This window comes from Coffea arabica, chromosome 9c (genome assembly GCF_036785885.1).
Source record: "Coffea arabica cultivar ET-39 chromosome 9c, Coffea Arabica ET-39 HiFi, whole genome shotgun sequence".
Taxonomy (NCBI): Eukaryota; Viridiplantae; Streptophyta; class Magnoliopsida; order Gentianales; family Rubiaceae; genus Coffea; species Coffea arabica.
Genome location: NC_092326.1, coordinates 42196198 through 42336002, shown reverse-complemented (window position 1 = coordinate 42336002; position 139805 = coordinate 42196198). Strand labels below are relative to the sequence as shown.

Sequence of the window (139805 nt, the reverse complement as noted above, 5' to 3'; positions counted from 1 at the left end):
TTCTCACTAAAAGAAACTTAGAAACTTGGGGCTTGTTTCAAATAACTTAAACGCCAATTTGTGCCAAAGTTGGTTTTTTTCCCCATATCAGTTCTTGGAAGATCACTCCCATTGTAGCTAAATTTATGTGTTGATTGGAATTGGGATATCAAGAGAAATGAAGACAGCAGTATTTCTGGGCTGCTTTTGATTGGATGTGGAATGTGCTCTTTTCCAAATAATTCCCTGGGAAATGAAGCATGAAAGTGTTTCCTTGCATTGCCATTTTTTTTTTTTGGGTAAATTTACAGTTATCCCCGGTGACCTTTGACTTTGAGGTCATCTGTCATACAAGGAAATTTCCCATGTGATAGTATGTATAATGTTGCAAAACCTTTGGAGCCATCTGTGACGCCACAAGAAAGGTGATAATTAAGATGTGTCTCACGTATGTAGTTAATACATGTGCTCTGTCTGTCTCGTCTGCATGCATTACTTCACTATTGCCTCTCGTAGTTGACATGATAGCTTGTAAACACGTGTTTGGCAGGATAGGATTTGCCACTATGTATGGTAGCTTTTACCTTGAGAAAGTAGGAAATGAAAAAAATTTGTATTTGATTGAATTATATACCATAGAGCTTTGTGGAAGAAATCTGTATGAGCTGGTTAATTTCTGTTAAGAGGGAGAAACTCAGAGCATTTCTAGTTGATTAATCACGAGAAAACTGCTAGCTGGAAGCTGTAGTAGTTGACAGCCTAAATATTCACCAGTTGTTTGACAGAAATACAGTCACTATAGTGCACTTCTATGAACTCATTGTAATGCCTTGTCCTTTCGCCTCTGTTTTATGTGCATATGCCATGATTTAATGGTCTTTTGGCGAATGGTATATCTCTTGCATTGTGTTGTGCATGCGCCAAATTTTATGACCAGACCTCTGCTTAAATGTTTTTGTTTTTTGGCCAAATAGACAAACTTAAGAGCATAAAAAATTCGTTGTTTGAATATATTGTTTTGCTAATTCAATTTATGTTCAAAGAATGCTTTTGTTGGGCTGGTTTTCAGGGCAGCTTTATTTGGAATGCAAAACTATAATTTTAGTTGTTCAATTACTATTTCTGAGCATATAATAGATAGGTATATTGGTGATAGGAACATGCTATCTAGGTGATCCTCAGTTTCACCCAGAATGTGTCAAACTGAAGAAGCAAGCAATAGCTGTTGATGTGGTGTGGTCCAACAAATGCATTAAAGAGCTTCCTTCTGTATACTGTCGCCCTAATGCACACCAATTATTCATGATTGTATGCTGAATGTGCAGTGTCAGTTATATTTTAGGTTCTCGTACAATTTTGTTTTAGTCAAGAAGTAAGTGATGAGCTATTGATAATATCACATTATGTAATGCTAGTGTATATTTCTTACTCAATGTGATGAGAATTTTAATGCATGGCATTAATCAATCAGTAGTGCTAGTTATTTAATACTGATTACGGATGCCATAAAGTGGATTTAGTAGAATTTGATAACTTGTCTGTTAGTGTAATTTTGGTGTTAAAGATGTATGGTTCGCAGAGCCAACATAACTGGAGACAGTCAACAATTAAATTGGTCATCAGGCAACCTGATAAGCTTGGAATTACCTGTCTTTTTTTTTTTTATGAAATTCTCATTGAACCAAAGGTACACACCACAATAGTAAATATCTTATCAAGAGAGCATGCCTACTCAGACAGACACATCAAAAGTATGCATGCCTCCAAACATACTGGATTGGTACCACTTCAGGGTCAATACTAGTACTTGTTTCGAAGTATGTATGAGCTGTACAGCTCATTATTGATGGGCTGTATTATAATCATCGCAAAATTTGTTTCTTGGTGCAGTGCTTGAAGAGCCAAATAAGATGCTTTATGTACTACCTACATATGAAGGCAGCTTTTGATTTGATATAAAATGGGTTCTTCAGGAAATTGTTACCATGTAGGATAATAATTAATAGGAATTAAAGTGATTCATCTAACATTGGTGAGCTTAATCTCTTAATATCTCTCTTATCAATTTGGTTTTCTTTGTTTCTTCCCTTCATTCATCATTCTTTGTTCCTAGTGAGTTGGGTGAATGCTATGAAAAGTTCAATTTTATCCTTCGATGCAAACAATAGTGATTTACATTGTGGTGGCTAAAAATGAGTAAATGTCTAGCTATATCTTTGATTCTTCTGAATGATTTGTGTGGTCTAACTCTAGTTATGACATGATTGCAGTGGTATGCTTGTCCAAGATCCTTCAAAGGGTGATGACGTGGATGCCATTTTTGACCAAGCTAGGCAAATGGGTGCCGTGCAAGGTCCCCTAGAGAATCTTCGTCCATCTTCAAGTTCAAGAAGCTTTTCTGGAACTGGAAGATCACTTAATGGAGAATTCGTGCCATCTGCACCGCAACAACCTGAGGCAGTTGTACACAACATTGCTTTCTGGAGAAATGGTTTCACCATTAATGATGGACCTTTAAGGAGGTTGGATGATCCTGAGAATGCACCTTTCTTGGAGGTAAGAGAAATACGTGTAAAAGTGCCAAATAGACTCTGGGAAAATTGAAAAGGTATTTAGGAGTTTCTAGATGCTATGCGACTATATATGCTTGTGCTTTTAAGAAGGTTTTCTTTTGCCTTTTAAGTTGCTGCAGAAGGCAAGTTGCTTTTCTGGTGCAGCCTTTGATTGTCATCTTGTAGTGTTTTGTTAATTCCGGAATTTGGCACTGATAAGGATGTTCTTATATGGCAATTTCTCATTTCAGAGCATTAGAAGGTCCGAGTGCCCAAAAGAGCTGGAACCAGCAGATAGGAGGTCCCAAGTTAGTGTCAACCTCACAAGAAGAGAGGAGAATTACCCTGTGAGCTCCTGTTCATCTCTGTCCTCTTTGCATTGTTATCAATATTCCTGTTGGAATCCTTATTTTTATTTGGTAAATGGTACAAATGGCAACAGTGGGGCATTGAGATTTAAGGGGGGGAAAAAAGAAAAAAAAAACAGTGGGCCTGATTTTAAAATAGCACGCTTGCGTTTTGCGTGCTAGTAGGGTACTCATATCTCTCTTTTCAAGATAGGAGCTATTCAGATATGTGACTTAGCTTTTGATTTGCCACAAACACCTGCCATAATCTCTGTGACTAGCTTTGCATGCATCTTTCCTGCCTTCCTGAAGTAGGAGTAGCGTATGATGGTGTTCTATTTTTTTCTCGGTACGTGTAAAGAGTCAAAATAGTAGTGAAGAAATTGTTTGCTGGTTGTGCTTGCAGGAGCCAGAGAAACGTCATGTCCCTTTCCAGGGTGTGGGAAGAACTCTTGGTAGCACTTCTTCAGCTGTGGAAGTTCCTGAGCCAACTGTTAGTGCCCCTCTTAATACTGCTCCATCCCCTTCAAGGGGTCTAGTTGTAGATGAATCATTGCCATCCACCTCCATTCAACTGAGGCTGGCTGATGGAACCCGCCTAGTTGCTCACTTCAACTATAATCATACTGTTGGCGATATCCGCGCCTTCATTGATGCATCTAGACCCGGCAGCGCTAGAGCATACCACCTACAGACTGTCGGATTTCCTCCCAAAGTCCTCACTGATGCCACCCAGACAATAGAGCAGGCAGGGCTAGCCAATTCAGTAGTAATTCAGAAGCTTTAACAAGTGGCATAGCCTCTCTTTTACTATTATCACTTCTGGTCTGCATTCAGACTTCCATGTCTTCTCCCGGACATTTCATGGTTTGCGGGGAAGTGAATCTATAGAAGTTGTACAGGCTGGTAAGGAGATTCTTCTGGCCTGAGAAAACTTGATATTACATAGCAATGTTGCTGATCATATTGTTTTTAGGTCGTGTAACTTCCTACATGTGGAGTTGTATGATTAGTGATCATGGTTTTGTTGCGGGAACATGTTTTGATTTTGCAATTCTTATTCAATCAAAGCGAGGAGCAACCTTCATTTCTGAAAATTTCCAAATTTGGTGGTTGGAATGGGAGAAATCAAAGTCGTGGTATGCGAAGCCTCAATTTTCTTAGTTTGTGTCGAGAAGGGATGGGTTCGAGGTGATGCTATTGGATAACACACACAGATTCTGTTGCATGATATCGTAGTATTGAGGACCTCATTTGATTTGTATCCATTGGCTTTCCTTGCGAGCTCATTTATCCCCCAATTCTGCAACCACGAGTGAGAAACTCGCATAAAAAGGAATCCCAGATCACCAGGAAATTAAGGCCTATAGATTAGCTGACTAGAAGTTTTCTCCTTTTCTTTTCTTTTCTATTTTTTTTTTTCTTTTATAGCTTCTTTTGCTAGGTTTGAAGTTTTGTTCTTGCATGCCCACAAGCTGAGAGCTTTGGTTCAAAAACAAAGGGACGAGTTCACCAAATTTCCAGGATAAAAAAGAGAGGAAATGTGGAAAATTAAGAGAGCTCAAGGGCAGAAGGAGAGAGTAGAGTGAGGAATGATGGGTAAAACCAAAACGAAAGAGAGGGTAGGTGGAATAGGCCGCTAGGGCTGCGGCAGCAAGCAACCAATATGTACAGCGGTTAAGTAAAGCCCCTTGGCGAGACGAGAAGATATTCCGTATCTTTTTGTTTTTGTTGGCCAAAAACAATAATAAGATTTGTATTGATATTAAAAAATTGTACACCTGGTGAGGAAAGGTTCCATATCTGTACAAAAGTGATAAGACGGCGAGGATTAATCCCTTCCTCCATTATACTACATGACTGAGTAGGCATATTTACAGATCACTTTGCAAATATTGGAGCTGTCCCTCTCCAAGGCCGATGGAGCAATTTTGAAACAAAGAGCTCAGGTTGTTAATAATAATAACGTCATCTACCTCGACGGAAAAAAAAAAAAAAAGAGTTAATATCACCTATCAACGTAGCCACCATCTCTATTTGAACTTGGGACACCTGGAGACCCACTGGCCCTAGCTTTGTGGGACAACATTCCTCCTCCACTTAGTTCTAACCTCTTGCTTTTGGATGACTATTACCAGAATCCATGACTCATTTTTCAATTGAATCTGCTACGATTCTTCCCATAATGCTTGTCCATGTTTGGCCCTCATTAGCCGATAGCCTTTCAAATGGCTGATTGTATCTGTTGCTCTTCGAGACAACAAAATAACCTTTGCACGAGCTTAATACCGTTGCGGCATGTAAAATTAGCAACCATCCTTGAAAATGGAAAAAAAAAAAAAAAAAAAGATGAATAGTGATTTTGTACTTATTTATTTATGACTGAAACTCATTTCGTCTCTCTCTCGATCACAAATGAAGTGTTTTATCAATTAAATCGCAATTCGTTGTCCAACTCTCCTTTGTTATTAGACGCAATTTCTAGTTTGTTTCTTAAATAATCGAAAATCACACCTGTCTGACTTGCATTCGTTAGAAAAAAAGAACTCTCTATTTAAACACACTCGATATCTTTTACTTACTTAAACCAACTTCCAAAAGTTCCCTATAATTTATTCCTTTGATTTAAACTATATGCTTGTAAAGATGCCCGAATGAGCAAGTCATGCATGTGGGTGCATGAGCCGCAATCTAAGGATGTGCCGATCTCAAATATTTGCCTCTTCCTATGATCCCTCTGTGCACTTAGGTTAACTTTTTCGAAAGAACGCTTTAGAGTTTAGGCACAAATGGTCGAGTAACAACAGGAAGGACTCAGGCATCTCTCCATCGCTTGGTGAAATAGTTCACGTCCATCCATAGTGGCATATAAAAATTAGACAAGAAAAAAGGCAAAATGTTTGTCGGCCAAAAGACAGATCAGTGTAGATATCCTAAAGACTTTTCTTATCTAGGGTTCGGTCCACAAAGGGTCCCTCCTCAAATCTCAATCCTTCGTGTAAGAATATATGGAGCCAATCTAAGAAGAGCTTTAGTGGTGTCTCCAGGAGGAGGATATATTTAGGTGTCATATCGTGCTAAAGAAAAAGAAGAATACTCCTACCATGGCCAGCCATTAAATAGGCAGCCTGTCATGGGATAAAACGATAAGCTCTATGTTATTTGGAAACCTATCTTTCTTGTTATTGCAAACTTGCACACCAAGTGACTCATCAGAGGCAACATTCAATCTCAGACACCTTCCGCCAATTTTGGTTCAGTGTTGAATTTCCATTGAAACGAATTAAAAATCAACAACTGCTTCTGTGACTGAACCTTTGCCTCATTATTATTATGTGGAGAGAAGCTAGACTTGTTTCCCCTACGATTATTTGATCCCCTAGAGTGAATGAAACAAAACAAAACAAAAAAAAAAAAAAAAACTCTCCTCCTGATTTCATATCTCTAGCCTTGTTTGAATTGCAACAAGTTTTCGTTCAAAAATTCTCTTGATACATCTTCCGATCATTCTTTTACTTTATTACATTACATTATAGTAGTATTTTTCTAAAAAAAAAAAAAAATTCGAAAACCTATAATCCAAATGGGAGTTATCCCACTTTCACTTATTGTGTTTTGTACATAAATGAACATTATGTGAATATAAATTAAAGGGAAAATTTGATAATTTTGTCAGGTGTAGACAATAATGTACACCGGAATATCTGAGTGACTGGATAGGAGATTATTTAGAAAATTTTTGAAATGTGATGTAGATAAAAAAGGTTGTTGAAAAGATAAATTGAAAAGTATATATATTTAAGATACAATCAACTTTTTTCCCAAATAACTATCTACCCAATGTCATTTTTTCCAAAATAATTACCTATCCAAGATGGAAAGAAGATTGAAAAAGCATATTTGTCAGACGTAATTCTTTGCACTCACAAATACCATGCGATAAGTTCAATGACAAATACTAGAGATCATTTAGCCAATTTCATGTTTGGTCATCCTATGTGTATTATATGGTGGAAGCTTAGAAAGATTAAACAATAATATTTTGAATAATCAATCTCAAATTGTTATTCCTTTTTTGTTTATCCTAATTCAGTTGGTGAATCAAATGGGACAAAATCATCTAAAGCGTGCCTTTTTTGCCCCACAAAGTAGGCACCATGCTGCCTGCTTAGTGGAGAATTACGGCCTTATGGGATGCCTATTTGCATGAAGCTAAAGTGCTCAACTTTTGTGTTCACGATTTATATTAGTTGTAATGTGACGATTTTTAACTGGCTACCAAGCCAGAGAAGAACAGAAAGAGAGAGAATTTTGTCTTTGCTGCAATGATGGGGATACATATGCTAATGGGGTTGCGCAATAATTAGGGCATATGAACTTAATAATCAATTAAACATGTGAAAGACCCCAAAGTGGAATAAAGAGAGGCTTAATCATAGATATATGAGTTTAATTTTATATGTGGACTTATGATTAGATGGCTCAAAAAGTTAGATTTAACAGAGTAATTAAAACATCTACTCAAAACTCAAAAGGGCATTGGCTTTCTGACTAGTTTAGTTGGTACAAAGAGAAGATTAAAGCTAGTTTAGCCATAAGAAAAGTACACCCCTGTACACTTAATTACATGTACTTTTTTTTTCATTTTTTCTTTTAAAAGGAAAGATAAAGCAATCGAAAGACTAGCAGCACCTTAAGGCTTGAGCTGGATTAAAAATATTATTGATTGATTGTACCATTGTAGCATCGAGTTGTTCCTCCTTTTTCCGTTTTCGATCATGGCCACTGCTGATGGAAATGACGTAAAGCGAAAATATATACAACTTCATGGTAAAAAAAGCTTGCTTGGAAGGGCCTAGCTAGACACCCCACTTCCTATTCCACCATGTACCTCACACTCATAGTTACCCCCTCGGCCAGTTAGCCAAGCAAAGCTAGATGGAGGAGAATATTTCTGGTCTCCTTCTTATCTTTCTTTTGCACAGATCTTGCCGTAAATCTTCCTGAGTCAGTTTTAAGGGCCCTCAGCAATGACATCTCACAACTTATCAAAATCCGCTGTGTTCTTTTGAGTTTTGACGGATTCTTGTACCATAACACTCTCTTGTCTTTAGTCCTTTGCTACACCAACCAACCCTAACCCTACAGCTTCCTTCGGCTGAGTTCTCACTTCTCAGCTCAGTTTGTAGCCTTTAAGTTCTTAATGTCTCCACTCTGTAATGCAGCAGCCGTACTTTGGCTTGAATTGCTTAATGATGGACGTGGGTCTCTCAGTCTCTGAGGGGATGTAAATGTTTTGCAACTCACTGGGAGTTGTGCATGTCATTCCAGTCCAGGGGTGGCCTTCTTCTATTTGAGTCTAGCTAGGCATAGATGATAGACCTCCTTAAGCACAGTAATTAATTAGTTGAACGAGAGAGAGAGTTTTAGGTGGAGATTCTCTATCTGAACTCACGATTAGAAGTTTGGTTTGTCTCGTTGGATTGTTCTACTTCTACAGTTCTACCCGATTAAAAGTTTACCAAAAAGTTAGGTGATCATATCTCATTAAAGTTTACCACAAATCTACAATTTTTTTTCATACATATATCTGTAATACATTTTTCTACAAAAATTTCAATCCAAATTCATTGGTTTTTACAGCTACATATTTTAGATATTTTAAATAAATAACCAAAAATTTAAAATTCAAAATCTACCAAAAAGATTTTAGGTGATTATATCTGAAGCTTTATGTGCGTCTGCGTTATTTTTTATAATTAGATTTTGTAGCAGTAGAAATAGCGCATCATGCTGGAGCCAGAATCTGAAAAATTTTCAACTTTCTTCAGAATCTCACTCTATAACAAGTAACAACAGACGAGTACAAGAAGCTGATCATTTAGCCATTTCGAACTTTTCACCAAACAAAAAATCCGTAAGAGTTGCATAAATAAATGGTATTAGTGCATGAATATCAAATCCGTTTCAGCACCAAGCTGCTCTACGAACATGGGAAAAAAAAAAGAAAGAAGAAAATATGACTTTTCTGGTTTCCCTTTAGCCAAGTCTGCCTCTCCAAAATCCAGCCCTTAACAAGTTTTCTCTACGTAAATATATGTTTAAATTTCTTTTGATGCACATGGATGCGTGAGAATGATTGAAGGCACAAAGATAAAGCTTACAGCTGATCTGTGCACTGTTCCTCTGTAATAACCAGCGGGGAGATTCCTCGATATCGATCCTCTTCTCGCATCATCTGTAACATTCACGGACAAAAGCAATGAATCTAACACTCACGGACAAACCCCATCTTCTTCTTCTTCTTCTTCCTTTTCATGATATACAAGTACTTGTCTTCTTTGTGTACATAAAAAAAATGAATATCTCTTTGTGACGGGGACAGTTAATTTTGATTTGAAGAGAGATATTTAAATTGATAATACATCTCCGCATTAATTAAAAAAAAAATTTTGGCTTGCATTATTAACTTCTTGTCTAATTGCCAAGAAGGTCTTGGTTTAATGGTCGACATTGAAGTTCCAAGACTCGGCAGTATTGGATTTTGATCTTCATTTGCTTTCTCCTTTTCTTAAATCTTACCATTTTCCTGCTAAAAAAAATTAAAAGAAAAAACTCATTGTCTAATTAACTTTTCATCTCACATTATAAAAAAAAAAAATGCTAGAGTGTTAATTATTTCAAACAACTTTTTCAAATAGTCTCTGATCCTTGTGCGCAGTCAAAGTTTTTGGAGAAAAAAATTTTGTTGTATCATAAGCACACTTTCCACTCATTTTGTTAATCAAACAGGCCTTTTTATTTTATACAGATCATGTTATAAAAAGTGTTACGGGCGTTACAATATTAATTTTTAAAAAATTTCAAAATAATCTATCTCTAAATCATCAGCATTACTCATTTTTTTATAATATCCTTTTTTTTTTTTGTGACAAGTGGAAGAAATTGAAAAGTTACGAATATGGTTAACATCAGACCACGATAAAGAACAAAAAAAAAAAAACCTTGTTTATTAAACTATGAACACGTGTTATTGGTAAGTTCTCTTTCTCGTCCAATTCAAGAGCTTGACAACATGGTGTACATAACAGGAAAGGATGAACCATGAGTAGAACTGGGAGTTCTGTTTGGCAGTACCAAAACTTCTGAGCAGGTTTTTTTGTTTTTAACTTTCGGGTATAGCCTCTACGCGTAGAGTAGACTGCCCTTCTTCCAGTCCATATAGACATATGTACAAATGGTAGAGAGAGATCAGAAGAGACATCTGGACTGTCCCACATATTTCCGGCATTTTTTTAAGTTGAAACTCCACTTTTTCTTCGGTAAATATAATTAGAGATCAGACTGATGGATGGTAGAGAGGAACCTGATTTTGCTGGCAAGGTATATTTTCCCCTGAGCAAATTCCATTTGGAGACAACTCATGCACGGTGATTTCAGGTTGCAGTCACCTTTCCACTCGACAAAAGTTGGCCATGTTGAAAATTTTTCCTAGTTCATCAATTTACTTGTATTTTAATCTTCATAGTTAACTATTAGGCTTTGATTATCCAATGGTTGAGAAAATCCTCTCAGCGTGCGTGCGCTAGATCAGGGCGGTGAGTTACTTACAAGGAACCATTATTGTGCTTCCTTTGTTCCCAAATTCAAATGCGTGCAGTGGTGCACTTGTCTGCTTGCTTTGCTTTGGAGGTTAATATCTCAATCTCTGTACAAGTTTAGTTCGACGCCTTCTTTCTCGTAGTATAGAAATAGCGTAGATTATTATAAATAGTTATGCAAAAAAAAAAAAAAAAAAAAAAAAAACTTTCTTGGTCAGACCTATTGAATTAATTGTAGATGAAATCAAGGGTGCATTAACATAAAAATAGGTTGACCACAAATTGATAGAAGGTTACGAAGATGAAAAAACACCAAGGACTAGAAATGATGGAGATTCCTCTCTTCCCTGAAAGATAACAAAGGACGTGCAGGAGAGACTTTTTCTATGATGTTTCCATTTCATTCTAATTTGACGTGTTGTATAAAATTTGTAGAATGACGGTGCAGAACATTAACGCATAAAAGGTGTGGATTCAAAATAATTAAAGAGGGAGCAATCAACCCGTCTTCCTTACTTGCAAATTAACGTAATCTTTTATTCCAGGTAAGGTAGGGATTCCATTGTCATTTTCAATATCAATAGCAGCCATTCCACCTTTTTGGCTTTTATGATGTAATCCAAAAAAGAATAAAGTTAACTAATGATTCTTTCATTATGAACCAAGCACTAATTTACAACATGGCTGTGGTGAAAACCTCTCTAAACAAATATTATTATTAATTATTATTTGCGAGTAGGCTTATTGTAATTTAATACTCATCTTCTCGTGATGTGTTACGGGTTCTTTTGTAGTCATTCTTCGTTAAAACTTACACAATAAAGTTCTTTCCTTGGCGGAGAAGGTGATTACCATTAAGACCGCTCGAGTTAAGTTGATGACAGCTCTTTGATTGATGGAAGTGATTCATATACTCTTTTTTGTGTTTTGAAACTTACAATAAATTTTACGAAATCTATTATATTATTGTTTCCGAAGTTTAACTTAATTTTGTCTTACGTTAAATGTTTTTTATATAATTATATACCAATCGAGAATAATAATTTTGGACCGTACTAACTTCTTGAATTAAGTTGGTTTTTGGACCATGTTAAGTAGGCAAAATACTACTATTTGTTTTTTACCAGATCAACAGGATAATAGTTAGTTTTGGACGTTGTTAGGTTGAGTTAAAGTCAGCAATTAGATGCCCGTGATTGACAGAAAATTTTGTACTCCCTCTGTCCCGTTTTGTTAGTCTTGATTTTTTTTCCACACAGATTAAGAAAGTGTAATTAATTTGGTTAGAAACATAAATTTAGATTAATAATTTCCTAAAATACCCTTATGCTAATCACAAAGAGTGTCAATTAATATCAGTTACAGCTAATGGGTTAGTATTGAAAAAAACTCAATGTTTTCAATGTAGTGGGTTAGTATTTAATAACAATGTATTAATAATAAGATATTTAATAAGGGTATTTTAGATAATTTAAAAGATTACTACATTTTTTAATGGGAAAGTGGACTACAATTTGGGACAGACGAAAAAAGAAAACAAGACTATTATAGTGGGACGGAGGAAGTATCTCGAACTTATGTGACGACTATAGTGATGAATGGGGTATACTTCTACGGGACTATGGCAATGCTTGGGGCTGCTAGACTTTGAGGGGCAATTAAGGAGTTTGATATTAATTAATGTGTTGATCCTACGACATCACCATGAGGTTTGTTTGGATTGTAAGTTATTTGAGATATTTTTACTGTAGTACATTTTATGATGTAATGTATGTGAGATAAAAAGATAATTGGGAAGATAATGCTAGTTATAGCTTTTGTATTAGGTTTATCATTGGATTTGTATTATTTATTTAACTTGCATATTGGGAGGGTCTTCTGTGGATTATGGTTAATGTTGACCTGAAAATTTATAAATTTACTTATGTGATGTTTGAAACTTTGTGCTGTAGTGGTTTATCCGCGAGACATGCCATCAATATGGACATGGTGATGTCATGTCTCGATGGGGAAAGGATTAAAACAAGAAGATTTGAGAATTGAATCAGGAATCCCTCTTTTTTACAATGTCTGTGCCTGCTAAAATAGTGTAGCACTTTTTTTTTTAGATTGTCACGTACGTGAGATAAAAAAATAATTAAAAATAAAAAAATATGTTAAAAATTGTATTTGTAATATAAGCAAATAATTTCTAGTCATTGTTTGACAATCCAAACACGCCCACTAGTTTTTGGGGAGACTTTAACGAATATTTATTTGTGAACCCAGTTTTTTCAGACAATGCTCCAAATAGGAAAAAGAAAAACACGAGCATTTTTTAATATGAATTGCAAACTTAAAAATTATAAATATGACAATTTATTACATTTTTTGTAGGATCTACCGATGCTACAATCCGATCCTACAAACTAAAAAATAATCCTAGGTAGGATCCCAATTTTGAAAACCTTGGTACCAAGCTGAACAATAATTCATTTTGGTTCTACAAGAATTAGTGCTACGATTCCTTGTTTAACCCCTTTTTACAGCTCTATTCCAGCCACCTCAGATAGAGTTGCCTTTCATTCCATTTGTCTCCTCAAGCAAGCTACACATCAAAATATGAAACTTTTTTTTTTTAAGGTGGGTAAATAACTAGTCGAATTCTATCCACTTCGTAATTTGTGTAATAGTTGGCGTAAACTCGTATACCTTTACCAAAGTTACACGGATTTATGTTGTAAGAATTATATCAACTGAACAAAGTCCAAATCCCAAATATAATACCAGTCATATGTGCAAAAATTCAATCTACAAAATTGCTGAAGTTATGTGATTAAATAGTTATTCAGTGGTTTAAGTTATGACTGACCTACAAAATTTTCTAGGAACATGTTATAGATTGAATTTACACGTGTATATATCTATTTAATTTTACATAACATTACAAATAATATGTATTATACGTGATTATTTGATGTCATCTGGTATTAACTAGTAAAAAGTATAGCATTCATTGTTAAGTTGGCCAATAAAACTATTTCCGATTAAAATATATTTCCGATTAAAATATATTCTTATTGTATTTTGATCGCGAATAGCTTTATTAGCCAACTTGACAATGAATGCAAGATTTTTTACTAATTAATATCAGATGAATCAAATGATCACGTATAATACATGTTATTCGCATTGTTAGGTAAAATTAAATAGACACATATGTGTTTTTTTTTAAAAGTATTCAGCACATGATTAGTGAGGGATGAAAATTTTATTTTGTGAAATATGAGGAATAGAAAAATTCATTTTATGAAATATGAGAGATGAAAAAATTCATTTTGTGAAATGTGAGGGACTATGGATCGAATTATATGAAATGTGATTTGATAATTTTGCCCTAAAAAATAATCACGTGCAAAGCATGTGGTATATTCTAGCAAAACATTAGTTGAAAACATAGATAGAGACCAAATTTGATCGACATAAATCTATAAGGGACATAAAATTACACTTTTAAAAGTGAAGGATGAAGAAAGTTATTTTTGCAAAATGTGAGGGATATTGTGAACGATTTTTTCAAAAAATAAATGCAAGATTTTAAATGTTAATAAACAAGAAAAAAGTGAGCAAAACTTCAAAAATTGAATTTTTTTCTAAGATAATTCGAATAGGTAAATGTTCACAATGACTTGGATATTGCATACAATAGTACTAACTACTAGTTTTTTTTTTTTGTGAAAGGTTTTGAATTCAAAATCTCTTTCGTACTAAATATTAGTAGAATCCTTGCTTGAATGTAATTTTTGGAGAATATTTTTTGACACTTTTTAAAGATATAGTTTAAGTGTTAAATTTTTAGAAAACTAAAAATAATTAGAGAAAGTAAATAAATAAAAGAAAAAATAATAATTGTCAATACGTACATTCACATGTTAGGTTAAGTGTAAATTATGTATATTAAAAAGTTAAGTGTGATTTAAGTACATTAACAAGTGTACATTTTCCCTGCCGTTAAATTTAAAATTTGAATATTGTGCCTCATAGTTGAAGGTAGAAATGGTGTGAAAAGAGGTGAAAGGATAAAATAAAAAAAAATGTACATTGAATACTAATAGGTACCTGTTAAAAAAAATCCTTTTTTTTATATACATCAAATTAAAAAAAAATTAAAAAACCCTAATTTTTTACAAAAACTTGTGAAACTACCAAAAAATACAATGCAAATGGGAGAGCATTGCACAAGCACAAACAACACATGCTGATAGATTTATAATTAGGGAAAAAAATCTACTAGTACAAGAAAACTCGAGGACTTGGTCGGGCGTAATTGATCCTACTGGAAATGAAACAGCAAGAATCCAAATCCAGACCAGAAATAGACAAAAAAAAAAAAAAAACTTGCAAGTAACAATTAAAATCTTGGGTGTGGATGAGGACATGGGGTCAGAGATTAGAGGAAGAGAAAAGAAATAGTAGACGAGAAAAATATATTATCAATAGATAAAGGTGCAGAAGAAGAAGACAACGTAGTAGTAAGAAGAAGGAACCACTTAATAAGTGGACAAATAGGTGTGAAGCAGGGGGAAGGCAGAGTACAAAAGGCAACAGAAATCGTGATTCCGTGCCCTCAAACACAAAACCTTTCATCCTCTCGTCATCCATCACTACTTCATTACTACACTACACATATTATACACTACATATTACACTACACTACACCTCGATTTGATCGTTCCTTCCTCTCTCTCTCTCTCTCTTTTTCACCCTCTATCCTTCTCTGTCTCTCTCTTTCTTTCTTTCTAGTTTGCCAGTAATGGCAGTGGCTCAGTGGCAGTGCAAGAAAAGAGGGAGAGAGTTTTCATCGGGAAGGTAAAGCTTTGCACCACAAGCCTCAAACATACTACTACTACGACGACTAGTATTACTTACTTCCCTTGCACAATTTACTAGTTGTAACATTTTCCCATGGCAAGGAGGAAAGACTACACAGACTCTAAAAACTCGCTCTCTTCCTGTTGAACTCCTCCTCCTCCTCCTCCTCCTAAATTACTAAACCTATACTACTACTACTATTAGTACTTGCTAAAAAGCTACTACTACAATTCCCGCGTGCGCTCTGCAATTTCTAGTGTACTTACTACTACTCATTTGTGCTTTGTTTTGTTGGAAAAGACAGAGAGACAGAGAGTTTAGAACTAATTCTCATTTGCTGTTGAACGAGAAACGTGTTAGTATGTAGTTATAAGCATAGGGAGGAGAAAGGAAAAAAAATATTAAATCTATTTCATTTCAACAGCCTTTCTCAGACCTTATCTATATTCATCCCAGAGAGCAAAGACTAAAGTAAAGAAAAAGAAAACAAAAAAATCCTGCTTCCAGCAGCTAGCTCCGCTACTTACTGACTAACGCTACCACTATTTAGGATTTTCTGTAAAAAGGCTGAAGCCAGTAGCATAAAACTCGGGAGACCCCTGCCCTCTGCCTAGCCAGCATCAAAAGGAGAAGCAAGATTGCTAGCACATAGTAGTATAAGACAACAAGGGGAACCTCAACCAACCTTTATCATCACTGTTGAAGTTTTATGAGTGGAATAATAACTAAGGGTTAAGGAAGCCCTTGTCATACACTAGTACTAGTAGTATATAACAAGGGTAAACTGAAGACGCTAAAGTGAGGGTGTGCAAAAGAGGAAGAGTCTGTTGTGTGCGTTCTTATAATGGAGGGCTCAAGTTCAACTTCATGCTTGATGATGGCTTTTGGGGGGGACAACAGTAGTGGTGCTTTAGGAGGTCCTACAAGTCCTATGATGATGATGATGATGCCTCCTCAGATGACTTCTTCTACCCACCTTAATGCAGAGACCAATACCCTATATCTTCCTCTACCTCATGCTCATCCCAGCGACACCCAAGACCACCCCAATAATCGTCGCACTGCAGCTACTTCTGCTTCTTCTATGATGCAGCTGGATGATGAAAACCACAACAACAGTCATCATAACTTGAGCAGCAGCACCACTGGCGGTGGCAGTTTTTTCGTGGATCACAGTAACAATGATATCGGTGGAAGCTATTCTTCGTCTCCTCCTCCATCTGTCAAGGCTAAGATCATGGCTCATCCTCACTACCATCGTCTCTTGGCTGCCTATATCAATTGCCAAAAGGTTTAAAGCTACATCAAACAACCTAAAAGCTTTTAAACCAAATTCACCGCTTTCCTCTTGTTGAGGAACAAGATCCATTCTTTCTGCATCTTTTCTTGCAAAAACGAAAAACTACCCTTTCATATTTACCTCCACATGTTGTTCTACTAGAAAACTTCTACTTGCATTTATGTCGAAATATTTATGTGAGTTCTTATGCAGTTGTTTATCTCACATCAGCACAGACAGAGATGGCTGTGATGGGAGGGGTTTTGTATTCTTTCTTTTCTTGCCTTAACTGATACTCCAAGGACCACATACTCTGTTGAAAAAGATGTGCAACAGGAAACCCTTTTGGAAATAACGATGAAAGAGACAGTAATATCAGCTAAATGTGTAAAACCCTCTTTAGCAAAAATGAAAACCATTATTGCAAAAGAGCTAATAAAAATGGAACTAACTCAACTAGTCATTATAAAATTTTGCTGCAGATAGGAGCACCTCCTGAAGTGGTGGCAAGGCTAGAGGAAGTCTGCACTTCTGCTGCAAGTCTTAGCCGTAACAACACAAGCTGTATTGGTGAAGATCCGGCACTTGATCAATTTATGGAAGCCTATTGTGAAATGCTGACTAAATACGAAGAGGAACTCTCGAAACCCTTCAAGGAAGCCATGCTTTTCTTGTCAAGAGTCGAGTGCCAGTTCAAAGCTCTCACTCTTGCTTCTTCAGATTCTGGTAGATGGCCCTAAATACCTATTTCCCTCTTCTTTTTTGACTTGATGAAAGACAGTTATTCTTCTCAGATCAGATCTTCTAAAACTGTTTGTGAGTTTGTTTACTGGTCGATTTTGTCTTTTTACTCCATAGTTTAATGAACAAGTCCATCATGTGCATGTTTCCAATAAGACGACCAAGATTTAATTAACTAAGGTGTGAGGTATAAGGTGCGGATTGTCTCCTCTTCCCTTTTGGAGTATTTATTTTTCTTTACTCTTGTTGACATTGATAAAATTTTGGGTTGGGCTTCTATTTATTGTTTCTTTTGCTTCACTGTTTTACTAGGGTATAAATATGACTGCAACCTAGGTCTCTCCAGGTCTCCTGTCTTAGGAGTAATATCTTAATGCAAATAGGCTTTGTGGGACTGATCCCTGCCTTTGTTAATTCCTTCTCGGTGTTTGCGACTCCTGGAGTAAGAACCTTTTCAGTTTTTATGCATTGTTCATCTCCAGTTTCGTAGTTACTTTTAAAGTTTTTGTGAGTGTAGACAGAAGCTAGCTTCATTTTGGAGCATGTTATGCAGCTCTTAGTCCGTGAGAAGGCATTAATAGAAGTTGCAATCAACTGGACAGTTACCAGAGTTTTTACACAGTATTCAAGCTAAGACAAACTGAGTGTTTTCTAGTTGACTTCAGAAAATGAAAGGTTTTCTAGTTTCAACATTTATACAGTTTTTATTCATTTCAAATTGTATATCTTGTGCTTTTATTTTTTAACAAGTCGTAAAGTTTTGATGAACATACGGTATAGGAGAGCAAGGGTTAAAGGTGGCCGAAAACTTTGAACTTAGATTTTGGGCTTTTTGCATCTAGGTTTAAAATGGAGGAAGATAGGGTGAAGTCTTGCCTCTACGACACCATCGGTTACAAAGCATAACGTGTTGATGAACAGTTTACTAGCGTTCTCTTTGGGAGTTTCTTCATTGACTTGACTTCCTTAGCTGTCTCTTTTTGTCACCTTTTCGTTTTTTACTCTATTTGATATAACTCGTATCATTAGCTGTTTGCCAATATTCAACAAGCCAAGGGGCACACTCAAATTTATGTTTCTGTTCAAGTCTTATTATTATGGTACGTGCCAAGTTGCTTCAACTTGCACAATTTTTCATCTTTTACTCTTTAGGTTCCCATAATTGATGGGGTGCATTGGAACTTGCCTTGAAGTAGATACGTCTCATCTGTGAAAATATGGTTGATGATTTCACATACAGGTCAAGTTTGCATTAAATCACTGTACCATTTGAATCTAATCTCTAAGTTGCAGTACTGCTGTGGAAATCCTGACTGAAAACTGTTTCTCTTTACCAACCAAAAAAGGAGAGAAAGGCGAACCTTTGCTGAACTTGGATGTATGAAAAGAGCTGTCTAGTTGTTTAGCATGAATGAATATGTGTGTTACACTACTGATATTTTTTATGGCATGCACGTTTAGTGTGAGTTTACTTGTCAAATCTCTTTTTATAGCTTGAAATTTTGGTGTAGTGCAGTGGTATTTAAGGAGAAATGCCTTCATGTGCAATTACTTCTCATTGCACAATGAAATGCAATAATTGGAGGACCTAGCAACATAGGTAAGCCCTATAACGAGACTTTGAGAATGATGCAGTAATTTTCAAAAGAGAAATACACAATTCTAGAGAAGTTTATAAGTTGAATTTTAGACTTTATATTGCATTTGGAGCTAATTACACTTGAAAGTTATAAATTTAATTTATTAAGATCACTTCTTGAAAAACGAAAGGTAGTTCATTCATGCTACTTGTATTAATGGTAGCAAGCCTGATCAATATCTTATAGAATTCATTCAGCGAATGGTTTCACAGGCTTCTTATTGGTTAGACTTGCTACTTAAATTCCAAACTTTGTGCGGTACACAATTTGTGTAGGAAGCAAATCATTGCAGTTTCTACACAGTGACTTCTTATTGAAGTGGTAGAAAATGTGTCTATCATGATAATTGAAGAATTATGGTGAAATGACAAGCCTTGGGTCCCGTGCTTTTCGCTTGAAATGAAGCAGAATGATGTGCCTCTCCAAGGACCGTGATGATGCCATGTTTGAAATTATTTATTTCCACATTTTCACAAGTACTTTTCAAGAGTTCAATTAGCATGTTCAACTATTTACATAACTTTGTTTGCTTCTTAACTTGGGCTGCACCTTCTGCTGTGAAGTTAAAGCTTTTCTTTTCCTCCTTTAACATGGAATACTATGATGCACATTCTGTATCGGAAAACACAACACTAGTATCAGAAACATGTAGGTTTACTTTCCTACAGTGAACATTTTCATGAAATGATGTAATATAAGTTCTTTCATTGTTTGAACCTTCTGAAATTAAAAGGAAAGGAAAGAGGCGCATTTTTTTTTTTGGAGGGGGGGGGGGTTGTCATTATCCAATATGATTTTTCTGCCCTTCATCAAAATTTATGTATGTTTTGGGCTCTAAAATATGTTTATTCAGTGTTCCCCATTGAGGAGCAAGCAGTTAAACATGAGTAGAGTTCATGATTAAGGTGATAGATGGCTCATTACAGAAAATGCATAGGAAGAACTGATCTGTTGTTTATAAACTGACATGGTTGATTTACCTTTTTAGTTGGACAGTATGTCTGGCTATCCTTTATCAACTAAAACAAACAAAAGAAATCAGGAGGACAAGTGGCTATGGAGTGCTTCAAGTAATAAAGAAATCTCTTTTGATTAGAGCGGGATGGTCTTTAACCTTGTGAACAATAGCGAAGTGGTTCGAACCTTGCAGATTTTATAACTTTTTAAGTCACCAATTTATTTTTCCTGCTGTTAAACTTTTTTTTCATTAGCCAAATGTTACTTGTTTTAATGTTCGAAGTGTTAAGCATACTTCATTTCATTTAAATTCCTTTATGTGTGGCTCATCAATCTTGAGGGACCTTATTTGATGGGCTCACAATTGGAACAATACATCTTGAGCGCCTTTGGTTTTTATTCTTTTTCCTAATATGCTGAATATCTGCATCAGTTTCATGGTTATTATTCCGAATTATGTTGTGAAAAAATAACACATGGTATCTGAAACCAAAGGTTGGTTATTATCTGCACAAGGTCAATGAATAACTGATTAGATAATGCATGGTCTGCAAGGTCTTCTCTCGTGGTGATTGTTGCAACAAGTAGTTTTTTTTGTTTCTAGATGCTCATGAGAACACTCTTGAAATACTAGCAGCTTGTGGAGAGGCTATGGACAGGAATGGATCCTCTGAAGAGGAGGTTGATGTGAACAACAGCTTCATTGACCCTCAAGCAGAAGATCGGGAGCTTAAAGGTCAGCTTTTGCGCAAGTACAGTGGATATTTGGGCAGCCTGAAGCAGGAATTCATGAAGAAAAGAAAGAAAGGAAAGCTGCCAAAGGAAGCCAGGCAACAGTTGTTGGACTGGTGGAGCAGGCATTACAAATGGCCATACCCATCGGTAACTAATTCAACTTAGATCACCTCATAATTACCGGAGTGCATTCATTTGCTAAACATTTAGAAATTGTATTTCTCCCCGCATTTGTAACATCATAAATCGGTTGTGAACTTCTACTCTTTCCATAAAAGCATCAAGGAAGGCATTTACACACCCCTTACTAGGCTATGATTTAAAGTTCAATCACAGTAAAGCATCTCAAAGCTGTCCAAATAATAAGATGACAATAACATAGATGTAGACTTATATTCTGTTTCTAAAAATGGGGCAACTTAATGCATCAACAGGAATCACAGAAGCTGGCGCTTGCTGAATCAACAGGTCTAGACCAGAAGCAAATTAATAATTGGTTCATCAATCAAAGGAAGCGGCACTGGAAGCCTTCAGAGGATATGCAACTTGTGGTGATGGATGCCACACATCCCCACTATTATATGGACAATGTTTTGGGTAATCCCTTTCCAATGGACATCTCGCCTGCACTGCTCTAATTGAGCTGTAAGGCAATGGACTTTGCATTAGATGCCATTAAAATTTATGAACCACTACTTGCTACTGTCAACACCGGATCCTTGCTATATATGTTTTTGTAACTGCATTCTCCTCCTGGTACCAATGTTGCTACTCTTCAGTGTCTACCTTGGACACGTAGTGGATAGGTACTCTTAACACGATGTGCTGGAATATATATTTCCTTAATGCTTGCTACGTGTTTCAGCAAAATATTTGGGAGGTTAGTAGATAACTAACCATTTGCTGTGGTCATTTTCTGTGTTCTCTTGGCTATTCTCGATGAAATCCGACCCAGTTGCCCTTGACTAAAATGAGTACAAGGTTGGATTACATTTTTACATGCTGGTAATTTGTTGAATTGCCATCTGCACTTCCTATCTGTGTTAGCTTTTACTTAAAACTAAGATTGAAGCGAATAAGTCTCGCGGGAAGGCTTAGTAGTCATGATTGCCTGGATAAGACATGGTAATTATTGAATGGGAAGGAGGTTTCTGTGCGCTCTTGATCATTCACAGCCTGGTAAACACGATCCCCAGGTTATGATGCGAAATGTGCATTTAAACTGGCGACCATATTTTACGTTAGTTAGTTTCGTTTGATAAACTACCAAGCACTTGAAGGTTACTTGGCATATTGACCCTAGAGCTGAAAAATGAACCAAGTCTCGTTGCCTCTCGTTTTCGGTGCCTGGATTCATTCCGGAGGTCGGGATTCTGTAACAGCAAAATTGAGAAGGGGAAAAGAGCCAATTTCTCTCATTAGCCCTGTCTCTCGTTTTGCTCGCAGTTAAAAACTTTTATATAGCACATATCTTGACTTCCTTTGTTTGGAAAACCCAAAATCTTCTTGCATAATTTCGATGCACCTAACGCATATGGACCGTCTAGATTTTTGCGATCTAAGATGACTTTCTGAGAAGAGGATCAAATTTGAAATCTTATCATGGTATCATTTATGCAAATTTTTGAAGTACTTGTAACTTGAAAACTTTCTTTCTTTTCACATTACTCTTGCCATACGTTTGGCACTCAGGAATGACCTATGGCCTGAAAAGAAAGGCTGTTTCCATTTGTTCATTCCATTTCAATTTTGGAATGGATAATTTCAGTGGAAAAATCATTTTTTCTTGAAATGCTAATTTCAACTTTTTCCTGAAATTCCATTCTGCAAAAAAAAAAAAAAAAAAAATGTAGGGAAACTCTTTCTAATTTCATCATAGAATCCCAAATTAGCAAGATGCCGAGTTTATCCTTCTAAATAATTTTACTCCATCACCATATCTTAGAATATTTGTGAGGTCAATTAATAATTAAATGTAATTTTTTCTTGTGTTTAAAATAAAATTTTCTTTTCTAGTAGCAAACAAATGTTTTAAGAAACTTTATTCTCTGACTTGTGAACAATTGTACGGAATTTTAAAAAAAATTTATATAAAAATGAAAAATAATAAATTTAAAAGTATATTATATTCATTTGGCTTCATGTAATTTATACTTACATTACTAATTAATTAAGTATATTGCTAGTGGATGTAAAATTTTAACATCAAATTCGATATGCTAGAATGAATTACAATTGAAAAATTTTAATATCAATCATCAATTATTTTGAAAGCAAAAAATGTCAAAATTCCACTTAAACAAACAAATAACATAGTAGTACAAATCAACTAAAATATCTCATGTTCCAAAAACTAAATCCAGGGCAATTAAGTCAAAGTTGTATTAATTGTGTTCCATTTTGACATCTGACTATTGATTATACCAAATATTGGAAAATGAATGAATATCTTATTTTGACTTGTGTACCAGACACTGAAATGATAAATTTTTTTTTCCCTACCATTCTAGGTTGAAAGGTATTTCGGCTGGAAAAACTTTTTCATTCTGCCATTATCGCATACCAAATGAGGGGGTTTTTTTTTTTTTTTTTTTTTTGTCGATACGATAGATTTTATTATACACCTACTTCTACTCTATAGTCTATACTAGAGGAAAGGGGACCTAAAGAGGTCAAAAAAAACCCAGTGAATCACCACCGGTCCAAATGGGTGCCTACATACCCATTGGCGAAATTTTCCAAAAAAGCTTGGATATTAGAAAGTAGAGAGTTGAACATCTTTTAGTAGTCTCCTACTCTCTTTAGGAGTAGTTGGTTTAAAAATGAGGGTTTATAATACTTGTCAAAAATAACATTGTGGCATTGAAAGTGGCATTTCCAGGAAATGCTCTTCATCAAATTGGGTTCCTGGGCCTAAAACAGATTCATTGCTTGCCAAGCTGTAAGGTAACAAATTGATCTGTTCACCAAGTGTCCAAGACTTCAAACTTGGGCCCTAGACGGACTGGGAAACGGATTTAATCCAGCTGCGTAGCAGGTGAACACTAAATAATCTTTCAACCAAAATAAGAACAGTAAAAAGATGGCTTTGCCTTTTTTTTTTTTTTTTTTTGTTTTTTGTCAAAAGGATGTCTTTGCCATTTGCTTCACCTAACTTTCATGACGAGTGCAATTATGCTATGCATGTAATGTACTACCTCATTTAAACCTAGATTACTAATAACAAACCAAGAAAAATTAAATAGGAATATGAGAAGTCATGAAATTGGCTCCATTTTTTGTATGCCAAACTTCAAATTTCAAAATTTAAGTTCAAAAATGGCTTAAGTATATGATACCCAAATTGGCACTTGAGATAGAAAAATTCTATAGTCCCTTTGGAATGTCATTCCTTCAATTTGTATTTATCAATGTTGATATTGGTTTAAATTGACTAAATAAAATTTTGATGTCTACAAATTTGTAGATTATTTGTTGTATAAAAATGTCAAATTGAAGATCAAAATCATAATCACAATTAGAAGTTGTTTAAGGGCGAATCACGACTTTAGTCCTCCATACTGTTTAGTAAATTACAAGGGAAAGCAATAATGCCATAAATTTGTGAACAAGATGTTAAACCAGCAGAGAGGTTGGATTAGGACATGTATACATGTTTTCAGCTATTTAATTTCTTTTTCAATCATATAGAAAGGTAAATCAATGAAAGAACATGTTCAGGGGATACATCAGTCAAGTACAAAATATAGGGAGTTTAATTCAAGGAGTAACATATTTTCATATGGTGGAGAGTGCATATTAGGAGTGCAAATGAGTCAATCTCATTTGAGTAACTCGCGAGTTTAGTCAATCAAAATTCAAATTCGAGCTCGCATTAACTAAGTTCGAGTCGCTTGATGAGCTCAAACTTGAGTTCAATACGTGAAATTCGAAAGTTTATTGGCTTACACACATCCACATGTATAATTTTTTTTTATTTGTTGGGATGAAATGTCTAGTTTGTCCCTTGCTTAAAATCATATAAAATGTAAATTTACATTACTTAAATTCGATTAGGTTCAATTAACCTCGACTGAGTTTGAATTAGACTTGAGAAAGGTAAAACAAAATCAAATTCAAATTTCAAAAGTTTAACAAGTTCAAATTTGAGTTCGAATCCAAGCTTTTTTAAACTCGAGTTGAACTCGACTACTGCTCGATTCAATTGCACGCTGGTGCAAGTCAGTTTTATGCTTAAGGGAGACATTTCATTATGATCGGCAAGTGTTGAACAACAAAAGAGGCTTGTTTGGATATCCATTTGAATCTATTCGTGTGGTCTGCATGCATTCATTAATTGAATTGAACAGTGCTATTAAAACCTAAACAATTACTTAATCATCAAATTAAAATACTCTATGGTTGCTTAGTAGGAGGCTAAAGAGACATAACTTTATAAAAAATGGTATGGATTAGAGAAATGCAACTGATGTTGAATGAAGCTCTATTTTGTGAACACTTTTGACTAAAATGAGTTTAAGATGTGGATTTTTTTTTTCAAGTAAACAATTCGCTCATCTCATCTCGTCTGCAATTTTTTTTGACAGGAGAAAAATCATCTTTCTTACCAATAACTTTAACTTACCTCATATTTTCTGTCAAACAAAAGAAACTTCATAATTTTGGAGGACAACCAGAACATTTCAATTGGCAATTTGGCACCAAAGAAATTCCATATGCGGCCACGCGTATCCAGGTTATTATGTTAACATTCAAATAAAAAAACTCTTCTTTCTTTTTAATTTCCTCCATTTCTCTCAAATAAAATAACGTATTCCTCCATAGGTGGAGGGAGGTCATTTGGTTTCCCTCCCTTTCCATATTTTATAAATATATATATTTTTTATATTTGTGATAATAAAGTCTCTCTTAAATTTTTAGTGGGTTATTATCCTCTCTTAAGATCTTCTTGCTAAAGATTTCCTTTTTCTCATAGAATTTTTAGCAAGATGGTATTCTAGTAGTAAGAATTTTTAGCAAGATGGTATTCTAGTAGTAAGAGTTTTCTTAAGCCCCATTTGGATTGCTATTTTTAGGATTTTTTTTTGTAGGAAAATATATTGTGATGATTTAATGTACGTGAAATAAAAAAATAATTGAAAAATGTGTTCACGTAAAAATTTTTCTGTCGAAATTTGTTGAGATCACGTTTCAACTTGATATATGGGATGAAATAGTTAAACAGTAAATTTGGCAAGACAAGACATGCAACATAAGTTTATTGAAATCAAAGAGATTGATATCATCAAGAATAGATTGGTGATTTCATAATGAAATATTTGATATTTTCTCAAATTTGGGGTATATTTAGAGTTTCTGATCTTTTGTTTCTGTCACAGGTTGCATTTTATTTGCAACTAGTGTAGTGTAGACCTCAAAGTGAAATTATATGATATTTTGTGGGCTTTTGTGCAGAGAAAATGATAATCCTTCTCAATTTCGACTCCAACCACGAATACTTTTAACAGTTTTTTTTGGTAATAGATAGAACTCCTGGAGCCACTTTCAATTTCAATCAAAGTGCAACAAAGCAAGTTGGATTTCCAAAATCCAAACTGATCTGTATTTGTTGTCACTTGTAATTTAACCTCAACTTATCTGTATATAAACAGATAGCCTTCCAATTTCACCAAAATTATGCCGGTGCCCCTAAATCCTCGAAGCAGACCGAACCAACGATCCCTACCCCCTGCAAATTTTACCGTTTGGTATAGCGCAGACGCAGACCCAGACCCAGAAAACAGCTATAAATAATTACTACCAAAACCCGTCTATTTCAACGGAAGATAAAATAAAAAATACAAGCAAAGCTTCTCAGTCTTTACAGCAAAGCCAAGCGCAGCACAGTCAAAGGAAAGAAACCCTCCTCTTTCCTCATTTCTTGTTCCCCATTTCCCCTTCGCCATTTCTCCCATGGCCAAAACCAGACCTGGCAAGCGGGACCTGGACTCGTACACAATCAAGGGCACCAACAAAGTTGTCAGAGGTATGTATATGTTTATAGCTAGATTGCCTATTTTCTCATTTTGCATATCCTATCTCGTTGTGTGATAGAAATATTCGTATGGATGAATTATTCATATGACTGTTTTTTTTTTTAACTTTGATGTGCCTGGGCCTGGGGTCTTATAATGGGAAGTGAAGTGTTTTAGGGCGAGGGTTGGGGGGGTTAATGATGTTTGTTTGGGGTAAACTGTGCTAATTGAGTTTACATGCATGTCATAAAGTGCAAAGTTTGTCTTTTTTGGCTTCTGATAGCTAATCCTAAAATGAATTTTACATTTGATTTTTTTCTTTTTACGAAGAACCAAGAAAAAATTTGGGTTTTTTTTTCTAAATGTCCCTTATGGGTTGGAGAATGGTGTTGTCTAGAGCTGGCAATTAGAGTATATGTCCAGCTATCCATCCACATAAACCTCGCTTAAGTTGGTGCATTTAAATGGATTATCCATGACATTCATGCATACCCAATTAATTATAAAACCAAAAAAAAAAAATTTTTTTTTCATAATACAAACTGGCACACACATTCACACACTCAAACACTCGTCTGCCCTGTTGCAAGCTTTGACTACTCGACCCACCTGAAAATTTTAAAGAGTTCCCATTTCTGTAGTTCTACTTGTACGCTTGGGAAGTCTCAAGAAGCTGCTTTTTTAGCCATTGGGAAGCATTGACTGATTTTATTTATATTCTTGATCTGAATTTGGAGTTGAAGTCCTTTTTTTTATCTGCAATACAAGAATTAGTTGGGGCATTTTTTTGGGTTGACCCAAATGTGGTACTAGCATGGATGATGGTAAGTTTGGAATTTAAGGCTGCGCTGAAGCTTGCCAAGTTACTGAACAATGGTTATAATTACTTGCGCAAATACGTGGTACTTTGAACTGGGTTGGATTTTTGAGCTGTTTGAAGACTGCTCTTAATTTCTATTCACCAGCATTTGAACCATGGGTTCAAAATTGACCCAGAACTGAGAAGAGATGGTGCAAATGGGAAAATTAAGTGGACATGTGCATATTTAGGGTTATTTTTAGCATAAGCTTCCTATGGGTTGGAGTTGGAGTATATGTGGACTGACTAAGCCGGAGGAGGATTTAGTTGTTTTTGGTGTTTGGAGAGTTGGTTAAATGGATGGATAATGGTTTTGCATTTATTTATTTGAATCCAATCCATTTAGATTGATTAACTACATGTTTGTAATGGGTTTGGATATATTTTACGCATGATGCTTTTAAGTAAAACCATTAATCAACCAATTATCCATGTTGCCACTTATCCAGTTGTCCTCCTAATGTAATGTAGGACACTATTACATTCATACTTTTTATGCATGCATGTAATAGAGACGGTATGTTATAACAAGTGTTTTATTCTTTCCTTTTCTTGTTTGAGCCTAGGGAAAAATGTGACTGAAATATTAATGCCCTTTTGGGCCCGGAAGGATGGTTGTGCAGATAATTTTTTGTTATATGGGATAGATTTATTATTTAAGGTGCCTTGCTTTGTATCGGAATTGAAAATAAATTTGTCAAAGGAAATTTTTTATGTGCTTAGTAACTGAGGGTTGTTTACTGTCCTCTTTTGTGGATTTGAAGCTGGGGATTGTGTGTTGATGCGCCCATCGGAAAGTGATACGGCCCCCTATGTGGCACGTGTTGAGAAGATTGAGGCTGATAATCGAAGCAATTGCAAGGTTCGAGTAAGGTGGTATTATAGGCCAGAGGAGTCACTTGGGGGGCGGAGGCAGTTCCATGGAGCAAAGGAGTTGTTCCTGTCAGACCATTTGGATGTTCAGAGTGCTGATACTATTGAAGGGAAGTGCATCGTCCATACTTTCAAGAATTATACCAAACTTGAAAATGTAAGGCCTGAGGATTATTATTGCCGATTTGAGTATAAAGCTGCTACTGGTGCTTTTCTTCCGGACCGTGTTGCAGTGTGAGTATTGTATGCTTATGCCTGGTATAGTTTTTAGGATTAAGTTTCTCTTTTCTTTAGTTGCTAAGCACTCTTGTATGGTTTGTAATGAAGGTACTGCAAATGTGAGATGCCATATAACCCTGATGATTTAATGGTGCAATGTGATGGGTGCAAAGACTGGTATTGCTCACCAACTTTCTCTCATGTTTCTATCAGTGGATTCATGGTTGTAGTTGTATTACTTGGACCTTGAATTTCTGCGTAACATGAATTGTTCAAGCAAAGAAGCTTGAGAAAAAAAATGCTTTCTGCCACTTAAAAGACTTCCCATCCCTCAAGATCTAGTTGTAGTGTAGGGAAAAGAAGGGAGAAAGGTTTTGTTAACTGTCTGTTTTGCAAGGGCGTTAAGATATAGGCATAGCATTTTTTATCCCCTTTCAGTGAAAAGCAGGAACTAAATGATGTTTGAAGAATGCTATCCTTTGGTAATGATATACCTTGAGTTTTCATATGTGCAAGATGTGGATTGTTAAGAAGATAAAATTTTTGAAGCATTGTTCTATTTCTGGAAGGCAATACTTCCTATGATTCTCTTTCATGATTAGTTCCCTTTTTTGGGCGATAAACTCCCCCTTCCACCTCAAAGGGAAGAAAAAATGAACAATAAAAATTAAGTGTGGGAATAAATAAGCCTATACTCAAGTATTTGTTTAGTTTGTTCTTGGGTTTCTTTTCTACCTTGTAATCTCTCCAGTCTTAATTTTCTGAGCAACAATATCTGATGCCATGATAGGTATCATCCTGCTTGTTCTGGGATGAGTATTGAACAGGCGAAGCAATTGGACCTGTTTGTTTGTTCTGATTGTGCATCTGTTGATGTGAAAAAGCCTCCGACCAAATTAACTGAATCTCCAGTAATGAATGGAAAGGTGAGGCTCATTAATTGCAGATTTTGCCCAATTACAGTTCTTTGTCTACAATTTTTCCTGCAGGAATAGCTTGAATGCAACATTAGTTTAACATTTGCATAAAGTGGTTATAAAAACAATTGCGGCTGTATTTTAAGCTGCATATATATATATATATATATCACTAACTGTTTGGTGTGACATGTACATTTGTTGAATATCCATTGATTGGTCAGCATATTGAAAATTTTCTGGTACTACCAGTCGCAGGTTGATGCACGCTTGCAGGTGACTTCTAATCGAATAAAATCATTTTTTTTTAGTTTTATTTCCATGAAGCACCATTGATTTTTTGGTGGGGTGAAATTTGTCAACGATTTGTGTATACTTGCCATTTTACTGTCAAAGATTTATGCTCTTTTACAATTTTCCACGTTATAGTGTTTTGTTTTATGGGCAGTTATTATGTGATTACTTCAGCATATATAATCATGGACATTGACCTTTAAGAATAGGTTCTAGTCCCCATCTTCATGGGAAGGGTTAGCATTGTTACCATTTTTCTTTTGCCATAGATGGACTTTACCCAGGAAAACACAAGTATATTTGGTCAATTGGCAAGGGGAAAGAAAATGTTGGAATGGCTGCTTAGCTTTCAAAGTAGAAGACAAGTTCTGCAGGCCTACACTCATGCTTGTGTATACAGATATAAATTCTGCAGGGCCAAATCATATGTTTGCTCTGCCCCGGGATCTTTGTTTATTGACAATACATAAAGCATCTACTTTTTATCTGACCTTAACTCATACTAGTTTTTACTTCTGGTGCCATAGCCTTTAGATGTAAACATGGAAAGAGAAGACTCTCTACTGTTGACAGAAAAGGCATCATGTAGCAATTTGTGATTACTATTAAGACTGGTGTTGATTACCATATGTTGTGACTAGTCTTTAAGATGTTTGCTACACGTATGTGATTGCTTTATGTGTTAGTATATTTTGCATGAATATAAATAAAGAATTGCTGTCATTTTGAGTGCTTGATCCTTAGTGTTTGGTCCTTGGATTACGTCTCACCTTACTTTTTGACAGTGAATCCGACTGTTGCAAAACCTTCAGCTTAGAGTTTGTTCATATTCAATATGTTTTCTTGTGTGTATGACAGCAACTGTCTGGAAGTAGCTTGATGCTGGAGGTCTCGGCCTCTCCCTATAATTGAACTGCTGAAATTGGGTCTGTTTGGTTAGCGTGATTTCTTTTGTCCTGTTGCCTTGAGCAGTTGTATTTTATCACCCATTATGGCTTTTATGGGCCAAGGATCTCTCTCTCTCTCTCTCTCATATAAATTCTTGCATAGTTGCTGCACGGTATTTACTGAAGTGTGAATTGTAGTGTCAGAGAGAAAAAGGGATGTCATATGCCTCAGTTTGTTTAGGGCTGTGCCAAGAAAAGTTCTAGCAACTATCACAACATTACTCCAATGTATGATTTCTTTTGTCACAAGGGTGTTTTGCATGCCAACTGCTATCATAGGAAAGTTTTTCCTCCTGTTGGTATTGAAACCCATGTGGTAGGAGTAATTACATTTATCTTTTCATCCCTTCTTATCCAACATCTAAGTGATATAATATTTATTCTTGATCTCATTTAAATTTTAATAAAAGCCCGTGGTTCTTACAGTTGGAAACAAAGCGGCAGAAGAAGTAAGCTGGGGGAGCACAACGATGCTGTTGGAGAGATTGTCAATTTTCATTATTCTGGTGTTGTTGTGATGTTGTATAGCTGCGGTGGATATATTTTGTCATCTCCTGAATGGGTAAATTGTATGGATATTAGTAGATGGCTTTGAAGCTTGTGATATGCTCCGAATGAGCTTCTGCTGTTGCAAATGTGAAGCCAAATTTTAGATAAATTAACTTTGTTGGTTTTGAATTTTCGATGTCGTCAAGCAAAGAATTTGGGCTTTTACTTTATTTGGAAAGGCTAAATTTGCATTTGAAGATCGTTTTACTACTATCTTTGGTTTTGATATGCTCAGAAGAATTTGGATTTTTACTGTCATAATATCAGGGGCGGAGCCAGAAGCAAACTGAGGGTAGGCAGTTTCCCCATTCTTATCCATTTTGCTCCCAATATTTTATGAAATTCTTTTTCTTATCTGTATTACCCCTTCTAAACATTTTTAATATTTCCTTCTTATTTTCATTGTTCTCCCTTAATAATCTAAAAATTCTTAATTCTGACATTTCATGAGAATATTCGATTTAATTAAAGCTAGTTATTGAGGTAAATCTGATGACAAACTCTTTTGACGTTTCTAAACCACCACACATTATGGTACAATTTAGACGCCAAAGCATAATTGACATAACGCTAGAAAGATATGTTTAACATAAACGCCATTTAATTGTAAATTTACTGTAACTACATTTGATGCGGTGTCAGAAATTGAATCCTCCGAACCCTAGGGTTCTAACTCTACCACTGGCATCATTGATTGGAGGATGGATGGCCGCTTTCAACTCAATTATGTTTTTTGCTTCACGAATAATTAACTCCTGCATCTGTAGATGCTTCTGCTGGTGCATGGAAGATCATCAGAATTTTGATTCGTTTCATTTTTACATGACGACGGTGTAATTACTAGTAGTTGCTTTACGTAATTGTTATTCATTTTTGTTGTTAATCATGAAAAAATGTGTTCTCGATATCTTTATTAGTTCGGGCTAAGCTGCCCGATAAAGGGGGGCTTAGATGTTCGTTCTCTGAAAATAGTGTCATTAATTTGGAAAAGTATCATAAGTCAGGGACTTCAATAAACATGTGTGTATTTATATGGTAATTTTGGTGTGATTCAAGTGTCTTAATGAAGTTTTAAAAAATCTTATTTTTATTATTTATTAAGGTAAAATATTTATCTTATACGGCATAAAAAATATGAAAATTATTTTTTATTTTTATTTGATCTCGATTAGGCTCGAAACAAGTGAGTTCCACCGGGTTAGAGATCGAGTTTGAGCTTAACTCGAGCTCGAGGTTCATGAAATTGAGGCCAGACCGCGGTATATCAAGTTCAACTACATGAGCACCGAATGAATGGAAGCAAAATGGCACATTATTTAATCAGGATATGATGTTACTTTGCCGACTCTGGAAATAAGAGCCAAGTGATTTTCGGAAAAGGTCTTGAACTGGATCTGCTATTGCTGTGCATATATATATAGGACTTGCAAGGTTGGTTAGCGTGGACAGGGAGCAGTAACGCGACCAAAAAAAAAAAAAAAAAACGTCTCAGCAACAGTTTTTCTGCCCATAATTTGAACAAAAGAAGTTAAAAGCAGAAAAAAGTAACGGTTGATTTCATTAAGATCAGTTGAAAAGCTTGCGAAACCAGGCTTTTCACGCAAATAATGTGGTTAAAGTTTTGGATTTGCATGGCTTATCAGAGAGGAGAGAATTCATATTCCGGGCAACCAAACCCTAAATGAATATTTGCATTCTGATTATTGTTGCCCAATCATGGCTTTCATCAAGGAAGTTAGATGGATTTCATCTCTGACTCGACTACTACTCATTTTCCGATGGTAGAGAAAATCCATCTACCAAAAAGGTAGAGAAAATCTAATGGAAATCCATCTAACTAGCTAATGGAAGGTGAGCCAGTTGCATTTCATCAAGGAAATACTAGCTAGTACGTACGATGCCGACTGATCAGAAAGGTTAGGGATTGGATCCCAACAGGAAGTAATTTCTCCACTGCCTTTCGTTTACAGATCCAGTAAACGTGGAGGAGTTAGTTGTTTCCTAATCGATCTTCCATGTTGCCAAGTTCTATATTTGGAAATCTTATCTGGAAAATATTTTATTCTTGATTGAAATGCTAGTGAAGTCTCCAAGGCTCTGCACAGCTTTAAACACATTGTTAATGGATTCGCAGTCCATACCAACCCATCTCAGGGAAAACCCTGAACACGTTTATCAATGCTCAATTTTTTCTGCTACATTCATATATCATTTCTTGTTTGGCTTTAATTGACAAATAGAAAAATTTTTAAAATTCAGGTTAAGAGGATAAAGAATGTTCCTGGGGTCAAGATGGTAGAGAAAGATAGGAGAGCCAAATCAATGACAGCTTATACACCATACTTCTTAGGGTTGCCAGCAGCCCGGACTCAGGAAGGAGGAGACAGAAATGCTGGTGAAGGAATTAATTGTGATGAGTTTTGTTGACTCGGGTTGTTGCATGTTTCCAAAAAGACGACCAAGATCTAATTTAACTAAGGTGTAAGGTGCGAATTGTCTTCTCCTTTCTTTAGCAGTATCTATTTTCCTTTACTGCTGTTGACATTAACTGTTAAAATCATGGGTTGAGCTTCTTTTTATTGTTTCTTTTGCTTCGCTGTTTTGCTAGGGTATAAATATAACTGCAACCTAGATCTCCAGGCCTCCTGTCTGACTAGTAATACCTTAATCCAAATAGGCTTCGTGGGACTCATCCTCGCCTTTGTTAATTCCTTCTCGGTGTTTGCGACTTCCAGAGGAAGATCCTTTTCAGTTTCTAGGCATTGTTCATCTCCAGTTTCGGAGTTAAAAAAGTTTTGGTCACTGTAGACAGAACTAGCTCCATTAAGGAGCATGTTATGCAGCCCTTTACAAGTTGCAGTTCAGTTACCAGAGTTTTTACGCAGTGTTCACGCTCTAAAAACAGGCAAAAAAAGTATTCTAGTTTCAACATTTCTACAGTTTTAGTTCACTTGAAATTGTAAGTCTCATGTATTTTCATAGTAACAAGTACTAAAGTGTTGATGAATGTACAGCATAGGAGAGCGAGGTTTCAAGGTGGATCAATAACTTTGAACCTAGATTATGGATTTTTTGCATCTAGGGTTAAGATGGAGGAAGGGCGAAGTCTTCATGATCCCATTGGCTACAAAGCATAACGTACGTGTTGATGAACAGTTCACCAGAGTCTCTTACTTGATTTGTCTTCCTCAGCTGTGTCTCGTGGTCACCTATCTGTTTTTTCCTCTATTTGATTGCCTGCGCTAAATGATATCTCGCGTCATTAGTTATTTGCCAAAATTCAACAAGCCAAGAGGCACAATCAAATTTAAGTTTCTGCTCAAGTGTTCTTGTTTAGTACGTGTCAAGTTGCTTCAACTTGCACAATTCTTCATCTTTGACCCTTTTGGTTCCCTTAATTGCTGGGGTGCATTGGACCTTGCCTTGATGTGGATATGTCTCATTTGTCAAAATATGGTCGATGATTTCACATCTAGGTCAAGTTTGCATTTACTTGCTGTAACGTTTTCCCTTAGTTGCATTGCTGCTGTGGAAATCCTGAATGAAAAACTGTTGTCTCTTTTACCTAACAAAGAAGGAGAGAGAGGTCTAGCATTGCTGAAGCTTGGATGTATAAAAGCGCTGTCCAGTTATCCAGCATGCATGAACATGATGGTTAAGCTACCGGTCTTTAACCTGGCATCCACGTTTAGTAGGAGTGTACTCATCAAGTCTCTTCTTATAGCTTGAAATTTAGGTGTGGTGGGTGCAGTCATGTTTGAAGAGAAATGCCTTCATGTGCAATCAAACTGCTTCTCATTGCACAATCAAATGCAATAACTGGAGGACCTAGGAAGATAGCTGAGCCCTACAGCCAGAATTTTTGAGATTGATGCAGCAAGTAAGCCTCAAAAGAGAAATACACTGTTCTTGAGAAGTTTATACGTTGATTTTTAGGCCTTTGTGTTGCATGTGGAGTTAATTACGCTTGAAAACTATAAATCTAATTTCTTATCATCTCTTCTTGAAAAAAGAAGGATATATAGTTCGTGGATAAGCAAACTTGATCAGTATCTGATAGAATTTTTTTTCAGAGAATGGCTTCACAGGGGTCCTTATAGGGTAGATTTCCCACTTAAATTCCAAAATTTTTTGTACAAAACGCAATTACCTACTATATAAAGCGACTTCTCATTGAAGTGGTGTGTTGAATTATGGTGAAAAGACGCACCTTTGATTTCCGGGCTTTTCAGTACTAGAAAATGAAGCAGCATGAGTGTGGGGAAATTCTATGGTAGGAAGTAACAAGAAAGCAGCCCCGAAATGGAGGTCTCCTAAAATGGGTAAAGTTGCGACGGCACCGCAGATGAGCAACAAACAAGAAAGCAGCTCTGAATGGAGGTCTTCCTACCATGGTAAAGTTGCGACGGCACCATAGATGAGCAGCTCTGAAATGGAGGTGGAAGGAAGAGGTGCCTGAAACGCAAAAGCTGGAACGACAGCATCTGTAGAAATGCGATAGCCACCGGCCGGCGCAAGTTTATAAGATTAATGCCAGTGAGTGATACAAGATGACTTCATTTGCGTATTACTATCATTTGCACATTTACGCATTTATCTTTCATATTTTAATTTGTTATAAATTTATTATGATTATTATTATTATTGCGAATGATATTGGCACTCCAAAGAAAAAGAAAAACTCAAGAAATTTCACCCTTATTATTGTCGAAAAAGACACAAATGCCTGTAGTTTGGATTCTCTAATAATTTGGATTTCAAAAGTATTGTCGAGGCATAGTTAAATGATCATTTTATATTACTATTAGGGAGACCTCTACTTGGTTAACCACAAAATCTTAATCTTTTTATTTCTAAACAAAAACTTTAATTTTGTTTAAAATTGTAAAAGTTCACATATAAAGTAATAAACAAACTCAAAAATAATAGACAACTCCAAATCACAAAATTTAGTATTTTATTCAAGAACTATTAAACAACTCATATAAACACGGGTATTTTTTAAAATCACCGTCATTAGGAATTCCCTTTATTATTAGTTGAATAAAAATTTGAAACTAAATTAAAAGTATGAAAAACTAAATGAATTGAAAAGACAAAAGTTATTGGTTATGCATAGTTTGGTATTTTTGTTACACATAACATTTGATGTGTTTTTGTGCCATTTTACTAGGTTAACAAGAAGAATAAAGTGGCAGAAATTTTTTTTTTTTTTGGAGTGAAACTATCATTTGCTTTTTTAAAAACTTATAGATGACTATCAATTTAAATTTTAGAATACAGTATGAATGTAGACATTTGAATTTATGTCCCATGCTATATATGGATTTAGACATCTGAATCTATGTTGTGTGCTATATAGGGATTTGGATATTTGAATTTGACTTATAGATGACCATTGGATAACATTGATTAAATTTATTACAATTAAAATAATTTAGTGATATTTGAAAATGACACATGCCAACATATTATAATCTTTTAGAATATCTCAAAGCAGTGAATAGATATATACAAAAGGATACATAAAAGCAATAAGTGCTTTGTTAAAGATAAAAAATAAGTTACTAAAAAAATTAAAAGGCACATGAATAAAATTTTAAAGATACTACTTTAATGATTGCATTCGGATACAATTTTTTTTCAAATATTATTTTGCTTGTATCATTTACACATTTTTCTACTTCTTTTAAATATTTCTAATCACAATTTTATCTCATACAATACGTCGCAAAAAGTGTTACAATATTAATGATAATGTCTCAAAAAAATACAATTAATATATAAAGATATAACGAAGTGCTTTGCAAATTCTTGAGATTCATTTTTTTACCCAACTGTTAAGACCTCGGTCTACATTTTAGACTAGGGATAATTTCATAAACCTCCCCTAAAGTTTCTAATAATTACAACTACCTCCCTAAAATTTGAAAAATTACACTCACTTCCTACATTGTTATGAAAAGACTATAAAATAGCCTTGACAACTCTATAAATCTTAAGTGAAAAGTGGGTGTAAAAAAAAAAAAAGAAAATCACATTTTGCAAATATTTCTTTATCCAAAAGTTCTAACTTCATCTCACCTAATACATTACATTCAATACCTAAGTCATTTAAATGGACTTCTTGCTATGTTTTATAAATAGCCAACTAGTAGGAATGCATTTGCTAAAATATAGCTTCTTCACAGCTTACTTAGCAAGGGGAAAAAGAAAATGAAATCCAAACATTAAAAAATGATGCCTTGAAACATGGCATAATTTTTGCTATAAAGAGCTACATTAACATTTTTTACTCAGCAAGCAATATTGACATTTGATTTCTTTTGTCATTTAATTTGTTTTGTAAATCCAATAGGCACGATATAGGGTATTCATTAGATTTTTTTTTGTACTTACATCATCATTTGTTATAAAACATAAATTTTAGGGAGGTTTCTATAATTTTTCAAATATCAAGGGAGGTGGTTGCAATTGTTAAAAAATGCAGGAAAGGTTTATGAAATTATCCCTTTAGATTATGATTAATAACTTAAAAGACTAGAAGACAATTTTTTGATTTCCTTGATTTTCTCCTAAATGCTTCTCCAAGGGAGAAGTATTTCATTCATTGTAGTATTATGTTAATTAGACAACGGTGCTAAATTATACAAATTTTGAATAATTTGAGAATAACACTAAGGAAAACATACAAATTCAGGACGCCATTTGGCAAACCAATTGGGCTCGTATGACAAAACTGTAATTTGAAACTGAAATTTAAAATTTAAAATTTGAAATATAAAGTTTGGATCCATTAAGTTATTAAATTATTAAATAATAAATTTAATATATTTGAGTGTAAATCACATTATGTACAAATTTACCTAGAAAATTTAGTGCCAACATTTCTGTAAATTTGTCCTAGTTTATTAAAAAAAAATAAAATTCCCCATAGTTAGGAGAGAGATATTTGCATCAGTTATTCACATTTTCACACTGACTCCCAACTCTCAGTCTCTCACCATATCTGCTCAACTTTTATCAACTTTTTGATGTACAATTATCTACATTGTAGAGAAATTTTATTCTACATTTAATTCGAACCTAACATTCAAAGCCAGATTCGGTCCGATCCCATTAAACAAGCCCGGACCTATTGACAGTCCTAAATCATAACAGCCGGTAGGATTTCCAAAATCCAAAAAGAACTGTTGTGATTTGTGCATTTAACCTCAAGCGGTGAGTTTATAAACAGATAGCCTTTCACCAAAATTATGCCAGTGCCCCTATATCTTCGAAGCCCACCCAACAATCCCCATCCCTACGAATTTTACCATTTGGTATACAATTGTCGTTTATTTACCACGGACCCAGTAAAGCTTCTCAGTCTTTACTGCAAACCAAAGCACGGCACAGTCGAAGAAAAGAAACCCTCTTTCCTCATCTCTTGTTCCCCATTTCCCATTCTCCATTTCTCCCATGGCCAAAACCAGACCTGGCAAGCGGGACTTGGACTCATACACAATCAAGGGCACCAACAAAGTTGTCAGAGGTATATATATATATTTATAGCTTGTTGCCTATTTTTCTCATTTTACATATCCTATCTCGTTGTATGTTACAAATATTTGTATCGACGAATTATTCGTATGATTTTATTTTTATTTTTTCAACTTTGATATGCTCAGGCAAGGGGTTTTATATTGGGAAGTGAAGTGTTTTTCGGCCGAGGGTTGGGGGGTTAATGATGTTTGTTTGGCGTAAGCTCTGTGCTAATTGAGTTTACATGCATGTAATAAAGTGCAAGGTTTGTCTTTTTTGGCTTGTGATAGCTAATTCTAGAATGAATTTACGTTTGACCTTTTCTTTTCACGAAGAGCCCAGAAAAAATTTTGGGTTTTCTTTAAATGTGCCTTGAGGGGTTGGGGAATGCAGTTGTCTAGAGCTGGCAATTAGAGTACATATCCGGTTATTCATCCATATAAACCTCGACTAAATGGGGGGTTGGGGAATGCAGTTGTCTAGAGCTGGCAATTAGAGTACATATCCACTTATTCATCCATATAAACCTCGACTAAATGGATTTGGATTACTTGAATAATCTAAATGACTTTAAATGGATGACCATTTAAATCACATAAGTTGGTGCATTTGCATGGATTATCCAATACATCCATACAAATCCAATTATTAAACCAAAAAAGAAAAAAAAATTTCTCTGTAGTCCAAACTGTTCACACACTAAAACACTCAGCTGCTCTGTTACAAGCTTTAACCACCTGAAAACTTTAAAGAGTTGCCATCTCTGTAGTTCTACTTCCACGCTTTGGGAGTCTCAAGAAGCTGCTCTTGTGGCCATTGGGAAGTGTTGGCGAACTTTATTCATATTCTAGATCTGAATTTGGAGTTGAAGTCATTTTTTACCTCCAATAGAGGAATTAATTGGGGCATGTTTTTTGGTTGGCCCGAATGAGGTAGTAGCATGGATGATGATAAGTTTGCAATTTAAGGCTGCGCTGAAGCTTGCCAAGTTACCGAACGATGAATATAATCAATTGGGCAAATACAAGGTACTTTGAACTGCGTTGGACATTTAACCTGTTTGAAGAATGCTCTTAATTACTATTCGGCAGCATTTGAATCATGGATTCGAAATCCAGGACTGAGAGGAGAGGGTGCAAATGGAAATTAAGTGGTGTGTATACATGTGCATGTTTAGGTATCTGTTTTGCATAGGCTTCCTATGGGTTGGAGTTGGAGTACTTGTGGATCGACTATGACAGAGGAGGATTTAGTTGTTTTAGGTGTTGGGGGAGTTGGTTAAATAAATGGATAATTGTTTTTCATTTATCCATTATATATCCTATTCATTTAGATCCATTAAGTCAATGGTTGTAATTGGTTTGGATATATTTAGATCCATTTGCCACTTATCCGGTTGTCTTCCTAATGTAATGTAGGACACTCTTTAGTACATGCAGACATTTTTATGCATGTAATAGAGACAGTGTATTTGGGAGCATGTAATTAACAAGTGTTTTATTCTGTACTTTTCTTGTTTGAGCCAAGGGAAAAATGTAACTGAAATATTAATGGGCTCTTGGTCCTGGATGGATGGCTATGGAGATATTTTTTTTGTTGTGGGATAGATTTATTATTTATGGCGCCTTGCTTTGTATTGGAACTGAAACCTTGTCAAGGAAAATTTTTTGATGTGTTTAGTAATTGATGTTTGTTTACCATTCTCTTTTGTGGATTTGAAGCTGCGGATTGTGTGTTGATGCGCCCATCAGAAATTGATAAGGCCCCGTACGTGGCACGTGTTGAGAAGATTGAGGCTGATAATCGAAGCAACTGCAAGGTCCGAGTAAGGTGGTATTATAGGCCAGAGGAGTCACTTGGAGGGCGGAGGCAGTTCCATGGAGCAAAGGAGTTATTCTTGTCAGACCATTTGGATGTTCAGAGTGCCGATACTATTGAAGGGAAGTGCATTGTCCATACTTTCAAAAATTATACCAAACTTGAAAATGTAACGCCTGAAGATTACTATTGCCGATTCGAGTATAAAGCTGCTACTGGTGCTTTTCTTCCTGACCGTATTGCAGTGTGAGTATTTTATGTGTGTGCCTGGTATAGTTTTAAGATTATCTTTCCTTTAGTTACTAAGCACTCTTTTGTGGTTCATAATGAAGGTACTGCAAATGCGAGATGCCATATAACCCTGATGATCTGATGGTGCAATGCGATGGGTGCAAAGACTGGTATTACTCACCAACTTTCTCTTGTGCTTCTATTGATTCATTTGTGGTTGTAGTTGTATTAGTTGGACCTCGAATTTTCAGGGTGTAATTGAATTGTTCAGATAAAGAAGCTCGGAAAAAATGCTTTCTGCCACTGAAAGAGACTTCCCCTCCCTTAGATCTAGTTGCAATAGGGAAAACAAGGGAGAAAGGTTTTATCAACTGTGTATGCATTGCAGGGCTTTAACATATAGGGATATAAGGATTGCTTTTTTATTCCTTTTCAGCAAAGAGGAGGAACTAAATGCTGTTTGAAGAATGGTATCTTTTGCTAATGATACACCTTGAGTTTTCATATTTGCAAGATGTAGATTGTTAAAAAGATGATGTTTTTGAAGCATCTTTTTTTATTTCTGGAGAGGAATACTGCCCATCATTCTTTATCATGAGTAGTTCACCTTTTTTCAGCAAAAATTCCCTCTCCACCTCAAAGTGAAGAAAGAATATATAATTAAAGTTTTATGTGCTAGTGTGGGAATAACTAGCCTTTGCTAAAGTATTTGTTTATTCCTTTCTGAGTTGCTTTTATACCTTGTAGTCTCCCCAGTCTTAATTTTTCTAAGCAACAATATCTGATTCTTTGATAGGTTTCATCCTGATTGTGTTGGGATGAGCATTGAACAGGCAAAGCAATTGGATATGTTTGTTTGTTCTGATTGTGCACCTGCTGATGTGAAAAAGCCTCAGACCAAATTAACTGAGTCTCCAATAATGAATGGAAAGGTGAGGCTCATTATATGCAGATTTTGCCCAAATATAGTTGTCTGTCTAGAACTTTTCAAAAAACATGAATTGCTTGAAGGCAACGTTAGTTTAAGATTGCATAGAGTAAATGTAACAACAGACCGTGCTCTATCACCTACTGTTTGATGATAAATGTACATTTGTCCAATATCCACTGATTGTTGACCATATTGAAATTTTTCTAGTTACTACTAGTTTCAGGTCAATACCATCCTCGCACGTGACTTCTAATCGAATACAATCTTTTTTTTTAAATTTAATTTTGTTTCTATGATGCTCCATTGAACTTTTGGTGGGGAGAATTTAGTCAATAAAATGTTTCTGTTTCCTAGCCATTTGACTGTCAATGTTTTACACTCTTTTAAGTTTTCCATGTCATCCTTTCCTTGTGTTGGGCAGTTACTCCAGCATATGATCATGGATGTTGACCTTTAAGAATTTGGTTCTATTCCCCATCTTCATGGGAAGGGTTGGCATGGTTAACACTTTTCTTTTGCCAAGGACTTTACTAAAGAAATTATGAGTATATTTGGTCAACTGGCTGGAGAAAAGACAGAAATTGTTGGAATGGCTTCTCAGCTTTCAAAGTAGAAGACAAGTCCTGCACACCTGCACTCGTGCTTGCATATAGAGATATAAATTCTTCGTGTGTGTGTTGGTTTGTGTGTATCAGTGTCTGTGTTATTGAGAGAGAGAATAGGAACCAACACCTGTATATACAGGTAAAGTTTCTGAATGTTTCTTTTTGTGTGTGTGTGTGTGTGAGAGAGAGAGAGAGAGAGGGTTATGTTAAATTATTGACTCAGATATGTTCTGAGATAGGAGGGTGAGTACAAACTACCATAAAGGGAAAGAGAGTTTTTAAGATGTTGTGGTCTTGAAAATAGGTTTCTGGCAGAGTTGAAAATTATGTGAAAAGGTTTAGTTCATCCACCCTTATGTTTTCCCTAGTGACCAAAAGCACCTCTACAATTTACATAGAGAAATTTAGGGCAAGTGAATGTTGGAAATTGCTTATTTTTATTGGAGAAAGTATCTCTTCTGAATATGATCAGGCAAACATTCAAATTGGTCCTTTGAACAGCAAAACTTTCTGTTCCATCATATGCACCATCTGCACGTACAAGTATGTGCTAAATGGGGAAAAAAATAAGGAAAAAGAAGAAGAAAGAAGAAAAGTATAGTTACGAATGGAATTACTTCTTTCTTTAGGACTATATCACCTGACTCTTTTAGAAGGTCTCAATCACCTCTTGAATATGTTTTGTATGAATATTTGTAAAAAATGCTGTCATGTTTAGTGCTTGATCTTTAGTGTTTGGTCCTTGGATTACATGCTACCTTACTGTTTAACACTGAATCTGACCCTTGCAAAATCTCCAGTTTAAAGTTTGTCCAGTATTCTATATTTTCTATTGTCTGTATGACAGAAACTGTCTGGAAGTAGCTCAATGCTGGTAATGGGTCTGATGGAATTTTTTCTTACTTATTGGTTTGCACTGGCAGTAAATTCTTTTGTCTTATTAATTGGACAGAAGTGTGTAACATCTGACAAAGAATTGTAGTGTAGGTGAAAAAAAACGCATGTCATATGCAGCAGTTTGTTTATTGACATTGGGCTGTGCCAAGGCAATGTTCTAGAAATTATAACAACCCTACTCGAATGTATGATTACTTTTGTCACAAGAGCGTTTGCAAGTTCACTGGTATCATAGGAAAATTTTCCTCCCGGTTGTATTGGAATGCATGTGGCGGGAATAGTTAAGTTTATGCTTTTTCTTTTAATTCATCTAACATTTAAGGAATATAATTTTTGTTATTGATCTCTTTCGAATATTAATAAAGCCTCTGATTTCTTACAGGTGGAACGGAAACGGCGGAAGAAGTAAGCCGGGGGGAAGCACAACGTTGCTGGTTGGAGGGATTGCCAGTTTTCATAAATCTGATGTTGTTGTGATGTTGTATAGCGTAGAAGATTAGAACATGTGTCTATTTGTAGTGGATATATTATGTCAGTTCCTGAATGCGTGGTTGCATGCATATTGGTAGATGGTTTTGTTGTAGCTTGTGATGCGCTCAGAATGATGCTTCTGCTGTTGAAAATCTGAAACAAAATTTTAGATAAATTAACTTTGGTTTTGAATCTTCAGTGTCAAGCAAAGAATTTGGATTGTTACTATCTTTGCATAGGTTAAATATGCATATGATCGTTGGGAGGACCTTCATTAGGTTTTATGCTTCATGAGTAATTGACTCTTGCAGTGGTAGTTGATTCTGCTGCTAGATGGAAGATCAGCAGAATTTTGATTCATTTCCTTCTCTACACGACCATATAATTATTCCAAGCTGCGGAAGGAGTGCTGCTTGTACGCCATAAAAGGATGTTGGCTAGCAATTAATCCTGTTCATTTAGGTGATAAAAAATAGCTGCATCTATCACCTATCAAAGACGACTGCCCCTTGATTTTATGATCAGAGGATCTTAAATAACCCGATAAAACACTATTAAAGGCTGGCTAAAGACCGTGGAATATCAAGCTCAGCTACATGAGCAGCGAATCAGCGGAAGCAAAATGACATAATATTTAATCGATCAGGATATAATGCTACGGTGCCGACTCCTGCAACAAGAGCCAAGTGGCTTTCGGAAAAGGGGTCTTGAACTGGATCTATGTTGCTGATTTGCAGTGTATGTAGGACTTGCAAGGTTGGCTAGCGTGAACAGGGAGCAATAACACGGGTAGACGACAATAAACACAGCTCAGCAACAGTTTTTCTGTCTAGAATTTGAACAAAAATAGTGGAAAGCAGAAAAAAAGTAACAGTCGGTTTCATTAAGATCAGCTGAAAAGCTTGCTAAAACAGCTTTGTTTCACGCCAACCATGCGATTACAATTTTGGCTTTGCATGGCTTGTAAGAGAGAGGGTACATTAATTTTCCAGGGATAATGAAACCCTAAACGCAGCTTTGGATTCTGAGCACTGTTGCCTAATCATGGCAAGAAGTAGGAGAGCTGTCTGGATTTCATCTCTGACTAGAAAACTTCTCACTTTTGTGATTGCTATATCATGCATTGCAGAAGAGCGCGACATATACATAGTTCTAATGGAAGGTGAGCCGGTTGTATTTCATCATCAAAAAAATTCTGGTACAATGCCAACTGAGAAAGGAGAAGGATCCGATCCCAACAGGTAATAATTTCTCTGTGCCTTTTGGTTTACATATCTAAAATAAATCATGGAAGATTAAAATAGTTTCCTGATCAGCCTCCCACGTAGTCAAGTTCTCTATATTTGAAAATGTTATATGGGAAACTAATTCGTTCTATTCTTGTTTGAAATACTAGTGAGGCCTCCAAGTCTCATGCAAAGCACCTGATCGACTCCCATGATCAGCTTCTTCAAACTGCTTTAGACGCAGGAAGCTACACCAAGCTTTACAGCTTTAAAAACATTGTTAATGGATTCGCAGTCCATACTAGCCCATCTCAGGTAAAACCCTGAAGATTATATCATCGTTAGTGCTCAATTTTTCTCACTACTTTTATGCATTGTCTCTTGTTCGGCTTTAACTGACAATTGGGGTAAAAAATATTTTTTTCTTCTAAAATCAGGTTGAGAGAATAAAGAAAGCTCCTGGGGTTAAGATTGTAGAGAGAGACAGGAGAGCCAAATTAATGACAACTTATACACCACAATTCTTAGGGTTGCCAGCGGTTTGGACTCAGGAAGGAGGAGATCGAAATGCTGGTGAAGGAACTGTGATCGGTTTCGTGGACTCGGGCATCGACCCTCTTCACCCCAGCTTTGCTGGTGACCCAACCAATCCTTATATATCAGAACTTCCTCGTTTTTCGGGGACTTGTGAGAGTGGTCCTCTGTTTCCTGAGACTTCCTGCAATGGTAAAATAGTTTCTGCTAGGTTTTTCTCAGCTGGAGCACAAGCAGCTACTGCGCTTAATGCCTCAATGGATTTCCTATCACCCTTTGATGCTGCAGGACATGGAAGGTACAGTGAAACTGATCGTTACAGTTTCTCGAATTCAAGAAAGAAATTTTTGCATTTCAAGACTAATTTGCTACTTATTGCTGATCATGCATGAACACAAGAATTTCCCGTTACTTAACGGGAAAATATATCTTCTCTTTTGCAGTCATGTGGCTTCAATTGCCGCTGGAAACTTTGGAGTTCCAGTTGTAGTTGATGGATTCTACTACGGAAAAGCCAGTGGCATGGCCCCGCGTGCACGGTAGGGTGTTCTATATATATATATATATATATATATATATAGGATTAACTTCACTTTGCACCCCTGAACTTAAATCACTTTTTTACTTTGCTCCCAAAATTTTAATTTTAGATGCTTTACACCCTAAATTCTTAATTTTGGACACTTTACACTCTAGACTCTCAAGTTTGTTCCATCCAAATCCAATCAATGACAACTTTAAAAAAATTAACATCATAAAGTACCCAACAAATCAAAGACAGCGTGTTGAAAGTGGTAAAAAATACTAAGGTATTGTAGCAAAAATTAAAAAAAAAATACATTATCATTAATTTACATCATTTTTTATCTCATTAATTTTTTAAATAATAGCAGTGATTATGATTATATAAATTAATGACAGTGTACTAAAAATGGTCACAAAAAAGCTAAGGGATCACAATTAGAATAAGACAGCACATTATTATTAATTTTTGCCCTCCTTAATTTCATTAATTTTGCAAACGTAATTATTCATTGGATTCAAATGGGACAAGCTTAAGATTAGAGGATGCAAAGTGTTTAAAATTAAAATTTACGTGCAAAGTGAGAAAGTGATACAAATTTAAGAGTGCATTTGTAGTGTGGTGGGAAGAAATAAGCAGGAAGCCTATGGGGAAAGGAGATGATGAGAATGAATGAGAATCTAACCCTTGTCGTAAGATGAGGAATAAAGGCCATGAACTCTCAACCAAGTAACCTATTTAAACTAAATGACGCCATTATTACAAGGCCCTTAACATTTCTCACGCAAATCGGAATGGTTAGAGCAGGATTACTAGGTTATTGATGTTTTTAATATTGGACTCTTATTACAGGCTTTTATACTTTTCAGTATTGCAGTGTACAAAGCTATTTATCCAAGCGTGGGAGTTCTAACAGATGTACTTGCAGCAATTGACCAAGTAATCACCGACTCTATGTATTTCATTAAGCACAGATGAATGTGTGTGTGTGTGTGTGTGTAGCGAGTGGTAAGCTGAGATTCTCATTGAACTTTAGATTTTAACTTGATTGACTGTTGCAGGCCGTTTTGGATGGAGTGCATATTCTAACACTCTCCATAGGACCAGACCAACCACCAGAAGATGCGATAACATTTCTAGGCACGTTCGAAATCTTCATGTTGGCAGCAAACAAGGCTGGAATTCTGGTCATTCAAGCTGTGGGTAATGGAGGTCCCGGTCCTTATACTGTGGTGTCATATAGCCCTTGGACAGTTGGTGTGGCTGCTTCAGATACTGACAGAAGTTACCCTGGCACTCTTATTTTAGGCAATGGTCAAAAAATTGGTGGTGTGGGACTATCAGGTAAATACTTCTGGTGCTCTTAGTAGTACCAGAAGTGAATTGTATCCTTCTATCTTTTTTTCTCTCTTTTTTTTTGGTAATTATTGAATTTCTTAGTTCTCTTTCTAGGTCCGAGTTCTGGACAAGGATTACTTCAACATAGGCTGATCTTAGCGAAAGATGCAGTAATTAGGAATGGAAACTTTCCTAGGATTTCACAGTATATAGAAGAATGCCAATATCCTGAGGCACTAGATCCTGCTGTGGTGCTAGGAAGTGTGGTGATCTGCACATTCTCAGACGGCTTTTACAATGGAACTTCAAACCTTACAGCCATCATAAACACAGCAAAAGTTCTTGGTTTCGTAGGTTTTGTGCTTGTTGCAAACCCAAGATATGGAGACTTTATAGCTGAACCTATTCCATTCTCTGTTCCTGGCATAATGATCCCAAGAACAAGTGATGCACTTGTATGCAAATTTTACATGCAAATTAATATTTCCAGAGAATATTATTGCAACTTGAATTATGATGAATCAAATGACGTTCCCTTGTAGCTTATATCCCAATACTACGAAGAGCAAACTAGTCGTGATAAGAGAGGATTGGTAATCAGTTACAGCGGAAGAGCAGCAATAGGTGAGGGAAGGACTGCTGCTTGCATGGGACGTGCACCTACTGTCAGCAGATTCTCCGCAAGGGGTCCTGATTACATAGACCAACGAAAGAATCCTACTGATGTGCTTAAGCCAGATATTTTGGCTCCAGGGCATCAAATTTGGGCAGCTTGGAGCCCATTGAGTGCTTCAGATCCCATGCTAGCTGGTACTACATGAGTTCACCTTTTCAAGCTCTATTTAGTTCCATAGTTTTGATCATTCTCGCATAAAGATAACCAAGTTTTTTTTTTTAACCCGAACATGATATAGCTTAACGATTTTCAGGACAAAATTTTGCTCTAATATCTGGTACTAGCATGGCGACACCTCACATTTCAGGCATAGCTGCGCTCATCAAGCAAAATAATCCTAAATGGACTCCATCCATGATTGCTTCAGCAATGTCAACCACTGCAACAAAATATGACAATCAGGGAGATCAGATAATGGCTCATGGATTTGAAATTGATAGCTTGTATACTGCTGCTCCATTTGGTTTTGGTGCTGGCCATGTCAATCCCAGTCGTGCTATGGATCCAGGGCTTGTTTTCTCTGCTGGTAAGATCACAAGGGACATAATTATTTCCACTGTTCAATAGGAAGAAAATCTCGTTTTCTGGCTCCCGGCAGCTGCATTAATTCGTTTTCATGCATGCATGGTCATGAAACAGGATACGAAGACTACATTAGTTTCTTGTGCTCTCTTCCAAACCTGGATCCAGCATCGATTAGAACGGCTACTGGAGGACCGTGTACTTCCTCTTTTGGAAGCCCAGCTGACCTCAACCTGGCTTCAGTGACGATAACAGCCCTTTCAGGATCAAGAACAGTACACAGGAGAGTGACGAATGTGGCAAGCAAACCGGAGACTTATGTATGCGGTGTGCTACCACCAGTTGGAGTGATGATCGATATCCATCCGCCCTGGTTTAGGGTGGCCCCTCAAGGAATACAAGACCTGGAAATAAGACTCAATGTGACTCAAGCACTCGATGACTTCAGCTTTGGTGAAATTGTTTTGACAGGAAGTCTGGATCATATTGCGAGAATCCCATTGTCTGTATTGCCTGTTTCGTTATCTTAAGTTTGAAATCAATAAATGTTAAGTCCGTATCGTTGGACAAATAGTTTTATTTTTTCCCCCCTCAATAAGGAACCCCCCCTATGCATTCCAATGAGTTTACTCCCGTTCTGAAATTTTTGTTTTATGTAGTTGGAGAGCAGTGATCCTGTTACAAAATCTGTTTTGTGGGCTACGTACTAGTACAAAAATTTCCACGCAACATCAACCCATAATTCTTGATTCTTACTTTTGGCGCATTGAATGCTAGGGGCTTTCATGTCATGCTAAATATTTGAAGTGTGGATTCAAGAGCCTCCAGCTAATAAAAATGTCAAAGGATTGACAGCGTCTCCTTGTTGAACAAAATATACTGTCTATGGCGTTTCCTTTCCCTCAAGACTGGAAGGTCATCTTTGTCTGATTGTTCAATTGACAGTTTTAAGGCTCGTAAGGCGGACTTTATTGAAGTCATAAAGCAAACGTAACCAGCATCTGACGAACCAAAGGAATACTTTTACCTTGCCCTGAACGGGCCAGGCCAAATTTCCACCCGAGTCCTTGAGGAATCGAAAGCAATAAATAGTCCACTTTTCTCAATTTGCAGTTTGTTTTATATTTGTACACTGAATCAACCTCTATTCTTGGACCTCCAGTAAAATCTGATATCAAAAGCCCAAAAGAATGTTTACGAAAGAATGTTTTACCTACAAATACACTGCCTAAATGCTGACAGAAAGTCGCCAAAAAGTACATCAGGGCTGGTCACTGCACATACACTCTAGACACCGTGGATATCTATACACACTCCGACCAGTAGGACGTGAGAAAACCCTTTTGGTTTGTCTCACAGCCTTCCTTACTCTTTTCTCAAACACGCTCCACTCTATCGTGTTGTTCTTAACAAATATGTCAGCAAGCCTGCGTTTGTTTGGCCGAATTGTTGGCATTTCTCCCCCACCATAATAGATTCTGTAACCAGATACCAACGATGAAAATTGACTCCCCGAGTCTGTCATGGCAAAATTGTCTGCAGCTGTGCAAGTGATAAAGTCCAGTGCTGCTAACTGCAAATAAATTTTCAAGTAACAAGCCATTCAACAACTGAAAGATGCAGATTGAAAAATATATGTAAATAGACTACATTCTTTTGTTGAAATGCACAAAATCCAACAGTAGCTACTCCACGGTCAGGTCATCATGTCACTCCTCAAGCCGGAAGGTTAAATAAGAAATTCAGTGTTTTATGTTAATTTGAGCTGGTAACCTACTTCCAAACAAAAGTTGATTACTTCTATGATTAGCTTTCTGCATACCCATCTGCAATTCTGTTTTGCAGAAGTGTTTAAAAGGGGTTTAACAACCAAATTTTACATTAGAAATAGCATACACCGTTAGCAAGTAACAACTTTCCGGCAATACAGAAAGAAGAGGTATGACACTATTTGGAGATGCCTTGTCAAACTAACTGGCTAGATCTCAAATGCTAATGGCAAGATAAAAGTTTACCTGAGATGAAAAATTTGCAAATGGTTCAATTTCAGCTGACGAGAGCAGGTTCTCTTTAGTAACCAGATTAGGAAACAAGGTAGTTAATGCAGTCAATCTTGACTTCCCTCCGTAAATATGTGCTCCTGCCAGATAAATGCGCGTTTTTCGGTTGAAACCAAGGGCTGCAAGCATAAGCACCGTTTCCTCAGGCATCAATGGGCATAATCCTTCTTCTCTGAGAGCAGCCATGGAAGGTAATCTACAAAAATTTAGGAAAAACAAAGCAGACATCAATGAAAATACTCATCATTTGTGTACATAATTCACCTATGCAGAAAAAAAGTGAAGATATTTAGGATCTTAAAGTTGGGTTCCCTATTCCATCCTCAATTTTTTAATTCAAAGTGCAATTTAAAAAGTTTGTCTACAGGTTTCACCAGTAGAATGTTCTAGTCAAAATGCAATTTTGGCTTCGTTATAGTGTAGTCAAAGAGCAGTAAGGCGTTTAAGAGCAGCCATGTGGAGTCAATACCATCAAAATTTTGCAATCAATTTCTTGTGGACGTTTAACTTTTACTTGGAGAGAATACCCTTCGTCCCCAAGTCCATCATAAAGGTGCTTTCTATATCAGTTTTAAGGCAGATCATGTGATGAAAAATGTTTCCACAAATGCAAGTCCTCACTATTAGATGTAAAGCCTTGGGAATCCCACTTTCCTAGTCCTCTATCCAATTTCCTCACTGTAAATTTGCTTCTTCATCTTTGTATGCAAACTCTGCATTGTACACCAAATCTTAAATAGTTATGCACACAATTTCAGCAAAATAACAGTCAATTAAAGGTCACACTTGTATACTTGCTGGCCATTTAAATGTGCAAACCTTTTAACACATACAGCCAAAACCTTATGAATACTGCCAACTAGTTGTCTCACTTAACCAGTGATGCCTATTCAAAAAAAAGAGAGTGACACCCGTTCAACAAACAGTTTCATACTCCACAGATTCTAACCACCTTGACAGTACATCAAAATGGATAAAGGAAAAACAGGTTAAGCACTTGAGCTATTGAAAAGATGTGAATACCATGACACGTCATGGATCAAACATAATCTAATAACTGATTTACTCAGACCAGATATGTAAGAAGAATTGAGTATGGCATACTTTTGAGTCTTCTTTAGCTCTATCAAGGCAGGGAAGTGTTTTTCACGATAAGCTTCCAATTCTTTCTGTTCTTCTTTACCCCCACCAAATTCGCATAAAGAATGTGCCACCATGTCAATTTCAAATCTGAGATGCAAAGCTAAATATCTGGAAGCTTTGGTTGAATGAGATCTTTGCCCCTTCTTTTTGGGTTCTGCCAAGGGACCAAGAAGGTGTTTATCCAACGGCCCCAGTCGAGACATATTTTGACGCATTCGTTGAATCAGCAAAGCTCCAGTTTCTTGTATTTTAGGTACAAATCTCAGTGCATGAAAATTACATCTGCATCGAAGTCTCTAGATGAAGCCCTTAAATTAGGAAGCAAGGTAGGAAAGAAACGCAAAAAAAGAAGTGCAAAAGGTTGGCATTCCATGGATTCATTGCCAAGCTAATCCTAGGTCGACAAGCAATAAATGTCAAGAGCCTATAATTTTACCTGCACCTTAAATGGTATAGGGTCAGATGCCAAGCGATTCCCAAATCCAACAAAATGTACAACTCGATTAAGATGTAAAATGGGAAGGATGTACTTTTTGTAAAAACCTGGCTTGGCTTCTTTCACTATATCAGCATCTGAGACCTGAACAATTTTAGACCAGAGTTTCAAGCAACAACATCTATAAGCATTTGGAATTATATTATACATAGGAAACATTGTCTAGAGTTGACAGGATAAGAAACTAACCACACTGCCAATAGCATCCAGATCTAATGATTTTAACTGCTTTGGAAGCTCCTTCACTATCCGAACATCAGGCCTCAAATAATTGATAAAATGATCCTCCTGATAGATATTGCCAAAATGGCTAAGAAATAGTAGAATTATCCCATCAATCTTCCACTTGTAGAACATCCTAAGCATTATGAAAGGACTTTTCCAGGAGATGTAAGGAAAATTTATTGGTTTCAAACAGTGTGTTACTGAAGATAGGATAATGCATGTAAATAAAATTGTTAAAGGTGCAGTATTTTAGAGACTGCACCAGATGATAGACAGAATCAGGAAGGCACATGAAGGAGAAAGTAATAAGAGGACCTTCACAGTGATCTTGTACGTATGTATTAACAACTCGTACAAAATCCAAAAAGGAAAAGTCAACATAGCAGACAGTAATTATACATGTATATCAAGAGGCTTTCCATGTAATCAGTAGTAATATTTACCTTGCGTCTCTCCACACACTGCTGTACATTAAGCCCGGAAGAACAAGTGTTGCATTAAGTAATCTGGCAACAGCAACAGCATTGCATATCTGTTTTCAAAAGATTTTAACATTTTAGTGCCAGAGGGTGGCATGATAATTGGAAAAATTAAAGTTGCAATATATGGCTTGAAAGGCTAGGAATTATTTGTGAGATGAACTCCTAAAGAAGAGTTATTTGCACCATGGATATGGGAAAGTAGAAAATGCATCATAGACATAACTTACAGCAACTCGCTGCTGGTTTATGCCACCATTTGCAGTAACCATTATGTAACCATTATTTCCTTCTGAGAAATGCGCAAACCAATTGATGCAAATATTAGCCCAACAAAGGTCTCAAACCCAATAGTTACAAGGTATGTTGGTGATACATGCAGGGAGGGGTGTGTGTGTGTGTGTGTGTTTGTGAGAGAGAGAGAGAGACCACTAGGTTCCCAATCGCGCTGATCAGCACAAGGTTTCCAGGATGAAGCATTGTCATGATCCACCCACAAGTCCTTCGGCTCTGGTTTGTTCTGTCCCTGACATGTAGCATTATCAAATTTATTATTATTATATATTTTTTTTATCCTTCCACACCTTCCCACACCCTTCCTATCCCCTGTTGTCAGGCCCAGGATTCAAACCCTGAACCTGATAGAGAACAGAACTCTAAGAGCCTTTCCCCAACCACTGGGAAGCATTTACTTTTTCATTTACTTTAAAGAACTGTAGTGGTTAAGCAGATGTTCATTATACATACCTCAGCTAAGGCATGGGAAGCCTTTGCCAACAGTCTTGCATAAATAGTCTTCTGAGGCTTTTTTCCTTTACCAAGCTTTACTAGTTCCTCCTACATTTGAATAAAACACCTATAAGTTCTCATGTTACTTAAATTGCAGCAAAACCAAAACAGAGTAAATGAAGACTTCCATACTTCCTCCATGTTCTCAAAAGTTATACAATCTTCTAACACGAAATTTTAGTAATGCTAGGGAAGTTGAAGAAAGTTTATCCAGTTGCCGATATGGATGTCATAGCCCCTTTAAAGCAACAACCTTCAACCCCTCCATTAGGAGTTGCAACCAAATAGTGTGGTTTTCCATCCAGTTCACTTCAGTTTTCTGTTGTAATTTTTTGTTAACTGCTATCTAAAAAAATTGTTATCCACGCTCTCATCCTGTAAGGATCCTAACTAATATGATTACCATGCTCTTTAACACAGATGTTTCACAAATAAAAGAGAACATTGACAAGTATGATTTTGTGCTACATGCATTACATATTGCAAAATGCATGCACATAATTACATCATTTGATGAAAGATGCACTTTTTATTGATATGTTTCAGTAAACTAATACAAATATCACTGCAGGAATAAGGAGGAGGGCAGTTAGATGTCCAATCAGGTCTCTCCTTAACCACCATAGTTCCTACAAACTGGAAGCCCTGCCCTAAGGGCTTGTTCTGTTCGTGAGTTATGCCTGACTAAAATTAATACAGTGCTGTCCCGCACTTTGTTGGTTTTCAGACATGAGATTCATAAATTCCTAAGAAGTTTTATGGGATGAAACAATTCCAAAGAAAGCTGACATATATTCATTTTGATTTAAAGTTAGGTGGAACAATACTCAACAATGACACTTTTGCCAACAAATATTTGTACCATTTGAGACAAATCAGGGCATAATTTAGCTTTGTTATCAACTTTTCAAGATATGCCGTCAATTATCAAATGAAAATCATATGCAGCTTTAAGGAAAAGGGATCTTGGGACGAATATCCAAAAATCCTACCCCTAACATAATTAATCCCACTTGCTTCTGCTAGGAATCAAACTAGACTCAAGACCTCCTAAAACTCCCAAAAGTAATAACCATGTTTTCAGAAAGTAAAAGTCCTGACATGATATCCTAAAATTAGAGCCTGGAGAGCTATATGCGTCTTTCTAATAATGTTTTCTAAGTTTGCTTAAAGAAATATACTTACTATATCAACCTAAATTTCATCAGTACGTCTCCAACTATTAAATTACCAGTGATCTTCACATTGGACAAATCCATGTTATCTACCTGTAAAGCATAAAACCTACCTAGCATCAAGACCATGGTCCGTGGCTAACGCAGGGGTGGAGATTTTTGGGGGGCAAGAATTTGAAAAGATGCATACTTGGAAGAAGAACCTTGTACATTTCTTCAAATTCAGGCATGACTACGTCTAACTTTGAAATAATATGGTAACAGAGAGTTCAAAAATTTTCAAAGGAAACATCCAAGTTTTCAAGGGCAAGTGAAGCTGAGCTATTCTCTCATCTTGCAATTGTATGCACCGATAGTCCACGTCCAAGATCAATAATTTTACATACTACAGTAGCTAAAAAGATTGCACTTTTTTATTTTTCTACAAGAAATTCTCCATTTCTCTTAGCAATACTCAAAATTTCCAAAATCTACTAACAAATACAAAAAGAAAAATCCTCAAAAAAGTTCAATTATGTCGAGACTAGAACTTACCTTAATAGAAACCGTGGAAGAATTCATCTTCAAGTACTTGACCTTAATTCCAGCGGCCCGACCCGGATCTCGGATCCGATAGAGCATCCAAGAGTTGGAGATGAAAAACACAAGCACCAATAGGGCCAACCCGGCTATCCCTCTCCTCTGACACCACCCTCTCCATCTCTTGCTCTTCCGTCTAGACCCATGTGAGAACCGGGTCGCAGATATCGATTCGACTGAACCATTTGAGGTTAATGATGACGTGCTCTGGCTTACGGACTTTCGGAGGTTACCAGAAGTGGAAGCATCGGGTTGCGGGTCTTTAATCATATCCTCTTCATTTAAATCCGAGGAGCCGGAGAAATCATCATTATTACTACTACGGAACATTTCACTCCCCAAAAAAGTAAAGAATTTAAGACTTTCCCGAGTGGGATTCTTGTTCTTTTGTTTTTTTGTGAGAATTTAATGCTTTTGTTAGAGTTTCATTGGATAACCTCTTTCTCTTTTCTCTTATTATTCGAATGAATGGATTTTTGAAGTTGAAAGTTTAGGACAAGGAAAGCGAAAGAAGCGTGAGGAAGTCAGGGGAGGAGACGAAGGCCGAAGCCTCAGGCAAAGGAGAAGCCATTATATAATTTATAAGGCGCGAGATGGTGACGTGGGCAAGTGTGCGAACTGGATAAGGTGACTGACCGGTTACGGACTCGGTCCTCAGCTCCTCGGACTTGCGAGGTTACAATCTGACTTTGAAAATTAGAATTTGGTTACAACTATAGGGTGGTGTAAGGTTGGGCACGTGGAGTTACTCCAAATGGCAGGAAACTATAGGATTAAAATGTTGTGGATTTTTTGGACAAATGACAGAAAGAATATAGTAGTAAAGTGAGATCGCCGACATGTTGGTGGATTGTCATCATTTCTCAATCCCTCATCGGTAGGTTTGGGATCATCAAATTCAATCCCAACTTTATAACAAAAAGTTGCATTAATGGATTGTTGAAAATCATCTAACACGAGTTGATTTATACATAAATCTAATTTAACAGATATAATAGATTTAAAAAATTATGAACGGATCTAAAATATTTTATAATTATCTTTTAATAAAATAAATCATTGTAGCTCCATTTCTTTTCGTGTATGTTGCAAATGCCAGATTTGGTAATAAATGACTGCTAGTAATGATGAGATTTGTCGCAATAGATTTAAGATAGAAAAAATTCAAATCTAACAACCGATACGGAATAAATTCAGATCCAACAACAAAATAAAAATCCTGGAAGAATAAAAAATTCTCACTAGGAATTTTGGAAGAAACAAAAAAAACTTAGGAGACACTTTATTACAAAAAGAAAATAAAACGAAATTCATGGAAGTGTGGTCTCCCTCCCTAGGGAGGCCTTTGAGAAAATTATAAACATAGTGGAAGCAATTTTGATACATATAAACATACGTGGGAAGAGGATGGGAAGAAACGCACAAACAAATAGTCAATAATTTATTAACCCAAAATCCAATAATAATATCAAGTCGTGTCAGATAACTCACAAATCTCAACTATAAGACTTCCCCTCAAATCCACTCTCGCGACCCAACTCTCCAAGTCCTAATCTAACAGATTAATGGTATTTATATATTGTAGAACTTTCTAAACAAATAAAATAGTAAATCAAAAGTAATTTGAAATTGACTTGAGATTTCCTAAATTAATATGGAAGCTAAATTAAAAAAAAAAAAGAAACTAAAAGAATTAGGAAACTAAATATTTAGATAGCTTGATTTAATTTCCTTCTCGCAGAGAGAAGTAAGAGAGGAGAGGTAGAGAAGAAAAGAATGAGAGAAGTTTATCAAATTCAATTCCAGCATATTAATTGTCAAGATGCTTTGTCATTTTAGTTAGCAAGGGGGTTATTTTACATTTTCTACAGTTCTACAGTCACATGCACAAGTTGGAACTGCCAAGCTGTATCCGTGTACCGCGTTTGGTCCAGCCTGTTCAAATTCAGATCTAAAACATCAGGCTTGCTTACACTCGAAGCTCCACAATCCTGCAGACTGTTGACGTTACAATGCATGAATCAGATGAAGCTAAGAAAAGTCGTTGCATTCTGAGCAAGGCACAAATTCTTGCTGTGCCTAAACAAGCACAGCACGAGGCAGATTGATCATTGAAGCAACACTACCAAGTTTTTGTGAACAACTTACAAGAACTGAAGAAAGGGTTGGACCAGTTTACATGACCGTGATTTGTGAAGGAAAATGTAGATTTTGACTCCCCCCCATCATTTCTCATAAACCCCTTTGCGTACCTAACCGGCGGATGGGATACACATATATTTATATCTTGGAAGAAGAACAATAATATACACAGTAAGTCATGACCATGAGTACAAGAATGGTGGATGAACTGATTCATCGATTAAAATGTGAAATATGTGCCTCAAAACGGAAGGACAAAGGTGTGAGCTTCGTATGAATCTGTTCGGGCATTTTTCTTTTGTACCTGCCAATAATCAGCTGGCCTGTTTTGCACTTTTTACACAGTTCACCTCTGCCTGGGTGCGTATACAAAATTGCAAAGGCTGGATACAGCTCCGCCATGCCGGGGAACAAAGAGGGCCATTACGAAAAGTCAATTGTTTCATGATCTGGAGTCCTGTATGCAAAACTAGATTCATCGCTAGATCGCCTTTTCACTACACTTGCCCTTTGCATTAACCTTACCAGAGCTTGCACCACTTCAGACATGGGAGGCCGGAATTCAGGTTCAGGCTGAAAGGAAAAAACAAAAAAACACCGTTCTATTACTTGTGTACATATCGTATCGTCATAACGAGAATTAATGCATTGTACAACATGGTGCCCCGAAGCTAGTCCCACAGGCACCAATAATCAACAAAGGCAGAAATCATAGCTACCGACACAAGGTATGCGTTACACGATTTATACAGTTAGTTTAAATATATTACCCTACTATGTTTCCCATGATATCTTTAGTGATCGCTTACTTCTTAGTTAGTTGTATTCAACTATGCTATCTCTCTACAGAAAAAGAAAGTTGATTCAGTTATTGTGCTTAATTACATCATGAGTGCCCTCGTGCCCAACGTGTGATTCTCATTAACTCAATAACCATAATGGAAATTCCTACTTGAATAACACTGTACCTGAACACAAAGTGCAATTATATCAGCAAAACGAGACAAAGACTTTGCAGGATACATCCCATTAAGAGCAGGATCCACCATTTTGGCCAAGGCATCTATATCATGAAGTTGAGGAGTGGCCCATCTCACAAGTGACTGTTCTGATCTTGGTCTTGAACTGTAATACAATAAAAGTGCACAGTGAAGGGAAAGAAAAGAAAATCTGAGCACAAGAAGGAAAGCCAAGGAGTGGAGTAATCATCAGAGAATGGAAATGAGGTCATTCAGGATGAAAATCCAAGGACTGCAGAAATCACCAGAGGATGGAAATGAGGTTATTGTTTTCCGAAGGATCAAGTTTACCTATCAAGTGGCTTTCGACCTGTCAGGAGCTCCAGCATTACCACACCAAAACTGTACACATCACTCTTAATAGTGTATATTCCAGATAAGGCAAACTCAGGAGCACTGTAACCAAATGAACCAACCATTTGGGTCGATGAAACCTATTGAACATTGCAGTGACAAAATTTGTTACATCTCTGAGTGTATTCTAAAAAATTATCCCGGACAAAAGTCATCATATAGCTGAAAATGTTTTTGCTTGCTTGGAGAAAAGGAGGAGCTGAATAATAACAGACAGAAAGTCAGAAAAGAATACATTCATAATAGGTAAAATTAATTAGCAAGACATGAAGAACAAACGGAAAGTCTTCAACTGCTTGAGCCCAAACAAGTAAACATAACGTCCAAAGAAACAAAAACCACCCTCCATTTTAACTTCCTTTGCCACTGTGCTTTCAATAAGTGAAATAGGCAAACTTTTCTAACTGGATTGCGTTTTCACATTCTTAATCCCAAACCCTGCTCCCAACCACACACCCATCCCCCAAAAATGAAAAGAAAAGAAAAACACAACAGGCCACTAAGTAATGTTACAAGAATGGATAGATGACTATCCTACACAGGATGTCATGGATGAAAACTCTGAAAAGGACCCCAGTACTTTGACTGGAACATCTGCATCGTTTAATCACAAGGATTACCTGTCGTTCTGTATTTGGTGTCAAAGCAGCCAGCCCACAGTCCGACAAGTGAGGAGTGAGCTCTTCATCTAATAATATATTTGCTGACTTCAAGTTTCTATGTACAACAGAAGGCAGACACACTTCGTGCAAGTACCTAAATAAAAGCGGAACAGTTTACGAAAGGCCCTCAGCACATAAATCGTTTTTAGTGAGAGCAAGTGCATGCTTGTTCACTTTTTTTATTTTTATTTTTATATATGCGAGTGCATATCTGAAAGATTAATTTCATGAAGCAGATAACATACTCTAGAGCTCGAGCGGTGCCCAGTGCTACTTTGACTCGTGCATTCCATGTCAGCATCTTACTTCGCTCATCAGCAAAGTGCAGCATATCATGCAAGCTACCATTTCCAATATAATCATAAACCAGAAGACGCTGCCCATGTTCTGCACAATATCCTGCCAACTGAACTATGTTTGGATGCCTCAGGCGCGACATATTGGAGATGGCTTCAAGAAAATTATCTTCCTCCTGCAGTGACAATGCTGCATTGTCGATCTTCTTTATGGCCATGATCTACAAGAAGTGAATTATGAAATTATCAGTTAAAAATTATAAAAATGTAATTACCAATTCATTATATTCACAACAGGCAATGCACATCCAAATGAATGTGATAAATTTGTCCATCACTGAAACATTCAACCACCAGCTGATGTAGAGGGGTGGGAGAAATTTCTTTAAAAAATGCAGTATTTCACTTCAAGTAGTCCAAGAGTCAGAGATAGCACCTAATTGCGATAAAGTAATAATAGGAACCATAAGAATCACATGCTAGAAAAGATAAGCTTTTTGGCTGTCCTCTTGGATGAAATTCTTACTAGCTACAAGTATTAAAATGTGTATCACCTTGGCGTTGGGGAACTCTGCTCTGTAAACACGACCAAGAGAGCCTTCACCAATAAGATTTTCTTGAGTAAAGCTGTTTGTTGCTGTCTGGAGTGTAGCGACTGTATAAGATGTTGCAGTAATAGGTGATTTTGCTCTCTTCATGGATCCATTCCTCCCTGGTATTTTCTCAACCATCACTTTTTCTGCGGGAGGGGGCTTCAAATCCACTGCAGTAGCCGTAGATTTTGCTCTTTGTTCTTGCATTTCCTTGTTAACTACAAACATACCCACACACACAAAATAGACCACCTCAATGCACTAATTAAAGCCCAATGACCAGAAACAGTTTTGTTGCATAAGTTAGGGTCTATATCAGAGGCATGCAACAAGTTAACATATACATGGACTGAACATCAAATTGATAGTGAAACATTAATCAATGTTCAGAAACAAGTATTAAGCCTGATGAAAGACGCCACAACCAGTGGGTTAGCATGTCTTTTGAGACAACAGAATTCCTTCCCAAAGCATGAAAACCTCTGTTAAGTTTATTAATCATGCCTACTTGGAAGCAATAGACTAAAACAGTCACAACAAAGCTACAGATCCTGCCAAGTAATTCCACAATAAAAAGCTAGAAAATAAACACATGTTATCCCCAGGAAATGAAAAAAGAAAACTAGACATGACATATAGGACAACAACTGGTCCTTGCCATAGATGCATATAACAATTTCATGGTATATAACAATACGGAGAAAGGACAACTAAATGTGATGCAGATTGGGTAAACAAGTTAAAGTGACTAAAGCAATAGTTTCTTTGAAGAGAACTATAAAAAGCAACAAGATACAACTTTCTTTCAATAGAGCTATTCCAAGTTTAGCAGCATCTCAGGATGAATTTCTTTGATTGCAAAGAGTTTATGACATTAATATTGCTCAGTAGAGTAGCATGATTTCTGATGATTCCTATACAGAGAATGTAACTCAGGAATAACGATCTCAACCATTCCTATTCCAAGAACACAAAATCGACATAAAATCCTACAGAACCTAACAATGAAAAGGAAAGTCCTCGTAACCTATGAGCAAAAAGTTGAAATGAGACATTTTTCAACTATTTAGCCAAGAGGGTCCAAAGGTAGCGCATCAGCATAAACAATTTCCTTGCTATGCAACACCAAAATCAAGTAGAAGTTGTAGTTAGTGAGAAAAGAAAACAAAGAAAGAGTATGAATGAATTTTTCCCAAGGAACCTTGCAAAAATTTGGAATCCTATACAGAGGATCCAGCCAGAACCCCACCAAAGATTAGATGAACACCTATAACATGATAGATTTTCATATACTATCTGCTAAAATTTATAGTAAAGGGGAATAACAGGATCTCTACCTGTACTAGCAGAAAGACTTCCACTGGAAGGTCTTGCAGCAATTTCCTTCTTTTTCCCCTTTCTACGGCAAAAAACAAGTGCAATTAATGCAAGGAAAGCCACGACCGAAGAGCCCAGAACTATGCCTACAATAGGTCCAGCTTTCAGCCCCTTATCTCCATTTCCAGTATTTGGATGTGTTGGATGATTTTTTGAATCCTTGGGTGCACCTGGAGCTGGAGAAGAGCGGTTCCTAAATCTACCAGGAGGGGGTGGGGTATATGGCGGTGGTGGAGGAGCAGGACCATTGGCAAACAAATTCCCATTGTATCTGTTTCATGCTAAATGTCAAAGGGAAGAGATCTAAGAAGTTTAGCATGATAGGGCAATATTATGGACAACTTACTTAAATTTAGGGATGGAGAGGAGTTCTTGTGGTATCCATCCACTGAAATTGTTGTTTGCAACATTTCTGCAACAAAAGAAAAAGAAAAGAAATGAACACAAGGTATTATGTGATGTAAGCTGGGGTCAACCTTGACATAGTTTCCCAGAAGCCAGAGCCACTTACAAATCTGTCAAGGGCAACCCAACCAAACTATCAAGTGAACCAGTCAATTGATTATTTTGCAAGTAACTGCAAGAACACACACCCCATGAGAAACTTCTGCAACTAAATAGCAAACTCGACAAGGAGCACCAAGCAAAACTTACAGAGTAGAAAGATTTGATAATGAGATGAAGGATTGAGGAAGGTCTCCAGTCAAATTGTTGCTGGACAAATCCCTGAGATACATGCAAGTCAGAAAATTGTTTTAGAAAGACAAAACTGAAACAGACTGGTCTGCCAAATAATATGGATGCAAGTCTTTCATGGTAAGGCAATCCCCTCTTTAATGTACCATAAGATTCTAGCTAAATCCCTTCGATAATGACATTTCCAGAAACTACTCTTCAGCCGGATGTGCACTAAAACTGGAATGTAAACACTGGATTTCAATTTGTTGAAAATTTAAAGATGACCAATTTCAAGCTCTGAAAGTGCTGAAAACTGAAGTGTGGTTTATCGCTTATCGCTTCAATAAATATGTGTAGCTGAAATCTGAATAGCAAGATGTTGGAACTTTATCCATTGCATCTTATTCTGTCGTGTATAACTAACAATTTGAATGAAAAATTATTAGAATTCATGATAGGAAATTTTATCAACTTTAGTTCCCAAGAACAACAACCAAGTACCATAAGCATGGTATGTCCAGCCAGATACCACAGTTTACTTGCCCATCAATAAATATTTCTGCCCAGCTTCAGTGACTCATCCCTTTTTTAAGTCACCTTACCTATTTGTTATCTAATGCACTTGTACAAAATTAATCTTCTGATGTGTTCACTGTTCCTTGAAATAAGATCACAACGGTTGGACACCTGGGAATTGCTCCTATAGTGTACTGATGGCTGTATTTTCAAGTGGCATGAAGAACAGATTTCATTAAATGGACTGTATGTAATATAAAATTTAGAAAATTTCCAGAAGTCTCAGCAAGCAACTCTGAATATAGGGCAACAAAAATAGAAGTTCCTATATAATGGTTGCTCCCAAATGTATTAAAGCAACAAGCTGATGATAGCATGTAATTAAATCCCTTACAGCACTGCCATGTCAGAATGATTGTTGAAGACATCTACAATTGATTGAGAGAGCGAATTGTGGCTAACATTCCTAAAGCAAATAGACAGAGTTAGAAATAAGAGAATAAACCCAACATATGCAATTGAAATCGTGAAAGATGTGTCGCTCACAAATAGCTAAGGGCGGCCATGCCAGAGAGGGAGTAAGGAAGATTCCCACTTATATTGTTATAAGCAAGGTTTCTGCAGTGACAAATAACTCATCATTAGCAAATTAAAGAAACAAAAGACACGGGATCCTGCACCAACTTAAAGTTCACTGAATTTTGAAACTTACAGACTCGTAAGGTTTGGTGGTAACTGATAGGGAATTGGATCATAAATCATATTGCCACTCAAATCCCTAAGATAAATAATACGCATAATGATTACAAAGTTAAGTGGCTGTTAACATTAGAAGCACCTCAAAATTCAATAATCTTTAAGGTCGTTATTGATCACAGAAACAATAGTCTTACAATGTTTTCAATGACATAAGACTATTCAGCGAGTATCCCATTGTTCCGTTCAGCCCCAATCCAGATAGTTGACTGTCAAAACAGAACAAAGATGCTGATACCAAACACGCACCTAAATCATAGATAAAAAAACTTCCATATCGATGTACAAACTTACAGCGAAACCACTGCAGAGCCTTGACAGGTAATTCCTTTCCATGACTCTGCACACGGATCGCCACCATTGGATTTCCAACCAGTTAGCTGTGGAGGACTATTTAGTACATTGTACAAAACCTGCAGAGCTGTTACTGCAGAAATACAAGGAAACATAATTCAGAGAAGAAGTCAATATTGGAAAACAAATTAAAAATAGTTCTTCCATATTAAGAAAAAAGTTTTAATCTTTTCCCTGGCATTGGCTCTCAAACCCATCGAAAGAACAAAAAGCAAATAAATAGCCAAGAAGTGAATAATCAAGCTATTTATTAAACATCACTCCAGTACATTTCATCAATAACATCTTTCGCAAACAAACAAAGAGCATCAGGTCAATTTTGTCACATTCCCCACGATTTGAAAGAAACTGCAGAACAATTCAAAGATCATTCATGATCAACATATCTTCAGAGATTTTACTAAAGACATAGTTTCGCATCACAAGATTTCTCCGTCATCCAACAAAACCAATCCTGATTCTTGACATACAATAAATCTCAAATCCATTAACACAAAAAAAAAAAAAAAAAAAACAACAGCAAGACAAAAAGCTATCATTTTTGCTCAGTTTCATACTGACAGGAATACCCCAACCGCCCACCTCCCTCCCCATCCGCTCCCCCTCCTCCTCCCCCTCCCAAAAGCCAAAAAAAATAAAAATAAAAATAAAAACAGAAATTAAGAGAAACCCAGTAAAAATGCCAGTTCCCCACAAAATGAAGCTGCTCAGCCTCCTAATCACCTAAGAAAGCAGCACTTAAAAGTACAGTACAAAAAAGGAAATGAAGAAGAAAAGACTCAAAGAGGTGGTTAAAAAGAAAAAACTCACAATCGTTTTGATCAGTGTTTCCATCAACAGCAAGCAAACCAGAGAGAATGGCAACAAGGATCACAACAAATAAATGCAGAGGGCTCCGAATGCAGCAAGATTTGATCTTTTTCCCTTCCATAAATGATGCTACCTCGAGATTCTTGTATTGACAGTCCGTATCTACTGGCATGAGCATATTTGAATCAGTCAAAACACGGCATTCAGCTTAAATCGTTGCGGCCGGGCATTGTTGAGAGTGAAGGAATGAGAGAGATGTGGAAGAAAGATTAAAGAAGAAGCAGAGATGATGGTGGTGCGAAGGAGGAGGGTGAGGTGAGGTAGGTGTCTCCATCGTTAAAAGGGGAAGCTGTGAGATTCGAAGCTTGGCGAGTTTATGAAGAGAGAGAACATTAAATATATTACTACTACCAGTCCACTACTAGTAAGAGCGGAAGGACGAGTCTGCTTACTGAGGAGGTTCGCATTACATCAAAATTTACAAGCTTTGCTGCTTTGCGCTGTTTTGCGTGTGAAGTGAGAGAAGGGATGGTGGTGATATGTAACTGGCATTGCATCAAAATAAAGAAAGAATGCATTATAACATGTTTCTTCCTTTCTTGTGTCGGCAAAAACAGGAAAAAGCTTCAGTGGTAGAAGGCAAAACTAACAATAATACTTCCTCTTTTTATTTTGTCTAATTTACAGGTATGTATCATTTTGTTTTTCTATGGTTGAAGATCATTTAGAACAGTTTATTTGGATTAAGTGGGTAGCAATTTTTAAGTTGTGATATGTGTGAAATAAAAAAATATGTTTATGATGTAACTAAAAGTAGACTTGAAGTTCGAACTAGTTAAAAGAGTACAGAGTGTTTGCGCGTTTCAGTTTGATAGAACCCGTGTCGAGCTTAAATAAGCTTTCATTGAATCTAACTCAAGTTTACTAAATTTCCAAGTTTCAAAGGTTAAAACTGCAAAAATTGTTTAGGATGAGGTCAACGGTTTAGGTTTATCAGTGATCCGATTACAAATAACTTACCTAACATGAGCCTATAATATTTAGCAGCCTCAGCTGGAATTCATTACTTGCCTTCTTTTACAGAGTAATTCAATACACTTACCCTCCTATTATGACAACTTGAAATGCATTGAACTAAGTAGACATTCAATAGCTTGCCCAATCCTCCTAATAACTTTTATAACAAACTCTACTCAATTTTGTCTTAGCTATCCTGGACCTCTTCTTTTGTTTGTGAGGGATTTCCTAGTAGATTCTCTTTTTTTTTTTCCCTAGTAGATTGTTAATGTACCATTTCTGCTTGGAAGTACCGGTTTTGCTAGCTTTAAACACTTGAGATCCTCGGTGTCATATTTTTTATGCCAACCCAATGCCACATATAGTATTGCGCCAAGTGTCTTGTTATTATTTACACTTGTGTTAAATCAAACCAAGTTGAATTATTAGAAAATTAAAGTGTAAATAATAACAAAACACTTGACACAATACTATAGATGGCATTGGATTGGCATAGAAAACATGTCACCGAGAATCCCAAGTGAGCTTTAAATTATGCAAAAAGATTTTTTTTTGTTTTTTAAAAAAGGAAGTTTTTGCTAGCAGCACCATCTAAAGAAGAATTAGGTAACATAAATATGAAATAAGCATTCTTTAAAAGTTTCGTTTGGATTGCAATTTTCCATCCAAAAATTTTTACATTTTCTATAAACATATTTTTCAATCATTTTTTTATCTTATATATATCAAAATCGTTATGATAAATATTTTTACAAAAACTTTAAAAATAGCAATCCAAACGGGCTTGAATTGGATGAACATGCTTTAAGAAAAGCATAAAAATGACGGGCCATTTGGCAAGTGAGTTTTTTAGGTGTTTATCTAAAACTTTACTATAATTTACTATAAAAGTTGTAGAAAATTTTTTTGAAGTGTGTCAATTTTTGAATATTTTTTTGAAATTACTGTGGCTAAAATTGTTCAAAAAAAAAACTTATATAGCAGATAAACTTGGCCAAAAATTTGTTTGACAAACAAGGCCGACGTGTGAAAAGGAGCAGTAGTTTGAACGTTGAAAACATGAAGTATGACAATCGCTTTTTGAATGTCACTTTCTCCGTCTCTAACGCACAGCAGAATGGGACGAATATTGGTTTTAAGTATGAAGGACTGAAGGAGGGAATGATGAGAATAAAAATTGCCCCTGGCGGTAATGATTATGTCAAAAAGGCCACTGAGGACTGAGGAGAGGACGTGTTTCTTTTGGGCCCTTTTTTGTGTTTTTCTATTGATCCTATACGCCTTTGTATTTAGCCACTGCCCGAAGAATACGGACCCCAGGCGTCCTCAAAATGGCTTTTACCGGACTGGGATTATTGGCAGAGAGAGGCTGAAGGGGACTGGCGCTTTGGGGCCTTTCTAGCTTTTTGACAGGGACTAAAAATTGGCCTCTTGTGAAAGTCTGGTCTGGAGAATAATTTATCTGATATGCTTCAACTTTCTACACTGCAATTTGGGTGACTTTTTTGTGGGGGCAAAGCTGTCGACTTCGCAATTATCATTACACAAATCAAAGAGGAAAAAAGACTAATCATAGGTGTTTGTTTGTTTGTTTGGAATGGTATAGACTTCTTTAAGAATCATGCACAGCTGCTTTGACCGCGTGGCTTGCATTTTACGTTCTTGACCTTCACAAATCTGAGAAAAAAGATAATAATATGTCCCGAATCAAATCGAGAAGGAAGGAAGTTACGAAGAAAGGAATTGGACAACTTACTAGTAAAATTAATTAGTGAGTGTAAAGGATATACACAAATGCTGGATTAATGGATTTATATTGTGATTGAACTTGATTATGGGTCAATTTGTCATCCCTTGTTTTGTAGGTGTTTTGAAAAAAGATAAAAGTCGGATACAACACCACCTAGAGATTTTAGAGAAAATACTAACCTAAGTACATTGAGGCATACCCTATTTGGGATTGCGATTCTTTTAGCAAAAAATCACTTTTAGCTGTTAAAAGTACTTTTGAGGTATTTGGTGAATATCATTCCATAGAATTAGGAGTGCAAGTAAAAGTTCAAATTTGAAACTTTTAGGATAGCTTTTATGCTTTAAAAAATAAAACATTAAATTTAATCATTTTATCTTATAATATGAACTAAATTCATTTAAAAATTTTCAAATTATATATTATCCGATACAGTAAATACTTATTAAACTGTAGTATATCCAAACAATATCCTTAGAAGTACTCAAACCCTTAATAAGTGCTTTTATGAAAATCTATATTAGATGAAGTATTTAGAGAAATATGGTATTTTGAATAAACACTAACATGTTTTGTAAAGCGAATATAGTAAATTAAAATAAAATGACGAATGTTATCTTTGTTTAGAACAACTATTAGACATGCCTAGTAATTGTCTGTACAAACCTAAAAAATACATATTTGGTAGAACATTAATTCTCATAATAGCCCTTTTGCACACCATCCAAGGATCACAATGCCACAGGTAGCATAGATTGAACCAATGATAAACTATTCAATGTAGTAAATGTAACTTTCACTGTAATAATCTCCTTAATTGCTTTCAAAGGGTGTCTCGTCATTCCCTTGGAAGAAAAATTGAATTGATGTTGTCCACAATACAACTTCTTATATTATTCAAAAGAAGAAAATGGGAGCAGCAAATTAAGAGATAAAGAGCCTCAAAAGCACCGAAGCAGCTCCCTCTATTTTATATTCCTTTCTATTTCCAATTCCTTTTGAGTTGTACCTTCTTTTATCTTTGTTTGATGAATGTAAAAACCTAAACTGAGAGAGACTGGGAGTAAAGTAAACCCTTCAATTTAACTCCTCGTTCCAGCATGTCTGGAAACCTCTGAAAAAGTCCTGCAATTTTGTTAAATACACTGTAAAGTCTCCCCATCAAAAAAGATATTCTATTTATTTACCCTAATTCCATGTCAAAAGCTGGCACCGACATTATAGTGGTAGCTTTTTGTGTTACAACTTACAATTTGCATGCATTGACTACTCCAGGAGTGAGCTGTGATCAGAGAGCCTTTTCCACAGGCCCAAAAGGGAGAAAATAATGAAGAATACAGCGGCCGAAGATGAAACGTGCAAGCAGAAAATACAAAAGGAAAACGATTGGCGGAATTTCTTTTGCATTAATAAAGTTGCCCGCCTCTGAAACTGCAGTCAACTGAGTTTATTCATAATCATACGCTCAATGAATATTTTAATGGCCAACTTAAGATCAGATTTTGCAGCATTATCAAGTCAACTAAAGTTTCTTTCCCTAGAAGAAAAATGTCAAAAGAAATTACAAAATCTAGTAAATTTCGCGATATACCCCCTTTTTTTTCTTCCAATATTAGCGTCATTTTTTAGGAATCCATCTTTTACGTAGACATAGTAATCACTATGTTTAGATGATATGGCACTGGTGAATTTACAGACGTATTCTTTGGATTTAAAATATTTCCTTGTTAAATGTGTATTGGAATTTTAAAAAGTTACTTATTCAAATGGCAAGCTTGAAAAGTACGTATTAAATTTTGAATTGTAACTCTTGTTTCGGAATATCAATAAAATAGAAACTTACATGACATTAACAATAAAACGGAAGGAGCAGTAATTAGATTAGACACTGAAGAAACAAAAAGGATGAAGTGACTCCAGTTAAATTTTTTCTTTGAACATGTGATGTCTGAGGAAATACAACCGATGACTGCACTGCACTAGTGTGGTGGCCAAACTGTGATTTGCTCGACGGTACTATATTTTTTTTAGGTGTTTGTCTAAAATTTACCAGTAACTTTTTTATAGTTACTACTTTAGAAAAAATGTTAGTATTCATTTGAAACACCTTAAAATACTCCCTTGCCCCTCTACCCCTCACCTATCACCCACTACGGCTACCCCACCTCCACCACCAGTGTGTGTGTGTGTGTGTGTGTTTTTTTTTTACTTAAAATTGTGAGGTGTTTTATGTGTTATTATAAATGATATTTTCAACAACTAAAACACCATACTAGAAATGGATCCAAAAATTAGTTGGGATTGCGGGTCCATTCTGCCTAAGCATATGCTTCCACAGTTAATTTTATTTTACGTTGCTTTACAGTGGGAGTTTCCTCCTCCTTGCATGGCCAAAAGAGAAAAGGGGAACCAAAACACACAAAAAAAAAAAAAGGTGGGGGGGGGGGGGGGGGGGAGAAGAACCAAAATTGTACCCCAGCTAGACGCACATTTAGTGAGTGTGCCTAATTCATTATTATTTTATTTTTTGGGGAACATGAAGCCTTAAATCATTATGCTTCGTGAGTATAAATCACTACTATTTTGTTTATGATGTTATCCTGGAATTGACAAATATGGAATCTTAGTTTTGATGTTGTAAGATTTTTTTTTTTTTTTTTGGGGGTTTGGCGAAAAGAAGAATGACATTCCAAATATGAATCTTTGGGTGCCGAATCAAGACGCAAACTTTTAATTACTTGCCTTGGCATTAGAGGCAGCATCGCAATTATTCTGTTCCAAGAATACATACAATAGAAGGCAATAATAGTCTTCTTTCCTTTCTCAGGTGTGAGCTGTATTAGGTAGATTCCTTCAGTCCCCTAAATGACAGCATGTAAATTATCGTTGTACCAATCGATTCTATGTGGCAAACTACCTAATACCTAATATATGTCTTTGCCATGGATACCAATGTATAATAATATTCTCTTGCCTGCAACACATGCTTCAGTTTCATTAATTGAAGAAACTAGCAGTAGTTTATGGCTTGGCTACAATTCTAGCGTGCTCATGGTACGATCAAGAGATTGGATGGTCTGTTTGATTGTTGTTTTTTTTTGAATTTTTATAGAAAAACATACTATAATAATTTGATATATACGAATTAAAAAGGTAATTGAGATATGTGTTCATGAAAAAACGTAAAAAAAAATTTTGAGGGAAAATGGAGATCTTGATTGAGTCATCTAATTATGTTTGCATTTCGCTACACTAAATTGGCATGGGAACACCTGTTTAGACAATCATTCACTGCTACATGTTTGTCGTGGACTGATGCAACTCCATTATGGGTACCAGAAGGGAAAGAAAAATTTGACGCATGGTCGGTTTGCAGGAAAAACATATCCTAGATAAGATATGGAGGGGCACGGATAAAGACGCTGTAGATTCTCGGGAATTCATAAGAAAACATGAACCCGAGAGGGGATGCTTGGTAAAGGGGACCCCTTTATTCAAGAGGGCAGGTCTTGGGTTCCATCATTGAAGTCGCTCCTTCTCAATAATTGAGTCGTTATTGGCAAATCCTAGTCCTACACAAGTCACGTAGCCAATTTTCCATGCATGCGTTAACGTTCTTTCTTCTTCTGAGGCCACTACTTTGCAGCTTCTAGTTCTAGTATCAACTTCTAGTATTAATTAATGTCTCCATCGGTCTATTGTCTTGCAAGGTTAATTACCACAAAACTGGTAACATGGACGGGTAGCAGGCACCACTCATTGTCTTGAAACCGTGAGAGGTTGGTAAGAAGTAGATTGAGTTAATTAGTGGCAGAGACAGAGACTAGACATATAAAATTACTTCACGTACGGAATACACAAAAGTAACCGCTGAGCTTTGGCTCAGTAGCCGCTAAAAAGGGATTAAATCTCTCTTTGAATTGTAGGTCGGGGTTTCTTTAACAACTGATGAAAATTTGGGATTCTTTAACGCTATTCTCAGTATTATGTAGAACGCATTTTGAGTTAAAAGGCAAATTTTTAAGCGTCGATCGATGAGATATCTTTTGACATGTATGTGCCAACAAGTATCAGAAGTTAAGAGATAAGCATTCAAAGGTATAGAATTTGAATTGATTAAGGGTAGGTAGTATTAATTCCCATTTCTTGATAGTAAACACTCAAGTAATTGATTTTCTGCATTGTACAATTCGGCATTGCAGTAGCACTCCTGAGTAAAATGGGAACAATTATGGACAGAGGTAATTTTATCAATTCTTTGCTTCTTTACAAAATACTCTAATAGAGAAAGACGGAGGGGGCCGGCCGATGGTAGCATCGAGGTTGTTCAACTGCATCTGGATCAGTTAGCTAATGATTTCTAGGATGGGATCCTTGCAGGCTGCTTTCATGCAAACGATTCTTCTTAATCAGTCCCCTGATGGGCCCTTAAGCATTAATTAATCTAGTACTAAACAAACCTCATATACTAACGGAATTGTGGGCTTCATTTGATTAAGTATGCGCTGGAATCCTTGCCTTGCTAGAGTGTCAAAAGACAACAATATGTTCGCAAAAAAAAAGGAACGATGACAAGAAAAAAGCTGATAGAATCACAAAATGTGGTATACCTGAACTGTTGTCTCCACTTTAACGTTCATTTGTTAGAAATCATCACATTAAACTATAGAAGTACATATGGCTCGCCGCCATGACAGCATTCATCCACCAAATGGATCTGAGAAGAAGGTACGTAATTTGACAGGATGTACTCCCTGGTTCTGAAGGTTATTATATTCATGCGCTGGAATGTTTGCCGTCTGCTAAATTTTATTAGATTAATCTTATATACACTAACAGACAGTAGCATAATGATACCAATTAAGTAGATCATTTTATTGAATGAATTTGATTGATTTGCAGTTGTGTCCGAAAATAATTTTCAATGGAGAAAACAAATTTAAGAAATGTTTTGGCCAAGTGAAACTGATAATACCATAAGGTAGCTAGATTGGTAGTATCAGTTTACTTTTCCTGCTTCACTTACTTCTGTGTCAAAAAGAAGAACTAGAAGATAGTGACTCGGGGTGATTTACAAAATAGTTCACGGACAAAGACCTGCACTAGATTTTTGTGGCTATGGAATTGTCCACGGAAGGGAACTACCACGAGCATAACACACCAAAAAGGTCAAAAAGACGATGGAAAAAAAAATCTTAAAAAAGCTACCAATATGAGGCAATAATTAAGTGTTGCAATAGTTTAAATTTTCATTACATAAGTGTTTTTTTTTTTTTTTTGCGTACTATATTTATATCTTCTTAGGTATTGAATTCATTAGGAAATGCAAATACAAGATTTATCAACCAATAAGTTCAAATTTTTACCAAAAAACCACCAAGGTGTGATTATAGTCATGGAATTTGTGATTGAGTTAGAAGATCCAAATTGCTTGGATTTGAAATTAATTTCTAAATGAATTCTTTACACATTGTTGTAGAAGCTAATTAAATGGATAGTCTAAACCATCCTAGAACAACACATATCCTTAAAATGAGATATGATACTTGCTACATTCTAGTTCTAGTAAATGTAAGACTATCTTTCATCTTCTGTAAATCAAAATTTCGTAGGCTTTTTCATGGCAAATTGATGGACATAATGGGATAAAAAGTGAATTGGTATTTCATCCTTTATTCATTTAAGATAAGACAAGATACGTTGCTAGCATTACGTAGATTATTGAGCATGGTTATCATTCCAATTTTCAACCATTAGTTTTTGCACTTTTGTGTATTCAAAATTGTTATTTTCACTTTTAAGCAAAGAGGGATTTTAGCCGTCTCTCCCTTTTTCTTTTTCTTTTTTTTTGAATCAATAAGTGGGAAAGTACGCATCCTACTCCAAACTTTTCGAGAGAAAATATTATGGTAATGTCACACTATATATAATGTACATGAAAAGACACCAAACAAAAAAAAACCATCTCTACATGGCTATTATAATAGTTATTGATTGTGTATGATAAACATCTCTGTATATTGAAAGATCCACATTAGAGCAATTTTAGCTAGAAGTCGGAAAGATCGACGTCAGATTCTCTCACTTTTCGAAAAAAGGAATTAGATATCTGTGTATCTATAATTCTATATTGATATTTGTTTTTATCCATTAGTGCAGAATTATGATAATGAAATTATGTATTTTACTAAAAAAAAAAAAGGAAAAAAGGGTTTGAAGTTGAGGGCCCCTTCAAACATAAATAAATATGCCACCAATTTTATTTTATTTTTTCAATATATTTGGTAGGAATACACGAACTTGATCAATTTAAGACAGCGAAGCAACGGCCCGAATTTAAAACAACGTAGAACGACCTTTCCATCACGGAGCTTGGGCCATATAAGAACGACACCCGAGTGCATCTTGCAGGGAAATGGACGCATATCTTGGGTCAGTCCGTCCAACTCCCCTGGCGGGTGAGCTGTGAAGTATCCATCAGTAGGCCCAAAAGCTCTAACGCACAATGACAACAACATTGAAATGTTAACAGAAATTCGGTTGGTTTTATTTATCGACTGCCTAACTTCCATGGCGGGATTGAATTTTGATTACTAGTATTTGGGAAGATGAACAAGAAGGGCCTCGCCATTTTAATGCGTACTAAAATGCGGCCTCTCCCCCCAGCGGCTATTGTGAGTTTCATTACTCCACTTTTAATCAATCTTTGATTTTTCTTTTCCTATCTTTGGAGGTGATTATTGAGCTAGTTTGATTTTGATTGTACAAATAAATTCTTCTTCTTTGTTTAACTAATAATTCAACAGAAGAGAGTCAATCAAATGGAAGTTCCTCCTCAAGAAAATTCTAACGTGGTTTCTTCTACTCCTAATGCCTCCATTAATCCCCCAAGGTGATCATTTGAATTATTTGTGTGTTGATTATTTTTAGCAGTTCAATTTCTGTTAAATTGTCCCAAAAAAAATAAAATAAATGGGTCAAGAATTCGTATTATGCTTATGCAATTATGAAAGAGATGAGAGGAAATTCTGTTTGAGTTTAGAATAAAGCAATGATTTTGATTTTTTTTTTTTGGGTGAATGGATTTTCAGGGACTTCGAGCAAGTAAGAGACTCTATGCACTCTGCTATATTAATGAATAAGACTGAGATTTTAGATGCTGCCCTCAGTGAATTCTGTGAGGTGAATATATACTACTATTCATTGGGGGGGGGGGGTAACTTAATTATGTTGATATATGAGTAACATTTGTGAAAAATGTAATGATTCCGCAAGTATGTCTTTATAATGTAGGGTTACTTTAGCCTTTCCAAGGAAAATCGACGGAAATTACTTCTCACACTTGCCAGAGAGTATGATCTTGACAGAATACAAGTTAGGGAGCTGATGAAGCAGTATCTTGGTCTTGAGCTTCCTATTGGTGAGTTTTTGAGTTAATTGTCTACATGTCTGATATGCTTAAGTGTTGGGTTGCTTTGAATAGAATCTGTGGGTTGTAGGTGAAAAAGCTCAGCATAGTAGCGGGCAACAAGAGGAATTGTCACTTTCAGCATTTTATAGAATTGAGCGGAACTTGAGGCATGCCCTCAAGCCAAATTATGAAGTACTGTTTGAGCGGCTTAATACTCATCCTGGAGGGTTGAAGTTCTTGTCCGACATTCGAGCTGATATTCTATCTTTTCTCGCGTAAGGTTATATTCCTGTTTTAGATGTTTTAGTCATCTGGGTCTTGTAGCTCTGATGTATGTGGGGAATGGCAAATTCTAGGATTTCCAAGGCAAGAACAAAGATTTTGTTTGTCAGGGAGCAAATAACTGGGGGATGACATTTCCAGTTTTCACAGTTAAAATGGTTGGCATGTTTCAATGAGTGATAATTGGATGTCAACCCTGAATCAGATTGTTGGATAAGCTTAGAAAAGACTGTTCATGCCGAACCACCGATGATTAATGTGTACCCCACCCTAGGTCTTTGTTTATCTGACATTTGATCTAGGTCACCCTAGGTCGACCAGGCTGGTGGTCCATAATATAGTATACCTAGGCACTTGGTTAAGTCTTGGTTGGGCGCCTGATTGGAATATTGCTGTAAATGTCTAATTTAAGGTTCCCTGAGATAATTCATGTGACAGTTTTCATGGTGGCATCTCTCCTTTGCTGTCTAATCAGCCAGTTGATTTGTGAAATCATAGTTCCTCTTGAAAATAAGCCAAATTTTACTTGTAGTACCTGTTACAAAGGTCACAACTTTTGAGTGTTTCTCCTTCCAACTTGTAGCGAGGAAAATTTTCCATCCTTGCGGGCACTTGATTCTTACTTGAAAGAGAAGCTTGGTACATGGCTTAGTCCTGCGAATCTAGAGCTTCATAATATTACATGGGATGATCCTGCTTCTTTGTTGGAGAAGATTGTAGCTTATGAGGTCTGTTTTTCTATTCCATGTTGCCAGCTTTCCTTATAAATTCTCTAACTATGAAATCTGCATGTTATGAGATGTTCACAAATATCTTCTTCAGGCAGTGCATCCAATCAGCAGTCTTTTGGACCTGAAAAGAAGGCTGGGGGTAGGCCGCCGCTGTTTCGGATATTTACATCCAGCAATACCCGGTTAGAAAAACTTTTTGTTAGTCTGGTTGACAGACATAGTAGAATTTTTTACTAACTTGCTTACTAGAAATGCAAACAACTGGCAGTATTGATCTCATCAAGATTACTTGATAAACTTGCTCCAACCTCGCTGTATTTTGGATTTGATTTCTTGAGTTTGTTATGGGGATCTGATATTGAATGTATTCTTACTTTATTGATATTGATGGGTCAAAAGAGTTGCGAAACGTTTGACCAATTTTGGCAGTGTTGTAAATCTGAGGCTTCTATTATTTGAATTTATGAGTTTTACTGAGGAAATGATGTTGGGTTCGTACAGCATTTGCTGCAGTGAGTATAGATCTGTTGGTGATCCAATGTTATCTTTTTCAGGAAAGATTTAAAAGCTTGTGTACAGAGTGTAGAATCTGTTGTCTTTGAATTACAGTCTTAAGTGGTTGCAAAGTTTAGTATGATGCAATAGGTATCTACTTATTTACATGTCTACTTGACTTCAAGGAAGCAATCCCTTTTTTCCTTTCTTGTTAGATCTGAAAATCATCAGTTGTTTCTTATTGTATAACTGCTAGATTCATATGAAGATTCTTACAGTTGCTGCTAGCCTAGCTATGCTTTAGTTCACAGAAATTTTATCCGCAAAAGGTCTCATACAATGATGAACCAAATTGGTAGAAGTGTAAATGCAAGACTGATTGCCTGCTGAAATATGAAAGATAAAACTGGGACTAGGAATACATTTTCAGGATTTGAGTAGATACTGTAGTGACTGACTGAGTAAAACACAAATTAAGAAGATCTAGAATGTCCAGTATTTACCTGGGAGTACACCTATGAGGCAAGCAAAATTACACCATTCCGGGGAAAAGAGGAGGAAGGCAGAAAATTGGAATGATTGTGTCTTGTGGCATTCCTGAAGTATAGTTTAGACTGAGCTTAAGAAATAGTATATCAGTTCAGAAACAATATGGGGTTTGGGCCTTTAATTTTCACTAATAAATTAGTGAAATTTTTGATAAAATAATTTAGTTGATTTTTGTCAGGGTTTGGTCTAAGGTGATGGAGTACAGTAGATGTCAAATTATGACTTGTTTTGTATCATGCTTAATCTGGATTTGAAATGTTCATCCAGTCTAATAACTGAGCATAATTCAGGTGAACCCCTCATATTCATAGAAGTTGCATTAATGAAGGATGTGGCCGAGACGATTCAGGTGAATAGTTTTGCTGTGGAGTGTTGAAAGGATTCAGGAAAAGGAACAATCTTTATTTCTTGAGACTGCTTCTTTAACGAGCTAGAAACTACTATGTATAGTTATTAATGAAATTATTCATCTTAGGAAGTTCTATGGGACGATCCTCCAATACCTGAATGTGAAGCAACCTCTGCACTCTTTTACTCTATATCATCTACCCAGGTTAGAATTTTTATCTTACGGGTTTTTTACAGCATTACTTTCTGATTATTCGTGGATGGTATTTTTGTTGCTGACCTGACCACTTATATTTGACTGATCTTTTGCCAATAATTTATGATGACCATTTTGCTTTTTGTTGTAATAAAATGGTGAGATTTCGCTCATCTTCTATATGGGATTATTAATATGCATCCTTTTGTGTGCTCATCATAATTTTCTTTTTCTTGGTAATTGATTAATTTGTAGATAAACCATATGTTATTCCCCTCTGTGGCCCAGTGTGAGCATCCCAGCTCTCTCTTCTTGACAGAAACAAATTGCTTGAACTATTCTTATACTACTTATTCTTTTCCTTTTCTCTGATCAGAAATTCATTGGGTCAGTGCTTCAAATTCTGCAGAAAGAAAGGAAAAGCAGATGCTTCAAAGCACTAAGCTTCCTCCTATTGTTGAAATTTTGCCCAAAGTGTAATTTCATGGGAAAGCTTCATAAATTGATAAACTTAGTCAAGAACAAAGGACCACCCTTACCTGTTAAATATACTTGCTCAAGCTGCGTTGTTTTTAATTTTTTCCTTCTTTTGCCCCCTCCCACCATACAAGGGGATACTCTGGCTTTATCTCTCCTCTTCCTCTCCCTCCCTCCTTCCTTGTTCCCCTCTTCTCAGCTGCCTTAGCTTATACTAAGTTGTACCTTTCTCTTTAACTGCAGCCTGGCTTATCCGGAATCAACCTTGGGAAATTCCTTATTAAACGTGTAATTGATGTTGTGAAGAAGGATATGCCGATTATATCTGTAAGTTCTTCTCTGTTTATGGACATTTGTCACTTCTCGGTGTTGTAGTTATGAGTTATGTGTTAGAGAAAATGGCGTAAATGGTCACTGAATCATTTAAGATTCCCTGTTTTAGTCACTTGACTTTTCTTTAGTCACAATGGTCACTTAACTAATAAAAATGTACGTTTTTGGACCAAATATGTATGTTTTGATCAATTGAGTTTTAAATAGTTCTGTGACCATTTGGCGCGGGTGGAGAAGCTAACTTCTTGTGGATAATAATTCTTTGCCTCTGTAAGTTGCTTTTTTCATGGATTGAGTACAGGATATCACTATTCTCCAACTTTTTGGGTTTTAAATCCATTATAGCCTGCAAGTACTTTGCTCTTGTCTAGTAATTTATCTTACGGCTTTAAGAATTATGAAGTTGTAATTTGTAGAGCCACAATTGGTCAGAAATTTGGTTTTGTGTCTGGGTTTTGCATAATGATGATGCCAAAGTGAGTGGGACTTTTCAACTTGTTTTTATAAGTAAAGCAGTTCGGATTGCATTCAGATTTACTTGTTTACTTGGTACTTTTTCTGTTTGCTCTTTCAAATAACTTGTACTATATGGAGACTATCTTTCTTGTCCATTGGTCACTGTATCAGCCTGTAGAGCTCCATGCTTGTCTTCTTTTTCTTGCTCAATGAGACTCTTGATTATAGCTGATAACAATTTGAAAAATTTCTTCTGCAGATCTTTGCTACTCTTAGTCCTATTCCAGGCTACATGCAGTGGCTTCTATCAAAATTGGCATCATCAGAGATATCTGGTCCTACCTTTAGAGAGAACTTGCTTAAACAAGAAGAAGAGGGGGCACTTGTAGATGCAGCAGTGTAAGCATATGGTTTTACGCTGAAGGGTTGGAATCTTTGCTCATTTCTTTCTTTCTTCCACCCCTGCTCCCATAATATTCTCCAGTAACATTGCATACTCGATCTCTCCTGCCTTGCTCAACACCAAGAAATGGAATGATAGCTACCTGCTCTACTGGAAATGTGGAATCTCTGTTGCTCCTCAATCACCCAGAGATGGGATGACATAATAGTCTGAACTTCTGGCAAATCTGAGCACTAAAATTTGAATTATGAATTCTTTACCTCAATTTTTTACCAAATCTTTCTTTGTGTCTGATAATTGATTTACATATTTCTCTCCTTTATTAAAACTTTCCTGGTACAGAGAATTCAGTTCCAGCAAAAACGGAATGGAAGTGATGAAGTACTTGTTGACATCAACCAATTATGAGTGGACAAAGTCAGCTAAGATAATTTCGGTTCTAAGACCTCCAATGATGCGACTTTGTGCTCGGTATGGTTTGTTATATTAAGTAATCTCAGTACAACTAGTCTAAAAGACAACATACGACCTCAGATATATATATATATATATATATATATATATATATATATATATATCAAGGATATTTTTTTCTCATTCTTGAAGATAAGAGTAAAGATAGACATCCAGGCTATCACATGACAAAGTTAATCTTCATATGTGAAGGTTGTCTTTTTCCTGTGAGTGCATCTTATCTGATGATTGTAGGAGAAATGGTTAAAATGTATCTATATTGCTTTTGAAGAATCATTTGGAGTTCTTTCCTATCTAAGTAATAAACCGAAGATGGATCTTCAGTCTCCGGAGTCATTTAGTCATGTGGAGCAAGTTGCCGCTATAAGTGGATATAGGGCATTTTGTTGCTTCTGGGTAATATGTCTTCCTTGAATTAACAATTCCAGGTACCTTCTGCAAGAGAAGAAGAGGGGGAAAGCTCTAGATTCTGTGGCAAACTTCCACTTGCAGAATGGAGCGGTATGTCAAGAACTTACTAAGCTTTCTTTCAAAATTATTAACCTGTTGACTGTACAATATCACGTAACCTAGTCTGTTATCTCAGAGTATTTGGTCATTTTACCCATTTGTTGAAAAAATGACTTCAAGCACGTTGTAGATCTGATCTGTTTGCATAAATTCAGAGACTATGTTCGGTCATGTGAAAGAGTTAGTGGTTAAACTATCATGGGGAAGCCCCTGCCAGATAAAATCTGTAATCAGATTTTAATCTTTATAGATGATCGGAAGGCTGAATTGGATGGCTGATCGATCTGAAAAAGGCCTTACTCAGAGTGGAGGGATTATGGTCAACTACATATATAGGTAAAACTTTTCCTCTGGATCAATGATTGCAAGACATGTTTGGTACTTCTTTAGTTCTTTCTCTTTTTTCTATTGGTCGTTTTGATGAGTTGGAAAATACTTCATCTACTTTGGCAATATACGTTATTTCTAACAATAGGTTCAATTTCTTTCTACGCAAATTATGTGTAAACACCATCTGACATGAAGTTGAACTGATCTTTTTCAATGGTTTTGCTCATGATAACAATGTTGATTATTGCTGTGAATGACTTTAGTCATTATAAAGAACTGTTTGAAGCCTAGATCAACACCCAAAAATTTTAAATGAAATGCAGGGTGGAGAACATTGAAGAAAATGCTCACTCATATTACAGCAAAGGGCATATCCAAGCTACCTCAGATGTCTCTTGCTTTGTTGAGGAAACTTGTTGGTCTTAAACAATGTCCATTGGCATCTAAACCATAGTGGTATCAGATACCCCCAATCTGTACCTACCTATATGCCAATCCAATCCATCCCTGTGAGCATGCAAGTGAGCCTTTGAGATGGAAACTGCTGTGCATTGGTCCTCTGTGCTGTTTCCTTTTAGGTAGTTGCTTCCTTCAGTTCTTCAAACAGAAGTATCTGCTGTCAAAGTTATTTTTTACATTTGCAGGATCATGAACTAACTAGAGATTAGGAAGCTGTTGCAGGAGTGGTGTGAAATTTAATGTTCTACCCTTGTAGTACAGGTAATACACATACCAATTGAGTATATTAAGTGAGGTTTTGATGTTGTACATGCCTGTTTAAATATATTAAGTGAGGTTTTGATGTTGTACATGCTTGTTTAAATTCGAGTTCTTTTGATGATACAACAATATATACCATTACATTCTACGGCTTCCAAGCGCAGGCAGCTTCAGAAGGATAATTAATTTTCACTTTCTACATGGCTGGTTTCTCGGACGTAATCCCTCATTAGTCTTGTATTAGATTCATTAACCACCTGCAGATTTACCAACACATACATTTGCACTAAGTGAAGCAGGAAAAAGTGATTTCAAATATCAAAATTAGGTGAAAGAAAAGAATTTGACCTTATGGGATAATCGCTTCAAATTGTCCCACTCAAAATCATTCTTGCAATATGCAGATCTAACCTGCATGAAGATCCCATACCATTTATTTAGCATATTGTGAAAAAGAGTAGCTTAGCAAGTTAAAGAAATACAAAGGAGAGAGAAACCACTAACCTCAAGTATCCGCATCGCTGCAAAGCAGAAGAAAATTTCAGTTTTTTCCAGATTTAATATGCAGGCTGCTGCCGTTAAAACAGACTATGCAATTTACATTGTGATTGTTAACAGCATAGTAGAGCTGTTATGCTACTTGTTTCTTTCATTGTTATACACACAGAAAAAAATGTAGCAATTAATTGGTACCTACTCAAGTATTCCATACCATGTAGAATCTTGTCCTTTCATCTGTGGTTGCTGTTACCAAATGATCAGTGCATAAATGCATGGTACACTTGTTGTAGTACTTGTTTTGTTTAAAAAGATTTATGTTGATCTAAAACTTGCGAATTTTGTACTATATGATTTCAGGCTGAGTGAAATGTAAGTACATATATACCTAGATTTTTATGCCTTGGTGATTCCCGCATTAAGTTGGCGCAAAACTTATCCCCATCATTCACTGAGTGTCTGCCCAAGAATTCCATCAACTCCTCGTATGCCTCGGGGTTGTAGCTCTGCTCTGTCAAGTGACTGTTAAAAAACAAGAAAATGGCATAGATATATTTTTATGGATGTATGTCTATACCCTAATCTGTAGCTTCATTAGATACAGTGAGCTTCAAAGTTCTGTACTGATTTGATGTAGCCAACCGTCTGATACTATACTCAATAGAACAATAAAAGTGGAGATAATGATTCTGTGAAAAAAAGAGAACCTGCAACTGAGCAGTGACAATTTGAACAGCAATGTATGTGAAGAAATTATGGAGGTGCTTCGCTGCTTTTGCTTCTGGTGATCCTTCTCCGAACCCTGCACCACTCTTCTTTAATATTCACAGGCAGATCCATAGGTACACTTGCTAGAAACTTTTACAAGAGGTTGACTACCCACCTGGAACATACATCTTTTGACAATGGAAGCGAGTTGGCTGAGAAGTTCTTTGCTTCCATGGCCTGAAGGGACAGGCTCTGGTATCCCTGGAAGCTTGTGTTGGAGAAACTGCAAGCCTTGAGAGGGGGACGGTGGCGAAGGATTCCATAATATAGCTCATCTTAACTGTACTGTGTAATCTGTGGCAACTGCCAGTGAGAATTGAAGGAAAAGAGCAGAAGTGGATGTTTTTGTCCAATGACTAGCAAGCGGCAGGACACCTTGAGAAGCCTTTAGTGAAGAGATAATAATATCTTTACTTGCATGTTGAGATATCTTCAGGTATATGTGGCAAGAAGCCTGAAATTTTGTCTTGGATCATTTGTCCATCTTTAAGGGTGGATCCCACCCATTCTATTGTCTCTTTTATACGTATGTGTATGCATCTGGCCCTCGTATTATTGAATAGCCAAGTCTGGAATATTCCTACTTCCTGTGTAAGTTTGAGAAGTTTGAACAGGTAAAAAGATAGATATATCCCACATCAAAAGATCGTAGGGTTTTCATTCTGGGTTTAAGGTTCACAGAAACCCTGTTCAGTTATCAATTGGCTAAATAGTGGTTTTTTGTGGGTCCCTCTTAGATTGTTTTCGGGCCAATTTCTCGATTAACTCCTGCGTTTGTCTAATTTAACTGCTATTTGGAAAGTGAAAAATATTAACGCTCTTATTGTTCAATTCTCCATTTCCCTTTTCTTCTCGGGCGGTATTGCGCTTCTACATTAGAATTCGAGGGCATCTGGTAAAGGAAGTATCTGAAGGATAAACTGCGGAATTTGGCAAAACTAAGGAATGTGCATTCCACCATTTGGTCATCAATTGGGACTGCAAAAACTTCAATCTTTGTCAAACTCGGATGGATGAAGAATTATCCGCTTACCAGTTAAGGATCAATAGCATGGTTCATGTTGGCGGGTCAATATCTTTCCTTTTTTTTTTTTTAATATGAAATAAAAGAAATTGCTCATTTCGAATTCTCAGAATAATAATTTCATTTCTGGACATGCTGCTTACACAAGTATAAAAAGTTGATCACTACGCTCACAAAGTATCGATTCGAGTGATTTTCTCAGATCTGAAATCTAACCAAAGTTTTAAATATTTATCATGCAATTTTGGGGAGTTTTGCAGTCCCTTTAGGGTACTATACCGATGAGATTAAATTCACCGTTGAATATAGAATAAGGGTTATCAATCCTTAAATTATTTCAGGAGTTCAAATTACTAAATAATGTGGTAAGATGTAAGTGGATTAAAATCACGGACCAAAAGGGATTGTAGCAGTTTCGGCAAACTTTAGCTGGATTTAAGTCTGAAATGAAAAGCAGCTCCCAGGCTGCTTAAGCTCTTTATTTATACTACAAAAACTGTACATATTTGTTAGTCTTGCAGTTTAAAATTGAGATGAGAAAGAAATGGAATGGAAACCTTTGTGCACTTTCACTTTCCTAACCATACAAGTTGTCTTATTGAAACAATAGGTTTGACAGGGGACAAACTTGATTTACTAAAAAACTGCTTATATTAAATGGCTTCTCTGTTCTTTCAGAAATGCAGAAAGAAAATCCAATATATTTGGTCGAAATCTTGGACTTTATATTCCTCCTCCTTTTCTTAAAGTTAGCGAGAAGAACGTCGCACACTGAGCAAACGTTTTAGCACAAAATCTGCACCAAAACGACAAGCATCTTTGTGCTGGTGTTTCTGCCAGCTTCTTAAATTTCTCTAGCCTGCAGCAACTGATACCATAATCTCAAGAATTATTCAACTGGTCCTTCATCCGGGCCATAAAAGCTAGAAGAGTATCTCAAATTGTTCATTATATTACATTTTGATGCTTGTTTATTGCTGATAAAGTCAAGAATAGCTCTCAATTCAAGAATCATATATAAAAAGATGGAGACAAAATTAGATTAAGTACGGGCTATTATGGCCCCTCAAGGCTTCTAATTTTCTTAATTAAATGAGCAAGGAAAATAAGACAAACAATACAAGACGGCTATATGAAGTAAAGATGACGAAATGACTTGAACAACTATCTCTCTTCTAGTTTGTTTAATGGCATCCTAAATCATTATAATTCGTCTCTCCTCTTCCCTTTTTCTTGCTATATATTTCACACAAACAAGAGATGAAAATAACGGCATCAAAGAGGAAGAGGCTAATTCTATTGTTGAGCTCTTGTTTAGTACTTGTGTTGTTATGTTTTAGCGTTGAGGCCAAGTGTAGAAGTGGCTGTGACCTTGCCTTGGCTTCATACTACATCTGGGAAGGATCAAATCTCACATACATTAGCTCCATCTTCGATCAAACAATCCCAGAAATTCTTCGACAAAATCCTCATGTTCCAAATCAAGACAGCATCCACAGCGGTACGAGAATCAACATTCCATTCTCATGTGAGTGCTTGACTGGTGATTTTTTGGGACATAACTTTGAGTATCTGACTCAGGGTGGCGATACATATGAGAAGATTGCAAGAATAGCTTTTGCTAATCTGACAAATGGGAACTGGATCCAAGTGGTGAACATATATGACCCTACTAGGCTGCCAAATTCCGTTTTCATCAATGTAACAGTGAATTGCTCTTGCGGGGACAGCAGAGTATCAGAGGATTATGGATTGTTTGAAACATACCCTTTACGTCCTGGTGAGAATCTGTCATCTGTGGCAAATGCATCAGGGGCTCCAGCTGAGTTGCTGCAAAGGTTCAATCCAGGATCTAACTTCAGTGCAGGATCAGGAATAGTGTTTGTGCCGGCAAAAGGTTAGTTTTCTTGCATATATTTAATTAGGAACCTTTCAGCATATCATCGATGAGTGATGAGATTGGTCCACAAGATTAGAAAGTTATACTACTTGCAAAAGAGAAATTCTAATTTAATGGCAGCTTTGAAAAATTCAAAATGTTGGCATGTGGTCTGACAGCCATCTTGTACTATTATAACAAGATTTATATGCCTGCAAAATGGACAATAAGAACATATCAAAGTATCTAATTCTTGAAAGAAAGTCGCGAGATGCTTTAAAATTGTTCTTTATACTCGTTTTTTGGGGCATAAAAATAGAAGTTTGAAGCTGTAATATCCATTTGGCATCATTTTAAAACCTAAGCTCCGGCTGGAACATTTTTAACCTGACTCAATGGATCGATATCCCAGTTTTTCCCCCTTCTTCGTTTGCCATATGAAATAGTAGGCATTGCCAAATGCCAATGTGGTACAATTTACTTCTTGCTGCTTATGAACGCCATAATGTTAAACAACAAATCCTCAGTTGTCTGTTGTTTTAGTTCCCTAGCTATTGGCACAAAACCTTTTTGGTTATTTACTTTCTTTTTGCATAGTAATACCTTTTTTTTTTCAGTGGCAATACGTCTTAATTGTATAGGAAGGTGGGCAAAAAATTCTTTGCTTCGTTGCTTCAGGATAAAAACAAAAATTAGTTAAATCCCACATGCAATATATTAGTTGCTTTGTCTTCACCAATTATTACCGTGGAAATCTTCTATATTTGTCCATGAATTGGTAAGTCCAATTATTACTGTTGAGCTAAACACTTAGTAACATAAACGTAACAAAGTCAGACAACTAATTAATTAAATCCGTTTTATCAGTATCCATGGGATCAAATTCCAAATACACTGGCAAAATTTTGTGTCATGATTTCTGATGGTTATGGTATCAAGCAGCGTATGATTGTTAATGAGATTAGTACTCGGTCCATAAAGCTTTCAGAAGTCAACGACTCAAAGTCCTGATCCTGCAAGTTAATTATTTATTTAAGCTATCGTGATAGAATCATGAAAGTGTTTGTTTAGTTGAAAAATCGCTACCAAGTTTGACCAAAACACATCAGTATACTGCACCAGTCAACTACTGGAAAATCAGAATTTACCTCGTTTCTTCTTCTTCTTCATTTTCCAGAAAATTATCATGTGGGTTCTATTTAGCATCTTTGAATTGCCTAGCAAGGCCCCAGATCGCAAAACAGTAACAAATTTTTTTGGCAGTGTCGAGAATTATGGATGTGAAGGGAAAGAGAAGCTTTGAGCTGGTATTAGGCTTTTTAACCGTGATAATCTTATTGGGTAGAGTTGAATCACAGTGCAGTCGAGGATGTGATGCTTTAGCTTCATATTATGCATGGAATGGAACAAATCTTACACTCATATCCACTGTTCTTTCTACCTCTATCAGCCACTTTCTTAAATACAATCCTCAAATAACCAATCCGGACATTATTCAATTTGGCAGCAGAATTAGTGTTCCATTCCCATGTGCCTGCTTAAAAGAGGGATTTATGGGGCATCAGTTTATTTATCGGGTCAGGTCTGCTACTTACTATCGAAGGATTGCTCACCTTGTTTATGCAAATCTTACCACGGTTGAGATGTTACAAAGGTTTAATAGTTATCCTCCCGAGAATGTTCCTGCCACTGCACAGTTGAATGTTACTGTCAATTGTTCTTGCGGGAATAGTAAAGTGTCGAAGGATTATGGTTTATTCATAACCTATCCTCTTCGATCAGGGGAGACTATTTCTTCCCTAGCCAATGAGTTTGATCTTCCTGAGAAATTGTTGGAAGATTACAATCCTAGAGTGAATTTCAGTGGCGGAAGTGGTTTGATTTTTGTCCCAGGAAAAGGTATCTCATTTTCATTTTCTGCAAGAAAATGCTACTGTTCATATGAGCATGATACTAGCTAAAACAGAATTGGTCACTAGCAACAGAAAGAAGCATATTTAAAAGTTGAAAAGGAAAATAGGTACAGATATCAATTTTTTGTCAAAGTTAATTGAAGAAACAGTCGGATTAGCCAGGTGAAGAAAAATTGCATTTTAGAGGTGGTAAAGGTTTCATAATTGATGTACATGATGAGCTAGTAGGAAATAATGAGTAGCTTTTTGTTCTCTAGGAAATTATCAGTGTCAAGTGTCAATTCTGTTGTAAATGATGCCGTTTTACTAGGAAATATGAGAGCCTGACTGCTAGACTCTTCTTGACGTACTGTTTTCTCCCTGATGCAGATCAAAATGGAATTTTTCCACCATTAAAGTCAAGGTAGCTTATACTACTAAACTTTGATTTGTTGGAACCATCTTTAATGTCCCTTTCACTTCTAATATCCTTTTTTTCTCCTGCAGCTCAAGTGGTTAGTTCCTTTATCGTCAATGGCAACCAAATGTGGCTTGGCACAATTTTTTTGAGTTCAACCATGGCGTTTAGGCAATGATTATTTAAGATCAATTGATAAGTGCCATTTTGAACAGGAATCTCAGGTGGAGCTATTGCTGGAATTACAATTGCAGTACTTGCTGGAGCTATTTTCTTGGCCGTCTGCTTGTATGTAATATTCTATAGACAAAGGAGAATATCAGAAGGATTTCCTAAAGCAGAACCCCATGAACTAAATGATGAGAATGTGCATGGTAGCCTTTTTTGTCCATTCTCGGTATAGTATATAGATTACATTTTCCATTTAAGCATGATGTAGGATATGAAGTGTCCATTGTTTTAGTTTCCCTGTTCTTAGTTTTCATTTCAAGGCTAACTATGGTTTTGTCCAGACAAATGATTTTCTCGTTGTCTTCTGCATGGGACCATCAAGATTTGAGCTCCAAACATATTCACTGTCTACCTCATTTCCTGTAGTTAAAAATGCATATCACGGATATTGGAGGGGGTGTCAATCAGTTTAGATGTTCTGGTAGTATATCTAATTCATGTTTGGAACTCTCAAACACATAAAATACCTTTCCTCTATTGATGTAGGACCTGGAGCACTGGAGAAAATATGGGAATCAGGTCCCCTTGTCAGCACCACTACAAGAATGCCCGGCATCACTGTGGACAAATCTGTTGAATTCTCATATGAAGAACTTGCCGAGGCAACAATGAACTTTAGCCTAGCAAACAAAATTGGTCAAGGTGGATCTGGTTCTGTTTTCTATGGGGAGTTAAGAGGCGAGGTTTGTACATTTGTTCTGCTCACTTGATACACGAAAAGTGTCAACAGTCTTACTAATGAAGTGTTTAGCTGATTGACTTCTTGAGTTTGCTGTCAAAGAAAATTTTAGGTCTTTGAAAAAAGAGTAGTATCTCTGATACAGTTAGAAGATAATCCATGGATTTTATTTAAGGTAAGGATTCAAGGATGCCAATTAGAGAAGATGAATCCACCTCTAGTATGAGGACAAACTAACTTAGGACTTTACTTGTGAAATGAACTTTAAAAAAAAAAACAAATGGGGAAATGGGAATGCTATTGCATGTTTTGATAATTGTGGAGATTAAAAAAGCTGCAAGGATAGGTCTATGATTTTCTTCCTGAAACTTTTGAGTGTTTTATTTCATGTTGGTATTCCTGAAGCTTATCGTCCAGTGGTGTTTTAGGCATTTGACTCCATCATCGTAACCTTTATTTGGAAGGGGTAGGAAGAAAATGACATGATCTTATTGATGTCAGCACTTCATAAATTTAAATCTTCTGAACTATTCTCCAGTAGATTGTAGAAGATATGATTTTGAGATTGTAATTCCCCTCATCAACTTCCCCATGTACAAGAAATTACATAAAACCGTAAGTTTGCTGATCTTTGAAGTGCTATTTCATCTGGCTTTTAATTTCAAATTTTTTATCCTTCAAATTGTAGAAAGCTGCAATTAAGCAGATGGATATGCAAGCATCCAAAGCATTCCTTGCTGAACTGAAGGTTTTGACCCATGTTCATCACTTAAACCTGGTATATCGCTCTTCCTAATGGACTTGTGACTTTTCCTGTTCCTCATTCCTAGTACTTAGAATTCTTTACTATCTCTTGCCATGGATTGACACAGATATTGCCCATTTTTCAATTTCAACCAGATTAATACACTTTAAGTTCAATGTAGGTCCGCTTAATTGGATATTGTGTCGAGGGATCCTTGTTTCTGGTTTATGAATACATCGAGAATGGCAACCTAACTCAGCATTTGCGTGGTTTTGGTGAGTGTGCTGCATCCTAGTTCCTAAATCAGCACGAAATCCATCCTGCTTACAATCTGTCTCATGTCATTTATATTCCTTTTACAGGTAGGGAACCATTGCCTTGGTCTGCCAGAATGCAGATTGCCCTTGATTCAGCAAGAGGACTCGAGTATATTCATGAGCATACAGTTCCTGTTTACATTCATCGAGACATTAAGCCAGCTAACATTTTGATAGACAAAAACTTCCGAGCAAAGGTTGTGAAAGACATCAGGTGGTATATGAGCATTTGATGAAGGCCTTATGACTTTCGCCTTGCATTAAAAATCAATCTCCTATTCTGCAGGTTGCTGACTTTGGACTTACAAAACTTACAAAAGTTGGAAGTACATCTCTGCAAAACACGCGTCTCGTGGGTACTTTCGGTTACATGCCTCCAGAGTAAGATTAATTTTTGTATACCATTTTTGCATTCCCGACAAATAAAGAAACACATATTGGCCCAAAGCAAAACACATCCAATTACTGTCATCATTTGCATTATGTAAATCTGTAAGATTGGAAGGTCTTCTGATGAAAAGCAGGATGGCCTTACATTGATTCAGGTATGCCCAGTATGGTGATGTTTCCCCGAAAATAGATGTTTACGCATTTGGAGTTGTTCTTTATGAGCTTATATCAGCTAAAGAAGCAATTATCAAGACGAATGAAGTTGTTACAGAATCAAAGGGTCTTGTTGCTTTGGTAATTAATCATGCTCAATTTCTAGACTTAGCAGTTGATGTTAACAGTTTCAAGCCGCTTCAAGAGTCGCGATTTTGATGTTGTCACGTTGTTGCATACACAGTTTGAGGATGCTTTTAACCAACCTGATCCTCTAGAAGCCTTGACCAAACTGATGGATCCCGGGCTCGGCGACGATTATCCGCTTGATTCAGTTCGAAAGGTAGTGTAAACCAACAATGCCAACAAGAAAATGTCATCATGTTCCATCTTATTTGACCGGAGTAGTTAGTTAAACATCCATCATCTATCTGCTTTTATCAAAACTTGTTTCTTCCCTAATTGCAGATGGCTCAGCTGGCCAGGGCATGCACACACGAAAATCCTCAGCTCAGGCCAAGCATGAGGTCTATTGTGGTTGCATTAATGACATTGTCATCGACTACTGAGGATTGGGATATTGGTTCCATTTATGAAAACCAAGGTCTGGTACATCTAATGTCTGGAAGGCAGCATTAGCTAGTGTCCAAGTCTTGGTGTGGAATGAGGTTCTTCTTGCTCTGTACAGCAGCATGCATCAACAAATTTTGATGTTGCAAATTGTTTTTGGAGTTTTGCAATCCCAAACTTTGAGCTGTCCATCATCATCATCTGTGGGCTGTATATCACGTAAAAAATAGTGATGCCCAAGTTTTAGTGTAGTGCTACAATTGGAAAATCAAAATCCCATTTTGTTAATAATGGATTAGTTTTAAGCCATGACTAACAAATATCTATTAGTATGTTTCACGGAATTCTAACATCAAATAAGTTTAATTTGTTTCAGATGTAGATAAATGAAATTTTTACTTGGCAAAAAAAAAGAAGAAGAAGAAACAGTATCCAAATTGAAAGCATAAATCACGATATATAATCTCTTTTTAAGTAAACTTATACTCTATTTAACAACAAAGTGTAAGTTAGTTGGTAAGACGTTTCACCTGTAACCGACAAATCATAGGTTTGAGTAATTTAAGAGAAAAGTGGAGTTATTTAAGAGAAAAGTGGAGAAACAAGAAACTGGTATTGATCCTAAAACCAGAAAACTTATACTCTAATCCCTTTTCTGCCTCATTTGACTTGAAATTTAATTCTAAGAAGGGCTTGACGTACATGCACTTTTAAGGATGATTGGGAGCATCCTTTCTAAAAATAAAAAAATAATATAAAAGGATGACTGGGGGCAGGTTGACCTACAAATTCCGGTCATTGGGCGGGTGGGCTTGGAAACTGCTTACTGGACCAGCAGATATCAGAACCCAAACCGTTTCCACAGCCCTATTTTTACTGCCAAGTGTCTAAAGGGCCGTCCATAGGCTGTAGCAGATAGCGAACTTTTTTAGCATTCCATTTTTGCTCCAGGTGTCAGTTTCGAGGCTAGAAAGTGGCCGACCGATGCCAGCTTGTTAGGAAAATCTCCAACTCACTGTTATTATTGCTGCCCATTTCAATATGATGTTCATAGCAATCTTGCTAATGTCATTTTCAAATGGAGGGTTGCTGCCGTGGAGTCGAGTTCGAACTCGAGTTTATCGAACTCTTTAAATTTGAGTTGTTCGGATTAATTTTACCTTATCCGAACTCAAACTTAGTCGAGCTCTCAAACTCAAAATTTTTTGTAAATTTAATAAGTTTACAATAAATAATTAATATATATATATATATTATAAATACACTACTCGAAAAGATTCTATAAATATTTGAGTTTTGATTTTTTTTTTCTATTCGAACTCAATTCGATTACTTTATCGAATAGTTCGAACTAGACGATCGAATTCGAGTCAAACCTTTAATTAGACAGCTCGTCGAGTAGATCTACATCCTACTCAAGTGTCAATCAATTAAATAGGCTCAATTTGGGAGCTGAGTTGTGGATTCTGACGTTGATATTGCTGATGGTGCTTTGTTGCTGTGTGATAAAGATAAGGTCGCATTACTAATATCAGCCAATAGAATTTCTACGCTTCTATCACTGGGATAATTGTGAAGATTTTTGTTTGCTTTGGACTTTCCCTCGTAGACAATTCAGGGATCAAAACAACAGCTTCTAGCTTTTTATATTCGTAGCTTTCTGCATAATGGTGAGTGAATGATTTTGCTCCTTTCAGCACCATTAACAGCCTAAGCTTACGTATATTAATTATTGTGTAGTACGAAACAAGTTACCCCCTCCGTCCCACTTTGATAATCCTGTTTTCTTTTTTCATCCGTTCCAAATTATAGTCCAGTTTCCAATTGAAGAATATAGTTGTATTTTAATTTTTCTAAAATACCTTTATTCAATGTAAGTTGTTGTTACTATAAACCTACCCCATTTAATGAGAGTTGATTCTTTTTTTACCATCAATTCAAGTTTCCATAAAGTTATACTCTAATTAATATGAGAGTATTTTAGAAAAATAGCTACCTAAATCATAGTTATTAAACCCAACTCGGGAAGGAACCCAGCGAAGGGGGTGGGTCAACGGGTTACTGGTTCAACCGGTGGGTGAGTGGTTGAATCGGTGGGTCACTAAATATATTTAAATATTATATTTCATAATTTTTTAGATAAGATATATGATATAAATTGTAATAAATAATGCCATAGTAAAAGCTCATTTAATTTAATTTGCTATAAAATAATTAATTCATATAAGAATCAATTAAATATAAAGTTATTTAGTAATACACCAAATTTCAAGTGTAAAATTTTATCTATATTTAGTGTAATAATGTAGCTTATTTATGAATTTTAAGTGTAAAAAATTATTAAATTAATATTTGTCTTTGAAATGAATTATGTAATGTGTTATTTTTTAAATTCATTTTATAAATTATAGAGTTTGGAGGGTACTAATTTTTATTAAAAGATTTCAAATAAATTTATTTTAGAGAAAAAAAAGATAGAATTGAAAAAACATATATATATATATATATATATATATTATAATAAAGACCTTTTATTAATAAATTTCGGAGCAGCCTAGTGGTAAGCATACGTTAGTGATTGGTGGAGGTCCAAGTTCGAGCTTTGACAAAGGCAATAAAATTTTTCCATCAAAACCGCCAAAACCGGTCCGTGGACAAAATCGGCCGGGTTTCCGGTTTAGCCCGGTCCGACCGTCAGGCCGTTGACTAGTCAACGGTCCCGTTGCTCAAACAATCTAATTTAAGATTCGGCCCGGCCTAATGGCCGGTTCACCAATTCGACCGTCGGGTCGGGCCGGGTTTAATAACTATGACCTAAATTGATTGTTCCAACAAAGTTAATTACTTTTTCTTAAACTGTGTGAAAAAGCAAACAGGACTATCAAAGTGGGACGGAGGAAGTATTATATGCTTCAAGTCTCCGCCAAGTTATTATATGCATAAACCATGTTCAACGCTTACTTTTTCTTCTTAATCAAATGCATAAATTTAATAATGATGGATACAACGAAAAAAGAAAAAACAACTGGGCAAATTGGATTTCAAAACTATTCATAATATTATCATGAATCCAGGAGAGGAAACTGGTAACATGATGGACTCTAGAGATGATTATCATTATTCATACACCTACCCATCTGTTCCCCGTTGTGGGGTGTGGTTGCCACTTGCCATCCATGATCGATGTTGAAATATTTTACTCCCTTTTTGTTTTGTTGGCAGATATGATGCATCCAAATAGATCAAAAGAAAATATCACGATTGTCACCTGTAAGACTTTTTCTCTTGAAATGACATGTAAACTTTCACTCTCAAATTGTCCCAAAAAAAAAAACTTTCACTCTCAAACGTATATGAGCATGGAATATATTTGACCCAATATTGCTGATATTTGTTTCTCATCCTAAAGTGTGCATCTTATCCTTCTGTACGTATGGTGTTCATTCCGCCATGCACTTCTTCCTCCTCATCTATTCCCTTGTAAAAATTGTAGGAAAAAAAAAAACAAATCCTGCATGTTTACTCAAATTCCAGGCCACCATGTACATAATAGCTCCTTCTCTTTTCTGTCCTGATCATTAAACGAACAACACCATAATCGAGGCTGATAAATCATTAAATGTGCCCACAAGGTGGAGGAGGGGTCATCATGCATCCACATTATATTTTGTTTCGTATTCTGGCAAGAAATGCATTATCTACCAATTCAGTTCTCCAAACCTTATGATTATGTGTGTTCTTTTAGTTTGGATCGTAAGTCGTTGTTCATAAATCAATTATTTAATAAATGGTCAATTATTTAAATAAATGGTCAAGAGACGAGAGGTTTTCAGTGCGCACACTTGAATAGCAGTCACGGGTTTCTTGTAAAAAAAAAAAAACAGAGAGAAAGAGAGACAAGAGGTTCCCTGATTTTCCAGGAAAGGGGACCATTGATGTATATATTTAACTTGTGCCCTTAGCCGATAATTCAATGACAGATGAATCCATTCAAAATAAGTTTTGTCCAGATTGTGGTGCTCTCTGTTCATTGGCTCTAAGTAATCCACCAATTTAGCTGAAAGGGAAACTTATTACTACTTTTATCTGTAATTTGTGGGATTGCCTGGTTTTTTCAGTGTTACTTTCGTTGAAAGCGAAACTTAATTATTAGGACTTTCATTTCTTGTTTTTGAGGGGGGTTGTCTGCAGGCAATTGACAGCTTTTACTTTGAGTGGTCCAGAATGTTTGTTTGAACTAGACAACGATTTTTGCTGTTCTTTCTTAAATCTTAGTTGGTTTAAACGAAGCATGACAACTACTGTGAATGCTGCCTAACGCATCTTATCGATCTCTCCGTGTGACTGGCAAGCTATTGCATGGGACGAGATTTATCCAGAGCGCATTCCCGAGCAGCGGCTGCGAGTTCCTTCGTCAACAAAAACAAGCCTTGTGTCATAGAAAATTTCAGAAGTGGAAATTGAAAGCTCGCTTAATAAACTAACCAAGCAAGAGTTATTTAAAAATATCACTTATGTTTTTTTCAGTTACTAGCTGCAAGTAGTGGTAATACGCCAGATGGAGGTTAATTACCTTGTTGAATAATCACTAGTTAATTCTGAGGGTGGTAGTAACTAATTGAAACGCTAGCTAAGATACTTGTTAATCATAAATGAGAGATGGGTTTTTTTAACCGATCGATACTTGTTAATCACCCGTTAAGATATTTAAATAATATTTAAAGTATTATGTAAAGACACTCGTATATATTATATTTATTGTACTTCCTGAATTATGTCATTTATCTGAATTAATTAAATTTTTCTCAAAAAATTAAAACCTGAAATCCTTCCTGGGCACCCGTCAGCCAAATCCATACATAATAGAGAACAGCGAGGTTGGCTATCTTTGATTCTTGTCCCATATCGCATTTTGATGAGATCACGAGTTTGAGACCGTCCCCAGGCCCATTCCTTTTTGCCATTCCTTTACTTTTTTTTTTTTTTTTTTTTTTTATGTAGTTGGATTTGCCCTCACATGCATAACAATGGCCAAGGATGCCCTTGCCTGTGTGATGTTGTTTGAAACGTAATTTTTCGTAGACAAATTTTTACGTTTTTTGTAAACGTATTTTTAATTCTTTTTTTTAAACTCATATACGCCAAATTACTACAATATTTTTTTAAAAAAAATTCTAAAAATAGTAATCTAAACCGAAAATAAGCATTTTGTGTGTCAAAAAATAATACTTATGAAATAGCATACCAACATACAAAAAATTAAGGGTAAACGTGAATAAAGTAATGGCAAAAGTTTGTTGGTTATAGATCTATGGGAATGTTGGGTGGCCTTTTGTAATACAGCTGAACTTCAAGGTTTTGTCTGTGATTTCTTCAAATCTCGAGGAAAATAATTGTAATTAATCCAAAACTATTGGACATGTGATGATGATATTGCAATGTGGCAATTGACGACAAAGGGAATAAGACTCTTATTGAATTTAAAAAAAGAAAAAAAAGACGGACAAAATGTGTGTGTGTGAGAGAGAGAGAGAATCTGATTGAGAAAAATGAAAGTTTTTTTTTTTACACCAAAACAAAAATTCGTGCTGCACTATAGAGTTCCAATAATCACACTTAAGTGTGCTGCACCATCTTAAAGTTACAGAAACGCTGAAAATCACAAACTCCAGTTACTTTACGAGTAGAAGCCGCGGCCGGAACGAGAACGAGGTTGTCATACTCCGCGGACAGCGCTAGTTTATTTATTTACGCCGTCACAACACGCACCGGACGCTATATTCCCGCGCCGAGCGCCGGCCCGTCGCGGCCACCGGTCTCCTAATGCCGCGGTCAACCATAATACACGTGCATTCCATTTGTCAAATGCTGCATTACTGCTTGCAGCTGTATATTGTAGTGTATGTTTTTTTTTCCTCCTTTAGATTTTTCCATTTTTTCTGTCCTTTCCAACTGTACATATATATAAAGAACACAACTAACTCTATAAAACTATCAAATTATTCGTATAAACATACGATTCTGGGGTAAAAATTTAATATTTTTGTTGTAGTTGGCAAGTTGAAAGTAAAGTGTTGGCGCAAAAACATATCAACAAATCAGCAACAAAACAAGTCAATCATAAAATCCTTCTATTTCTCTTGTTCATAAAATCTTTTTATCCAGATTATATGAGGTTATGTGTCCTTATCATTATCGAGTGATGTCAATCACAAAAATGGCGCCATCTCAGGATAGGCAATCGACTTCATTTTTTTGATTATAATTATTGGTTGCTAATTTGAGATGAAACAACGGGGTATTCTGGATCAATCAGGTAATCTTATTTATATAGTTCCCTAAACTATTTTTAATCAAATATCCATTTGTAATAAAAGTAAGATGTCTTGGGCTAAAATAGTAGTGCTTTCACCGCATCTTATAAAAGTTATGAGGTCCAAATTTTTAACAAAAGAGTTCAGAGGCGCAATTTTTAAAATTTCAGGAGGGGCGAATAAAAATTTCAAAGAGCTAGGAAAGTTACCAAGGGAGGTTTCTTCCAAATAATAGCCCTCGAAATCTAAGATGGCCAGCTATCAACGTCACAACCCAAATTTTAGCAGCTCTTTATTATTACACTAAAAGGTCAAAGTTGCTGCGCGATGCACATAACATTTTCAATGTAGGGCCTGACAATGCTAATTCTTTAATTGTGTGCCATTTTATTTAACCACAGAAAAAGTAAAGCCCTCAAAACGGCAAAGAAAGCCCCCAGCAGAAGTAGCCGTTGCAACGTCCACGTGGGGCCTTGCCGACATCGAAAGTTACTCTCCTAAGTAAATTCCTACGATTGCGTTACTTGCTGCTCCGACTTCCCATAAACCAATTTAGGAATTAATAATAATTGATGACTAGCACTACTTGAAAAGGACACCTAAATTTGCCTAAATATAAATACCATTAATTTCCATTTCGACAGCTGAGATCGATTACCGCTTCCCCACAACAAAAACCCAAACGTTACAGTTCGAAGTTAGGAAATAGGTACTCCTACTGCATGCTTACTATCTCTCTCTGAAAAAAGCGGCTGTCTTGATCTTCTCAACGCTTCTCTTCCTCTCATTTTCCATCACTTCATATCGGTCCAGAAAAAGCTAGATACAGTAGTGAGTAGTACACAGATAGCAGCTTAGAAAGCTCCGAATTTCTTATTATTTTTTCATTTCTTCTTTGTTTGTGGTTAGATAGATAGATGTCTTGGGGTTGAGTTTACTTAAGCAGAGAGAGAGAGAGAGAGAGAGAGAGAGAGAGAGAGAGAGGAAGTGGGGAGATTAGGGGAAGGAATAAATGTTCCTTGGATGAATTGAAGGGTTGAAGTGAAGCAATCCGCCCAACGCAATCAACTTCTGCTCTTCTCTGCTGCTGTCATTTTTTTCTCTTAAATGTAGATTAGAGGCGTTTCAGTTTGTCGGATTTCTTTTCTGTCTTTCTTTCTCGTATTTATTGTCTTTCTAGATATTGTTGGAAGCCCAGCTGCTCAAATTCTGCTTTAACCCACCTCAAGAAATCACCACCCCATAAGGTGAGATTTTTATTTCTTTTATTTTTTGTGAAAAATACTCTGTCTTTGACTGTATTTTGTAGGATGCGTTTCTATGATTTTATCCAATCATTTCCTGTGTAGCTTGAGTTGAATTTTGGTTTTGATAGTAGTTTTCTTGGGATGATTATATCTAACTTTCTGGTGGTAGTCTGAGAGCAGCTCCTGTACGCAGTGACTCTAAAGTCGGACAGATTTCGTATCTGAAATTCTCGATAGACAATATAAAAATTTGTCTTCTCTTTGTCCTGCGTCTTGGCTGTCAAAATCTTTCCAACTTTAATGACTAATCTGTTCTCATGGGTATTTTTTTTTTCCGACCCAAAGGCACTAAGTTTAGCATTTTCACATTACTCTTGAAGAATTCAACTGTAATTGCCTTTTTTGAGCAGCTTCTGTTGCCCAAGTTACAACATTTTCTTTCCTGGGAGCACAACAAATGGATTAGGCGTTCTCTTCATTGTACAACCAATAAATAACAGATCCACCATATTGTAGACTTTCATCGTTCTCAATTAACGGAATACATACTATAGCAGGGAATGTATGATGTGTTCCCCGAATGAAAGAATACATTTAGAAGTAATTTATTTCGACTGCAAATAGATGGTGAGTGGTATTATTTAGTCTTGGTAGCTGTTATGTCAATGTAGCTTGTTTAGTAAGACTATGATGTTTTTTTGGAGTTTTACTTCTTGAGATGTCAAATATGCCTTGCATATTGTATGTGCTTCGACTTTTACAGGAACATGCCTCGTGCATAGTTTAATACATCCTGTATCAATTACGTGCAAGCATTTTCTAATCGTTTGAGTTTCTAATCCAAATTTTGTTCGTCTTTAGTAACAGCTAGCTAGATGGCAACGCTTGGGGACATGGGGCTTTCGGCTGCAATTAATATTCTCAGTGCATTGGTTTTCTTAGTAGCATTTGCCATTTTACGGCTTCAACCATTCAATGATAGAGTGTATTTCCCAAAGTGGTATCTTAAGGGTTTGAGAAGCAGTCCAACACGCTCTGGGGCATTTGTAACGAGATTTGTGAATTTGGATTGGAGATCATATCTAAGGTTTTTGAATTGGATGCCTGATGCACTGAGAATGCCAGAACCTGAGCTTATTGACCATGCGGGATTGGATTCTGCAGTTTATTTGCGGATTTATTTACTGGGGTAGGCTCTTCTTCTTATTAATATAATCTAATAATGACGCTACCGTGTTTGCTGGATTTTGATTTGACAATCCAAGTTTCCTTCTGGTGCTGAATTTGCTCATGGATGGTTTATATAGGCTCAAAATCTTTGTTCCTGTGACATTGATTGCATGGACAATCCTTGTGCCAGTGAACTGGACAAATCACACATTGGCTAAATCAGATGTAAATTACAGCGAGATTGATCTGCTCTCTATTTCAAATATTCCACTTGGATCACAAAGGTTTGGAGCAATCAAGTTTATTTGTTCCAGTGTTGTTTAACTTTTTTTCTTTTTAATATGTAACCGAAACCCAGCCCAAATAGTAAAAAGGAAAGAAATTTTATCCCCAGGCAAGACTGTAGGTGGTAATTGTTCCTGAAAAAGTATCTATTCTTATTTTTAACACCCTATGTTTACAAATGAATACTTGAAAATTTTTAGCTATTGGTATGAATGTGTGTTAATTTGTTATCTAGTCTAAACCCAATAGTAATTTGGCTTGAGGTGCTCCCCTTTAAACAAATTACAAGATCTTTGGCATTGGTTGCCCCTAAGAAAGAGTGGTTGTCTCATGCATATGTTAAGTTGAAGGCTTTCAGTTGTCGATCCAGGGCTTAGTTTCCAATAAGTTGGCAGTAGCTATTCTCAAACTACAATTTTCTGGCATTTATCACAGTATTTCTTATGCTGGGAAAGTGCATAGAATTGCTTCTCTTGTTACTCACGTATCCTGGGAAGGAGAAGTCAGAAAATGTGAGGTGTTCTCTTTGTAATTCAGAAACTTAATGTATTTAGTCACAAAATTGCAGGTTCTGGGCTCATACGGTAATGGCCTATGCCTTCACTTTTTGGGCATGCTATATTTTACAACAAGAATATGCAAAAGTTGCACGCATGCGTCTGCACTTTATTGCCTCTGAAAAGCGACGGCCTGATCAGTTTACAGTAAGATGCTGTTTCTCTTGTCTTTTGATTCTCAAGCTGTAGATCTACTAGTTAATTCATGTGCAACCTATATTCTTGAGAAGATAGGATAGAGTGGAATATCATTTCCTTGTGTGAGACACTTCTTCTTTCTTCTTCTTTTTTTCTTGGGTGGTTCATTCTCCTCCTTTTACAGGGCACTTTTTCCTTTCTGAATGAGCATAATGTCTGTTATGATCTCATTGTTTATATTATATTCAAGTTAATATGACAATTCTATTGTAGGCTATGCGAGCATCTGTTGCAAAATTGTGCCTTTGTTTTCTGTATGGCGTTGAGAGAAAATTATTGAGCACATTTACTGGGAGCCCAAATTTTTTTATTGGAAGGCATCTCTGGTTGGTCTTTTGATATAGAACTAAGAAGAAACCAAAAATTAAGACAACGTACTTACATTATGTAGATTATGGACTCCAAAGGGGTATGATTTGTAGCTATATTGAACTGTGGTCTCAAACAATCTATGGTAAATATCAGATCTAATTCTTCTTCTCCATGAATGTAATAGCTAGAAGTTAGCCAAGATGTTTTCCACTATGTTATTTAAGTCCTAGCAAGGGGTTTTAGTGGGCTGTGCTGTATGATTTTAATGCTACTTGCTAGCTACCTTATATCAATGTTATTCTGGTATACAGAAGGAGCTATTTCGTTTATTCACATTTCAATAGCTTAGGAGCATTTTGATGTTCTTGATGAATAAATTATAAATCGCTACTTTTCTAGGGACATCTCTATCTTAAACATTATCAGCTCCTCATAGAAAAGGTATAGCTTATGTTAATTGATAGTTGACACTTGGTTAACATACCTGGAGTCTTTTATACATAAAAAAAAAAGGCATCTTTAAATGTTTTCGTTGCATAATGCTTCCCATTCATATGTTACAATTTAATTTCACTGCTGTGAAGGTCACACTCTTGGGATTGCTTCTGATTATGAAATTTGATCAACCATGCACAGGTCCTTGTTAAAAATGTACCACCAGACCCAGATGAATCAATTAGTGAAACTGTTGAGCACTTTTTCCTTGTGAACCATCCAGATCACTATCTTACTCATCAGGTTGGATCCTACTGATATCTCATCGATATTTGTTGTGGGTGATTTGTCATTGTGCTTGAATGAAAGAATGTATATTCATTATATTCTTGTTACTTGTCAGTTGAAAATACTTATATTTGAACAATTAAAAGCTTTAATCTTCTTTAGCTTCAATAAATCAACATTGAGGATGGTTTCAGATCACTGCTGATTCAAAATAGGATTTCAGAAAGCCAGCTAACAGTAATGTATATGTTTATGTGTGTGTGTGTATATGCTACGGAGTAAAAATTTATATTCTCAGTTTGATCAATCCCCTTTTAAGCAATTACCAACTTTCAACATGGAGGGTTGGGGGGGGGGGGAGAGGAGGGGGTTTTGCGGTGAGTTTTTTTTTTTTTTTTTTTAAGCTTACACCACAACCTAAGTTCTTCTAAGCAAACAATCTATTCTAAAGGTTCACATGCTGCAAATAAGAGAACTTGTCTGTTTCATTGTATTTTAGTTTTTCTGGCTTTGGGAACAAAAAAATTATTTGTACCTAAGCTTTGGAAAGGAGTTTCTTTTCTTTGTTTGAGTCTGGACAAACCACAGGCTTCCTATCCAAAACACGTGATGTGTTTAGAAAATGCTAGAGAAGGATAATAAACATTTAGCAAAGAGCATATTTTGCTCTTAAGCTCAAAAATGTAGGTGAAGTTAAACATAGTATAATGACGTTTTTGGCAAACATATCTGAGGACTTCTAATTGCAAAATCTCTCCTGATTAATGTCATAATTCTATTTTCCTCCATTTCAATTTCTTAGAATCCTGAACAACAAAGTATTGGGAAGTTGTTTAAAAGTCTTCTGTTAAATTTAATCTCATTGGACGATCAAGTATTGGTCTCCCTATTCTGGACCACTCTTGATCTTTCTTTACAGTAGACCTTGTACATCCTAACTCTAATGTTGTTACATATATGTAGGTTGTATGCAATGCCAACAAACTTGCAAAATTGGTGAAGGAAAAAAAAAGAAACCAAAACTGGCTTGACTATTACCAATTGAAATATGCTCGAAATCAATCACAACGGCCCATGATGAAGGTACTTTGTTATCCTCTCTTATTATGAATTCTTGTATTTTTCATCATGTTCCCCCTTTTTTATTTGGATGGACTGGGATGGGTGGTGGAAGTCCCCTTTATGATGTGTATTCAGGTTTATTACAAACTGACTGACTTTGGAATCTAAACTGGCAGACTGGTTTTCTTGGCCTTTGTGGTGAAAAAGTGGATGCAATTGATCATCAGACAGCAGAAATTGAAAGATTATCAAAAGAAGTAATGCTTCTTATGCTTTGATATTTTTCATGACTTGAAAAGTTTTCAGATTACTTTGTTGTTGACCTTACCATCTGCCTGGGTTGTACACTCCATGTTGGTATTTGTATAACATCCTTGATACTTCTATTTCAATGTTTGTAAGTAGCTTGGGATACAATGTGTGAACATGAATAAACAACAATACCACTCATTTGGATTGAAAAATAATCATGGAAGTGCATAACTATGACATCATAACTGTATTATTCATGCCACATATGACTAAATGGATGGAAAAATAAGAATTTGATAGAAGATTATCTTCCTTGATGTCTTTCTGAGAAAATTTTGGCATAAATCAATTGCCTTATATACTGCTTTCACATGCAGATTCCTGAAGAACGAGAAAGAGTTATAAATGATCCAAAGTCTATTATGCCTGCAGCATTTGTCTCCTTTAAAACTAGGTGGGGTGCTGCTGTTTGTGCTCAAACACAGCAATCAAGTAATCCAACTTTATGGTTGACGGAATGGGCTCCTGAGCCACGCGACGTGTACTGGCCAAACTTGGCCATTCCTTATGTTTCAGTATCAATCAGGAGGCTCATAATTGGTGTCGCTTTCTTTTTCCTCACTTTCTTTTTCATGATACCCATCGCGTTTGTGCAATCCCTTGCAAATATTGAATATATTGAGAAAAAAGCACCATTTTTGAAGCCATTAATTGAGATGTAAGTTTGTTTCCTATCTATACTTGCTCAAAAGCTTGCCTATATTTGTTCAATTTGCAGTACATGCAGTTTAAAATCCAGTACTCATATAAGTTCCGATGGAGTTCATTTTTGTGTCGGATGACAATATTAGAGCCATATGCTCAATGCGTTGTTGATGATTACGTGATTCCTTATATGGCATGAGTGTAGGTTGTAGTGATAATGTGCTTTCTAGTTTTTAAAAGCATGTTTACAAGATGAATGACAAGAAAGTTGAGGTAAACCTGTAATTACAATGTTTATCAATGGTACCAGCTTTAACTTATGCTTGTAGGCTTGCTCTTTTTGGTCATAGATGTTCTGCCTTCTTTTTATTCTTGTATTTCCTGTAGACACAAGTAAGCTTGTTTTGCCTATAGCAAGTTTTTTTTTTTGGATGGAAAATACCTTAGTCATTCAATTTGACATGTCAATTTTTCTGAAGAAACTTAGTCCATTAAATAGTTAAAAATCAAGGCTAATTGTCCCGTTGATCTTCCTCTTCAGAGTTTTACCATATACATTTCTGTATTCTTAGTTCATTGGATATTTGAAAATTAAGTTTACTTTCTCCTGCCGGTCTATCCTATTGGAGTTTTCTTGGATTCTATAATCCTCAGCCTATTTTGGTGGAATACATTTTGTGTGTTTTGGCAATCACGAGTTATTTTAAAGGAAAAATATTCAGTTGTTTATATTGCTAGAATCTGTCTTTTTCAGCCTGTTCCACAGAAACAAAATTTTATTGGTGACACCAAATTGGGAGAGAAGATTCTGCCTTATTCAATTAGCTTTGTCTTTAATCTTTTACTTTCTTTGCTTTGGGGAAGAGGGGGAGTGGAGGGTTGGTCTTAGCCGTTATTATACTGGGCTTTACCTCTGTAGAGTGTAAAGTACTTGGATCAATTTGAATTAAAAACCCTGTATTTCTCCTGAGAGACAATGCAGCTCGTAAGAAATGAGTCAATCAGACATTCGCAAGTAACTTGATGTTTATGAGAAAAGAAATCATAACTAAGAACAAGGGAAGAACAGTTAGAAGAAAGGGAATAAAGTTTCATAGCCGCATATAGATGGGTGCAGAAAGAAGGATATGGATGCGCTGCAAAAATTGCATGGATTTTATAGGTGTAAAGTTTCTCTAAGTACAAGAACTCAGTGGCATTGTAACATGCATTTGCTGGTTCCATACTTTGACCAATTTATACTGTGCAGAGCATTTGAAATAGAGAAAGAAATACATCTTGCCTTATTTCTCCTTTTGAACATCACTAATGTTGTTAGCTTAAGGGTTGTGAAAGATCAATTTCATTGTCTATACGCTTTCACTGTCTAGTACTTGTTTTAAATTAATATCTCTTCTCTTCTTTTCCCCTCTTGAGTAATGTCTGTGCACTACTTTTTTTTAATAATTAAAAAAATTGACCTACTGGTGTTGCATGCTTGTTTGGGTTTGACTTTTCCCTTTCGTACAAGTTTTTACCATGTGAATTCTCCTTTCTTTTCCTGTCTTTGAATTTACAATCCTGATGTGTATGTTTAGTACATTTCTGTTGTACTTTCAGAGCTTCAGTATTGTGGCATCCAGTGTCTGCTGTAACCTGCTTTGATTTTTATTTTACCTTCCTCTTTATATCTGCTGTATGAATTGGAAGCTTCGTTGTAGATTAACTCCTCATTTGGTTTGCATCAAATCCTGATGACAGGGTGTTATTTCTCTTGTTATTGTGTCTGCAGTATCAGTTGCTAGCTTCTTTCTCCTAATTTTCTGTTATTTTTGCAGTAAGTTCATCAAGTCATTTATCCAAGGTTTTCTACCTGGAATTGCCCTGAAAATCTTCCTCATACTGCTGCCAACTATCTTGATGATAATGTCCAAATTTGAAGGCTTTCTGAGTATATCAGGATTAGAGAGGAGATCAGCATCTAGATATTATATTTTCAACATTGTGAATGTTTTCCTTGGCAGTATAATTGCAGGAACTGCATTTCAACAGCTTAATAAATTTATTCACCAGTCAGCAAATGAGTATGTTGCTCTGATCTCTAAAGCCTTCTCATCTTTATGTATTTCAACCTTTGATTTTCTCTGGAAATTATTTGCTTTCATTTTTCTTTTTAGTTATCCTATTGTTCTATTATTATTTTGCCATTATTAAATTGGATTTTGTGTAGTGTTTCCGCCAACTGAATTCAAAGCATTTGAGGAGCTAACCAACCAATTCTAGATTCTCATTCAACATTTAGCGTCTGCTTAGTTTTCTATTTCAGCTTTTGCATTCAGTATCTTACTTGGGCATGACTGGGGAGAAGTTAATGCATGATTTGTTTAATGAAGTTAAGAATATTGATGTGACTATTTAGGCAAAGCAAAGTGGTTTGGTTAGTGAGACCAATAACTTCTACACCAGACATGCAAATTGATTAGGCAAGGTACACTAGTCTGACTAATTGCTAAATAATGTGAAAATTTAGAGAGAGAGAGAGAGAATGGAAATTATAGGTAAAATAGCTGAACTCGAGTAGAAAAACTGTAAGAGACAACAATTTGCATCTTTAATGCATTTTAATCAGTCCAAAGTATGAGTGAGGCCTAAAAAGTAGAGTGACTGGCGATCAAGAGACTTGCTGGAAAGTAGTGATGCTAACATTTGGGTTCTTGCAAAGTATTGGCTTTAATTGGAAAGAAAAAGAGTTCATCAGAAAACATTTTTAGTTTTTCCCCAAAAAAGAAAATTAGAAAAAAAAAAAAAGCATCTGTAGCATGTAATTTTTTCCAACCAAAAGGTCAAAGTTTTGAAACCTTAATGGATCATTTTCCACTATATTGGTTCAGATAAGTACTCCTACCGGAAACTAAAATATTGAATTAGACAAATCAGACTGGAAAATGCTATTAGATCATGAACTTTTTTGAACTAAAAGATCTTATCATTGTAGGTTTAAAACTTTGCCTAATCTGCCACTTCGTATTAATATTTGTTTTAAGTTTTTATGAGTAGCTTAAAAAATTATTTCTTCAAACATTTTTATTTGAAGCGCAACACTTCAAATGCAGTTGGGGGTACTGATGAAGCGATTGACTTTTGACTGGATTTTGCATATTGTCCTAGGGGGTGCAGTTAAAAGATTTATCTAAAGTTAGCTCAAACCTATTGCATTTACTTTCGAACTTTTTTTGTAAATTTGAAAGCTGCATGTTCAGATTTATGAGGAATTTGATTTTATGAGGTGAACTTAGTTTATGGCCTTTCTTTATCCTTTGACTTTGTGGTGCACCTTTCTGGGCTTTTGCTTTAGAAAATATTTCACGTTCTGTTATCCATGTGGTGAATTTTGCTTAATCTATTTTTTTTTTTTAAACTACAGAATCCCAAAAACAATTGGTGTGGCTATTCCAATGAAAGCAACTTTTTTCATAACTTATATAATGGTTGATGGATGGGCTGGTATCGCTGCAGAGATCTTAAGGGTGAGGCCTTTGATAATTTTCCACCTGAAGAACTTTTTCATGGTGAAGACTGAGAAAGACCGAGATGAAGCAATGGATCCTGGGAGTCTTGGTTTCGACACTGGGGAACCCCAAATACAGTTTTATTTTCTACTAGGCCTTGTGTATGCTGTCGTGACACCAATTCTACTTCCATTCATACTGGTTTTCTTTGGCCTGGCATATGTTGTGTTTCGTCATCAGGTAATTACTTGCCTCCTGATGTTGAGCCAATTGATGCTCTGCTATCTATTAATTGGAGTTAGTGTGCACAAACACCATATATTTGGATGAGTCCACCTTGGTGAAGGGTGGAATTTCGGTGCCTAAGCTTGTAATCTTTCAGGCAGATGTATCCATAAATAGTTTACATGAGCTTTAAATGATAGGCAGCTCAATGTTATACGTCTCTGCCAAGAATTTGGGATTACAGTTTGATCTTAGCGAGTCAGTCTTTGAGTCCATATTTAAAGAGTACGGTATTGTGTGAGCATATTTAAGCATTTGACCGTCTATGGAATCATTTTTTCGCTCTGTTTTTTGCCCCTTGAAAACTTTATGCTGATTAAAAATATTAAGACTTGACTTCAGAATTTGGGTTTATCCAGGCAAAAAGGAAACATAAAATTTGTTTGTTTTCTGGGCATCGACTTTTATCTTGGGGAATGACCTCCTCTTCTTACAGGTTGAAATTTATTGTTCATACACCACCACATTCTTTTTCTCAAAAACCATGTGCTGGCCAAAAATGTGAAGAGGATTTGATTTTGAAATTTGGCTTCATCAAAAGAGGAAAAGAAAGAACGAAAGTTAAATTTCTTTTCTGGCATTGACTTTTCTCTTGGGCAAAGGCCTCTTTTTCTTACAGATGAATTTTGTTGTTCATGCATGTGCATTATCTTCTTCATATATTCTGGATTCGTTTCTATGTAAGTTTCACTAACCTAATAACATCATCTTAAAGTTACAACCAACTTGTATGCTGCTTGCCTTTCATTTGCCCAGAGTTCTCTTACAGAGCCTTTATAAAATTCTGCAGATCATAAACGTGTATAATCAAGAGTATGAAAGTGCTGCAGCTTTTTGGCCAGATGTTCATGGGCGTATCATTTCTGCCATGGTCATCTCGCAGCTACTTCTAATGGGGCTGATGAGTACAAAGCATGCTGCTCTGTCCACACCGTTCCTTCTTGCGCTCCCAATTCTGACCATTTCGTTCCATTTATACTGCAAAGGCCGTTATGAACCAGCTTTCCGCAGATATCCCTTACAGGTAGCTTTGGACGCCATTTATATGCTCTAAATGGTAAATCAAGTATTCAAATAGCTTTTTGCAGAATGAAGAAGAAATGGTTTGCTTATTTTCAGATTTTCGCATTATATCCACTAATATTTTACTCAATGCTTGATTTTTTTTTTTTTTTTTTTTAAAAAACTCTCTTTCTTAGCCTCTTGACATGAATTTGAAGTCTCGGTGCTCTATCTTTGTGCTTCATTTACAGGAAGCAATGATGAAAGATACTCTGGAGCGGGCAAAAGAACCAAACCTGAACTTGAAGGCCTACCTCCAGAATGCTTATATTCATCCTGTTTTCAAAGGTGGAGATGATGATGATGAGGATGAGGATGAAATCTTTGAAAAGTTGGAAGCAACTGTGCTGGTGCCTACAAAACGGCAGTCGCGGAGGAACACACCTGTCCCTAGCAAAGTTAGTGGTGACTCTTCGCCATCATTGCCGGATCTTCAAGAAAAAGGACGTCCTTAAAATGTTCGTCAAGAAACCTGAATGTCCTCTTTGTACATGAGACTTAAAAATCTTCATTAAGGAGAGTAATGCTGTAAATTATGCGAATTTCTGAGCTTGTATAGCCCTTGAAAGGTCCACTTCGGCCTGTTAGAGCTAACCGGAAGAGAGATTAACAAGATTTCCATTTTGTGTTTCTTCAAGAATTAGTGTCACTGCTTAGAAATTTTGAATGACTTTACTGAAGTAAATTTATTTATTTATTTTTTTTTAAAAAAAAAGAAGGGCCGAATCAGTGTGGATGCAGAGACCCTATCCCGTGTGACTGAAATATCCTATCCATACATTGTATAGCAAAAGAGAATAGTTTAATCAAATCAAATTAATAAAATTATATTCAGTCTTGTACGGATGGCATGTCTACCTCAAAATTCGTACTTTTCAATTGAATCAGATAGGAGATTAGATGAACGCTAAAAAATGCTCACTTTTTGCTTTGGATTGTAGATAACAAACTTAGAAAGAAGTTGCCAACTTTCAAATGACTAATTTTAAATTTGGATCAACTTTGCACGTACAAACAACTGTGCTTGCATTGGTGAGCATAAATGCATGCCATGTTTTGCATCTGCAAAAAATTGAAGTATAAATTCAAATTGGGATTAGATAGCATGCATATGTATTTGAACCATAGTTATTAGATAGCATGTTATGCCTATGTTGGTGTGGCTGGTCGGATTAAAATATTGGGCAAAAAGGTAATTTTAGAAAAATTTCCAAAATCCGTCGGGTTCATAAAAAATTGCATGGTTTAGTGGGTTACCGGTTCGACCATCCGGATCAAACGGTTCAAAGCGAGTCATCTGTAACTCTGATCCAATTCGCGTACACTAATTTTTTTTCAAATAATCACATATGCGACGACAATGTTTTAAAAGGGCAAGTAATTAGTCATGAACTTGGGGCGGCTTTGTAACTTTGATTAGAATCAAGGGATAATTTTACAAACCTCCCATGAGGTTTTTGACAATTTAACTCAACTCTCTTAAGATTTAAGGAATTACACTAACCTTTCTTGGTGTGATAATATGGCTATAATATCCTTCACTTAATAGACAATTCACACTATGATGCAAATGTTAAATAAAACCAAGAAAAAAGAAAAAAAAAACCTATCTCTTTTATTCTCCACCAACAGTCATTTCTTCTTTCTCTCTCTGTCTCTCACTCTTGTAAGCAACGATTATTTATTAATTCTTTTCTCTTATTGTCTCTTTACCTTTCCTTTCCTCTTACTTTTTCTCTATATCCACATCTCTATTTATCTTAATGATAACTTACCATACCATAACCATCTCTATTTACTTGAGGAATATGACATTATTTTACTTGTAGGAATAGATTTTATTATCAACTAAAGAGAAATGAATATGCTTGTAGTGATGATAACGAAATAACTAATGCAATTGATAACTAACAAGCATGGAAGAGGAGGGATTAGTGAGAAAATTGTTGGGTTGATTATTATCCTAAAAACTTGTGTAGGATATTAATAAATGTATTTGATTTTCTTTACTTGATTAATATTGTTGGTTTTGGTTTTGTTATGGATGGATTAACTTTATTTTACGATGTTAATATATATTTCTGTGAAGGTCGGAGTATTGTTCTACTGGTGGTGGTAGGTTAGACTACTATTGTTTTGCGACATTGCGAGGTATTGAATTGAAGTTTAGAGTGTGAGTTTGGTTGTTGATTGTCAAGGGAGAATTAAATTTTCAAAAACTATTTAGCCTGGAATGATATAACAAGACAGATGTTGGGATTTTTGAAGCTGGTGAAATTCTTAAACTGTTCAAACTGTTTGCTTGGTGGGTTTGTCACATGTTTGAAAATAATTAGATTTGGCATTGGAGTTTGAAGTGTTTGTTTGGTGGTGGTATTGTTGCAAATTTGGAAGAAAATATTGAGGAAACTAGTTTTCTTTTTGTTTTTTTTTTTAATAGAACAAGGGTAATTTAGGGCATTTGAAAGAAAATCTAGCATGATGGGTCTATTTTGTTACCTAAATAGTAAAAGCAAGGGAACTAGGTATAATTTCTAAAACCTGAGGGGAGCTCTCTGCAATTGTCAGATACTTCAGGGGCGGTACGTGAAATTATCCCTAGAATCAATTAATCAAAAAGAAAAACGTGAAACATGAGTAGAAAGAAAGAAAAGAAAAAAAAGACACGTGGAAACCAGCAGTTTATATGTGTACCGGGGACCGAACGGATGCCGCCGCCTCTTACTTGTTTTTCCCATCGCAAAATGCTTCACATTTATCCAGCTCCTTTTTCTGTAACGCCACCAAAGTGACAGCAGTTCATAGATACTCCTGCACATGGGAGGAATGTTCTATACTTTTCAGCGTCTTTCAATGTCTGTTTTGTTTTGTGAAATTTTGTCTACAAGTTTTTGTTTTTCCTAAAAATGTCGTTAAAGGTCCAAATTGCCTCGGATAGTTTAAGCAATTTAAATGTTTCTGTGAGATGGGTACCAAACAAATTTTGCTCACGTACCGGTATCTTATGCTAAATCTAGCAAATTCGGGTCATCTCCAATGGTCTATAATAAGTTTCGACTAAATCAAATAATTCAATTCAGCATTTATGAATTTAGATTTTAGCATATTTGAACGCATTTAATAATAAAAAATTAATTAAGTGATAATAGATTTTCTTTACGCAGAATTTGCTCTAAAAATAAGTGATAAATTATTCGCTTATACATTATATGATATACGCTCACTTAAAATGTATAATTCAATAATTTAATGAATTCAAATTTCATATTTTATATTTTATATTTTAATTTTATCAAACGTACTTTTAGCTTTTTATTGAATAAAAAAACCAAAAGATCTAACACTTGAGTGGCAATTTACAATTCTACATAACTCTAATAATTACCAGAAAATATTCTTTTAGTGTCAATAAATGGAAATCAATAACTCCACCAAATATTTCCACCCTAAACCTCTCCGCTTTTGGTGCTGTTTTCAAAAAGATAATTATGTAAGGGGGAAAAGCCCACATGGCAAGAAATTGATACGCATGGATTTTCTCTTTCCCCCTACCTAACAACAACATAGTATAAGTTTTTTTTTTTTTTTTTTTTTTGGTAGTAAAAAAAGTGCTAATACTACTGTGAACTGCTGACTGCTTGCCTGATCGTCTAATCCACAGGAAAAAGCATAATTTTTTATTTCATTAAATAATAGCAATTTTTAAAATGAAGAATACCTCAAATTAATTGCGAAAAGATACAGACTAGTGTTCGGTTTCTTTCCCTCTATTCTCTGTTGCAGCTTTGGCTGGACTCTTCTTATTTCTAGCAGTATCTCTCTTTCCTACCTCGACGACGTCGAATTTTTTCTCTCTTTTTTTTCCTTTTCAACTTATCTCAATTTTCACTTCAACCCAAATCCCAATTGCAGTCCAGTCCCGTTCGCCGACTCCCCCAACACCTGATCACCTCTCCATCAAAATCCCAACTTCCTACCATGCAAAGTTTGTCCTTTGATCGTCTTTTCTAAATTTTGATTCATCAGGTCAGTCAGTTTTTTTTTGCTTTTTTTGATTACCTGACTTTATTTACGACGACCCTTTATCAGAGTCTGTTGAATGATGACTTTTTTCTGGTTTTTGGGCTTGTTTTCATCATGGGTTCTTTGAATTTTTACGGCACGTGGGTGTTTTTTTGAGTTCTTGTTGAGCTGATCAGTTGGATTCTGTTTCTATCGGAATGATGAATTTCGGTTGTGCTAGATTTTATTTGTTTGTTTAGCCGATAATAACACGTTATGTTTGTTAAATTCCATTGGCCGAGTCGTGCTGACGTGGAGTGGAATCAATGTAGATTTTGTTTCTTTTTTGTGAATTTTTTTGCTGCTTCTCTGCATTTTCATTTGTGTCTGAAGTAATTGTCAGGCTGAGCTTCATGGCACATGCATTTATGCGCACATGCACTTTTGAATTTCTATGAATAATATATATGTAATCTCTGTATCTTCCAATTCTTTTAGTTTCTTTATTGTGGTTTTTTTTTTTTTTTTGGGGTGGTGGGTTAGTGTTGGGAAGGAGGGCTTTTGGATTGGATATCTAGCGGTATAATCAATTTGGATGTTTGGGTATTTATTTATTGAGCTCAGGGATAATGCTGAAAAGAAAGGGATTACATTCAAAATTAAGGCTTTTATTTATTTATTTGCTTGCATGGTCGAGAAGATGACAGTGTGATTGCTAAGCAGGAGAACTTGAGCTGTTACAAGGGTATTAATATCGGCATCTGATATTGAAACTTCTGTCAGAAAAGCAATTGCTTGGATGGGCGTCATTTGCACCGTCTGCTGCACATGAATCACAAACATGGCACATGCATTTTGACTTTGCATAAATAATGTAACTTCATAGTTTCATACTACTTCTGATCCTTTTGAGAAAAAGATTGATTCACTTTTTAAAAGTAGGAGCTAGAAACAATGAAGAGTCATTTCAATTTATCCCTGGGCTTGAATATGTCACTCAAGAATTGTCTTGAGAGGTGAAGTCCGGGGGTGGCAGGGACTTTTGGGTCTGATAACTAATACAGTTTAACTGGTTCTTTGTTGTTTTGTATTACATTCAGTTACATTGTTGCATTTTTGGACTCAAATATTGGACATTGGCATTGATTATTCAGCCTGTTTTGTTTGCATTTGCTGTGCAGATGGCTGTGTTGATTACAAAGCAGGAAAGTGTAAGGCAATATGCTGATAACGAAATCCAAATGGTCCGTGGGAGTTCTGGAAAAAGGCCTGGTTTCCCCAAAAGGAGAAAGCTTGTACTGAGTTTTGAAGATGAAGAGGAGGATAACAGAGTCACACTACTCAACGGGGAAGAGACCTCAAACCAAGTCAAGCTATGTCAATGTACCGAATTATCTGGTGGTGCAAATCCAAAAAAGCCTAGTTGTTGCCAAAGCAGTGAAAGTACGGTGGAAAATACAAATTTTTCTGATGAACTGATCAATCTGGGATCACCTCGAAGAAACATGAGAATCTTGTCAAAGAAAAGGAGGAGAAAATGCTTAGATGGCAGAGGTCCATCCAAGAGGCATCCTAGTTTGTCAAACAAGAAAAAAGGTTGCATGCTTCAAGAGGAATCAGAAGAAGAGGAAGACAGAGAGGACAGTCCAGGAACTTCCTCAATGACCAAAACTGCCATTAATCAGCAAAGAATGGCCTTAGATTTTGAAGTTTCAGATGACAAGAGAAATTCAAAAGATTGTTCGAACACTTCTGAAAAGAATAAATTTCTTCAGAATGAATCTATTCAAAAAGGGATGTGTGAAGGAAAGAAAATGAGGACGCATATAGGTGATGTGAATAAATTAAATTCCAGAAAAGCCATTGGCAAAGCACAAGTAGCTCAGCACCCACCTAAGGGAAGAACCTCAGATAAGAAGAACTCAGAGAGAAATTCTGATAGTTCAAGTAGTAAAAAAGTTTCTGTATCCAATTTTTTTGCCAAAGGAAATGGGGATGGAAGTGATGATGACTGGAATGAAAGCAAGGAAAAGCCAAGGATATCAACAGCTCAAGTAGATGTTCAAAAAACTGAAGAAGAATTTGAAAGCTCAGATAGTAGAAGAATTTCTGCACGACACCGCTGTGCCACAAACAAGAAATTCAGTTTTGAGGGCGATTATCTTTTTGGAGAATGGATAGATGACGAAGAAGATGTGGTTTTATCATTTGAAGAAATCACTGTAAGTAGTTACTCAAGTTATGCTACAGTGAAAGGAGGTAGCAGATCAACTTCTGTGCCGACAAAGGGAAGTATTAAGGACATAAAAAGAAAACAGGATAACAATGGCAAAGGCTCTTCGGTTAACTCATCTCCTTCCTCATCTTCCTCTTCTTGGAAGTCAGCTTCGATATGTGATAGGAAAAGTATGGACAGATCGTCAAATGGGAACATCAAGGTAAGTCCCATCTTTTGTTTCTTTCATTACTTTCTCTTTTGATGAAAAACTTGTATAAACAGAAATGTTCATAAAGCAGGTAGAGAAAAAGCGGCATGTGAAGTGTCATCAGTGCCAGAGGAATGACAGGGTAACAGTTGTCCCTTGCATGAAGTGTAAAGAGAAAGTTTACTGCATACAATGCATTAAGCAATGGTAACTTGCTAGCCTTCATTCAACTCTCAAAAAAAAAAAAAAAGATGTTTGCATTGGTATCTTTTGTTCATTCTTTTCGGAAATCTATAATAACTTGGATGTCTTATTTTTCTGAAAACTTTTGTCTTAATGTAGGTATCCTGAGTTGTCCGAGGAAGAAGTTTCAGAAACATGTCCACATTGCAGTAGAAACTGCAATTGCAATTTATGCTTGCATTCAAGTGGCTTTATTAAGGTTTGTTGGTTTTTTAGAAGTTAACAGCGTATCTTTTTTGTAGTTTCTGAAATACTGGCTGATGTTTTATTCAAATTCTATGTTAGACATCACAAAGAGATCTGGATGATTCAGAAAAGGTTCGGCATCTTCACTATCTAATCAACCAACTTCTCCCTATTTTAAAACAAATTCATCAGGAGCAAATTGAGGAGCTAGAAATGGAATCCCATATTCAAGGTATGCATATTTGATAATAGAATTTGAATTTGTTTGCTTCAATATAATTTTTTTCTGATAGAAATTGTACCATCAGGGGTACCATCATTTTCAATTGAAGTAAAACGGTCAACTTTCTATGATGATGAGCGTGTCTACTGGTACGTTATCTTTTCACTAAGAGAATATTGTTCTTAACTGATGGTCAACTCACTATGATGATGAACATGTCTACTGGTATATTATCTTTTCTCTAAGAGAATATTGTTCTCAACTGATTGGTAACGGAGATAAATAGGGCTTTTTCATCTTTACAGCAATCACTGTTCGACCTCAATAGTTGATCTACATCGAAGTTGTCCAAAGTGTTCCTACGAGCTCTGTCTTAATTGTTGTCGTGAGATACGCAAAGATGAGTTTTTAGGAAGTCATGATAGAGTACTTTACCAGTATGTGAATAAAGGCAATGATTATATGCATGGTGGAGATCCACTGCCAGGAACTTTGGATATGGAACGTGCAAGAGACCAGGTTGAACCAGTAATCAGATGGGTTGCCAATGATAATGGAAGTATAACATGTGCTCCAAGAGAAATGGGTGGCTGTGGTAGTTGTCTGCTTGAGCTCAAGCATCTCCTTCAAGAAGATTGGATCTCAACTTTGGAAGCCAGAGCACAAAAAATTTTAGATGATTGCAAAACTACGCATGCAATTTCATGGCCAATTCTCCAGGAATCTGACCCTAAAAGGTTAAGGAGAGCTGCTTTTAGAGAAGGGTCTTGTGACAACTACTTGTACTGCCCAGATTCATTGGATGTCATGAGGCAGGAGGAGCTTTTTCGCTTCCGTAGTCACTGGGCTAGAGGTGAACCAGTGATAGTTCAGAATGTTCTTGAGCAGACAAGTAGATTAAGCTGGGAGCCGATGGTTATGTGGCGCGCATTGTGTGAGCACAATGATTCAAGTGTCAGCACAAAAATGTCAGAAGTCAAGGCTATTGATTGCCTTGCAGGTTGCGAGGTAATTCTACCATTTTCATGCTTTATCCTGTTAGCTTTCGTCTGAAGAAGTGTTTAAATGTAGGATGCCATAATATACTTTGTTTTCTGTCCAGAAAGCATTTTCATTGTCTTTTAATATTGTTTTAACACTTATGCCTTTGGCAGGTTGAAATCAGCACCCGCAAGTTTTTTAAGGGTTACATAGAAGGAAGAACATATAAGAATTTTTGGCCTGAGATGCTCAAACTCAAGGACTGGCCACCATCTGATAAATTTGACGACCTTTTGCCACGGCATTGTGATGAGTTCATCAGTGCATTGCCATTTCCAGAATACACAGACCCGCGAGTTGGTTTCCTGAATTTGGCCGTGAAGCTACCTGCTCATGTCTTGAAACCTGATCTAGGCCCAAAGACTTACATAGCATATGGACTTGCAGAAGAACTGGGAAGAGGGGATTCTGTAACCAAACTTCATTGCGATATGTCAGATGCGGTAGGTGCTGGACATGTCAACATATGTGCGGTCTTTCCATCAAGTCTTTTTCCTTCCCCTTTTAACAAGGATTCATATCCTCATGCTGATGGACCTGTACAGTACTTAATTGACAAAAAAAACTTTGGGAAAATAGGCTAGGTTAATAGGGTATTCTTTTCTGATACGAGCATTGCTTTACATAGAAAATTATGCTACACCAAACTGATGTGATGTTTGAAAATCAGTTGTTGAGTTCTGTCTTGTAACTACAATGATTACTTATGCATCTTTAAATCCATTTGGTCTTCAATAGAGCATGTCGCGAGGTCTTTTATGTGGAACCTTTTTGTTTTGCTTTGAAGTTAGCTCTCTGCTGATAGATTGATGGACCAGTAAAACATATTACCTTCACCTGTTTCCATAGTTGAAATGTTGTTGTTCCCTTTTTTCTGTGTTTGCTTCTTTCCTTTTGATTGCTGAATAATGCATAATTCAGAAGCAACTTTTGTCTATTTCCTTGCCTTTATTATTATTATTATTATTGGTTTATTGCAAGCTGATGTCTTTTAATGCTAACTTTTTCAGGTAAATATTTTGACTCACACAGCAGAAGTAGTATTAACTGATGAGCAACGTTCTGCAATTGAGACTTTGAAGAAGAAACATGAAGCGCAGGATGAAAAAGAACATTTTGGAAATTTGAAATTGAATAATGGCTCTAGCTTAGAGAATGTTTGTCAGGTTGGGATGTTTCATGATGTAATAAAAGACGGGAACGCATCTGAAAGGAGTGAAAAAGCAGGAAATATCTTGGAAGAATGTGTAGAAGAACAACCTTGTTCTAGTTTTTCATCCATGGAACATATAGATGAAAGAGGTGGTGCTCTGTGGGACATTTTCAGGAGAGAAGATGTACCCAAACTGAAAGAATATCTTGTAAAACATTCAACAGAATTTAGGCACACTTACTGCTGTCCAGTTGATCAGGTAGCTTTCATTGACACAAGGAAATTTTATTTTCTTAGAACCTTATAATGTACTTGTGCACTTGGGTAACCTTATAATGTTTTTAGGTTATTCATCCAATTCATGACCAGTCGTTCTACCTTACCATGGAACACAAAAGGAAGCTAAAGGAAGAATATGGTTAGCATCCGCCATTGCATTAGCATCTCTTTTTACTCCACACCACAGGAAAATAAAGAAATACTAAACAAAACATTAAATTTACTTGTTATTCCTGTCTGAATCATTTTATTTCATTTTACTAAATGATCTGAATCATTTTAGGTATAGAGCCCTGGACATTTGAGCAGAGAATTGGAGAGGCGGTTTTTATTCCAGCAGGTTGCCCACATCAGGTTCGGAATCTGAAGGTAAATTATCTGCCCCTCTAGCTCATTCTTTTGATGCATTCATTCAACTTAGAACTTTCCTTTGGCACTTTCAGTCTTGTACAAAAGTTGCTGCAGACTTCGTTTCTCCGGAAAATTTACATGAGTGCCTTCGATTGACTGAGGAGTTTAGGAGACTTCCAAAGAACCACAAGGCCAGAGAAGACAAGCTAGAGGTAGCAGCCTGTCTTCCATTTATTTGATTATGGATCATTTTTTGGGTAATTGTGTTAAAATGGGAACACCTAGTGCTGTCTGACTCAATATTCATTTCTGGAACAGGTAAAGAAAATGATTGTTCATGGCGTGAACCAAGCAGTTCAGGAACTTGAACAGTTGACAAATACCAGTATGAAAACATGTGGATTCATTTGGGAGTAACGGCATGCAGATGAAAGAATTGATGGTGTTGATCTATTTGAATTGATACAATGCTTCCTTGGATTTTGGACATTTGCGGGAGAGAAAGTTCAGAGATATCTGTAGATAAAAGACGGAATTAGTAACAGTATTCGCTTTTTCACATACTTTACGCAAAAAGATAAATAATAAAGAAGGCTTTTGGTTTCATCAGCTATGCATCATAACGCTTTTTCTCTTCTGTTCTTTGCTGTTTGCTTTTCTGATCATATTTTTTTCAACTAAAGCCAACCCTCTTTGCTTCCTCCATGGAAGGAAAAAGTTGCCCGAGTTGTCCATTCCTCGCGGAGAAAAAAATTTACAGGTGCAAATATTGTGTATGCAACATGGTTCAAAGCCGCGGCCATGGCTCCGATTATTTCACATCGGTCTCGGTATATCGGTTGCGGTTTTGACGATACGCAAATTTTTGAAATATTTAATATTCTAAAAATTGTAAAAAAAAAAAGAAAGAAATTAGTAAAAATAATAAAAATTCGAGTTGACTCAGGATAACTTGGAGTTACTAAATCATTTCTATCCGTCTCGGAGACATCTCAACCAATATCTTGGCGATCCATTATCTCGGAATCATTTTGTCTCGATATCGAAATGAAAAACCTCGTTCCGATGACGACTCGACTAAGTCTTTGAACCATGATATGAAATGTAGGCGTGGTAACAGTCCAGTCAAGTCCAAACACGGATACATTCAAGTTCAATCTCGATTTATCTTGGTTCAAACTTGATGAATACTATATTCAAGCATTTGAGGTCAACTTGATTAAAATAAGCGAGCTCAAACTAAGCTCAAGTCCTATGACTAATCGAGATTTAGGTAATTTCACTATTTTAAGTATATTCAAGTTCAAACTCGATTTACCTTGACTTGAACTTGATGAATAGTATATTCAACTCGATTAAAATAAGCGAGTTTAAACTAAAGCACTGTTTCATAACTCAATTCAACACTTAAAGTTAATGGATTCAAATCCTAATATGTCTAGTTGCATTCGATAACCAAAAATAGAACATATGAGTTAATTAAGTGACATTAGGCAAAACTTGATTACAAAAATAAGTGATACACTATTCACTTATCACTTAATATGATATATACTCAAATGTATCAAATTTAGTACTTAACTATTCAATAACTTAATAGATTTAGACTTTAAATTTTAATTTTATTAAACGCACCCCAAACTCAAGTCCTATGACTAATTGAGGCTTAGGTAATTTCACTATTTTTAGCATGTTTGTGTGCACACACATCTGAATATGCTTAAGAAGATGAGTTTAAAATAACATAATATTAAAAAAATCTCAAAAGGAAATGCGCACACATGGACATACACAGAAGTAGCTTAATTATGCAAAATTATAAGAGATTAAAAAATAGTGAAAATTTATTAAAAATAGCATGGTTATGCAAAACTATAAGAAGTCAAAAAAAAGTGAGAAATTTTTAAAAAGATAAAGAAAATGAAAGACAGAGGAAACATAGACTCGTACATACAAAACACATCTACAACAAACTTTCATCAAAGCAAAACGCACCATGAAAATCCCAATTATATAGTAGTAGTTTGTCCTGGAAGATGGCTTCCATGACAAGACATTTTTATAAAGCGAGAACTCAGAAGTTGTTTAAACGTGACAGTTTTTAGAAGTTGTGATATTTAGCAATTTAGTTTGTGTTATAGTAGTTGAGATGAGAAGTTATTAAATTAATAGTAAAGTAATTTTGCAATTGAGTAGTTTAAGGAGTTGTATTATATCAGTAAAATAATTAAGGCCATGTTTGATAATTCAATTCAGTACTTAAATTTAACGAGTTCAAATCTTAATATGTTTAGTTGTGTTTGATGACGAAAATAGAACATTTGAATTAATTAAGTGACACTAAATTTTCTAAGCAAAACTTTTGTAAAAAATAATTGATAAGCTATTCATTTATCACTTAATGTGATATATACTCAAATGTATCAAATTTAGTATTTAACTATTCAATAACTTAATGGATTAAAATTTCAAGTTTTAGACTTCAGTTTATCAAATGCACCCTAAGTTCGATCCTACGCGTACTTATTGGTAAAGAGTTAATTAGAAGGGTGAAACTAAAATCACAAAAAAAAAAGTGATACTAAATTATTTATACCAAACCAAACCAATCTAAACCCCTATTGCCACTATATTATTATGTGTTACACACACACCATCTGGATGTGTGAAAAGCTCAACAAGATGCTCAAACAATTCGAGCTTGGGTCAAATTTGATCAAACCCAAGTTGAAATTGAGCATTTGATGGAGCCTATTGTGAGTAACTCAATCCATTGCCACTCTTCTATTGATGTAATTGACCTTAAAAACAAGCATGAGAAGAATTGGCATAGGTTCCCAATTAAAGTAGTGTGTGTGTATATTGTGAACTTGTGTAAGCATTAATAATTCATGAAAAAGAAATCAAATATTTTTACATGTTCACTAATTTTATTTTAGAAATTTAACATATTTTAAGTGTTCAACTTTCATATCAAACTTCAAAAGCTTCTATAGATGTATTTATTATAATGTAAAAATATCCATCAAATTATGCAAGACATACTAAAAAATTTATATAATTTTTTGAGATAATTATTATATTTTTGCAATGATTCTAGATCTAGAACTACATATTTATATTCAATTATATACAAAAGAGGCAACAATCTATTTTCTTATGAACGAATATTTAATTTTTAGTAGAGTTAATGAATTTACTAATGTAACAAATAAAATTACTCTAATCCAAGTTAATCCATATGAATAAAAAATAACACATATTAATTATAAAAGATAAAAGTTTTTAGAAAAGAAAGAGAAACCATAATAAAAAATAGTAGACACAAACACAATAACATATAAAAGTAAAATAAAATTGACCGCTCATTGAAATGCATGCTCTACAATGAATTCTATCCATTTAAATTTATGTTAACTCATTTCTAACTTTTAACTATACCTTACAATCACATAATGATTGCATAGAATCTGGATCCATTAGTTGGTTGGCATTTTGACCACCCAAACGGCAAACAGTGGGCAAGCTCAATCAGGTTGGCATCACTGGCAAAGAGCAGCCAACTGCAAACAAGTCTAGCCGATTTGAGTGGTAAGGAGGGCAGCCAGCTGCAAATAAGTCTAGCCAATTCGAGTTTTGGCACACTGATAGGGATGATAATTGAGACGGGTGCTTGCGGGAGCTAACGGGATGAGGGAAATTTTTTCCCCCCATTAAGAAATGGGCCGAGGAGCTGGGGAGTATACCTCCGCCCCATCTCCCACCTCATCACCTCTAATATATATCTGTACGTGTGTGTGTGTTTGTATATATATAATATTTAATTTAATTAGTTACAACCTTATAATAGTGATATTATTAGTTATACATATTATATAATGTATATTAGTATATATAATATAATTGAAATTATCAATTATATTAATAATTATACATGTCTACTAATAAAAATTATTAATTTGTTAGCAGGATGCTTGCGAGCTAGCTCAATTTATTTGCAACACTTGGGTAGCTCAAATGCTCAATCTGATTGATATTATTGGAGCAACCTAACTTCTAGTTTGGATTGCTATTTTTAGAAATTTTTATTAAAAAAGATAATTGAAAAATGTGTTCAAAGAAAACGTAAATTTTTTTCTGTGAAAAAGTACAATCAAAACAAAGCCATATAAAATTTTTAGAAATCCTTTAATTTCTACTTGTCTTCGTCTGTGTTATTATAGATTTAAATTTTGTCCCTCCCAGGATTTTAGAAATCTTTTTTAGATCCTATCAAAATGTGATCACTCATAATGCGTTTATGAAAAATGTAAAATTTTTTAATGTGAAAAATTACAATCAAAACAAAAGCATATAAAATTTTTAGAAATCTTTTAATATCTACTTGTCTTCGTCTATATCATTATAGATTTAAATTTTGTCGCCCCCAAGATTTTAGAAATCTTTTTCAGATCCTATCAAAATGTGATCACTCATAACTTGTTGACGGTTAACTCCTAAACAAGAAATCCTAGATTTGAGTATTAAACGTTATAGCTATTAGACTTTAACCTTATACTTTTCATAAAAATATGTAAAAAACTAGCTATCGAGACATACTCGATGCATGTGCAATTTGTTCAAAAATGTTACCCCCTTTGTTCCATATATGTAGTCATATTTGGAAATATATGCTTTTTATGTACGGCAAACTCCATCAAAATTTTTTTTGTTTTGTTTCACTTTTACCCTTAATCATGTGCTGATCAAAATAAGTAGAAACAATCCCATCACATTTATCTTTATGCATCATTAATGAAGGGGTATAAGGTCAATTTTTGAGTATAAAATAATTAAAAATATGAAACATGACAAATATTTTGAGACAATCAAAAAAGAAAAGTAGGACACTTTCAATTGAACGGAGTGAGTATTAATTATTCAAATTAGATAAATAGATTGATGAAAAGAAAAAGAAAACGCAAGACTAAAGAAATATCATGTTAAAAGGGAAAAAATGAAAGACAAAATATTGATTTATGAAAGATCTCTCTCCCAACAAAATGTACTAGGGATTTCCAAAACTTTATCATGGTCAGTAGAAAAGACTTTTTATGGAGTAAGAATTTAGAAGTAAACATGAAGATTTTTGGTTGTCATGTTTGGCAGTTTAATTTGATATATAATTGGATCAGGAGGAGTTTATAATCGTGAAAAAATAGTTTTGCAATTGTGTAATTTAAGAAATTGTAATATATTAGTAGTTAAGCAAATAAGTTTTACAGATATGTACGTTTATTGGTTAATAGTTAATTTGAAGAATAAAATTAGAATTACAAAAAATGATACTTAATTATTTACGCCAAACTAAACTTCTCTTCTCGCTCCCGTTTTATTATTGTAGAAATATTTACCAGTTTTGCCTCTAAATCCAGTCTATCGCTATGGCCCGTAATGTTACTTAAGTATACATATTTACTAGTTTTGACCCCTAAATGCTAGTTAGTCGTAGGGGTGTTCACGAATCGAACCGTTCGCGAGTAGCTCAAGTACGAGCTCGACTCGATCTCGGTCAATATCGAGCTCGAGTCGAATTTGAACTAATTAAGTCGAACTCGAGCTCAAAAACATTAAACTCGTTGGCTCGCGAGCTCAATTATATATTTATATTTATTTTTTTATTTTAATAGTAAAATTACACATATATCTTTAATATTTTATTATTTGTTAAAACATTATTATTTTATTTATTTTTAAAAATAAATATTTATTTTTTATTTTTTAAAAATAAATTTATTATTATTTTTTTTTATTTTTCAAGCTCGAGCTCAGGCTCGACATTTTGAACTCATCTAGCTCGAGCTTCACAAAATTAACTGGAGGCTTGACTCGATTATGTCAAAAGTTGGTTCGACTCGACTCGTTTGCACCCCTAGTTGGTTGCCAACTTTGCTTTGGAAAGCGAGGAAAAGGGCAAAAAGAGAAAGGAAGGAATGAAAGAGAGAGAGAGAGAGGTGAGATGGTGGTGGCAAGTGCCGGTGGGAACGGGGATGGAAAAGGTGTGCTGGTGTGGAAGGAAGGAGAAGAAGAAAAAAAAGAAAAAGAAAAGGAGAAAGAATTTTTTTTTTTCAACCTTCAAATACACAAAGTTTTTCTAAGTGAAACAACTTCTTCTACACTTAAGTTAGAATAACATTTATTACATTACAAATATTCAAAAAACTTATCATTCAAACGGACTGATTATTTGCTTGCATCAAAATTATAATTTCTATTTTTAACATCATTTTTACGTCACATATATCACATAATAAAAAGTATTATAATAATTATGAATTAATTTTTCCTACACTGACAGTGTATACATTATTAGCGTTGGATGAATGACAACCATGCAAAAATTGAATTTCTCAACTTTTGTACACATGTCATGAATCCAACGATAATAGTGTATACACCGTCAGTATAGGAAAGATTTACTCAATAATTATTTTAAATAATTTTTTTATCTAAATATACTAAGTTTAACCATAGCTATGAGTTAGCATTAGTATAAAATATGGGTTATTATACTTCACAAGAAAAAAAAGAAAAATAAAATAAATGCTAGTTGATTGCCAACTTTGCTTTGGGAGGCGAGGAAAAGGGCAAGAAGAGAAAGGAAGGAAGGAGAGAGAGGTGACATGGTGGTGGCAAGTGACGGTGGGAAGAGGGATGGAAAAGGTGTGGTGGTGTGGAAAGAGGGAGAAGAAGAAAAAAAAGAAAAAGAAAAAAAGAAAGAAATTTTTTTTTCAATCTTCAAATACACAAAGTTTTTCTAAGTGAAACAACTTCTTCTACACTTAAGTTAGAATAAAATTTATTACATTACAAATATTCAAAAAACTTATCATTCAAATGGACTGATCATTTGCTTGCATCAAAATTATAATTTCTATTTTTAATATCATTTTTATGTCACATATATCACATCATAAAAAGTATTATAATAATTATGGATTAATCTTTCCTACACTGACAGTATATACATTATCAGCGTTGGATGAATGACAACCATGCAAAAGTTAAATTTGAAATTCAACTTTTGTACACATATCATGAATCTAATGATGATAGTGTATACAGCGTCAGTGTAGGAAAGATTTACTTAATAATTATTTTAAATAATTTTTTATCTAAATACACTAAGTTTAACCATAGCTATGAGTTAGCATCAGTATAAAATATGGGTTATTATACTTCACAAGAAAAAAAAATAAAAATAAAATAAAAGTAAAACTTGGCAAAGATGTGTTGTTATATAAAAGTTAAAAAGAAAAAAAAAAAAGAGAAAACCTGGGCAAAAGAAGTACTTACACCCAATTCACTGCTCTTCTAGCTTTGATTGCCTCCAATAATTAAAGAAAGAAAATTACCCCCCCCCCCCCCCATCCTTCTCAAAGGTGTTTATCCATGGCTGCATCACCATGAAAGCGAACTACCCTGATAGTGCTAACAATAAAAAAAAGGGTAAATTTGTGGGCTATTGTGCTGTAAGTAAGGGATCCGGTTGAATCCGATCTGATCGGATCCGACCACAAGAATACGATGCAATGGCCGGGAAAGAAACGAACCACCCTACCATCATACGACTGACCAAGACCAAAGCCCTGCCTTCAGCGGCCATCCTTAGTATTGATTGCTCTTCCTGCTTCTCCAGCACTACCCCACCTTTTCTTGTGATGCTGAATGATGCAACCCCTTGGAATTGTCCTTTTATATATGAAAGGAGAGTGCCCTAGGGCTTCACATATAATTGTGGATTAACAAAATTACCCTTGTCATTTTATCCAAGAAAAAGAAATTGGATATCATAATTCAATTTGTCTAATTTGGATATCACCCGTGTGGATTTAGAAGAAATCATATATAGTGGCACACTGATGGAAGGTAAGATTTGAACTCTTGACCTCCAACTCTACAATACATATGATGGCCAACTTCTTCTAGATAAATTGATTATATATGGATTTAGAAAAAATCACATATAGTGGCACGCTGATGGGAGGTAAGGTTTGAACCCTTGACCTCCCACTCCACAATACATGTGATGGCCAACTTCTTCTAGAGAAATTGATTATATATATAACAGATTAGGTGAATACTAAATGTGTTAACGGATGTTTCTATCATAATTTGAAAAAATAAATTTAAATATTATTTAATTTGTTTCATAAACACAACATTCAATTACTAAAAGTTTTTTTTACGTATTGTTCAGCGTAGTCTTTTTTCCAAATAATCTCCTATCCAAACAATAGCCTGTAGTGCGTGTCCAAGGGGTTTAATAGTTAGAATATCCCTATTCAGTGGACGAATTTGGCTGAGTTGCATCCCCAGCTGCAATCCAATCTCTTGGTCTTCTTTTAGGCATGCGTCAAATACCAATGACGCGAGAAAAGTACGAAGGCTTCGAAGCACGATTAGCATAACGAGAAGGTAAAATTACATTAAAGCACAACTAGTACACAACCGACAACTTCAATTGTGTGTCTTTAGCACACGAGCGCAAAGAAAAAGAAAGCTATTCAAATTCAATATATTTTCCTTTCTTTTACAATTTATGTTGTGTGATGTTATTTCATATCCGAAGTCCGATTTTGAATTGCATGAGTAGAGATATATTTCTAGAATTTGGATTCTACATTAGTTTACGATTAGTTCCTCTTCTTTAGAGTTATTTTATGAAAACTCCTGTATTAAGCTACATATACGACCTAAGTGACAAAAATTACTGAAACAATATCAAAAACCTTGGGACGTTGTCATGAAAAAAAGAAAAGAAAAGAAAAGAATAATATCAAAAACCTTCCTTGACATTTCTCGTATTATCACTTGGCACTTTTTAAGTTTTTAGGATTTCACCTACCTCTTTTGCATGGATATTTTTTGTGGCATTTTAGCCTCTTTGAAGGAAATGCAAGAAAGATGAATTTTTTCCCCAATAGTACCCTTATATTATCCTACTTATGAAACTTACAATAACAATAAAAAATAAAATAAGGTTAACAAGTTAAAAGTTAAAAATATGAGCAGTTATAAATTCGATAACGAGTAATTTTATAGTTATACAACAACTATTACCCAGTATAATGGAAGACGTTTTAACCCAAAAAAAGGGGATATACGTAGATACATTTGGTTATTAGATCATTTTTGATTAACTTTTTAATTCTGACTTACTTATAAACTTTTTTCCATAAGCAAGATTTGTATTACAAACCACACGTATGATGAGATGGATTTTAATTTTCAGTACAACTTAAATTACATCATGTATTAAAATATATTTCTTGAAATAATTTCTTGACTTCAATTCGTTGTAACCGTTCCACAAAAATTTCAAAGGTATTAATTACTTACCAAAATTCTTCTAAGTTGTTGATTTTGACTAGATTTAATCTCAGAAGAACTAAGCGATATCATAAGGAACCATAAAGAGCCCTCAGGGGCTTGGTCTGGTGGTTGAGGTTGCTGAAGATGGAGCCTCAGGTCCCTGGTTCGAACCTTGCTGCTGCCAGCAAGTTGCTGAGGGTGGTGAATAGTCTGCGGGGTCCACTCCCTGCGGGACACACCTAAAAAAAAAAAAAAAAAAAAATAAGGAACCATAAGAGAGATCCCAAAATTATCCCAAATAGGAAAGAACTTCATTTTTGTTGTCTCTACTACTATAAGTAGAGATAAGAATAGTAGAGAGAGAATATTTATGTTGATTCAATCATTCTTTTAAGGTTACAAGTAAGGCTTTCTGTCATGGGTAATACAAAACCAAATATACATGTACTCATATTAATATGAATATATAAATTTAATAGTTCAAGTATTTGAAATAAGTAGTTCGATGAACTCATGAATTACGAGGAATTTAATTGATCATTTTAAGAAAATGAATGCACATCCATACTTATCATTTTGTTAATTATTATAATAATTTATTTTAAGAGAAGTTCAAAACCTTATAATAATAAAAATAAATAAATAATTTGTGAGTTAAACCAGAAACCTCACATGAACGAAAGAATTCTACATTTTTTAGCATATAATCCTAAAATATTTCACTGGATTGGAAATCATGGGGAAACAAAAAAAGTACTAAAAAAGACATTTAATTCGATAATCTCACGAAGTTAAATACTAACATAAAACAAAAGTCTCGAATACAAAAAATGTAATCTTATAGTTTAGCTTATGTATTAGAATTTTGAAAGTAATGTTACAAAAAATGTTAAAGTATAGTAAGTAAGAAATTCCAGTTGGCAGACCACGCTTTTGTCTAAAATCGCTTCAAAAACCACAATTTGTCCCAAACTTGAACCAATGGCAATGGCACCTCCTCTCCTATCCTTAACTACTGGAAACCAACAGTCCCTCCTCTTTCTCAGTTAGCCCCTCAAAAGCCCAAGGATGTACACCCAATTTCACACCTCCACTCTCCTTCCTACACTCCCACTAACTCATTCTCCTCCACTGTCCCGCCGTACCATCCTCCTATACTCTCATCGCCTGCCACCCCTTCACCGTCGACGACCCACTTCCCTTCGTTTCCCACTTAGAATTTCCAGTTGTATCAATTCTACTGGTACTATCAGCAGTTCTTTAAGTACTGAAGAAGAAGAGGAGAGACCCAGTAATAATAAGAGAGTGAAAGCCTACCCATTTCATGAAATAGAGCCCAAGTGGCAGCGATATTGGGAGGAGCACAAAACTTTTAGAACCCCACATGATGATCTTGACACTACCAAGCCTAAGTACTATGTTCTTGACATGTTCCCTTATCCAAGGTCCAATCTTTCTCACACTTTTTTAAGCCTTTTCTCCTCTGGAAATGCTCCTGGATATGCTGTGTGACTCAGTAATTATGTCATTCTTTGCTGTATGCAGAAAGAAAGTTTATTTTGTTTCTTAAATAGAAGTCATTCAAATTCGCCAAAAAAAAAAAAAAGAAAAACGAAAGAAGCTGACTTTCTGTATGCGTTGAAAGGTAATTCTTCTTCAAATGCATGAGGAAGCTACTGTAAGGTTGCTATATAAAAAAGAAATATGGATTTTTTCTTTGAAGATATCTTCCAAGCAGGTCTAATATTGTCTGAAGTTGGACCTTCCTAGAGCCTAAACTAGCTGGAACTTTTACACGGTGTTTTCTCCATCTTTATTTTGAAACGTATCTATTGTATTCCTGTTTTTCATAGAGTAGAATTGAATGTGAGTAAAGGCGTGAACTTTGAAAAATTTTAACGACTATGGAGCTAAGTTTGTAATGGCGTTACTCCAAATAATGTTCCTTGGCAACAGAAATTTTGATTTTGACTAAGGTGACAAATTCTGTGACCTGCCTTGTTGAGATGGTGGTTCTGTCTCTGATTATATCATTGTTACAGCGGAGCTGGTTTACATGTTGGCCATCCTCTTGGATACACTGCCACGGATATCCTTGCTAGGTTTAAGCGAATGCAGGGGTTCAATGTTTTGCATCCAATGGGATGGGATGCTTTTGGTTTACCCGCAGAACAATATGCAATCCAGGTTGATTAGCAAATTCGTGAACATGTCGGCACAATTGGCTATTAGGCTGTGAAGGGTTATTAATATTGTAACTCTTGTTTGCTTGTGTTTGACAGACTGGAACACACCCAAAAATCACGACATTAAGAAATATTGAGCGCTTTCGTTCCCAGGTTATTTGAGAACCCTGTTGATTCATAGTCCGCTTGATAAAGGCCTTTTCCATGGTTATCATGCTTTATTCAAGTTTTTTAATATTGACTTCTAGATTCGTTGTTGTTACCGATTCTCATGTAAAATGGATAGTAAATCTCTTCTTTTAGTTGGTGTTATTTAACTGGATGTGTATTTAAGTTAATGAATCATCGAGATTAAAAACACATACTTATGACTGACCTGGAGAAAAAATGCTTGCTCTCAGATGCTGAATCACAGTACATAATGATGATATTCTGCCCTTGATTCTGTTGTTCTGTGTATTTTTTTTTGTTATCTAGATGTTTTGCAGACCAATTAATGGTCGGGTATTTTTTTTCAGCACACGGTTTCTGAAACTATATTTAAACTAAAAAATAGTCTACACAAACTGAGTAGACTTGAGAATTTTCCATTCAGTTGTTAGATCCTTTGTAGCTGAATAGCATATTCTTTCGTCTTTGAATGATCTTTATGCATATTACTGTTCTAGGCCAAATACATAAATGTGATTACACGCACTGATGTCTGTGCCTTTTTCCAGCTTAGGTCATTAGGTTTCTCATATGATTGGGACCGTGAGATTTCTACAACAGAACCGGACTACTATAAATGGACACAATGGATATATTTGCAACTTTTGAAAAGAGGATTGGCATATCAGGTATACCTCCATGATCAAAATTCTGTTTCGTGCTTATTTGAAGATATGTTTACAGTCTTCCAATTTTATAGGCTGAAGTTCCCGTAAACTGGTGTCCTGCACTTGGTACTGTATTGGCTAATGAAGAAGTGGTGGACGGTGTGAGTGAACGAGGGGGTCATCCAGTTATTAGAAAGGTATGTTTGCTCTATATGTTTCCGCATTGAGTTATCTATCTTTGACTTCTATTTTTTTTTCTTATCTTTTTTATTGGATGGTTTTATGATTTTACAGTTACTTGTTTATTACCAAGCAGCCTATGCGGCAATGGATGCTGAGGATTACTGCATATGCTGACAGTCTTCTTGAAGATCTAAATGATCTTGACTGGCCTGAAAGCATTAAGGAAATGCAAAGGAACTGGATAGGGAGGTCAGAAGGTGCAGAAGTGGAATTTCATGTGATGGACACGGATGGGCAGCAAACAGATATAAAAATTGTAGTTTGCACGACCAGACCTGATACCATTTTTGGGGCAACGTATGTCTATGATTGTTCAATTCTGTTTTTGACCACTGTTTGAAACAACTATCATACCCTTATGGCTATTCTTCCTGTGCAGCTATTTAGTCCTGGCACCTGAGCATATCTTATTGTCATCAATGGTATCTGAGGCCCAAAGCAAACACGTATGTTAATGCATTAATTTTGACTTATCCTCCAGTGCTTGCCTGATGTGGTTATAAAAAAGAGGAATGTCATCAATTACAGGTGGAAGAATATAAAGAACTTGCTGCTAGAAAGAGTGATCTTGAAAGGACAGAACTTCAAAAGGAAAAAACAGGGGTGTTTACTGGTTGTTATGCAAGAAATCCAGCTACTGGAGAGGCTATTCCAATTTGGATTGCTGATTATGTTTTAGGAAGGTGTGTGTGGAATTTTTCTAGCTTTTTGGGTCCTGTTCTTTTTAACTTCTTGGGAATGTTTTAGATGCACTTGCAGTGCCAACCAGATCTCTAGAATTGATTGTGAGGTGCATTAGCTGATTAAATTGTCAACTTAGGAATAATTTACTGTTTTAAGTTTTAATGAAGAGTATACAAATTCATGCAGCTATGGGACTGGAGCAATAATGGCTGTACCTGCTCATGACACGCGAGACCATGAATTTGCTTCAAAGTATAACCTTCCAATATGTGGAGTTGTGATGCCAAATGATCAGAATATTAGCAGTTTTGACAAAGCATATTCTGGTGATGGTACTGTGATAAATTCATCAAATTTGACCACAGGGCTTGACATCAATGGCTTGTCAAACAAAGAAGCAGCTTCTGAAGTTACCAAGTGGCTTGAGAAAAGTGGGAACGGAAAGAGAAAGGTATGTCTTTTTGTCACAAAGATGTAAAGTTCCTCATGCATTTGCATTCCAAATTTTTAGATTGTGCTTCAAAAGAGCATGGCTTGCCTTTAGGTTTAAGATACTCTTTGGAGTAGATAATCTGCTCTAGAGTCACAGGCAAGGGACTTCATTATGTTGCCTCTACAAGATAAAATTTAAGTTGACCATATTCTTAGAAGGAATGCTAGCTCTATGTAAGATGCAAGTTGCAATTCATGGAGGAGGGCATTTCTTTTACATGCGTTGTTTAGCAAAGGCGGTTCTTTTTTTAACAAATTTTACTTTTCTTAGGTTAATTACAAGTTGAGGGACTGGCTTTTTGCCCGGCAACGTTATTGGGGGGAGCCTATTCCAGTTATCTTTTTGGGTGAAACTGGTGAAACTGTTCCTCTTCCTGAGACAGAGCTGCCTATTACCCTTCCAGAGTTGGATGATTTTACTCCAACTGGTTCAGGTGAACCACCGCTGTCAAAAGCAGCATCTTGGGTATGTTTAGCTTTATAACAATAATTGAGTTGTCATTTGGGTTGTTGGGACCATTTCTTAGTTATATTCATAGGAAATATCTGGATACATTTGGAGATTGTTTGCCCAACATCTTCATTGAGAATGAGCTCTAATTGAAGTTATAAACCTCAAAACCGAAGTTAGCCATGTATTTCCTTTGTTCCAACTTCCTTCTGTTTTCCTAGTGGTAAGGTTGTTTTTACGTCCTTGACTAATATTTTCATGCCTTATCTGACTGGTTGGTTTTAGGTTAAAACTTTTGATCCTTTGTCAGGGAAACCTGCTGAACGTGAGACAAACACTATGCCACAATGGGCTGGTTCATGCTGGTAATTTGTGGTTAATTAGCTTAAGTATCTGTATTTGTTGCCCTTTGTTGTACAAAAATTTTCTTCACTTGCTCCATTCCTCCTTAAAAATTCTGTACATGAGATAAAAATGGCATATGAAGTTTTCTTGGGAAAAGTACATTTGTCCAAGTTATCTAGGGGTTTCATAGGAAATACAGCAAAACAGAGGAAAATTGGGAATGGGCAAAGTTAACTTTTGTCTGCTGATTTGATATCAGGCTAGAATAAACTATCTGTGGTTGGAGAAGTTTTATCACATTATTGTCATATGAAGGCTTCATTTTCATCATGATTTGATTGCTATTCAAAATAAACAGAAGTTAGTATCTTAGCTCTAAATACGGATAATATTTATATTTTTTGGCATTATGTCTTGTATAATACCATCATTTTGCTGTAAGCATTGTTGGTTGGTACAGCATCATTTTTACTAGTCAAGTGTGTTTTCTACAGTACATTTTTCACTTTTAAGCTGCTAATTCATCTTCCCATATCATTGGCTTTGTATCCTAAGTTCTCTTATGTATGGACGCAAACCAGATTGAATCAGAATCACAAACTGATTACTGAGTTGTAAAAAGCGTAATCATATCCACTTGATATTCTTGTCTACACTCTTGACAAAGTTGTTCTATGGTCTTCACCATCTTTTATAGATTGTAAACTTTATACCTTTGTTAATAATTTCCAGGTACTACCTGAGATTTATGGATCCTAAAAATTCCAAAATGCTGGTAGATAAAGCAAAAGAAGCGTAAGCTCTAAATTTGACTATAGTTTATTTTCCTACCAGTTCCTTTTTTAAAGAAATATTATGTTGCCCTTTTAATCATCTTTTGCTTTTCAGATATTGGAGCCCAGTTGATGTTTATGTTGGTGGTGCTGAGCATGCAGTTCTTCACTTACTCTATGCCCGGTTCTGGCACAAGGTTTGTACTGCCAAGCTTTGCTTGAATATAAGTCCTACAGCAACTTCCACAATAGCGAAGAGCTGCACCCATCACATTTCATTACCAGTTCATATCATCCTTCACATTTATCAATTGGTACACACCCAAAAGAAATGAGGAATATTCTATTTCTAGGAAACTGGTTATCATCACTATTAATCATTTTTGTGTGAGCCAACCTTTGCTTTAGGATGATGACAAGGTTAGGTAAAACTCAAACAAATTCAAGTGTAGTGTAGATGGTTGTTAATTTTGTTATAAACTTCCATGACCAGAGCTGTCTAAAACTCTTAAACATAGGAAGTAGTAAATTAGAGCTTAATGCTGATTGTATCCTTGTAATAGGAGGATATTTGACTGTACCTTTTGAATTATTGTTGTTTTCTTTCAGGTTCTTTATGACATTGGAGTAGTGTCAAAGAAGGAACCCTTCCAATGTGTCATAAATCAGGGCATCATCCTTGGAGAAGTAAGTGAAATGTAATCATAAAAGATTATGCATCTTCCTGTAGCAAATTGTTTATTGTTTTGCGTTGCAGGTTGAATATATTGCATACAGAGATCCAGATGGGAACTTGATATCTGCAGATATTGTTGATGAGTTGACTGAGCTTAGTCAAGAAAGAGTCCCTGAGGATGAGGTACTTTCGTTTGCATATTCTGAATTTTTGGGTAATTATTCCTGTGCTGTCATTGATGCATGCTTACCTGTGTTTGTGAACAAGGGTAACTTTTTGTGGCTTCATCCTCCTTTTCGCTTCCTTTCACCTTGTCAGCCTTTTTGGGATTAGTTTCATTGTGTTTTTTTTCTGTGTGTGACCATATTTGAAATGGCTTTAATCCTCAGCCAAACTTGACATATTAGGTAATGTTTGCAGCATTTTCTCTTCCTCCAAACTCTTTCTGCTTTCCCCTCTGACTTCTCTTGAGAGTAGTTTGCATATAGTTTATCATGCATGCAGTTACACCCAGCTTAACATGCCTTGTATTCTTTGCTGATGTAGGTTAGAAAATCTGGCGACTCTTATGTTCTTAAAGACAATCCGACTATTCGGTTAATTGCACGAGCTCACAAGATGAGTAAAAGTAGGGGAAATGTCATAAATCCTGATGATGTTGTTTCTGAGTATGGTGCAGATTCTCTTCGGTTGTATGAAATGTTTATGGGCCCATTACGGTAGCTTCCTTCACTCTCTTTTTGGTTTTTTTTTTAGAATGAACTCTTGCTATTAATTCTTTAGAAGTGAGTTTTTGATTATTCTTTTCTTTCTTTACATCATAATTTTTTCACATTTCAGTGACTCTAAACCATGGAATACTAGTGGTATTGAAGGGGTCCATCGTTTTTTGGCAAGAGCTTGGAGATTAATTGTTGGTTCACCATCACCCAGTGGTGAATTTAAAGATGGAACAGTAGCACTTGATGAGGAACCTTCTCCAGACCAACTTCGATCTCTTCATAAATGCATTGATAAGGTAGATTTATCAAAATTTTGGATTGGCTTCTGCTATTCATAGTTTGTATATCCCTTTTCTTTTGTAGATTGCAGGTTCTATGGTTAACAATAAATGTATTATTTCTTGTCAATCTAAAGCTTTTCTTCCTTGCAGCATCTGATGGGCTCATGTGATTGCATTTGCTCTTTATGTTTACTTTGTCTATTTATAAACTGGTTTCATGCTACAGGTAACAGAAGAAATTGAAGCAACACGGTTCAACACAGGAATTTCTGCAATGATGGAGTTCATTAATGCTGCATATAAGGTCTCTCTCTCTCTCTCTCATTTTTCTTTTTCATAACAAACTAAGCTTTAGAAAATGGTCACTCCCATATCAGGCAGGACTTGTATCCTTGAATTGAAGAAGGAAATTGGAAGACATAAATTTTCAAATTCATGGTGTAGTTACCTCTTCGACTGGTTTTAGAATGAACCTTCCCGATTTTATCTGTGTTGTACTACAAAATCAACGAGACTAAGTACTGGTAAAAAGAATCCTGAACTGGTCAAAACTGTTGAACAAATTCTCAACTTTTTCAATTATTTTACTCTTTTCCCTGCTCATTTTCTCTTTTAATGATTTGTCTATTAGCTTCTTTAACCTATCTGTGATTTCTTTTCTATTTTGCAATGAGAAACCTTATTTCCTTTAAGCAGATTTTAAGCATTGATGTCAAGATGATGTCAGTTGATATGGAATGGTTATTATTAGGAGAACCATTTTACTTGCACTTAGGTTTCAACGCATTTACTGAATAGATTATCTGTTTGCAAATTTTAAAATTTGTTTCTAGTGGAAGAAACTTCCAAGATCAACTGCTGAAGCATTTGTTTTGCTGCTTTCGCCATATGCACCTCACATGGCCGAGGAGCTGTGGTCTCGTCTGGGTCATTCAAATTCCCTTGCCCATGAGCCTTTTCCCAAGGTATGGGCATGTTTCTTCAAATACAGTTTTCTGTGGCTAGGGTTCTCAGTCTCATGATCCCCTAGCCCCACCAGACTCCTGTTGCAGGTGCTTATCGCACCACAGTATTTCTTTTGTTTGTTCTTGAAATTGTTCAACTGATGCAGCAATTCATGCGACCATATATCTTGTCATCCCTGTACATATATGTAATGCATTTGAGATCTTCTGTGAGCAGCCAAATATGAGACTGGTCTCAACAGAATCATTTTTTATCTGGTTAGCAAAAAATGTCCGAATATCACTTAACAGCTAACTTATTCCCTTTCACTTTTTCCAACATAGATACAAAAGCTCTTGGCTGCAAAAAATAAAAAATCACCTTGTATCCAAAATGACCACAATTTAGAGAAAGATTCTTTAAAAGGAAAATGAATGTAAAGAAAGCAAATGGTAGCAGTGGAGAGTTTTGTTGAAGAAAATCACTAACGCTTCTGAAGCATTGAATGTTTATATAGGTGCCTGGTAGAGTTAATAGCCATATTACTATCTAATTCTCACTAATTGTGATCTCCTTTCTTGTTTGTTAAGGCTGCCATCCCTGACCTAATTCTAGATGTTTTTGTGTTCTTTTGTTCAGCATTTTCTTTCTTTGATGTTTGTCAAGACCAATAAAACTCCATATTATGATTTACAGTTGAAGAATATTAAAGAAAGCTCAAGAGTTTGCTCAGGGAAAAGATAACATAACATGTACAGCAATTTCTTATGTATTGAGACATGCATAGACTAGATCATGAACAGGATAATATTGTCATGTTGAGCCTTTGATTGAATTCTATCTTCAAATTGCAGGCCAACCCTGAGTACTTGAAAGAATCCACTCTTGTCCTGCCTGTCCAGATCAATGGGAAAACAAGGGGTACAATAGAGGTTGAAAAAGAATGTTCAGAGGAGGATGCTTTTAGGTTAGCTTCTCAAGATTCAAGACTGTCCAAGTTCTTGGACGGGCAAAAAGTTAAGAAGAGAATATATGTTCCTGGAAAAATTTTGAATGTTATCTTAGATGCTAAAAAGGTAAAGGTTGGGCAAAGGTAGTCTCTTTGCCTTCATTTCGAGTGCACACATGGAGCTAAGCTGTCTCGGGAATGGAACCTCATACTTCTCAATTATCCTCTGTGCGATGTCTCACTGGATCAAATGTGAAGGAGTGACGGTGCTTGTGAAAGTGAAACCTCCAGCAGCGTCAGCACAATGCCTGGTGGTAGATGTATAGTAGGAAAAGAAATGCTGCAGATTTTGCATCCTGTAGCTTTTTCTGCTGGAAACAGCAGATTAGTGGAGTTACCTATCAATATTTACATGCGTAGCTATTTGTAGTTTTAGGTTGGTTTGTTGTAAATCAGTCCATGCATTAATTAATCAGTGCAATTTTGATAATAATGGTCAGATAAATAAAGCTATTCTTTTGTCGACATCGCTCATTTCAAGGGAAAAAAAAGGAGGAGAAGAAGGAGAGATCCTTTTGCTGTTTATCATGCGTTGCTTTTGTGCATGATTAGAGGCATGCATGGAATCGCACAAATGGCAAAGCTATTATTGGCCTTGGCTCCTGACCTCTGTATTGGCAAAGTAAGGAGAGCTAAACCAACTTCAAGAAAATTCTAGTAATTGCTGCTGGTTTACCAGTGGTAACTGATGAAACTTTCATGCAAATCATGACTATCTAAATGGACTGTGTCTTTAATGTTGGCAACGTGAATAACACCTATACATCATGTGAATCGGATCCCTGAGTAAATTGGGAAAATTTACTACTACTATATGATTCAGAGCTCCCATCAGCTGCTCGGTCGGACGCCGGTGATCAGAAGTCCCAAAGATTATGGAAGTGATGAAAGGTGCTTCTACTTTGTTTCTTTTTTTTTTTTAATATATATTAGGGAAAATTGCAGAAACCTCCCTTGAGGTTTCTGACACTAGCACTCACCTTCCCTGTGGTTTAGAAATAGTACTGACCTCCCTTGAACTTACTGATTCTTTGCATATTCGGTTCAGACTAGAACAAGTGTCATTAAAATATTGTTTTAGGGAATGAGATGAGAAATTTGTGCCAGATTTGTCTTTTGTACTACATGCCAAGTAGAGTATTAGTACAGGAATGACAAAGCACTACAAATCAATTAACAAATAATAAACTCTAAGGGGTATAGTTTATGGACAAATAGACATTAGCTATTTAAAGTACCAATTCTTTAGGGGCATTTTATTCTCAATCATTTAATTTGTAATAAATACATCAATGTTTGTAAGTAAAATTCAAAAAATGTTACAGTAATATTCTTACAAAAAGAAAACCGGTAGATTATCTATTTAATATAAATTAAATATTTTAAAAAAAAGAATTGGCCCATAAAGTATTAATTCTTTATGGCTTTCTTCCATTACATGAATAAAGTATCAGCTTTTTATGGGCATTTTATTTTGAATCATTTAATTTATGTTAAATACATAAATGTTTGTAACTAAAATTGAAAAAGTGTTGCACTAATATTTTTACGAAAGGAAAACTGATTGGTTTTGTATTTAACATAAATTAAATATGTGAAAGTAAAAAAAGAAATTACCCATAACATATCAGCTCTTTACGAGTTTCCTCATTACATGAACAAAGTACTAGCTATTTATGGATATTTTACTCTGAATCATTTAATTTATGTTAAATACATGAATATTTTTCAGTATAATTCAAAAATATTTTTAGGGAAAGGAAAGTAGTAGGTTTTGTATTTAACATAAATTAAAATGTGAAAGTAACACTTACAGGTGGTTTAATTAGTTACTTAATTTGTTGATAAGAAATAAGGTTTCTTTTGCAAAATTTGTTCATTAGGTTTCTCCAAATAATTAGGGTATAAAGGTAAATTTTCACAATCTTTCGTTAGCAAATACGGAACAAAATTTTCATTTCACTCCTTAAAATAATAATTTAATGGCACTTTTTCTAGCCTGAGCTGCATATGCAAAGAATCAATAAGTTCAAGGCAGGTCAATGCTATTTATTAAACCACAG

The 139805-nt window shown here is 35.7% G+C and overlaps 13 protein-coding genes across 23 annotated transcripts in view; 10 read left to right on the top strand and 3 right to left on the bottom strand.

Moving 5' to 3' along the window:
* Positions 1 to 3975, top strand: part of LOC113707924 (plant UBX domain-containing protein 4-like) — a 4484-nt gene extending 509 nt beyond the window's left edge. Inside the window, exons 2-4 of the mRNA XM_027230324.2 lie at positions 2250 to 2535; positions 2783 to 2878; positions 3285 to 3975. Of these exons, the coding sequence (XP_027086125.1) occupies positions 2250 to 2535; positions 2783 to 2878; positions 3285 to 3665 (763 nt within the window). The 3' untranslated portion in view covers positions 3666 to 3975. The remainder of the gene's footprint in view (positions 1 to 2249; positions 2536 to 2782; positions 2879 to 3284) is intronic.
* Positions 3976 to 15052: 11077 nt separating this feature from the next.
* Positions 15053 to 21533, top strand: LOC113708857 (homeobox protein knotted-1-like LET6). 3 transcript variants are annotated; one of them, XM_072064298.1, is made up of 4 exons: positions 15053 to 16621; positions 17092 to 17335; positions 20582 to 20829; positions 21117 to 21533. In XM_072064298.1, exons 1-4 carry the CDS (start codon positions 16175 to 16177, stop codon positions 21318 to 21320), a joined length of 1143 nt encoding a protein of 380 aa, XP_071920399.1. In that variant the 5' UTR covers positions 15053 to 16174; the 3' UTR covers positions 21321 to 21533. The 3 variants fall into 3 exon arrangements, with proteins under 3 accessions (XP_071920399.1, XP_027087316.1, XP_027087318.1); XM_027231515.2 differs by having other exon boundaries at positions 20552 to 20829; XM_027231517.2 differs by having other exon boundaries at positions 15064 to 16621; positions 20585 to 20829.
* A 4963-nt stretch (positions 21534 to 26496) lies between these two features.
* Positions 26497 to 31551, top strand: LOC113709113 (chromatin remodeling protein EBS). Its single transcript, XM_027231860.2, has 5 exons — positions 26497 to 26707; positions 28320 to 28662; positions 28756 to 28824; positions 29438 to 29573; positions 31232 to 31551. Exons 1-5 carry the CDS (start codon positions 26635 to 26637, stop codon positions 31256 to 31258), a joined length of 648 nt encoding a protein of 215 aa, XP_027087661.1. The 5' UTR covers positions 26497 to 26634; the 3' UTR covers positions 31259 to 31551.
* Positions 31552 to 38689: 7138 nt separating this feature from the next.
* LOC113707696 (chromatin remodeling protein EBS-like) lies at positions 38690 to 44023 on the top strand. Its single transcript, XM_027229982.2, has 5 exons — positions 38690 to 38888; positions 40600 to 40942; positions 41029 to 41097; positions 41724 to 41859; positions 43743 to 44023. Exons 1-5 carry the CDS (start codon positions 38816 to 38818, stop codon positions 43767 to 43769), a joined length of 648 nt encoding a protein of 215 aa, XP_027085783.1. The 5' UTR covers positions 38690 to 38815; the 3' UTR covers positions 43770 to 44023.
* A 777-nt stretch (positions 44024 to 44800) lies between these two features.
* On the top strand, positions 44801 to 49379 carry LOC113707628 (subtilisin-like protease SBT2.4). The gene is made up of 10 exons (XM_027229892.2): positions 44801 to 45072; positions 45228 to 45372; positions 45495 to 45889; positions 46035 to 46130; positions 46984 to 47053; positions 47176 to 47458; positions 47567 to 47907; positions 47995 to 48262; positions 48382 to 48654; positions 48768 to 49379. Exons 1-10 carry the CDS (start codon positions 44876 to 44878, stop codon positions 49178 to 49180), a joined length of 2481 nt encoding a protein of 826 aa, XP_027085693.2. The 5' UTR covers positions 44801 to 44875; the 3' UTR covers positions 49181 to 49379.
* Positions 49380 to 49747: 368 nt separating this feature from the next.
* LOC113708643 (O-fucosyltransferase 15) lies at positions 49748 to 56267 on the bottom strand. 3 transcript variants are annotated; one of them, XM_027231185.2, is made up of 10 exons: positions 55552 to 56267; positions 53801 to 53890; positions 53483 to 53573; positions 53284 to 53345; positions 53018 to 53106; positions 52539 to 52659; positions 52290 to 52433; positions 51815 to 52149; positions 50666 to 50906; positions 49748 to 50223 (listed from the first exon to the last, which is right to left on the bottom strand). In XM_027231185.2, exons 1-10 carry the CDS (start codon positions 55924 to 55926, stop codon positions 49912 to 49914), a joined length of 1860 nt encoding a protein of 619 aa, XP_027086986.2. In that variant the 5' UTR covers positions 55927 to 56267; the 3' UTR covers positions 49748 to 49911. The 3 variants fall into 3 exon arrangements, with proteins under 3 accessions (XP_027086986.2, XP_027086985.2, XP_027086989.2); XM_027231184.2 differs by having other exon boundaries at positions 53483 to 53579; positions 55552 to 56266; XM_027231188.2 differs by lacking the exons at positions 53284 to 53345; positions 53483 to 53573; positions 53801 to 53890 and having other exon boundaries at positions 55552 to 56266.
* A 1378-nt stretch (positions 56268 to 57645) lies between these two features.
* On the bottom strand, positions 57646 to 65703 carry LOC140014336 (protein STRUBBELIG-RECEPTOR FAMILY 8-like). Its single transcript, XM_072065038.1, has 16 exons — positions 65154 to 65703; positions 64284 to 64416; positions 64127 to 64198; positions 63946 to 64011; positions 63780 to 63851; positions 63628 to 63699; positions 62694 to 62765; positions 62551 to 62616; positions 62386 to 62451; positions 62000 to 62310; positions 60624 to 60880; positions 60019 to 60290; positions 59732 to 59867; positions 59049 to 59191; positions 58707 to 58863; positions 57646 to 58311 (listed from the first exon to the last, which is right to left on the bottom strand). The coding sequence occupies exons 1-16, from the start codon at positions 65329 to 65331 to the stop codon at positions 58162 to 58164; spliced, it is 2223 nt and encodes a 740-aa protein (XP_071921139.1). The 5' UTR covers positions 65332 to 65703; the 3' UTR covers positions 57646 to 58161.
* Positions 65704 to 74302: 8599 nt separating this feature from the next.
* LOC113708679 (uncharacterized) lies at positions 74303 to 83430 on the top strand. 4 transcript variants are annotated; one of them, XR_011821000.1, is made up of 17 exons: positions 74308 to 74594; positions 74727 to 74812; positions 75012 to 75102; positions 75214 to 75340; positions 75420 to 75606; positions 76197 to 76341; positions 76436 to 76526; positions 77679 to 77737; positions 77864 to 77941; positions 78653 to 78736; positions 79458 to 79597; positions 79944 to 80072; positions 80504 to 80576; positions 80836 to 80921; positions 81239 to 81436; positions 81560 to 81635; positions 82494 to 83430. XR_011821000.1 is itself a non-coding variant. In XM_072064802.1 (15 exons), the coding sequence occupies exons 1-15, from the start codon at positions 74529 to 74531 to the stop codon at positions 81339 to 81341; spliced, it is 1545 nt and encodes a 514-aa protein (XP_071920903.1). In that variant the 5' UTR covers positions 74308 to 74528; the 3' UTR covers positions 81342 to 81724. The 4 variants fall into 4 exon arrangements, 2 of the variants coding, with proteins under 2 accessions (XP_071920904.1, XP_071920903.1); XR_011820999.1 differs by having other exon boundaries at positions 81239 to 81635; XM_072064802.1 differs by lacking the exon at positions 82494 to 83430 and having other exon boundaries at positions 81239 to 81724.
* LOC113708680 (chaperonin-like RBCX protein 1, chloroplastic) lies at positions 81631 to 83176 on the bottom strand. Its single transcript, XM_027231246.2, has 6 exons — positions 83017 to 83176; positions 82841 to 82935; positions 82522 to 82639; positions 82140 to 82156; positions 81984 to 82046; positions 81631 to 81892 (listed from the first exon to the last, which is right to left on the bottom strand). The coding sequence occupies exons 1-6, from the start codon at positions 83174 to 83176 to the stop codon at positions 81818 to 81820; spliced, it is 528 nt and encodes a 175-aa protein (XP_027087047.2). The 3' UTR covers positions 81631 to 81817.
* Positions 83431 to 85038: 1608 nt separating the features above from the next.
* LOC113708563 (lysM domain receptor-like kinase 3) lies at positions 85039 to 91508 on the top strand. The gene is made up of 13 exons (XM_027231036.2): positions 85039 to 85822; positions 87068 to 87703; positions 88087 to 88120; positions 88204 to 88211; positions 88330 to 88488; positions 88832 to 89028; positions 89713 to 89802; positions 89951 to 90044; positions 90132 to 90283; positions 90373 to 90467; positions 90632 to 90770; positions 90874 to 90972; positions 91098 to 91508. Exons 1-13 carry the CDS (start codon positions 85186 to 85188, stop codon positions 91266 to 91268), a joined length of 2511 nt encoding a protein of 836 aa, XP_027086837.2. The 5' UTR covers positions 85039 to 85185; the 3' UTR covers positions 91269 to 91508.
* Positions 91509 to 98134: 6626 nt separating this feature from the next.
* LOC113708562 (calcium permeable stress-gated cation channel 1-like) lies at positions 98135 to 109529 on the top strand. Of its 3 annotated transcripts, none has more exons than XM_027231035.2 (12): positions 98135 to 98760; positions 99628 to 99949; positions 100068 to 100214; positions 100784 to 100919; positions 101919 to 102020; positions 102969 to 103088; positions 103244 to 103324; positions 103697 to 104037; positions 105842 to 106087; positions 107428 to 107752; positions 108588 to 108821; positions 109051 to 109529. In XM_027231035.2, exons 2-12 carry the CDS (start codon positions 99636 to 99638, stop codon positions 109312 to 109314), a joined length of 2310 nt encoding a protein of 769 aa, XP_027086836.1. In that variant the 5' UTR covers positions 98135 to 98760; positions 99628 to 99635; the 3' UTR covers positions 109315 to 109529. The 3 variants fall into 3 exon arrangements, with proteins under 3 accessions (XP_027086836.1, XP_071921404.1, XP_027086835.1); XM_072065303.1 differs by having other exon boundaries at positions 98161 to 98760; positions 99622 to 99949; positions 103697 to 103773; XM_027231034.2 differs by having other exon boundaries at positions 98161 to 98760; positions 99622 to 99949.
* A 2989-nt stretch (positions 109530 to 112518) lies between these two features.
* LOC113707825 (lysine-specific demethylase JMJ26-like) lies at positions 112519 to 119369 on the top strand. Of its 2 annotated transcripts, none has more exons than XM_027230153.2 (13): positions 112519 to 112885; positions 114043 to 115299; positions 115376 to 115494; positions 115630 to 115729; positions 115816 to 115948; positions 116025 to 116088; positions 116245 to 116947; positions 117094 to 117423; positions 117991 to 118392; positions 118479 to 118551; positions 118696 to 118781; positions 118856 to 118975; positions 119082 to 119369. In XM_027230153.2, exons 2-13 carry the CDS (start codon positions 114043 to 114045, stop codon positions 119178 to 119180), a joined length of 3486 nt encoding a protein of 1161 aa, XP_027085954.1. In that variant the 5' UTR covers positions 112519 to 112885; the 3' UTR covers positions 119181 to 119369. The 2 variants fall into 2 exon arrangements, with proteins under 2 accessions (XP_027085954.1, XP_027085955.1); XM_027230154.2 differs by having other exon boundaries at positions 112522 to 112885; positions 115379 to 115494.
* Positions 119370 to 129106: 9737 nt separating this feature from the next.
* LOC113708939 (leucine--tRNA ligase, chloroplastic/mitochondrial-like) lies at positions 129107 to 138207 on the top strand. Its single transcript, XM_027231669.2, has 20 exons — positions 129107 to 129562; positions 130160 to 130304; positions 130400 to 130456; positions 131023 to 131142; positions 131214 to 131318; positions 131438 to 131661; positions 131744 to 131810; positions 131893 to 132047; positions 132235 to 132499; positions 132812 to 133006; positions 133277 to 133356; positions 134069 to 134131; positions 134225 to 134306; positions 134719 to 134796; positions 134867 to 134968; positions 135332 to 135504; positions 135626 to 135803; positions 136015 to 136092; positions 136622 to 136753; positions 137588 to 138207. The coding sequence occupies exons 1-20, from the start codon at positions 129186 to 129188 to the stop codon at positions 137828 to 137830; spliced, it is 2919 nt and encodes a 972-aa protein (XP_027087470.1). The 5' UTR covers positions 129107 to 129185; the 3' UTR covers positions 137831 to 138207.
* Positions 138208 to 139805: the final 1598 nt, after the last annotated feature.

Bases quoted from the DNA above. Each gene is read 5' to 3' on its own strand.
- LOC113708643 (XM_027231184.2), bottom strand. From the start codon at position 55,926: ATGTTCCGTAGTAGTAATAATGATGATTTCTCCGGCTCCTCGGATTTA. The intron at 52,434-52,538 runs GTTAGTTTCTTA...AAAATTGTTCAG, and splicing joins TGGATGCTATTGGCAGTGTG to GTCTCAGATGCTGATATAGT. The intron at 52,150-52,289 runs GTAAAATTATAG...GGCTTCATCTAG, and splicing joins CTATACCATTTAAGGTGCAG to AGACTTCGATGCAGATGTAA.
- LOC113708562 (XM_027231035.2), top strand. From the start codon at position 99,636: ATGGCAACGCTTGGGGACATGGGGCTTTCGGCTGCAATTAATATTCTC. The intron at 100,920-101,918 runs GTAAGATGCTGT...AACCATGCACAG, and splicing joins GACGGCCTGATCAGTTTACA to GTCCTTGTTAAAAATGTACC. The intron at 104,038-105,841 runs GTAAGTTTGTTT...TTATTTTTGCAG, and splicing joins TTGAAGCCATTAATTGAGAT to TAAGTTCATCAAGTCATTTA.
- LOC113707825 (XM_027230153.2), top strand. From the start codon at position 114,043: ATGGCTGTGTTGATTACAAAGCAGGAAAGTGTAAGGCAATATGCTGAT. The intron at 115,495-115,629 runs GTAACTTGCTAG...GTCTTAATGTAG, and splicing joins ATACAATGCATTAAGCAATG to GTATCCTGAGTTGTCCGAGG. The intron at 116,089-116,244 runs GTACGTTATCTT...TCATCTTTACAG, and splicing joins GATGATGAGCGTGTCTACTG to CAATCACTGTTCGACCTCAA.
- LOC113708679 (XM_072064802.1), top strand. From the start codon at position 74,529: ATGAACAAGAAGGGCCTCGCCATTTTAATGCGTACTAAAATGCGGCCT. The intron at 77,942-78,652 runs GTTAGAATTTTT...CTTTAACTGCAG, and splicing joins ACTCTATATCATCTACCCAG to CCTGGCTTATCCGGAATCAA. The intron at 80,073-80,503 runs GTATGGTTTGTT...TAACAATTCCAG, and splicing joins ATGATGCGACTTTGTGCTCG to GTACCTTCTGCAAGAGAAGA.
- LOC140014336 (XM_072065038.1), bottom strand. From the start codon at position 65,331: ATGCTCATGCCAGTAGATACGGACTGTCAATACAAGAATCTCGAGGTA. The intron at 63,852-63,945 runs GTAAGTTTCAAA...TTGTCACTGCAG, and splicing joins CCACCAAACCTTACGAGTCT to AAACCTTGCTTATAACAATA. The intron at 62,766-63,627 runs GTAAGGGATTTA...CATGTATCTCAG, and splicing joins CATTCTGACATGGCAGTGCT to GGATTTGTCCAGCAACAATT.
- LOC113708563 (XM_027231036.2), top strand. From the start codon at position 85,186: ATGAAAATAACGGCATCAAAGAGGAAGAGGCTAATTCTATTGTTGAGC. The intron at 87,704-88,086 runs GTATCTCATTTT...TCCCTGATGCAG, and splicing joins GATTTTTGTCCCAGGAAAAG to ATCAAAATGGAATTTTTCCA. The intron at 90,973-91,097 runs GTAGTGTAAACC...CCCTAATTGCAG, and splicing joins CGCTTGATTCAGTTCGAAAG to ATGGCTCAGCTGGCCAGGGC.
- LOC113709113 (XM_027231860.2), top strand. From the start codon at position 26,635: ATGGCCAAAACCAGACCTGGCAAGCGGGACCTGGACTCGTACACAATC. The intron at 26,708-28,319 runs GTATGTATATGT...GTGGATTTGAAG, and splicing joins CACCAACAAAGTTGTCAGAG to CTGGGGATTGTGTGTTGATG. The intron at 29,574-31,231 runs GTGAGGCTCATT...TGGTTCTTACAG, and splicing joins CTCCAGTAATGAATGGAAAG to TTGGAAACAAAGCGGCAGAA.
- LOC113707628 (XM_027229892.2), top strand. From the start codon at position 44,876: ATGGCAAGAAGTAGGAGAGCTGTCTGGATTTCATCTCTGACTAGAAAA. The intron at 45,073-45,227 runs GTAATAATTTCT...TTGAAATACTAG, and splicing joins GAAGGATCCGATCCCAACAG to TGAGGCCTCCAAGTCTCATG. The intron at 45,373-45,494 runs GTAAAACCCTGA...TTCTAAAATCAG, and splicing joins TCCATACTAGCCCATCTCAG to GTTGAGAGAATAAAGAAAGC.
- LOC113708939 (XM_027231669.2), top strand. From the start codon at position 129,186: ATGTACACCCAATTTCACACCTCCACTCTCCTTCCTACACTCCCACTA. The intron at 131,319-131,437 runs GTATGTTTGCTC...ATTACCAAGCAG, and splicing joins GTCATCCAGTTATTAGAAAG to CCTATGCGGCAATGGATGCT. The intron at 135,804-136,014 runs GTAGATTTATCA...TTCATGCTACAG, and splicing joins TTCATAAATGCATTGATAAG to GTAACAGAAGAAATTGAAGC.
- LOC113708680 (XM_027231246.2), bottom strand. From the start codon at position 83,176: ATGAGCTATATTATGGAATCCTTCGCCACCGTCCCCCTCTCAAGGCTT. The intron at 82,936-83,016 runs GTGGGTAGTCAA...AGAGTGGTGCAG, and splicing joins TCAAAAGATGTATGTTCCAG to GGTTCGGAGAAGGATCACCA. The intron at 81,893-81,983 runs GTCAAATTCTTT...GTAAATCTGCAG, and splicing joins TGAAGCGATTATCCCATAAG to GTGGTTAATGAATCTAATAC.
- LOC113708857 (XM_027231515.2), top strand. From the start codon at position 16,175: ATGGAGGGCTCAAGTTCAACTTCATGCTTGATGATGGCTTTTGGGGGG. The intron at 16,622-17,091 runs GTTTAAAGCTAC...ATTTTGCTGCAG, and splicing joins CCTATATCAATTGCCAAAAG to ATAGGAGCACCTCCTGAAGT. The intron at 20,830-21,116 runs GTAACTAATTCA...ATGCATCAACAG, and splicing joins ACAAATGGCCATACCCATCG to GAATCACAGAAGCTGGCGCT.
- LOC113707696 (XM_027229982.2), top strand. From the start codon at position 38,816: ATGGCCAAAACCAGACCTGGCAAGCGGGACTTGGACTCATACACAATC. The intron at 40,943-41,028 runs GTGAGTATTTTA...TTCATAATGAAG, and splicing joins CTTCCTGACCGTATTGCAGT to GTACTGCAAATGCGAGATGC. The intron at 41,860-43,742 runs GTGAGGCTCATT...GATTTCTTACAG, and splicing joins CTCCAATAATGAATGGAAAG to GTGGAACGGAAACGGCGGAA.